Genomic DNA, 144,179 nt, shown 5'->3' on the forward strand with positions numbered 1-144,179 from the left:
CTTTTGTCAAATGTGGTCCTCCACACTGCTCACAACTAATTCGTATAGCATGAATATCTTTAGTCATCTTTTCCATTCGTCTCTCGAAAGCATCTATCTTTGCGGAAATGGAATCTAAGTCATGGCTAGAATCGGCTCTAGCTGCTTTAGATGATCTAATGATGTCTTTTTCTTGGTGCCACTCATGTGAGTGGGAAGCAGTATTATCAATAATTTTGTAAGCATCAGTTTCGGTTTTCTTCATAATAGAACCACCAGCTGCTATATCTATGTCTTTTCTTGTAGTGATGTCGCATCCTCGGTAGAATATTTGTACTATTTGACAGGTGTCTAAACCATGTTGCGGACATCCTCTTAATAACTTTCCATATCTTGTCCATGCCTCATATAGAGTTTCATTTGGTTTCTGTGTGAACGTAACAATTTCTGCTTGAAGTCTTACGGCTTTAGATGCAGGAAAGAATTGTTTAAGAAATTTATCAATTAAAACGTCCCATGTATCGATCGCCCCTTCAGGTAACGATTCCAACCAATCTTTGGCTTCTCCCTTTAAAGTCCAGGGAAATAACATGAGATATATTTGTTCATCCTCCACTTCTCGGATTTTAAATAGTGTGCAGATCCTATTAAAGGTACGTAGATGTTCATTTGGATCTTCCTTCGGCGCACCACTAAATTGGCATTGATTAGTTACCATGTGTAGAATTTGTCCTTTGATTTCATAATCTGGCGCATTAATGTCTGGATGGGTAATTGCGTGACCTTGGCCAGTGCGTTTAGCTCTCATTCGGTCTTCCATACTTAAAGGTTCCAGATTCTCCATAATTGAATTTGTTGAATCGGTATCACTAGATGATTCTGATTTAATAGTTCGTTCCTCAACAATCTCTGTTTGAATGATTGGTGGTTCCGGAGGAAAGTTTAATGGTTCAGGATCTATGAACCGTTCCTGAATATTTTCTGGATTCTCAATTGTGAGGTTTGTTTCAAAAACTGGATTATCGGAAATTTGAACTGAAGTACTTGGTCGGCTGGATGACGATTCTAAAGAAAAATCAACGGCGGTTATATTTGTTAAACGATGTCTTGATCGAGTTACAGGTGGTGAACGTACAAAAGGTGATGAACGTCTTGCTCGGTGCATTCACAGAATATCCTATTAGTTTTTAAAAGGAAAGAAAAATTATAATAAGTTATCCAATTAATAGACTTTTCTGATTTTGCCCACGTTTCGAATAGCCAAAAGATGCAGCAGAGGGGCAGGATTCGTTTGGTCTCAATATAATTGAGGACTGTTTGGCTCCAATAACCCGGTCCACGTACAAATCCAACTATTACTACGAACCAGAAAATTTTGATGTCTATCAATTTAACCACTTAAAATAAATTTTCGTAATTTTAAGAAATTTAGATAAGAAGTAGAAAAAAAATCTAAGTCCTAAAAACTAGAATAGCGAGAAATAAGAAAGACAAAGAGTTCGTCGAAAAAGGTCGAAAAAGAAAAATGGTTGAAAAATAAAAGGTGACGGAAAAATAAAAGAAACTTATAAAAACTTAAAAATACTTAACTAATTTAACCTTATTACTACAACTAACTTAAAATTATAATCGCAAATTGATATTACTAATTGGAATGATAATTGATACATAGTAAAAGGTCTAAAAATATTAAAGCTTACAAGAAAAACTAAATCCCAAATGGAAATAACTTAAAAAGAAACTAAAACTTAAAAAGGCGTCGCAAAATTCTAAAGCACATAAATCTTAGTCTAAAGAAAAAGCACTTAAGGAATTCTACGGCAAAGCCTAAAAATCTAGGAGTAAAAATAACTATAGTAAAAACTAAGTTTAAAATTAATTATGAGCTAAAAAATACAAAAGTTACGCTACAACGATTAAAAAGGTACAAAATATAAAAATATATAAAAAGTTGTAAAAAGTACAATTTTTATAAAAATATTATTTTTATATTATTTATTTAATTAAAACTACTAATTTTACAATTTTAATAAAACTAATTAAACAAAATACAACAAATTAAATAAAAAGTAAAATTAAATCTAATAATAATAATAATAGTAATTAGGTTTTAATAATAATAATAATAATAATAAATAATAACCCGTGATTAGGGTTTTTGTCCGAGTGTCAGAGGCCCTCCGCGAGTTGCGGTGAATAAAGAGGAAAACCCCGCGAGTCGCGGGGTTCAGAAAAACAGTTGACAGGTTTCACTTTTTACGCGTTTTTCTTTATTTTTTTTTTTTTTTATTTTTATTTTCTGTTTTTAGTTTAAATAAACGATTTTTAATAAAATTTATATTTTTATAAATTAAAATAAAGATAAAGAAACTTATAAAACTTAAATATTTAACAAAATCCTAAAAATACTTATATTTTTGTTTTTCTTTTTATATTTTTCAATAATTAAAACGTATTTTTACAAAAATGACTTTTAATAAAAGTAACTAAAAAATTTTTTTTTTTTTTTTTTATTAGCGTTGCGCTTCCGGCTTTTAAGATAGTTCCCCGGCAGCGGCGCCAAAAATACTTGATGTCGAACGAGGTGTATATAAAATAGTTTATAATTTTAGCAGAAAATACTATTAAATACGATACAATTTTACACAAGATATTTATTTATTTATAGAATGGATATACTTAAACCTTGCTACAACACTTATAGGCAGTGTACCTAATCGTACAGTAGTGTAGTTTTTAGTAAGTCCGGTTCGTTCCACAGGGAGATCTTTAAGCAAAGCTCAACGCTATATTAGTTTACTTTTATAAAAATACAAATATATATATAAGTAATATTATTATTATAAAGAGGGGTTTTTACCGTTTAATGACCGGTTTGTCGATTTTAAAACTTTAGTCGCAGTTAAAACCTAATGTAAAATATAAAATAAATACAAGACTTTAAATTAAAGCGTAAAGTAAATAACGATAATGAAATTGCGAATAATAAAAATGCGATAAAAATTAAATTGCGATAATTAAAAAGTACGATAATTAAAAGTGCGATAAAATGAAATAACAATAAATAAAAGTGCGATAATTAGAAGTGCAATTAAATATAAAATAAAGGAAATTAAATATGAAATAAAAGAATTATGCTTATTTAAACTTCCGTAATCATGATGTTTGACGTGTTGATTTTAGTTTTATGCCCATGGGTTAATTGTCCTTTGTCCTGGATTATTCAATATGTCCGTCTGGTTTTTGTCCATAACAGTCCATCAGTCATAAATATAAATTGCAAGTGTCCTTGTCAAATTATTATTATACCCGAAGATAAATATTCCAACTAATTGGGGATTCGAATTGTAACAAGGTTTTAATACTTTGTTTAATGAATACACCAGGTTATCGACTGCGTGTAAACCAAGGTTTTACTACTTTGTTAACAATTACACCAATTACCCTTGAATGTAATTTCACCCCTGTTTTAATTATTCTAGTGGCTATTAATCCATTCCCGTGTCCGGTTAAATGAACGATTATTCGTACATATAAATACCCCGCCCATCGTGTCCGATCGAGTTTATATGGTAATTTATAGGGACGCCCAATTGTAAATCTTTATATTAACATTAACAAACTTTCATTTAGTTAAACAAATATAAAGCCCATTAATAGCCCATAGTCTAGTTTCCACAAGTGTCGTTCTTTTATCCAAACCCCAATTATGGTACAAAGCCCAATTACCCAATTTTAGTAATTAGCCCAACATCATGATTACTTCGTTTTAAACAAGCATAATAATAACTTAGCTACGAGACATTAATATAAAAAGGTTGAACATAACTTACAATGATTAAAAATAGCGTAGCGTTACACGGACAGAATTTCGACTTACACCCTTACAACATTTGCTAACATACCCTTATTATTAGAATTATAATTAAAATTAAAATATAAATTATAAATATAAATATATATTACTCGTATATATTGAGAGAGAGATGAAAAAAAGATGTAAAATTCGATCAGAATTCGGTTGGCTTTATAGCCAGAAATGATTTTTGGGGCTCCGCGACTCGCGGCAAAAAGCCCTTCAAACTCCGCGAGTCGCGGAGAGGTATTTTCATTTCACACCCTTGGAGTTTCTGGCTGCCGACGGTTTTAATAATATATATATAATATATATATAATTAATATAATTAATTATATATTATATTATATTTATACACATAGTTAACTTGTAATTTTTAGTCCGTTGCGTCGAGCGTTAAGAGTTGACTCTAGTCCCGGTTCCGGATTTTCGAACGTCCTCGCGTATAATTTAATATCTTGTACTTTGCGTTTTGAATCTTGTACTCTTGTAATTTCGAGACGTTTCTTATCAATAATTGGAACCTTTTTGATTGTCTTTTGTTCTTTTGAGCTTTTTGGTCGTTTGCGTCTTCAATTCGTCGAATCTGTCTTTTGTCTTCACCTTTTATTATTTAAACGAATATCACTTGTAAATAGAACAATTGCAACTAAAAGCTTGTCTTTCTTGAGGAATAATGCTATGAAATATATGTTCGTTTTTAGCATTATCAAGAACCATCATTCCCAGAGACTTCTTTGGTTTGTGGGTCCCATAGAGATCTATTATGGGAACCATCATGATCTCTATGGGAACCATCATTCCCCCCTTCTCCCCCTAAAAAAAATTTGACGTTTCTCCATTGAAATGTTTTTAAAAGAAAGAAAGAGAGACATTCGAGACGCAAGGCATACACTGAAATGTGTGCATACACCGTATAAGGTTTTGGAGAAAACCTTCTTTGAAGTGCGGGTCCCATATAGATCTATTATGGGAACCATCATGATCTATATGGGAACCAACATTCCCCCCTTCTCCCCCTAAAAAATTTTTGACATTTCAGATTTTGAAAATCATCATTTCATTGCGGGTCTCATTGCTCCCCCTAGGCACATGCATTGCTCCCCCTAGGCACATGCAGTTTCCAGGTTCATCGAGGAGAAGAAACTCATATGAGTCTATTTCAACGGAGGGTGATTCGCCTACAACTACTAAAGTATATGTACTAAAGGTTATGGATTCATGCGAAATTGGTTTTTGATTAAGCGGGGATTAGGCGAGATTGGAGGAAAGAAAGGTTCAAACAACACATTAGGTCATCTGGGGTTGCGAGTGGGTCATGCCTGAGTGTTCAGTCAGGTGTCGGTGGGTTAAGTCCGGGTCTTGAACCGTTGTGTCCAAGAGCCATCTTGAAGTCAAATCAATTTTTGAAAGTCAATTTAGAATACCATTTATAAGCATTGTCGATCTGACTTATGAACATTGAGTTCCACTTGGGTCTGATACATGACGTATCTGTAGAAAGTTGATTTTGTGAAATCAAGGATGGTTGAAAATCTTTTGACATAGCCAGAGAAACGGATCTCGGCTTTAGTTTAAGTAGCTCAGATGAAGAGTAATTTGATTGTTTTGAAGAAGAAGTGGATCTTGGTGTTGAAAATGGTTTGCGTGTCCACTTCTTATTTAACACTAGTTTAGCAAGATTATTCTTTGAGTGTTTAAAAGCAAGGTGAATTTTGGTGCGCGGGTATTTCTCGGACTTATGGATGGTTTCATGGGTTTGTGTGGAAGCCAACCATATTGATCGCGAAGCCTCGTAATCTCCCCATTTTTCCCATAAGTTGTTTCCAGAAACGGGCGATTGAACTTGGTCTGGTAACTGGAGTAAGTCCTTTTGCTTGGGAACTTGGATTCTGCGGGTAGGGAAACGTTAAATTCCTTTGATTTGGGTTGGGTAACTTTTGGTTCGTTTGGTTTTGAGGATGTTTTTCTCGGAGTCACCGTTGACTTTGGAGAACCTCGTTCTTTTGGTTTGGGGTTAGATAACCTTTTGGGTGGAGTATCCAGGTGAACTTTTAGTTTCATGGAGGTTTTCATCAGTGTCTGTGTAGACTTAAGAGGACCGTTGTCTTTTGATTTTGGAACTCCAAGGTCTTTGGTGATTTACGTACAGCAGTCTTTGAGTACATTGAGGATTGGTACATTATGGGTTTGGGATTGGTCTTGGCAAAAGTCACATGCTTTTTCACAGCCTTGGGAGTAGCATTGGACAACTCAGACATAGTAACTCAGGAACCAACTGACACATTTGATTTTGGAGTGTCAGTGGAGGTCAGTATGGTCTCAGTACCAGGACAGATCTTGTAAGAACCAGGTTTCAAATATATGGTCTTTGTCATGAAGTCCATACTTTCCAGTGAATCACATTGGTCATGCAAGGTGTCATTCTCTTCCTTAAGTAGATTCACATGAGCTTTTAACTCCTGAATTTCTAAGACAAGGTCATCAATAGAAACTACAGCAGAGTCTTTAAAATCATAAGTGGGTTCTACTTTGGGAACTACAGGCATCTTCTCGATTGATGCTAGAGTTTTCTTGTAGGTCTCACATTTAACCTGCAGATCTAAGTTTTCTCGTTTTAGCTTGTCAACAAATTGAGTAAGGTCAGTCTCTACATCCTGAGCTCCTAAAGAGATAGGTTCTTCCTCAGGTGGTGGTTCTAACTTAACTTCTGGAATCTTGGGTTGAGATTGTAAGAAGTGATCTAGTGATATGGACCTAGATGATTCTAACCTACGTTCAACAATGTCAAACTTGGTCAAAAGATAATCACTAAAGTCTTTGAGTTCTTGTGCTAGACCTTCACAATTGATGGAGTCATTCACGGTTTTTGGGTTTGAGTTCCGTGATTCAGTGTTCTTTGAAATCAATTCACAAAAATTAACAACTTGATTTGCAATTTGATTTTCAAGTTTATGAACACTGGAGACCAGTTTGTTTTTTTGGGATTCAATGACAGAGATTTGGTGTTGTAAAGCCTTAATGATCATTTGAAATTTGAGATCGTTGTCAAAATATTTGATTTTGTTTTGATCAAGTTCGTCCTCCAGAATGATGATGTATCTTTCTAAAACCAAGGTTGGTAAATAGATTATACGCTTTAGGACTATTTTGAGCATTCAAACTTTCAAAATCATTGAATAAATCGAGAGGTGCGTTATAATATGAACCATCTTTTCTCATGTAATTTGCATTTATTTTGTCATAAATTAACGACACCTCACGTTTCATTTTTGTTGATCGATTGGCTATTCTTTCCTCAATCTCACTTTCATTAGCAAAAGTGAGTCTCTCTGGCAAACCTATCTTAATGTATCTACCATCATATAAAAAAGGTTCGGCTTTGGAGATCTTGGACTGTATTTGAGGATTTTCAAGCCCTAACCCCTGGTGTTTTTAGTAGGAGTTTTTGGGTCGATTCAAGAACGGAGCTTGTTTAGAAATGTGGCCATCTAAGACTACTTTAGCTTGGTCAACTTTGTAAAGTTTTTCTTCAAGTAAACTTAGTTGGGTTTTCAAGTCTAAGTTTTCTGTAACTAACTTAGAGCATTCAGAAGTCTTCTCAGTCAGGTCACTTAAAGGCTTTCTAGTGTTCTGTTCTACAGTCTCTAGGAAAAGTTTCTTAGAATCATTAAGCTTCTTAAGTTCTTTTTCAGCGTTGTTAACTTTTTCCGTGAGAACTACATTCCTCAGTTTAAAATCTATACTTTCTATCCATAGGGGTTTCACACTACTTTCTAGCTCTCTTAATTCAGTTACTTTGTCAGCTAGATCTTGTTTTAGTTTCAAATAAGTATGATTTGACACTTTCATTTCCAATTCAGATTTCAACCTAGAGTTCTCATTTTTCAGTTCGCTAATTTGACTAGCAAATGATGTAAGGTCTCTATTCATCTTGGCAAAGTTGTCTACATACATATCAGGTAGTATAGGAAACACACATTCATCATTAAAAGGCACAGATTCAGGTTTAATGGGCAGTTTCATTTGGACAGTTGGGAGTGGGGTATGACAAGCAGAGCTACATGCAATTGTATCATTTTGATCAAGAGGTGTTTCATGACAAGTTTGCAATACATCAGATATAAGCACAGAATTATTATGCACAGAGTTGTAATATTCATGAGTAATATCAGTGTATAATTGTACCTCTTCCTCAACATTAGAGGACACGTGATCATCACGATTTGCCATGTTAACAGGACGAGTGTTCAACAAAGGGGTTAAGACAGACAAGGTTTACGAGCAAACCACGAAACAATAAATAAACTTAAGAAATATCACTTTTCTCCCCCTCAAAATATGATTTACATGAATCAAATTTTGAAAATGAGGTTTCGTTGGTTTTCGTTAACTTTTCTGTTAAGTGTCCGTTAAGTGGCATATATGAATTTCCCTCAAAAATTTATCGACAAAAATTTATGTCGTAAACTTTTGAGAAATGAACGTATGAGTGTTCGGGAGGTAGAGAAAAAATTTTGAAATTTTCGAAAAATTTTCATGAAATTTCGTTCAAAATTGTGCGTTTTTGGGTGATTTTCGGGGCCGAAAAATATTCTGTCGTGAAAATTTAAATCTCGCGTTAAAATGAGCTTTTTAATCCAAGGAAAAATTTAAATTTTACTCACGCTTTTTAAAAGGGTTTCAGGCAGGAGGTTTTCGGACAAGATGTATTCGTGTAATGGTTTTCGAGCAGGAGTTTCTTGTGTAAAGTTTTTCGAGCAGATGCTCTTTCAAACAAGTTTTCGAGCAGGTGGTTTCAAACAGGTTTTCGAGTAGAGAGATTTTCGAGTTGATAGATTTTCGAGCAGTAAATTTCGAGCAGATGATTTTGATCAGGTTTTCGAGCACCCTTTTAACTAAGTTTTCGAGCACTATGTTTTCGAGCAGTTAAACACAGACAAGTTCAAAGTCAAGATGTTCGAGCAGTAAGTTTTCGGGCAGGGTTTTTGGTCCAATTTTTCGAGCACAGGACAGTCAGCTTTTCTGTACTTTAGTCCTTTTGTCCCTTGTACTTTTTATGACACAACAAGGTCAAAGATGCCTTTCGGTGGGTAATATCCACAAAATAATTAATTTTCGGTGGGTATTATGCAAGGGACAAAATTATGGTGCCAAAACTAAGTCAAACTTGGAGCCAAAATCATATGGTTTTCGGGAAAAAGTGGCACAAACTCATATTTTCGAACAGCAATTTGTCACATAGGTTGGTTTTTGAGCAGCTAACTAGACAAATTCCCGGTTTTCGAGCATTTAATTTCGAATGAAAACACACTAAACTAAGTTTATTCAGGTTGCTTTTAGCACGTTTTTATGTTCTAAAGCCTTTAATCAGTGAGTTTAACGGGTTAATGGGTTGAACGAATCAGTGGGTTTTATTAAGTTAACTTCAAGATTCAAACATAGAGTTCAAGTACATATAAATACACACAAATTTTAACTTCAAACAGTGGGTTATATGCATGTATATAGGTTCGATTTTAAGCACAAAATCAAGTAGTTTAAGTGGTTTATCAACAAGTATGTTAAGAAACAAGTATTAAACCAACAAAAATAACAAGATGAGTTGAGTTATTTAGGTACCTAAACCGAAATAGAGCACAAACACATAAAAATCGCGATGGAGACCATCGAGCAACGGATCTTCTATGCAAAGAGCTTAGACCCACTCTGATACCAATTGTTAGCCCCAATTCTTGCTAAGGTCGATCAGTTTTGTTAGTGTAAGTGGGTTTAGATGTTAAGACAAGTAATATGGTGATAAGGTTGAGAGAGTAATACTTGGAAGTATTGAAATGGGAAATAACTCAACTAAAGATAAAATGGGTGGGAGGTTGCTTTATATACTAGCAACCTCCTTTAGTTACAACAAGATTGAAGGTACGCGCTACGCGGCTAAATATTATTGATAAAAATAGACAAATATAAGGGTTGGCAAAAAATTAAACAGTTCAAAATTAACTTTCAGAGGTTATAGTCATTCGTTAGAAGCGGCAAAATGTTATACGGTTGAAAATTGACCATCATTGGTATTGATTATAAAGTTAAGTTACATCACAAAGTTATATCACAAAGTGTTAAGGTTACAAACCATTACAAGCTTGCGTTCACATAACGCCTAAGCTTCAAAAGACAACCACACTAAATCAATACATACACCAAAAGCACCTAATCTTACCTACTATTGAATAATGAAGTGAAAGTTTGCATTTGATACTTATTTTGAGCCTTTCATGAGCTTCCTTTACTGTTCTACCATCTTTTTTCTTCCTTCAATTATGTCCATCTTTTCTGAAGTACCTTAACACCTTCCGGTCAAACAAAAAAAGAAAACTATCTGAAAGAAGGAATACACATGATGAGTAAATTATTAGCCAAAACAATATTTTAACTACATCTATTAAAAACTAAAGTGGTACACAATGCCCCCAACAAAATAGAGGAAAGTAGATACAAAGTAAAGATTGGAAGTGGAACCATGTACATATGAACACAAGAAGGTATTATTATGAGTATTATGTGCAGCATTAGTTAGTAAAATAAACCACTTAATTGGAGGCCTATTTCCAAGATGATGTGGCAATCCGAAACTTGGTATAATTTCGAAGAATTTCACATATCTCTGCAGGTCTAAGCCACTGATGTTGTGCTTTTACAATGCAAGTATTTCTCAATATCTGCAATTAACCACTAACTTAGTCATATACAAAGACAAGGTTTGTTAGCACGTAAACCACGTAAGGATGGGAATATAAAGCTTTAAATATTTGAATTTCTAATTAAACTTCATGACCAAAGTCTAACGTGAAATTTGTTAGCAAAAACAAAAATGAAGCACTATATGTCTCTATTACCATAAAATGTTGTGACAAACTTATAATATTGCCATTATTTCTAATATTGGTGATTAAATTGACAATAAGTTTCTATCCTCCTCTTCTAAGCTAAGATCTTGTCCATGGATTGAAAGGTGGCCTTTGAGCTGGTTGTGGGGCCACGGGTTTTGACTGTCTAAGCTCGTTCTTCCTGTCTATGAACCTGATAGACATTTCACAATAAGAAACTGATCAAAATGATAACCATTATAATTATAAATAAACAAATCTATATTCTATATTCTATATTGTATATAAATTATTATAACCTAATATATTGACAGTGTTGTGAGCCCATTCAATATCCATTTTCTTCGGATGTCTGACTAATCAAAATGTTATGACAACTTCAAAATGTTTGAGCCAGTCAAGAGTCGGTGAAGATTTGCCATCAAGCTTTTGGGGCCTACATAGGAAGTTCATAACCACATTTGTGTAGTCCCAAAGGCTGCATAAATAAACATAACTTACTTTACAGTTACACATTTATCAATTATCATTTATATGCAGTAAAAGAATCAAATTAAACAACAACATTAGGGAGTAATCCAAGCATATTTACACTTACTACATACTGAATACAAATTATGAATTTAGACGTACCTGTTGTCACCAAGAACACAGCTAAGCCAGAATTTTTAAGCATCTGAAGCAATGGGACTAATGAGTTGTCTTCATTGATGTACCTGATTCACGAATTAATGTCTCAATACTTATAATAACATCAAAACCTAAAACTATTCTAGTAGAAAACACTCAAGATTTAAAAGCATTGTACATTTTTGGATTATCTGCAACCATCTGCTTCAAAGTACCATCACGATGGCATAGATCCACTGCAGCCCGAACATCTCTATACATGCAAAAGTAGCTAAAACAATACATTCATCACATTAGCATATGAAATATACAATGTAAGTAATTTTACTGCATATATACATTAAAATTTACTGCATATACAGTTTTATGCACATCCTTACTCTTTTTCTTCTAAGATTTTGCCTGGATTATTATCCTTGAAGTCAACCAGCTGAGCAAATAAATAAGCTTCAGCTATCGACAAAAGTGTATCAATGAGTGCATAATCAAGCTCATCAAATGCATCTCGGATTAGGGTGTTTCCATATGTAGCAACCTTTTCATCCTTTGACAACATCCTGAATCCATGATAAACCACTTTCACATACTTATGTCTGTCCATCTGTCAAATAAGATGAGTGATACATAATAACATAAAGAAAGCCTTGTAATTGAATTGAATATGAAGTTCACTCCCTATGTTATACAATTAAAAAGAATAATGTGATTTATCTTTACCCAATATGGTTATATTTTTTGGATGTATATAGTCACATATATGAATATATGCAGGCTATAACAGTTGCATATTATCTATGAGATACAAACCTTCAATATATTTCCTCTCCTCTTGTCAAGAACCAGTCCTCTGACCATATAAGTCCAATCAAAAGACAAATCAAGTAACTGCATTAAATAAAAAGATGAAAAAAACATTTTTTTTTACATAATGTTTGGCCAAAAAAGATTTTGAATGATTGATGTATACTAACCTCATTAGGGCACCCCAAGTTTGTCACTAACTTTTTGACAGTGCCATTATACACAAGCGACTCAAATGTTTCAGGTTTCTAATGTGCAAGAGTATAATCCATATCAAATCCAACAACAACTATATTTTTTGAAGAACACAACGCTACAAAAAATGTCTACTCGGGAACTACTCGGTCGGGACTTTTAAGGAAGTACTTGGCAACTCGGATGTTTACCAAATTTGACTATGACTGATTTTTGGCATACTTTTAACCGATTTTTTAAGTAATCCCTAGCTTTGGTCGAGTTTGACCAAGTTTGACCGAGAACTTGCCGAGTACTCCCCGAGTTGCAAAAACCGAGCACTCGCTACTGATACACTAAAACATAATATCTAATAAGGATTAAAATATACATGTTCTTCATCCTTTAACACAAACACAAACTCCTGTCAGACCAATGAGAAAAAAACAGAATATCAGTATGCGAATTCATAGAATACAATGAACGTAACGACGATATTATATGATTGATCAATTTTTAAAAAAAAAAACAGTACGGGTACCTTTAGCAACATATGCTCATTAGATAACTTCCAACCAATGGCAGCCCACTGTCATTTACAAACCATAGAATCACCAGAGTTATAAGGTCCCATATTGTTCGTCCTGAAATGATAGTCCTTAAAACACAAAAAGGCAGACGTCTGTGAGTTAATTATTATATAAATACGCAATACATATTACTTAACTTATTTGAAAGGTTTGGATCGTAAGACAGTCGTTTGGACATGCGGGTTGTGTCGGTTTGGGTTCGGGTCAAGACGAATCATTACTTTTAGACAGGTCAGGTAAAATTGACCCGTTACTTCCCCCTGAATTCGTAAAAAGATAGTCGAGTAACTAAAAATGTAAGAATAGTTGTTACTGAATCATAAAACAAAGATAATTAAATTTTATCGGCTATCTAATTAGAAGATTGAGCAAATACACAAGCTAAGATAGAAAGTTAAACTAAAATACCTTAATTAATGTTGGAAAGTTGTTGAAATTCAAAGAGGACGAAAATATTCAGCAACAGATAAGGAAGAAAATATTCATTTGATATTCTCGAATGGTAGCCGCAATAGAGAAAAAAATTAGATAACAAAAAACCCTAAATTGATACAACTGCATCAAATTGATACAACTGCATCAAACCTGCAACATACTTCTTTATAAAGGCAGAACATAACTTTTTCTTACATATTCTTCCGTTTAAATATTCTGAAGTTGAGAGTTCCAATGAGATCACTTAATCATGAAACCAAAACACAAACTCCTTTAAAACAACAAAATATATGTCCTAAACAAAACGAAAATAGCATGATAAGGAAATAAAATATATACCTAAACAAAACGAAAACAAAAGAACATAGCTAACTGACATCGACAAAAAAAGAAACTCAATTTGGAAAACTACCTGTACACAACAACCTTAAAAATCTGAGGAGAAATCCATCACTGTCAAGGGAGAATCTGTCATCATCGGCAACCTGCAAAGTTATATCGAAAGCAAATTAAACTGAAAAATATACGTAACCAAGAAACAAATAAAAATTTGGGTTGCAAAAAGAAGAAGAAATCAATCAAAGTTCCTGCAAAAGGAAATAAACTACAATAATTGCTAAAAATAAAGAAACTGACATCGACGAAATTTCCAATCACCATCTAAGATTCTAAATAGATTTAAATTTCAAATCTACTCAATCAGACATTAGAGTATAAAACGATTTAAAACCCTAAATGTAATCGTAACCGCCACAATTTCTAGACGAATAAAATTTGACAGATATAAAATTGTTGATTGAATAACCTTTAGAGATCTGATCATGATGAAGAGAATCAAGGAATTCGGATTTGCTAGCCATTGATGCGAAGACTATTGAGAGTTTTACCTTGGATCGAAGGATGCAGACGAAGAGATGATAAAGAGGTAAGGCAGGACATACGTAGGAGGTGTCCAGGTATGGTTGTTTAATCATCTACTCACGCCATTCAGTAAAGTAAGAATTGTTTACTTATTTTTTTTAAATACAAATATAAATAAGTAGATATAGGATAATAAAAAAAACGTGAAAAACACAAACAAACAAAAAAAATAGCGTGAACAGTGTTTTTGTGTGAGGAGAAGCGACACGTAGACCAATCAGATTGCGAGGTTTAGTTTCCCTAATAGTAGATGGGTAATAGTGGTAAATAACAATTACCATGGTTAAACTAACTAATACAATAATAAGTAAATAACCTATTACATTAATAAGTCTAAAACCACATGCCACAAATAATAGACAATATTCATTGTCAACATATATAGATATGCTTTAAATAATGATTATCATAATATCATATTTTTATTTTATTTTGCATAAATAAATTTTATTATCAACAACATATAATATTTCAAATTATATTTTCAATTATTATTTATATATATATACACATATCTATTTACAAATAGTTGTTCGTGAATCGTCGAGAATAGTCGAAGGGTAATTGAATAAATGAAACAGTTCAAAATTTTTGAGACTCAACATTATAGACTTTGCTTATCGTGTCGAAATCATATAAGAATAAAGTTTCAATTTGGTCAGAAATTTTCGGGTCGTCACAACTGCTGGCACATTCGTCAACCCAAACGGCATGACAAGAAATTCATAATGACCATACCGATGTTCTGAATGCTATTTTCGGTATATCTGATTCGCCAACACGAACCTGGTGATATCCGGATCGTAAATCTATCTTAGAAAAGAATGAAGCACCCTGTAACTGATCGAACAAGTCATCTATTCGAGGTAACGGATACTTATTCTTCACTGTTCTTTTGTTCAATTCACGATAATCAATACACATATGCATTGATCCATCTTTCATTTTAACAAACAATACCGGAGCACCCAACGGTGAAGAACTCTGTCGGATAAACCCACGATCTAATAACTCTTGAATCTGTGACATCATTTCACGAATTTCAGACGGTGCAAATTGGTATGGAGCTTTTGCAACTGGAATTGTTTCAGGAACCAACTCAATCTTATATTCGACTTCCCTTACCGGCGGCAGACTTGGTAACTCATCCGGGAACACTTCGGGAAATTCTGATACTATTGGAATATTGGCCACTGTTTTCTTTTCTTTCTTCGCATCAATCACATATGCAAGAAATGATTCACAACCCTTTGCCATCGACTTTTTCACTTTCATCATGGTTATCAACGAAAAATTATACCCGCCCCGCTCCCCTCGGGCCACAACACGGGTTCCATCGGTCGAACGAAAGGTAATCATTTTTCTATCACACTTAATATTAGCCCTAAGCGAGCTCAATCAATCCATTCCTAATACTACATCAAACCTAGGAATAGGTAATACTAAACAAGTCACCGGGAAAGACTTCCCTTCGATCTCTATACAAACCTCAGATACATATGTTGTGACGGGTGTGGTCTTACCATCGACTACTTCTACACTAACTGGCTTGGGTAACACAGTAGCTGGTAAATTCAACTTAGCAAAGAAATCTAGGGACATAAAACACTTACTGGCACCACAATCAAACAATACGCGAGCAGGTATTGAGTTGATTAGAAACATACCGGCGATCACTTCGTCGGTTGCCACAGCATTCTCAACCGATATCTGAAAAGCTCTAGCCTCTGCTGTCAGAGGGTTCTTCCTCTTCTACCTACTCGAGGCAGTTGACCCTCCAGCTGATGCCGAACGCGCCCCTGACCCTGCCCTGGAACTACCACTCTTCTACGGACAACTAACTGCACGATGCCCTGGTTTGTAACAACTCCAACACACACTATTCGGATACGGACATGCTGAAGACTCATGCCCAACAACACCACACTTTGAGCATCTTCTTTTAGCCTCAGAACACTGACCACTGTGAGAAGATCGACACATGTGACACCAATTCCCCTTACCTGATCCAAACCCAGAAAAACTCTGACCACTTTTACCCTTCGATTTAAACCCACTAGAATTCTTGGATTTAGATCCTGATTGACCAGATACTTGCCTACCTTGTTTTAGCACATTACCAAACATTCTGTTTCTGGCGGCCTGAACATCACTTTCTACCATCTTAGCTAACACAACAGCTTGAGACAACGATGTAGCTATTCTAACAAAAGTTTGGTACTCTGGTAGAATGATATTAACAAAATGCTGGATACGAGATGCTTCGTCTGGCACCCACTATTGTACAAACCTCAGTTTATCCATATACTTCTCTACTACTTCATCGATCGTCATTTGAGATGTCATCTTCATTTAAAGAAACTCAGTCTTGATTCGGTTCATATCAAACGGATTATAATACTTTTCACACACCTTCCCATGAAACTGCTCCCACGTGATCATACTCACTTGCTCTTTCGGTATACTAGAAATCAAAGAATCCCACCAAATCATAGCCCTACTTTTCAACAGTCGATTAGCGTATGTTACTTTCAGCTCAGGTTCACACTGGCACGCTTCAAATATCCTTTCAATTTCTCGTAACCAATTAAGAGTTATAGTCGGATCAGTACTTCCAAAAAACTCAGAGGGTTTGCAATCACGGAAGTTCTTATAAGTGCACCTTTTGGGTGGTTGCATGTTGGGTTGTTGAAACATTGCATTTGGTATGAGTTCATCATCATGGGATTTTGGTAAGTAAAAGTATTTTGCGGTGGCATATAGTATTGGTTAGGTATTTGATTCTGAAACTGGTTCTGGTGCACATTAGGTATTGTTTGAGATTGCACGGTTGGGAATCCAGGTGGTGTATCATCATTTCCAGAATGTCTCGCCAATTCAAGCTCATTAATTTTGTCTTCAGCCTCTTTTACCTTGCTTTCTAACTGAAGGATGTAACTATTCTGATCATCATTAGACTCAACACCCTCTTCTGGTGCTCTGAATGTTCCAGGTTTGGATGGGCCATTTGCGTTTCTATCAGCCATACCTATGCTACAAAACAGCTCACACAAAAGCTTAGTGGATATCAGTTAGTTCAATCACAACAAACACACGTATATCCTATTTTCACTTAGCCCCCACTCCCACAAACATGTTTGACTTGCCTCAGGGTTTGGGAACAAAATACGCGCACGTATTTGCTACCAAACCATGCTCTGATACCAACTTGTAACACCGGCCATTTTTTTTTATACACAGCGGAAGACTTTTATTTTAAAATCTCAACATTTAATACATCACAGCAGATATCCACATAATTAAGTTTAAGTTTACACAACGGTGTTACGTTATTACAAAACATGATATTACAAAAGTCCACATCAGAGTTCACACGTCAAACATGTCTTCAATACTAGCACCCGTCCAAACTACCAGTACCTAAACCTGCAAGGGTGGAAATGTGGGGGATTAGCATAACGCTAAGTGAATGGAATCTATCTACCAAATTTAGCTTAAGCCACACATAAGCTATATACTAACAACAACATATGCTAACTACCAACTAGCATATAATTAGAAAATACGAGGATCGGCGGCTTGTACGAGCACACGATGTAGTGACCCGAACTTTTCCATGTTTATATATATTAATTGAGATTGATATTTACATGATTAAATGTTTCTAACATGTTAAGCAATCAAACTTGTTAAGACTTGATTAATTGAAATATGTTTCATATAGACAATTGACCACCCAATTTGACCGGTGATTCACGAACGTTAAAACTTGTAAAAACTATATGATGACATATATATTGATATATATATATAGTTAACATGATACTATTATAAGTAAACATATCATTAAGTATATTAACAATGAACTACATATGTAAAAACTAGACTACTAACTTAATGATTTTTAAACGAGACATATATGTAACGATTATCGTTGTAAAGACATTTAATGTATATATATCATATTAAGAGATATTCATACATGATAATATCATGATAATATAATAATTTAAAATCTCATTTGATATTATAAACATTGGGTTAACAACATTTAACAAGATCGTTAACCTAAAGGTTTCAAAACAATACTTACATGTAACGACTAACGATGACTTAACGACTCAGTTAAAATGTATATACATGTAGTGTTTTAATATGTATTTATACACTTTTGAAAGACTTCAATACACTTATCAAAATACTTCTACTTAACAAAAATGCTTACAATTACATCCTCGTTCAGTTTCATCAACAATTCTACTCGTATGCACCCGTATTCGTACTCGTACAATACACAGCTTTTAGATGTATGTACTATTGGTATATACACTCCAATGATTAGCTCTTAGCAGCTCATGTGAGTCACCTAACACATGTGGGGACCATCATTTGGCAACTAGCATGAAATATCTCATAAAATTACAAAAATATGAGTAATCATTCATGACTTATTTACATGAAAAAAAAATTACATATCCTTTATATCTAATCCATACACCAACGAACAAAAACACCTACAAACACTTTCATTCTTCAATTTTCTTCATCTAATTGATCTCTCTCAAGTTCTATCTTCAAGTTCTAAGTGTTCTTCATAAATTCTACAAGTTCTAGTTACATAAAATCAAGAATACTTTCAAGTTTGCTAGCTCACTTCCAATCTTGTAAGGTGATCATCCAACCTCAAGAAATCTTTGTTTCTTACAGTAGGTTATCATTCTAATACAAGGTAATAATCATATTCAAACTTTAGTTCAATTTCTATAACTATAACAATCTTATTTCAAGTGATGATCTTACTTGAACTTGTTTTCGTGTCATGATTCTGCTTCAAGAACTTCGAGCCATCCAAGGATCCGTTGAAGCTAGATCCATTTTTTTCTTTTCCAGTAGTTTTATCCAAGGAACTTAAGGTAGTAATGATGTTCATAACATCATTCGATTCATACATATAAAGCTATCTTATTCGAAGGTTTAAACTTGTAATCACTAGAACATAGTTTAGTTAATTCTAAACTTGTTCGCAAACAAAAGTTAATCCTTCTAACTTGACTTTTAAAATCAACTAAACACATTTTCTATATCTATATGATATGCTAAATTAATGATTTAAAACCTGGAAACACGAAAAACACCGTAAAACCGGATTTACGCCGTCGTAGTAACACCGCGGGCTGTCTTGGGTTAGTTAATTAAAAACTATGATAAACTTTGATTTAAAAGTTGTTATTCTGAGAAAATGATTTTTATTATGAACATGAAACTATATCCAAAAATTATGGTTAAACTCAAAGTGGAAGTATGTTTTCTAAAATGGTCATCTAGACGTCGTTCTTTCGACTGAAATGACTACCTTTACAAAAACGACTTGTAACTTATTTTTCCGACTATAAATCTATAATTTTTCTATTTAGTTCAATATGAAACCATAGCAATTTGATTCACTCAAAACGGATTTAAAATGAAGAAGTTATGGGTAAAACAAGATTGTATAATTTTTCTCATTTTAGCTACGTGAAAATTGGTAACAAATCTATTCCAACCATAACTTAATCAACTTGTATTGTATATTATGTAATCTTGAGATACCATAGACACGTATACAATGTTTCAACCAATCATGTCAACACATCTATATATATTTCGGAACAACCATAGACACTCTATATGTGAATGTTGGAGTTAGCTATACAAGGTTGATGTTGATTCCAAAATATATATAGTTTGAGTTGTGATCAATACTGAGATACGTATACACTGGGTCGTGGATTGATTCAAGATAATACTTATCGATTTATTTCTGTACATCTAACTGTGGACAACTAGTTGTAGGTTACTAACGAGGACAACTGACTTAATAAACTTAAAACATCAAAATATATTAAAAGTGTTGTAAATATATTTTGAACATACTTTGATATATATGTATATGTATATATTGTTATAGGTTCGTGAATCAACCAGTGGCCAAATCTTACTTCCCGGCGAAGTAAAAATCTGTGAAAGTGAGTTATAGTCCCACTTTTAAAATCTAATATTTTTGGGATGAGAATACATGCAGGTTTTATAAATGATTTACAAAATAGACACAAGTACGTGAAACTACATTCTATGGTTGAATTATCGAAATCGAATATGCCCCTTTTTATTAAGTCTGGTAATCTAAGAATTAGGGAACAGACACCCTGATTGACGTGAATCCTAAAGATAGATCTATTGGGCCTAACAAACTCCATCCAAAGTACCGGATGCTTTAGTACTTCGAAATTTATATCATATCCGAAGGGTGTCCCGGAATGATGGGGATATTCTTATATATGCATCTTGTTAATGTCGGTTACCAGGTGTTCACCATATGAATGATTTTTATCTCTATGTATGGGATGTGTATTGAAATATGAAATCTTGTGGTCTATTATTATGATTTGATATATATAGGTTAAACCTATAACTCACCAACATTTTTGTTGACGTTTTAAGCATGTTTATTCTCAGGTGATTATTAAGAGCTTCGGCTGTCGCATACTTAAATAAGGACGAGATTTGGAGTTCATGCTTGTATGATATTGTGTAAAAACTGCATTCAAGAAACTTATTTTGTTGTAACATATTTGTATTGTAAACCATTATGTAATGGTCGTGTGTAAACAGGATATTTTAGATTATCATTATTTGATAATCTACGTAAAGCTTTTTAAACCTTTTATTGATGAAATAAAGGTTATGGTTTGTTTTAAAATGAATGCAGTCTTTGAAAAACATCTCATATAGAGGTCAAAACCTCGCAACGAAATCAATTAATATGGAACGTTTTTAATCAATAAGAACGGGACATTTCAGTTGGTATCATAGCGTTGGTCTTAGAGAACCAGAATTTTGCATTAGTGTGTCTTATCGAGTTTGTTAGGATGCATTAGTGAGTCTAGACTTCGACCGTGTTTACTTGAAAAATAATTGCTTAACAAATTTTGTTGGAAACTATATATTTTTAACATTTGAATATTATGTGATATATTAATCTCTTAACGCGTTTGATATTATGTGATAGATGTCTACCTCTAGAACAAGTCCCATTGACTCACCTAATAATAATGAAGAGTCAAATGTAAATTGGAATGATTCGTGGACTGATTCACAAGTTCCCGAAGAGGAACCGGAAGAAGAGTCGGAACCGGAAGAAGAATCGGAACCGGATGAAGAAATAGAACCGGTGGGGGAAATAATAAAACGGTTAAGTAAAAGAAAATCCTCAACCAACCGACCAAGGTTAATTATGGTCAATGGTGTTTCCGCCAAGGAAGCAAAATATTGGGAGGATTACCAATTCTCCGATGAATCGGATTCCGACGAGAATTCCAATGACGTTATAGAAATTACCCCAACTGAATTTAAAAAGGCAAAAGAAAATAATAAGGGAAAGTGCATAAAAATAGAGAAATCTAATTCCAACCCCGATGAACTTTATATGTATCGTCAACCTCCGAAGTCCTTAAGTTGTAACAATGACCCGGGAACCTCTAAACCACCAGGTTTTTCTAAACCAATGTGGAAAACGACGGCTCGTATTAGGGAAACATCATATATCCCTAGAAACTTGGCAAAACGATCCAAAACCGAAGAAGAAGAAACAAGCGAGTCGGAATAAGATAGTTATATTCGTGTGGTGTAATATATGTAATATAGTGTGCTTATGCTTTATGATATATGTAAAAATTGCTTATATTAATAAGTATTTTTTTTATGAATCTAACTCTTGTCTATTTTACATTATAAAAACACAAAATGGATAGACAACCCAATATTTTAAGAGACCTACCCGGAGACATGATTGATGAAATCTTGTCTAGAGTCGGTCAGAATTCTTCGGCACAACTATTTAAGGCGAGATCAGTTTGTAAGACATTCGAAGAATGTTCCAAGAATGCCTTGGTTTATAAAAGGCTTTCGTTCGAAAGATGGGGGATATCACATTGGGAAATCCATAAGTTACGATGTGTTTACTTTGACGCATATATTGCGGGGAACCCAAATGCTATTTTACGCAATGGGTTAAGAAATTATTTTGACTCAATATATCCGAATATTGGACTTCGTGATTTAGAAAAAGCGGCTAACATGCAACATAAAGAAGCATGTTATGCTTACGGATTAGTAATGTTCGCTTCTCACCAAAGTGAGAACAAGAACATCGGGCTAAAACTATTAAACAAAACGTTCCCACAAGTGACAAAGTCGGTAATTGGGGTAAGAAATGAGGTTTTTAGATTGTTACGGGACTGTTGGACATTACGTAACCCTCGTCCCTTTGACGATGTTACAACACGCTGTCTTATCAACGGCCATAACGGTTATGTTCCACAAGACCAAGGATGGGAAGTAATCCTAGTAAAACCAGAATGCATGACTTGTTTCTGGACGTATAGTCATTATTGCCTTTGCTGAACGACTTGTGTACTAGCTAGAATTATCTTCACAACCATCTTGTATCAAATTTATTGTGTGCTATATTTCATGCTATATGTAAAATAAGCGGTATTGTAAGTTTGTAAAATATTGTGTAAAAGTTTGAATGCGAAATATTATTATAATCAGTTTTTCATATAGAATTGTAGTAGTTGAATTGTATATTAGCTACTAAGTATGAACTTAACGGGTAGGTACTACCCGAATTTAAACTTATAAAACGCTAATATGAAGAAAAAGCTTTTATAAATGAGTTCATATTATGCTATGAAATACAATTAACTACTCTTAATATTCTATATGATTAACTTGTTCCATTTGACTATTTTGAAGGAAATGGCACCGACTACTCGAAACACCGTGAATATGAATGAAGAGGAATTCCGTACTTTTCTAGCTTCAAACATAGCCGCAGTACAGGCTGCGCTACATACCAACAATAACCTTGGATCTAGCAGTACAGGAAATTGTGTAGGATGCACCTACAAAGAATTCACTGCCTGCAAACCTTTGGAATTTGATGGAACCGAAGGACCGATCGGATTGAAATGGTGGACCGAGAAGGTCGAATCGGTGTTTGCCATAAGTAAGTGTAATGAAGAGGACAAAGTGAATTACGCTACGCATACCTTCACAGGTTCTGCGTTAACATGGTGGAATACCTATCTAGAGCAAGTGGGACAAGACGATGCGTACGCACTACCGTGGTCAGCATTCAAGCACTTGATGTGTAGTGACCCGAACTTTTCCATGTTTATATATATTAATTGAGATTGATATTTACATGATTAAATGTTTCCAGCATGTTAAGCAATCAAACTTGTTAAGACTTGATTAATTGAAATATGTTTCATACAGACAATTGACCATCCAAGTTGACCGGTGATTCACGAACGTTAAAACTTGTAAAAACTATATGATGACATATATATGGATATATATATATAGTTAACATGATACTATGATAAGTAAACATATCATTAAGTATATTAACAATGAACTACATATGTAAAAACAAGACTACTAACTTAATGATTTTTAAACGAGACATATATGTAACGATTATCGTTGTAAAGACATTTAATGTATATATATCATATTAAGAGATATTCATACATGATAATATCATGATAATATAATAATTTAAAATCTCATTTGATATTATAAACATTGGGTTAACAACATTTAACAAGATCGTTAATCTAAAGGTTTCAAAACAACACTTACATGTAACGACTAACGATGACTTAACGACTCAGTTAAAATGTATATACATGTAGTTTTTTAATATGTATTTTTACACTTTTGAAAGACTTCAATACACTTATCAAAATACTTCTACTTAACAAAAATTCTTACAATTACATCCTCGTTCAGTTTCATCAACAATTCTACTCGTATGCACCCGTATTCGTACTCGTACAATACACAGCTTTTAGATGTATGTACTATTGGTATATACACTCCAATGATTAGCTCTAAGCAGCCCATGTGAGTCACCTAACACATGTGGGGACCATCATTTGGCAACTAGCATGAAATATCTCATAAAATTACAAAAATATGAGTAATCATTCATGACTTATTTACATGAAAACAAAATTACATATCCTTTATATCTAATCCATACACCAACGAACAAAAACACCTACAAATACTTTCATTCTTCAATTTTCTTCATCTAATTGATCTCTCTCAAGTTCTATCTTCAAGTTCTAAGTGTTCTTCATAAATTCTACAAGTTCTAGTTACATAAAATCAAGAATACTTTCAAGTTTGCTAGCTCACTTCCAATCTTGTAAGGTGATCATCCAACCTCAATAAATCTTTGTTTCTTACAGTAGGTTATCATTCTAATACAAGGTAATAATCATATTCAAACTTTGGTTCAATTTCTATAACTATAACAATCTTATTTCAAGTGATGATCTTACTTGAACTTGTTTTCGTGTCATGATTCTGCTTCAAGAACTTCGAGCCATCCAAGGATCCGTTGAAGCTAGATCTATTTTTCACTTTTCTAGTAGTTTTATCCAAGGAACTTAAGGTAGTAATGATGTTCATAACATCATTCGATTCATACATATAAAGCTATCTTATTCGAAGGTTTAAACTTGTAATCACTAGAACATAGTTTAGTTAATTCTAAACTTGTTCGCAAACAAAAGTTAATCCTTCTAACTTGACTTTTAAAATCAACTAAACACATGTTCTATATCTATATGATATGCTAACTTAATGATTTAAAACCTGGAAACACGAAAAACACCGTAAAACCGGATTTACGCCGTCGTAGTAACACCGCTGGCAGTCTTGGGTTAGTTAATTAAAAACTATGATAAACTTTGATTTAAAAGTTGTTATTCTGAGAAAATGATTTTTATTATGAACATGAAACTATATCCAAAAATTATGGTTAAACTCAAAGTGGAATTATGTTTTCTAAAATGGTCATCTAGACGTCGTTCTTTCGACTGAAATGACTACCTTTACAAAAACGACTTGTAACTTATTTTTCTGACTATAAATCTATAATTTTTCTATTTAGATTCATAAAATAGAGTTCAATATGAAACCATAGCAATTTGATTCACTCAAAACGGATTTAAAATGAAGAAGTTATGGGTAAAACAAGATTGGATAATTTTCTCATTTTAGCTACGTGAAAATTGGTAACAAATCTATTCCAACCATAACTTAATCAACTTGTATTGTATATTATGTAATCTTGAGATACCATAGACACGTATACAATGTTTCGACCTATCATGTCGACACATCTATATATATTTCGGAACAACCATAGACACTCTATATGTGAATGTTGGAGTTAGTTATACAGGGTTGAGGTTGATTCCAAAATATATATAGTTTGAGTTGTGATCAATACTGAGATACGTATACACTGGGTCGTGGATTGATTCAAGATAATATTTATCGATTTATTTCTGTACATCTAACTGTGGACAACTAGTTGTAGGTTACTAACGAAGACTGCTGACTTAATAAACTTAAAACATCAAAATATATTAAAAGTGTTGTAAATATATTTTAAACATACTTTGATATATATGTATATATTGTTATAGGTTCGTGAATCAACCAGTGGCCAAGTCTTACTTCCCGACGACATAAAAATCTGTGAAAGTGAGTTATAGTCCCACTTTTAAAATCTAATATTTTTGGGATGAGAATACATGCAGGTTTTATAAATGATTTACAAAATAGACACAAGTACGTGAAACTACATTCTATGGTTGAATTATCGAAATCGAATATGCCCCTTTTTATTAAGTCTGGTAATCTAAGAATTAGGGAACAGACACCCTAATTGACGCGAATCCTAAAGATAGATCTATTGGGCCTAACAAACCCCATCCAAAGTACCGGATGCTTTAGTACTTCGAAATTTATATCATATCCGAAGGGTGTCCCGGAATGATGGGGATATTCTTATATATGCATCTTGTTAATGTCGGTTACCAGGTGTTCACCATATGAATGATTTTTATCTCTATGTATGGGATGTGTATTGAAATATGAAATCTTGTGGTCTATTATTATGATTTGATATATATAGGTTAAACCTATAACTCACCAACATTTTTGTTGACGTTTTAAGCATGTTTATTCTCAGGTGATTATTAAGAGCTTCGGCTGTCGCATACTTAAATAAGGACGAGATTTGGAGTCCATGCTTGTATGATATTGTGTAAAAACTGCATTCAAGAAACTTATTTTGTTGTAACATATTTGTATTGTAAACCATTATGTAATGGTCGTGTGTAAACAGGATATTTTAGATTATCATTATTTGATAATCTACGTAAAGCTTTTTAAACCTTTTATTGATGAAATAAAGGTTATGGTTTGTTTTAAAATGAATGCAGTCTTTGAAAAATGTCTCATATAGAGGTCAAAACCTCGCAACGAAATTAATTAATATGGAACGTTTTTAATCAATAAGAACGGGACATTTCAGTTGGTATCAGAGCGTTGGTCTTAGAGAACCAGAATTTTGCATTAGTGTGTCTTATCGAGTTTGTTAGGATGCATTAGTGAGTCTGGACTTCGACCGTGTTTACTTGAAAAATGATTGCTTAACAAATTTTGTTGGAAACTATATATTTTTAACATTTGAATATTATGTGATATATTAATCTCTTAACGCGTTTGATATTATGTGATAGATGTCTACCTCTAGAACAAGTCCCATTGACTCACCTTATAATAATGAAGAGTCAAATGTAAATTGGAATGATTCGTGGACTGATTCACAAGTTCCCGAAGAGGAACCGGAAGAAGAGTCAGAACCGAAAGAAGAATCGAAACCGGAAGAAGAATCGGAACCGGATGAAGAAATAGAACCGGTGGGGGAAATAATAAAACGGTTAAGTAAAAGAAAATCCTCAACCAACCGACCAAGGTTAATTATGGTCAATGGTGTTTCCGCCAAGGAAGCAAAATATTGGGAGGATTACCAATTCTCCGATGAATCAGATTCCGACGAGAATTCCAATGATGTTATAGAAATTACCCCAACTGAATTGAAAAAGGCAAAAGAAAATAATAAGGGAAAGGGCATAAAAATAGAGAAATCTAATTCCAACCCCGATGAACTTTATATGTATCGTCAACCCCCGAAGTCCTTAAGTTGTAACAATGACCCGGGAACCTCTAAACCACCAGGTTTTTCTAAACCAATGTGGAAAACGACGGCTCGTATTAGGGAAACATCATATATCCCTAGAAACTTGGCAAAACGATCCAAAACCGAAGAAGAAGAAACAAGCGAGTCGGAATAAGATAGTTGTATTCGTGTGGTGTAATATATGTAATATAGTGTGCTTATGCTTTATGATATATGTAAAAATTACTTGTATTAATAAGTATTTTTTTTTATGAATCTAACTCTTGTCTATTTTACAGTATAAAAAACACAAAATGGATAGACAACCCAATATTTTAAGAGACCTACCCGGAGACATGATTGATGAAATCTTGTCTAGAGTCGGTCAGAATTCTTCGGCACAACTGTTTAAGGCGAGATCAGTTTGTAAGACATTCGAAGAACGTTCCAAGAATGCCTTGGTTTATAAAAGGCTTTCGTTCGAAAGATGGGGGATATCACATTGGGAAATCCATAAGTTACGATGTGTTTACTTTGACGCATATATTGCGGGGAACCCAAATGCTATTTTACGAAATGGGTTAAGAAATTATTTTGACTCAATATATCCGAATATTGGACTAAGTGATTTAGAAAAAGCGGCTAACATGCAACATAAAGAAGCATGTTATGCTTACGGATTAGTAATGTTCGCTTCTCACCAAAGTGAGAACAGGAACATCGGGCTACAACTATTAAACAAAACGTTCCCACAAGTGACGGAGTCGGTAATTGGGGTAAGAAATGAGGTTTTTAGATTGTTACGGGACTGTTGGACATTACGTAACCCTCGTCCCTTTGACGACGTTACAACACGCTGTCTTATCAACGGCCATAACGGTTATGTTCCACAAGACCAAGGATGGGAAGTAATCCTAGTAAAACCAAAATGCATGACTTGTTTCTAGACGTATGAATTACGTGTCTTTATTGCCTTTGCTGCACGACTTGTGTAATAGCTAGAATTATCTTCACAACCATCTTGTATCAAATTTATTGTGTGCTATATTTCATGCTATATGTAAAATAAGCGGTATTGTAAGTTTGTAAAATATTGTGTAAAAGTTTGAACGTGAAATATTATTATAATCAGTTTTTCATATAGAATTGTAGTAGTTGAATTGTATATTAGCTACTAAGTATGAACTTAACGAGTAGGTACTACCCGAATTTAAACTTATAAAATGCTAATATGAAGAAAAAGCTTTTATAAATGAGTTCATATTATGCTACGAAATACTATTAACTACTCTTACTATTCTGTATGATTAACTTGTTCCATTTGACTATTTTGAAGGAAATGGCACCGACTACTCGACACACCGTGAATATGAATGAAGAGGAATTCCGTACTTTTCTAGCTTCAAACATAGCTGCAGTACAGGCTGCGCTACATACCAATAATAACCTTGGATCTAGCAGTACAGGAAATCGTGTAGGATGCACCTACAAAGAATTCACTGCCTGCAAACCTTTGGAATTTGATGGAACCGAAGGACCGATCGGATTGAAACGGTGGACCGAGAAGGTCGAATTGGTGTTTGCCATAAATAAGTGTACTGAAGAGGACAAAGTGAAGTACTCTATGCATACCTTCACAGGTTCTGCGTTAACATGGTGGAATACCTATCTAGAGCAAGTGGGACAAGTCGATGCGTACGCACTACCGTGGTCAGCATTCAAGCACTTGATGAACGAGAAGTACCGTCCCAGAACCGAGGTCAATAAGCTCAAGACAGAACTTAGAGGGTTACGAACCCAAGGATTTGATATTACCACGTACGAAAGACGATTCACAGAATTGTGCCTATTGTGTCCGGGAGCATTCGAAGATGAGGAAGAGAAGATCGACGCGTTTGTGAAAGGATTACCGGAAAGAATCCAAGAAGATATAAGTTCACACGAGCTCGTCTCCATACAACAGTCATGTAGAATGGCTCACAAACTAGTGAACCAGATTGAAGAAAGAATTAAAGAACAGACTGCTGAAGAGGCCAATGTGAAGCAAGTCAAAAGAAAGTGGGAGGAAAACGGTGATAAGAATCACCAATACGACAACAACAGCAATTACAACAATAATCGCAACAATTATCCCAACAATCGCAACATCAATCGCAACTACAACAAACGGCCCAACAACAACAACAATAACAACAACAGCAACTACAACAATCATCCCAATAACAATAATAACCGCAACAACAACAACAATCAGAAGCAGCTATGCCAAAGGTGTGAAAAGTATCACTCGGGGTTCTGCACCAAATTTTGCAACAAGTGTAAAAGAAATGGTCATAGCGCGGCGAAGTGTGAGGTCTACGGACCAGGGGTTAATAGAACGAAAGGAACAAATGGTGTCGGAACGAGTAATGGCGGAGCAAGTAGTGTCGGAGCAAGTTATGCCAATGTAGTTTGTTATAAATGTGGAAAACCGGGCCACATTATTAGAAATTGCCCGAACCAGGAGAACACGAATGGACAAGGCTGCGGAAGAGTTTTCAATATTAATGCGGCAGAGGCACAGGAAGACCCGGAGCTTGTTACGGGTACGTTTCTTATTGACAATAAATCTGCTTACGTTTTATTTGATTCGGGTGCGGATAGAAGCTATATGAGTAGAGATTTTTGTGCTAAATTAAGTTGTCCATTAACGCCTTTGGATAGTAAATTTTTACTCGAATTAGCAAATGGTAAATTAATTTCAGTAGATAATATATGTCGGAATCGAGAAATTAAACTGGTTAGCGAAACATTTAAGATTGATTTGATACCAGTAGAGTTAGGGAGTTTTGATGTGATAATCGGTATGGACTGGTTGAAAGAAGTGAAAGCAGAGATCGTTTGTTACAAAAATGTAATTCGCATTATACGAGAAAAAGGAAAACCCTTAATGGTGTACGGAGAAAAGGGCAACACGAAGCTACATCTTATTAGTAATTTGAAGGCACAAAAACTAATAAGAAAAGGTTGCTATGCTGTTCTAGCACACGTCGAGAAAGTACAAACTGAAGAAAAGAGCATCAATGATGTTCCCATTACAAAAGAATTTCCCGATGTATTTCCGAAAGAATTACCGTGATTACCCCCACATCGATCCGTTGAATTTCAAATAGATCTTGTACCAGGAGCTGCACCAATAGCGCGTGCTCCTTACAGATTCGCACCCAGCGAGATGAAAGAACTGCAAAGCTAATTACAAGAACTTTTAGAGCGTGGTTTCATTCAACTAAGCACATCACCGTGGGGAGCTCCTGTTTTCTTTGTCAAGAAGAAAGATGGTACATTCAGGTTGTGTATCGACTACCGAGAGTTGAACAAACTTACCATCAAGAACCGCTACCCACTACCGAGAATCGACGACTTATTTGATCAACTACAAGGCTCGTCTATTTATTCAAAGATTGACTTACGTTCCGGGTATCATCAAATGCGGGTGAAAGAAGATGATATTCCAAAGACTGCTTTCAGAACACGTTACGGTCATTACGAGTTTATGGTCATGCCGTTTAGTTTAACTAATGCACCAGCTGTGTTCATGGACCTTATGAACCGAGTGTGTGGACAATACCTTGACAAGTTTGTCATTGTTTTCATTGATGACATACTTATTTACTCAAAGAATGACCAAGAACACGGTGAACATTTGAGAAAGGTGTTAGAAGTATTGAGGAAGGAAGAATTGTACGCTAAGTTTTCAAAGTGTGCATTTTGGTTGGAAGAAGTTCAATTCCTCAGTCACATAGTGAACAAAGAAGGTATTAAGGTGGATCCGGCAAAGATAGAAACTGTTGAAAAGTGGGAAACCCCGAAAACTCCGAAACACATACGCCAGTTTTTAGGACTAGCTGGTTACTACAGAAGGTTCATCCAAGACTTTTCCAGAATAGCAAAACCCTTGACTGCATTAACGCATAAAGGGAAGAAATTTGAATGGAATGATGAACAAGAGAAAGCGTTTCAGTTATTAAAGAAAAAGCTAACTGCGGCACCTATATTGTTATTGCCTGAAGGGAATGATGATTTTGTGATTTATTGTGAAGCATCAAAGCAAGGTCTCGGTTGTGTATTAATGCAACGAACGAAGGTGATTGCTTATGCGTCTAGACAATTAAAGATTCACGAACAAAATTATATGACACATGATTTGGAATTAGGCGCGGTTGTTTTTGTATTAAAGACTTGGAGGCACTACTTATATGGGGTCAAAAGTATTATATATACCGACCACAAAAGTCTTCAACACATATTTAATCAGAAACAACTGAATATGAGGCAGCGTAGGTGGATTAAATTGTTGAATGATTACGACTTTGAGATTCGTTACCACCCGGGGAAGGCAAATGTGGTAGCCGACGCCTTGAGCAGAAAGGACAGAGAACCCATTCGAGTAAAATCTATGAATATAATGATTCACACTAACCTTACTACTCAAATAAAGGAGGCGCAACAAGGAGTTTTAAAAGAGGGAAATTTAAAGGATAAAATACCCAAAGGATCGGAGAAGCATCTTAATATTCGGGAAGATGGAACCCGGTATAGGGCTGAAAGAATTTGAGTACCAAAATTTGGAGATATGAGAGAAATGGTACTTAGAGAAGCTCATAAAACCAGATACTCAATACATCCTGGAACAGGGAAGATGTACAAGGATCTCAAGAAACATTTTTGGTGGTCGGGTATGAAAGCCGACGTTGCTAAATACGTAGGAGAATGTTTGACGTGTTCTAAGGTCAAAGCTGAGCATCAGAAACCATCAGGTCTACTTCAACAACCCGAAATCCTGGAATGGAAATGGGAAAACATTACCATGGATTTCATCACTAAATTACCAAGGACTTCAAGTGGTTTTGATACTATTTGGGTAATAGTTGATCGTCTCACCAAAACAGCACACTTCCTGCCAATAAGAGAAGATGACAAGATGGAGAAGTTAGCACGACTGTATTTGAAGGAAGTCATCTCCAGACATGGAATACCAATCTCTATTATCTCTGATAGGGATGGTAGATTTATTTCAAGATTCTGGCAGACATTACAGCAAGCATTAGGAACTCGTCTAGACATGAGTACTGCCTATCATCCACAAACTAATGGGCAGAGCGAAAGGACGATACAAACGCTTGAAGACATGCTACGAACATGTGTTATTGATTTCGGAAACAGTTGGGATCGACATCTACCGTTAGCAGAATTTTCCTACAACAACAGCTACCATTCAAGCATTGAGATGGCGCCGTTTGAAGCACTTTATGGTAGAAAGTGCAGGTCTCCAATTTGTTGGAGTGAAGTGGGGGATAGACAGATTACGGGTCCGGAGATAATACAAGAAACTACCGAGAAGATCATCCAAATTCAAAAACGGTTGAAAACCGCCCAAATTCGACAAAAGAGCTACGCTGACATTAAAAGAAAAGATATAGAATTTTAAATTGGAGAGATGGTCATGCTTAAAGTTGCACCTTGGAAAGGCGTTGTTCGATTTAGTAAACGAGGGAAATTAAATCCAAGGTATATTGGACCATTCAAGATTATTGATCGTGTCGGACCAGTAGCTTACCGACTTGAGTTACCTCAACAACTCGCGGCTGTACATAACACTTTCCACGTCTCGAATTTAAAGAAATGTTTTGCTAAAGAAGATCTCACTATTCCGTTAGATGAAATCCAAATCAACGAAAAACTTCAATTCATCGAAGAACCCGTCGAAATAATGGATCGTGAGGTTAAAAGACTTAAGCAAAACAAGATACCAATTGTTAAGGTTCGATGGAATGCTCGTAGAGGACTCGAGTTTACCTGGGAGCATGAAGATTAGATGAAGAAGAAATACCCGCATCTATTTCCAGAAGATTCGTCAACACCTTCAACAGCTTAAAATTTCGGGACGAAATTTATTTAACGGGTAGGTACTGTAGTGACCCGAACTTTTCCATGTTTATATATATTAATTGAGATTGATATTTATATGATTAAATGTTTCCAAAATGTTAAGCAATCAAACTTGTTAAGACTTGATTAATTGAAATATGTTTCCTATAGACAATTGACCACCCAAGTTGACCGGTGATTCACGAACGTTAAAACTTGTAAAAATTATATGATGACATATATATGGATATATATATAGTTAACATGATACTATGATAAGTAAACATATCATTAAGTATATTAACAATGAACTACATATGTAAAAACAAGACTACTAACTTAATGATTTTTAAACGAGACATATATGTAACGATTATCGTTGTAAAGACATTTAATGTATATATATCATATTAAGAGATATTTATACATGATAATATCATGATAATATAATAATTTAAAATCTCATTTGATGTTATAAACATTGGTTTAACAACATTTAACATGATCGTTAACCTAAAGGTTTCAAAACAACACTTACATGTAACGACTAACGATGACTTAACGACTCAGTTAAAATGTATATACATGTAGTGTTTTAATATGTATTTATACACTTTTGAAAGACTTCAATACACTTATCAAAATACTTCTACTTAACAAAAATGCTTACAATTACATCCTCGTTCAGTTTCATCAACAATTCTACTCGTATGCACCCGTATTCGTACTCGTACAATACACAGCTTTTAGATGTATGTACTATTGGTATATACACTCCAATGATCAGCTCTTAGCAGCCCATGTGAGTCACCTAACACATGTGGGAACCATCATTTGGCAACTAGCATGAAATATCTCATAAAATTACAAAAATATGAGTAATCATTCATGACTTATTTACATGAAAACAAAATTACATATCCTTTATATCTAATCCATACACCAACGACCAAAAACACCTACAAACACTTTCATTCTTCAATTTTCTTCATCTATTTGATCTCTCTCAAGTTCTATCTTCAAGTTCTAAGTGTTCTTCATATATTCTACAAGTTCTAGTTACATAAAATCAAGAATACTTTCAAGTTTGCTAGCTCACTTCCAATCTTGTAAGGTGATCATCCAACCTCAAGAAATCTTTGTTTCTTACAGTAGGTTATCATTCTAATATAAGGTAATAATCATATTCAAACTTTGGTTCAATTTCTATAACTATAACAATCTTATTTCAAGTGATGATCTTACTTGAACTTGTTTTCGTGTCATGATTCTGCTTCAAGAACTTCGAGCCATCCAAGGATCCGTTGAAGCTAGATCCATTTTTCTCTTTTCCAGTAGGTTTATCCAAGGAACTTAAGGTAGTAATGATGTTCATAACATCATTCGATTCATACATATAAAGCTATCTTATTCGAAGGTTTAAACTTGTAATCACTAGAACATAGTTTAGTTAATTCTAAACTTGTTCGCAAACAAAAGTTAATCCTTCTAACTTGACTTTTAAAATCAACTAAACACATGTTATATATCTATATGATATGCTAACTTAATGATTTAAAACCTGGAAACATGAAAAACACCGTAAAATTGGATTTACGCCGTCGTAGTAACACCGCGGGCTGTTTTGGGTTAGTTAATTAAAAACTATGATAAACTTTGATTTAAAAGTTGTTATTCTGAGAAAATTATTGTTATTATGAACATGAAACTATATCCAAAAATTATGGTTAAACTCAAAGTGGAAGTATGTTTTCTAAAATGGTCATCTAGACGTCGTTCTTTCGACTGAAATGACTACCTTCACAAAAATGACTTGTAACTTATTTTTCTGACTATAAACCTATACTTTTTCTGTTTAGATTCATAAAATAGAGTTCAATATGAAACCATAGCAATTTGATTCACTCAAAACGGATTTAAAATGAAGAAGTTATGGGTAAAACAAGATTGGATAATTTTTCTCATTTTAGCTACGTGAAAATTGGTAACAAATCTATTCCAACCATAACTTAATCAACTTGTATTGTATATTATGTAGTCTTGAGATACCATAGACACGTATACAATGTTTCGACCTATCATGTCGACACATCTATATATATTTCGGAACAACCATAGACACTCTATATGTGAATGTTGGAGTTAGCTATACAGGGTTGAGGTTGATTCCAAAATATATATAGTTTGAGTTATGATCAATACTGAGATACGTATACACTGGGTCGTGGATTGATTCAAGATAATATTTATCGATTTATTTCGGTACATCTAACTGTGGACAACTAGTTGTAGGTTACTAACGAGGACAGCTGACTTAATAAACTTAAAACATCAAAATATATTAAAAGTGTTGTAAATATATTTTTAACATACTTTGATATATATGTATATGTATATATTGCTATAGGTTCGTGAATCAACCAGTGGCCAAGTCTTACTTCCCGACGAAGTAAAAATCTGTGAAAGTGAGTTATAGTCCCACTTTTAAAATCTAATATTTTTGGGATGAGAATACATGCAGGTTTTATAAATGATTTACAAAATAGACACAAGTACGTGAAACTACATTCTATGGTTGAATTATCGAAATCGAATATGCCCCTTTTTATTAAGTCTGGTAATCTAAGAATTAGGGAACAGACACCCTAATTGACGCGAATCCTAAAGATAGATCTATTGGGCCTAACAAACCCCATCCAAAGTACCGGATGCTTTAGTACTTCAAAATTTATATCAAATCCGAAGGGTGTCCCGGAATGATGGGGATATTCTTATATATGCATCTTGTTAATGTCGGTTACCAGGTGTTTACCATATGAATGATTTTTATCTCTATGTATGGGATGTGTATTGAAATATGAAATCTTGTGGTCTATTATTATGATTTAATATATATAGGTTAAACCTATAACTCACCAACATTTTTGTTGATGTTTTAAGCCTGTTTATTCTCAGGTGATTATTAAGAGCTTCCGCTATCGCATACTTAAATAAGGACGAGATTTGGAGTCCATGTTTGTATGATATTGTGTAAAAACTGCATTCAAGAAACTTATTTTGTTGTAACATATTTGTATTGTAAACCATTATGTAATGGTCGTGTGTAAACAGGATATTTTAGATTATCATTATTTGATAATCTACGTAAAGCTTTTTAAACCTTTATTGATGAAATAAAGGTTATGGGTTGTTTTAAAATGAATGCAGTCTTTGAAAAACGTCTCATATAGAGGTTAAAACCTCGCAACGAAATCAATTAATATGGAACGTTTTTAATCAATAAGAACGGGACATTTCACACGACTCTCAGCTGATCGGGCCTGAGTCTACCGATAGTCCCTGCTACTCAATTCACAGTATAGTTATCCAGATGCAGGGGATGCATCATTCACACTATACTCCACAATCAGTTGCCTATGGACCCAACCTCCCCTAGGCAAGGTTGACCTCATTCGGAATCTAACCTCTCCTAGTCACGGTCTCGAGTCCCCAATCTCCCTAGGCCTGACTGGTGCCATTCACACAGTGTACACATAATTTACACACAACATCAGGCAAACGATATTATTCTAACATGGTAATCCCTACACTATGCATGGTAAAAGAGTCGATCACAGTAGCATGATATGCTACTTAAACTCTATCCTTAGATAGACCCACTCACCAATTACCAGCAACTGCTCAGTTATTATTTCTTAGCTTCCTCCGTGTTCTTATCTCCTGAGAACAATAAAAACCAAGTTAGAATAGTGTTCCCATCAAAATTAGACACACTGACAGCACATTTCAGCAAATTAGTAAAAAGCGTTCGCTAAAAATTCATGCTTAACACTTATGCATTTTCAGAATTTACATCCTGAAAACCATAAAAACACATGGGCAGCATAACGGCTATAAATCAACACTTAGTAAAATATTTACTGCCAACAGACCATCGGTCGATGGTCCCATCCATCAGCCGATCGTCAACACACAATCGGTCGATGGTCTCCCCCAATCGGTCAATCGTCAAAATTACATCCGCTGGTCAAAAGTCATACACTATCGGTCGATGGTCTTATCAACCGGCCGATCGTCCCTCACCATCGATCGATGGTCAACGACCATTGGTCGAAGGTAGATCATCAGCTGCAACAGCAGCAAAGTGATGGGTTTCACACCCAAAACACCAAATCTCGATATAGGACTCGTTTAAGACCCCAAAACATAACACATCTTTTATAGTAAACGTTTTGAGACATAAACCCACAAAATTTACGCTTAAACAACATCAATTTAAGCACTTGTGACCCAAAAATCACTGTTAACAAAACTCACCTTCAAACTCAATTTACACACTGATTTGGACATGAAATTTGACAAATCTTACCTTGATAGACTCACAACAACACTAGGAATCAGTTTCTTGACTCAATTCAAGAACCAAATCGAGATTGAGTGATTAGGGTTTTTAAAGAGGTGAATGTTATGTACGGAAGTGAAGAAGAAATTTCTAGAAACATAACAAAATGAGTAGGTCAAGGCTTAAATATTTGTGTTAAACACAATACCCCATCACCCACGGGTATTTACCAGTTATCTAATATCTTTCGCACAAGATTAAGTAACCCAAACGAGATCCAAATAAAATAAACAAACCTGTTCTGGGACCCTTGTCACAAACTGGTCACAACACAAATATAATAAAATACTAATAAAATAATTAAAATAAAAGCACTTAAGACTATGCACAAACCCTAAGGGCAAAATATGCAACTTACAACTAGCCCGGGTTTTAGTCTGTTACACTTATGATTTACCGTAAGACCATTGTAGAAGGTACAGATTTGGGCTGACCATTCTAACTGGTGATTAGGGCATTTCTTCAGCATAGTTTTGAATCGCTCCCATGCGATGTAAAGAGATTCATCATAACTTTTTTTAAAGTTAATGATGTCATTCTTAAGCTTGGTTTGTGTAGAAGGTGGGAAATATTTGGTTAGGAATTTAGTAGCCATCTCTGTGCATGACGTGATGGAATCTTTTTTCAATCCTTCAAACTATGTTTGTGCATGATGAGTGAGAGAATAGGGAAACAAGTATAGCCAGACTATATCTTGTCCTATCCCTGGTTGTTTGTAAGAGTTCGAAAGAGATATGAATTTATCAAGGTGAGAGTTAAGATCATCATTCGGTAATCCATGAAATTAACAGCCATTTTGGATGAGCTGTATAATATGATATTTTAACTCGAACGAGTGTCCTTGAATCTCTGGGAATCTGATTGGTCCTCCTCGACCTTCAATTGAGGGTTTGGTATTTTCTGCTAGAGTAACGTGTAACGCCATTCGATTTCTAATTCGTTCTTCTTTACGTGCTTCAGAGATTATTGCGTCTGGATCAGGTACGAAGAACAACGGCCCAGGTCTAGATCGGATTTGGGTCATACACTGAGTATGCCCTCTTGTTTTAAATTTTAAGTAGATAAGCTATGTTCCTAATTTAATCTAAAGTAATCTAAAGCAATCTTAATCTAAGGTAATCTAAGGAAATCTAAGGTAATCTAAGGTAATTATCCTAAGTTTAATTAGGTTTTTAGTTCTTGCTACTGATTCCCTGGTATTTCAATAACAGAGCTTAGCACGAACTACTCAACAAACCCAGTGGCCAGGCCGACTACGGAAACGCGTGATCCTTTTTGTTCCAATATAATTAGAGACTATTCGTAAAATCTAACAACCAAGTCCGTGTATAATTGTCTTTCTTAGACACCATAAAATGCTTGCGAATAGGTTTGATAAAAGCAGTATTGTCTGATACCAGTTCCCCGACAGTGGCGCCAAAAACTCACTCCCTCCTGATATGACCGAAATGGACGGTTTTATTTATGCGGTGTCGTTAGGCCGCAAGGCGTCAGAATCAGCTATCGAGAGGGGAGGTGAGTTTTAAATTTATATTTAGTGGGGCCTAAATCGTACTACTCCTTATTATGGTGAGTAAGGGAAGTATGACCTAGGGTCGTGATTTTTAAGATATCAGTAGAATCGAACCTATAATTAAAACTTATAATACTCCTAAAGTGAAGGAGTAGTGGTTTGTTACCTAATTTTGGGTTTTCTGATTTATGAGATAAAGTGAAGTAAATGCGATAAAATTTGTAATTCAAATAAGGTTAAAACAAGTGCAAACTATGGTTTCGTCAGTTACTTTACCGAGATTATGGAATGCTGGCTCATGAATAGGTAGTGACCTTATATTCATTACACAGGTCCCTTACCCCCGACACCCGTACAGTCTGACTACAGGCATACACGTTCAGATGACTCATCTAATTGACCGACTCGGTTGGGTGACATATTAACATTCCATAAAGGTCTAAACTTTCTTAAGCATAATAGAATACAGGGTATGCCGTATCCGAGAGACGTGATGTGTTTTGATGCTTTCGTTAATGATTGGGTTTAAAAAGGTAGTTAGGCCCTTAAAAAGAGTTCAACCATAAAGAACACCACGGCCAAGTCAGGTTTAACTTCCATGAACACATTCGGTTATCCTGAAGGTCCAATCCTTTATGTTTTTAAACAAACCGTTCCTTAATTAACTAAGAATCTCTCAAGCGGGGTGCAATGCTTGAGACCGTGTTATAGTGCAGTGTACTAATTAGCACTGACCGGGTTTCATGGCCTTACTTAGCAGAGGTACAGCTTACAATAACCATTGTGCTTCAGCGTGCACGTACGAAGTTTATATGCTTGGTGACTACACTAGCATGGTCTGGGACCGACAATGTACTATGGGTCTAGTTAAATGTTTCGCTATGAAAGAGTCCTCAGTTAGAATCCAAGGCTCGGTGGACTTACTACAACCGGTGTGTCTAAGTCAAACTTACGTGGTATCCGATAGACTTCTATTACTAAGGGGAGACACAGATAGTGTACTCTGAATCGGGGTTCGCGACTTCCCAATAACAGAGCCGATAACTACGTTCTATTAGTTGAAAAAACGATTGAGTTTAAAGCATAATCGAAAAGCATCTTGACAACATACACAAACCATAATATTATTTCGGTATTATAACTGACTACATCATAACATACACTAAAGATAACTACTTGCTAATCATGGCAACAATATCACAAAGCATAATAATGAAATACATTATATAAAGATAAAGGATATAAGTACCAGTAGATTAAACGAGTTCTGAATACAAAAGTTACAACTTCAAACTCCAGACCGCTCCTAATACAATTTTCGGCGTTCTTCTCCAGGTTCTAGGTTTCCCGCACGGAGTCGAAGACCTTGAAAGTATGACTGGTATTGTAGAAAGAAAGAGAGAAGTTAATTGAAGTGTGTCAAAAAATAGATGACAAAAGACCTTTAAATATACTAGGATTATTCCTGCATACGGCTCACAAGCCATATGGCAGGCCGTGTGGCAGGCCGTTTTGCCAGGCTGTTTGGGCTGGCAAGCCATTTGTTGTGCCCGTTTGCATTAGCTATAAGGCTGGCCGTTTTTCACACTGGCAGTTCGTATGGCAAGCCGTATGGAAAGTCGTATGGCCTACCCTGGTTTGCTGTTTTCGCTGGATCGTAACTTGATTTCCTTGATCGTAACTTGGTTTCTCCTCTTTCACCGTTTTCGCTCTAGAATCTTCGTTTTAGCTCCGATTCTCTTGATTCTTTTTGCACCGTCTTTGTAATCACTTAATCTTCAATTTCTGCCGACAAAGCGGGTATTTTAGCGATAAATTTTAGAACTTTATTGTTTTTAGGCCTCAATACCGAGGTGAAAACGTGACTTTTTAGCCGTTATCAGGCATCTTAAAGGATTTCTTTACACCCGAGCATTTGACGTTTTAGGCTCTACACTAGGTTTTACCATACGTTCATTTTTAGGTTCTACCTTTTCCTCAAAAGCCTTATGATCTAGTGGTTTTGACCTATAAGTCTTCAAGTTACGTTCGACAGAGCCTAACTTAGTTTATAACTTATAACTAAGGTCATTTAATTCATGTACCATATCTTCACCGACAGTGATGCAAGAAACAGGTTTAGGCACAGTCTAGTCAGAAGTATAAGGTAAAGCAAGTTGTTCAGTTTGATTACATATAACTTGTTGATCATGCACTTTAGTTATAGTTATAGTAATCTCTTTAGTAGGATTTCCAAATACTTCATTTTCCAACACAACAATGTATTTTTCAAGTAGAAGACATGGAATATAAACCAACCTACATTTAGGCACGTAATCCTTTCTTTCCAAATCCATCTCCTCTTGCACTAGTTCTTTTAAAAATTTAGGTGTAGATATATTATATTTTTCTTTTATCTTTTCATACATTAAAGCTATTTGGTGCAAACTTTTGTGAAGAACATTTGGCAACTATTTCATCTATTTCAACATCGGATGGATATCAGAAATGTCAACGAAAATTGACATTAAAATAGTCACCATCATAAAATGTAAGAGTAGATTTTACAGCAATCGGTAATGACTCTTGATGTGTATACCCAAGCCCCCACTTTTCACTATACATAACTTTTAGTTTATTCATGAAAAATGTTTGCTTATAAATATTTGATTCAATTAGAACTTTTACTTGTTCAGTTCGGTAAAATGGTCTTTTCCAACTCTTCTAAATCATAAATTTTCTTGTTGAGCTCTACTTTGAGTTGTTAAGACTCAGAGTATGATGAAGATGTAGTCTCTTTCTCTTTAGCCTTAAATTTTTCATTCAAAATTTTGTTTTCCTGTATTAAACCTTTAAATTCTTCTGACATAGAGACATGATTCTTCATCATTTGGTTTTACATCTCAATAAATTCAGGAGAAATGTTTTGAGATTTTGAGTGAAAAGGTACCTCTTCATCCTCAGATTAAGGTGAGTCTGAATTAGATTCATCTACATCCTTAGCCTAATAAGCTTTGTCACTCGGCAAACATTAGCATGTTCTTTTTTAGATGCATCATTATCAGTCCATGAAAACCAAGTATCCTCAAACTTTATAAGCTCCCCCCCCCCCTTAGAAACCTTTGCAAGCAACATCTTTTTCTTGTAATACTCATAATCATTCTTCTTCAAGAGTTTGCATTCTTAAGAAAAATGACCTGGTTTCCCTCAATTAAAGTATATATTCTACTTCTTTCCTTCAGGTGCTTCAAACTTCTTCTTCGTTGAATTAGTATTCTTTTAATAAGAGAAAGTTAAGGAATTATTGTTCTTGTTGGACTTGTACCTCAATCTGGTCTTGTTCAGCTATTTGGTGAACATTGCATCAGCTTTGATCAATGCTCAGTGTGTTTCATCCACATCATAAAGAGATTCTTCACTTGAATTCCCAGAATCAGATGGAATTGATGCTTTCTTGGAAAAAATTGTTTGAAAACTTAGCCCTTTTGATTAACAACTAAGGTTAGTGGATCAACATGTAAAGCTTTTTCTTATCGACCTGAATCTTAGATACCTCAGGTTGGTATATCATCACAGTACCAACTAGCTAATGAATATCATCTTGTTGATCTCCATTGTGGTTTGAATAGTGATACCAAAGGATCAAGACCAATCAGAATTTAGCTTTTTGATAAATTTCATATTGATTTCAATATTTCCTTTCTCCAAGCCACACTTCTTGAGTTCATTGATAACTCCAGTAAACCTCTTTTATGTGTCTTTCAGCAATTCATCTTTCTCCTGCTTGACATCTTCATACATTGCAAGGGCATTGTTCATCTTGGTAATCTCATACATGTTATACCCGTCCTGATGCCTACCCAAATTGCTTTAGCTGCTTTATTGTTATCAATATTTTTCTACAATTCATGATGTTTTTAGCTTCAACATCATTTGAACACGTTCACGATTAACTCCTATCATTTCATAGTATTTGAGCACAACACCAGTTTCAGTATGTATGATTTCAATAAATTGAGTGATACGTTCATGCCATTGGTAGTATTGCCCTTCAAACAAAACAGGTGGTTTGGTATCCGAACCAATAATTAGAGCATCATGAGTTGTCATTTTAAATTGTAAGAATCAGTTACTAAAAGAGAACGGTAACAAAATTTATCAAAATCTTCAAAAACGAACAGCGGATCCGGACGGTAGCAAAACTTGAGAATTACCAAAACTGGACACAGAATATTGGACAGTTGCGAAACTGACAATAAGAGATTCTAAGAATAAGTGTCAAAACCGGACACCTAAAATTAGTTAGTTTATCGGTCACTTCTCAAAATCTGACAAACATCTAAGAAACGGACAGTGTATCAAAATCTGACAAGTTATCAAAACTAGACAAATAACATACTGCAAATAAAGAAGTTAGTAACACAAACGTTCATTTTAAGAAAGTATCAAATGTCCATTTTTAACCCAGAACAGAATCGGACAGTGAAGTGTCCAATATCAATAGAAATCCAATTCAAACTTATACAAATCCATAGAATCTTCCTAAAGCTAATCCGAATCAGTTCTGCACTTCAAACTAAACTCAAGTAATTAACCTTCAATTTTAAGAACAAATGCATATAACTTGAAAAATGGACGGCAGTTACTTGTCCGTTAGTTGATCAAATCATCAAAACAACTTGTAATTCTGAAATTGAACAATCAAATTGATGTGTAATTGATTCACGAACCTCAATGACTAATCCTCAAACCAAAAACCTGCAAATTCAAGCCTAAATGAATCAAACAGGTCAAAGCTAAAAAAAGTACCAAAAATCTTCAAATTCATGTTGAGCTGTTGTTGAAATCTAAATCTCTGTAACTAATAATAATACGTTCTACTATCCTACATACACCTTCACTAAGAGTTTCAATCAATTCTAATCACTAGATATCAAAATTAAGTGATGTCCGTTAGTGTTCATCAAAAACATACGATAGATTGATCAAAATTCTTTTAAATTGATGTAATCTAGATTGAGTAATGATGTAAATCACTCCTGGATGCTCTGATACCAATTGTTAGGGCGTGATTGCATCATAATTGTGATAGATTAAAGTTTTTAATAAGTATGAACAAAGTCGAACAGTAGAAACAGGCAAAATGATAGAAATAGACAAAGTGTAAAAGTAAAATTTCTACAAGTTCCTTGATCTCAGTGTAAGTACATTGGCTATTGACTAGGTTCTTAGGAGTATTTATAACATGCTTCTATTCGACAGTTAGACATGCATTTATGCTCTTATTGTAGTGACCCGAACTTTTCCATGTTTATATATATATTAAATGAAATTGTTATTTACATGATTAAGTGTTTCCAACATGTTAAGCAATCAAACTTGTTAAGACTTGATTAATTGAAATAGGTTTCATATAGACAATTGACCACCCAAGTAGACCGGTGATTCATGAACGTTAAAACTTGTAAAAACTATATGATGACATATATAAGGATATATATATAGTTAACATGATATTATGATAAGTAAACATATCATTAAGTATATTAACAATGAACTACATATGTAAAAACAAGACTACTAACTTAATGATTTTGAAAAGAGACATATATGTAACGATTATCGTTGTAACGACATTTAATGTATATATATCATATTAAGAGATATTTATACATCATAATATCATGATAATATAATAATTTAAAATCTCATTTGATATTATAAACATTGGGTAAACAACACTTAACAAGATCATTAACCTAAAGGTTTCAAAACAACACCTACATGTAACGACTAACGATGACTTAACGACTCAGTTAAAATGTATATACACGTAGTGTTTTAATATGTATTCATACACTTTTGAAAGACTTTAAGACACTTATCAAAATACTTCTACTTAATAAAAATGCTTACAATTACATCCTCGTTCAGTTTCATCAACAATTCTACTCGTATGCACCCGTATTCGTACTTGTACAATACACAGCTTTTAGATGTATGTACTATTGGTATATACACTCTAATGATCAGCTCTTAGCAGCCCATGTGAGTCAGCTAACACATGTGGGAACCATTATTTGGCAACTAGCATGAAATATCTCATAAAATTACAAAAATATGAGTAATCATTCATGACTTATTTACATGAAAACAAAATTACATATCCTTTATATCTAATCCATACACCAACGACCAAAAACACTTATAAACACTTTCATTCTTCAATTTTCTTCATCTATTTGATCTCTCTCAAGTTCTATCTTCAAGTTCTAAGTGTTCTTCATAAATTCCAAAAGTTATAGTTTCATAAAATCAAGAATACTTCCAAGATTGCAAGTTTACTTCCAAGTTTTTCTAAATCCATTCCAAGTAATCATCCAAGATCAAGAAACCTTTGTTACTTACAGTAGGTTATCTTCTAATACAAGGTAATAATCATATTCAAACTTTAATTCAATTTCTATAACTATAACAATCTTATTTCGAGTGGAAATCTTACTTGAAATTGTTTTCGTGTCATGATTCTGCTTCAAGAACTTTCAAGCCATCCAAGGATCCTTTGAAGCTAGATCCATTTTGTCTCATTTCCAGTAGGTTTATCCAAGGAACTTGAGGTAGTAATGATGTTCATAACATCATTTGATTCATACATAAAAAGCTGTCTTATTCAACGTTATAAACTTGTAATCACTAGAACATAGTTTAGTTAATTCTAAACTTGTTCGCAAATAAAGTTAATCCTTCTAACTAGACTTTTAAAATCAACTAAAAACATGTTCTATATCTATATGATATGCTAACTTAATGATTTAAAACCCGAAAACACGATAAACACCATAAAACTGGATATACGCCGTCGTAGTAAAACCGGGGGCTGTTTTGGTTGGGATAATTAAAAGCTAAGAAGAACTTTGATTTAAAAGCTATACTTCTGGAAAAATGATTTTTCTTATGAACATGAAACTATATCCAAAAATCATGGTTAAACTCAAAGTGAAAGTATGTTTTTCAAAATGGTCATCAAGATGTCGTTCTTTCGACGTAAATGACTACCTCTTTCAAAAATTACTTGTAACTTGTATTTCTGACTATAAACTTATACTTTTTCTATTTAGATTCATAAATTTAAGTTCAATACGAAACCGTGGCCACTGGAATCACTCAAAACGGATTAGAAACGAAGAAATGGCGAGTAAAACAAGATTGATAAAAACTACTCATTTTACCTACGTGAAAGTTAGTAATAAATCTATTCCAACCATAACCTAATCAACTTATATTATATATTATGTAATCTTGAGATACCATAGACACGTATACAATGTTTTGACCTATCATGTTGACCCATCTATATATATATTACGGAACAACCATAGACACTCTATATGTGAATGTTGGAGTTAGCTATACAGGGTTGAGGTTGATTCCAAAATATATATATATAGTTTGAGTTGTGATCAATACTGAGATACGTATACACTGGGTCGTGGATTGATTCAAGATAATATTTATTGATTTATTTCTGTACATCTAACTGTGGACAACTAGTTGTAGGTTACTAACGAGGACTGCTGACTTAATGAACTTAAAACATCAAAATGTATTAAAAGTGTTGTAAATATATTTTGAACATACTTTGATATATATGTACATATTTGTTATAGGTTCGTGAATTGACCCGTGGCCAAGTCTTACTTCCCGACGAAGTAAAAATCTGTGAAAGTGAGTTATAGTCCCACTTTTAAAATCTAATATTTTTGGGATGAGAATACATGCAGGTTTTATAAATGATTTACAAAATAGACACAAGTACGTGAAACTACATTCTATGGTTGAATTATCGAAATCGAATATGCCCCTTTTTATTAAGTCTGGTAATCTAAGAATTAGGGAACAAACACCCTAATTGACGCGAATCCTAAAGATAGATCTATTGGGCCTAACAAACCCCATCCAAAGTACCGGATGCTTTAGTACTTCGAAATTTATATCATATCCGAAGGGTGTCCCGGAATGATGGGGATATTCTTATATATGCATCTTGTTAATGTCGGTTACCAGGTGTTCACCATATGAATGATTTTTATCTCTATGTATGGGATGTGTATTGAAATATGAAATCTTGTGGTCTATTGTTACGATTTGATATATATAGGTTAAACCTATAACTCACCAACATTTTTGTTGATGTTTAAAGCATGTTTATTCTCAGGTGAATACTAAGAGCTTTCGCTGTTGCATACTAAAATAAGGACAAGATTTGGAGTCCATGTTTGTATGATATTGTGTAAAAACTGCATTCAAGAAACTGATTTCGATGTAACATATTTGTATTGTAAACCATTATGTAATGGTCGTGTGTAAACAGGATATTTTAGATTATCATTATTTGATAATCTACGTAAAGCTTTTTAAACCTTTATTTATGAAATAAAGGTTATGGTTTGTTTTAAAATGAATGCAGTCTTTGAAAAACGTCTCATATAGAGGTCAAAACCTCGCAACGAAATCAATCAATATGGAACATTTTTAATCAATAAGAATGGGACATTTCAGTTAGTATCCGAGCGTTGGTCTTAGAGAACCAGAAAATTTGCATTAGTGTGTCTTATCGAGTTTGTTAGGATGCATTAGTGAGTCTGGACTTCGACCGTGTTTTCTTTAAAAATGATTTCTTAACATTTTTGTTGAAACTATATATTATTAACACGTATATATTATGTGATATATTAATCTCTTAACATGTTTGATATTGTGTGATAGATGTCTACCTCTAGCACAAATCCCATTGACACACCTAATAATAACGAAGATTCGAATATATATTGGACTGATTCACAAGTTCCCGAAGAGGAACCGGAAGAAGAATCAGAACCGGAAGAGGAGGAACCGGAGGAGGAAATAGAACCGGTGGGGGAAATAATAAAACGGTTAAGTAAAAGAAAATCCTCAACTAACCGACCAAGGTTAATTATGGTCAATGGTGTTTCCGCCAAGGAAGCAAAATATTGGGAGGATTACCAATTCTCCGATGAATCGGATTCCGATGAGAATTCCGATGATGTTATAGAAATTACCACAACTGAATTTAAAAAGGAAAAAGAAAATAATAAGGGAAAGGGCATAAAAATAGAGAAATCTAATTCCAACCCCGATGAACTTTATATGTATCGTCAACCCCCGAAGTCCTTAAGTTGTAACAATGACCCGGGAACCTCTAAACCACCAGGTTTTTCTAAACCGTTGTGGAAAACGACAGCTAGTATTAGGGGAACATCATATATCCCTAGAAACTTGGCAAAATGAACAAAACCGAAGAAGAAGAAACGAGCGAGTCGTAATAAGATAGTTGTATTCGTATGGTGTAATATATGTAATATAGTGTGCTTATGCATTATGATATATGTAAAAATTGCTTGTATTAATAAGTATTTTTTTATGAATCTAACTCTTGTCTATTTTACAGTATAAAAACACAAAATGAGTAGACAATCCAATATTTTAAGAGACCTACCCGGAGACATGATTGATGAAATCTTGTCTAGAGTCGGTCAGAATTCTTCGGCACAACTATTTACGACGAAATCAGTTTGTAAGACATTCGAAGAACGTTCCAAGAATGCCTTGGTTTATAAGAAACTTTCGTTTGAAAGATGGGGGATATCACATTGGGAAACCCATAAGTTACGATGTGTTTACTTTGACGCATATATTGCGGGGAACCCAAGTGCTATTTTACGCAACGGGTTAAGAAATTATTTTGACTCAATGTATCCGAACATAGGACTTCATGATTTAGAAAAAGTGGCTAACATGCAACATAAAGAAGCATGTTATGCTTACAGGTTAGTAATGTTCGCTTCTCACCAAAGTGAGAACAAGAACATCGGGCTACAACTATTAAACAAAATATTTTCACAAGTAACGGACTCAGTAGTTGGGGTGAGAAACAAGGTTTTTAGATTGTTACGGGACTGTTGGACATTACGTAACCCTCGTCCCTTTGACGACGTTACAACACGCTGTCTTATCAACGGCCATAACGGTTATGTTCCACAAGACCAAGGATGGGAAGTAGTCCTGGTAAAACCAGAATGCATGACTTGTTTCTGGACGTATGAATTACGTGTCTTTATTGCCTTTGCTGAATAACTTGTGTACTAGCTAGAATTATCTTCACAACTATCTTGTATTAAAGTTATTGTGTGCTATATTTCATGCTTTATGTAAAATAAGTGGTATTGTAAGTTTGTAAAATATTGTATAAAAGTTTAAACGCGAAATATTATTATAATCAGTTTTTCATATAGAATTGTAGTAGTTGAATTCTATATTAGCTACTAAGTATGAACTTAACGGGTAGGTACTACCCGAATTTAAACTTATAAAATGCTAATATGAAGAAAAAGCTTTTATAAATGAGTTCATATTATGCTACGAAATACTATTAACTACTCTTAATATTCTGTATGATTAACTTGTTCCATTTGACTATTTTGAAGGAAATGGCACCGACTACTCGACACACCGTGAATATGAATGAAGAGGAATTCCGTACTTTTCTAGCTTCAAACATAGCCGCAGTACAGGCTGCGCTACATACCAACAATAACCTTGGATCTAGCAGTACAGGAAATCGTGTAGGATGCACCTACAAAGAATTCACTGCCTGCAAACCTTTGGAATTTGATGGAACCGAAGGACCGATCGGATTGAAACGGTGGACCGAGAAGGTTGAATCGGTGTTTGCTATAAGTAAGTGTACTTAAGAGGACAAAGTGAAGTACGCTACGCATGCCTTCACAGGTTCTGCGTTAACATGGTGGAATACCTATCTAGAGCAAGTGGGACAAGATGATGCTTACGCACTACCGTGGTCAGCATTCAAGCACTTGATGAACGAGAAGTACCGTCCCAGAACCGAGGTCAATAAGCTCAAGACAGAACTTAGAGGGTTACGAACCCAAGGATTTGATATTACCACGTACGAAAGACGATTCACAGAATTGTGCCTATTGTGTCCGGGAGCATTCGAAGATGAGGAAGAGAAGATCGACGCGTTTGTGAAAGGATTACCGGAAAGAATCCAAGAAGATATAAGTTCACACGAGCCCGTCTCCATACAACAGTCATGTAGAATGGCTCACAAACTAGTGAACCAGATTGAAGAAAGAATTAAAGAACAGACTGCTGAAGAGGCCAATGTGAAGCAAGTCAAAAGAAAGTGGGAGGAAAACGGTGATAAGAATCACCAATACGACAACAACAGCAATTACAACAATAATCGCAACAATTATCCCAACAATTGCAACATCAATCGCAACTACAACAAACGGCCCAACAACAACAACAACAGCAACTACAACAATCATCCCAACAACAATAACAACCGCAACAACAACAACAATCAGAAGCAGCTATGCCAAAGGTGTGAAAAGTATCACTCGGGGTTCTGCACCAAATTTTGCAACAGGTGTAAAAGAAATGGTCATAGCACGGCGAAGTGTGAGGTCTACGGGCCAGGGGTTAACAGAACGAAAGGAACAAATGGTGTCGGAACGAGTAATGGCGGAGCAAGTAGTGTCGGAGCAAGTTATGCCAATGTAGTTTGTAATAAATGTGGAAAACCGGGTCACATTATTAGAAATTGCCCGAACCAGGAGAACACGAATGGACAAGGCCACGGAAGAGTTTTCAATATTAATGCGGCAGAGGCACAGGAAGACCCGGAGCTTGTTACGGGTACGTTTCTTATTGACAATAAATCTGCTTACGTTTTATTTGATTCGGGTGCGGATAGAAGCTATATGAGTAGAGATTTTTGTGCTAAATTAAGTTGTCCATTGACGCCTTTGGATAGTAAATTTTTTACTCGAATTAGCAAATGGTAAATTAATTTTAGCAGATAATATATGTCGGAATCGAGAAATTAAACTGGTTAGCGAAACATTTAAGATTGACTTGATACCAGTAGAGTTAGGGAGTTTTGATGTGATAATCGGTATGGACTGGTTGAAAGAAGTGAAAGCATAGATCGTTTGTTACAAAAATGCAATTCGCATTATACGAGAAAAAGGAAAACCCTTAATGGTGTACGGAGAAAAGGGAAACACGAAGCTACATCTTATTAGTAATTTGAAGGCACAAAAATTAATAAGAAAAGGTTGCTATGATGTTCTAGCACACGTCGAGAAAGTACAAACTGAAGAAAAGAGCATCAATGATGTTCCTGTCGCAAAAGAATTTCCCGATGTATTTCCGAATGAATTACCGGGATTACCCCCACATCGATCCGTTGAATTTGAAATAGATCTTGTACTAGGAGCTGCACCAATAGCTCGTGCTCCTTACAGACTCGCACCGAGCGAGATGAAAGAACTGCAAAGCTAATTACAAGAACTTTTAGAGCGTGGTTTTATTCGACCAAGTACATCACCGTGGGGAGCTCCTGTTTTGTTTGTCAAGAAGAAAGATGGTACATTCAGGTTGTGTATCGACTACCGAGAGTTGAATAAACTTACCATCAAGAACCGCTACCCACTACCGAGAATCGATGACTTATTTGATCAACTACAAGGCTCGTCTGTTTATTCAAAGATTGACTTACTTTTCGGGTATCATCAAATGCGGGTGAAAGAAGATGATATTCCAAAGACTGCTTTCAGAACACGTTATGGTCATTACGAGTTTATGGTCATGCCGTTTGGTTTAACTAATGCACCAGCTGTGTTCATGGACCTTATGAACCTAGTGTGTGGACCATACCTTGACAAGTTTGTCATTGTTTTCATTGATGACATACTTATTTACTCAAAGAATGACCAAGAACACGGTGAACATTTGAGAAAGGTGTTAGAAGTATTGAGGAAGGAAGAATTGTACGCCAAGTTTTCAAAGTGTTCATTTTGGTTGGAAGAAGTTCAATTCCTCGGTCACATAGTGAACAAAGAAGGTATTAAGGTGGATCCGGCAAAGATAGAAACTGTTGAAAAGTGGGAAACCCCGAAAACTCTGAAACACATACGCCAATTTTTAGGACTAGCTGGTTACTACAGAAGGTTCATCCAAGACTTTTCCAGAATAGCAAAACCCTTGACTGCATTAACGCATAAAGGGAAGAAATTTGAATGGAATGATGAACAAGAGAAAGCGTTTCAGTTATTAAAGAAAAAGCTAACTACGGCACCTATATTGTCATTGCCTGAAGGGAATGATGATTTTGTGATTTATTGTGACGCATCAAAGCAAGGTCTCGGTTGTGTATTAATGCAACGAATGAAGGTGATTGCTTATGCGTCTAGACAATTGAAGATTCACGAACAAAATTATACGACGCATGATTTGGAATTAGGCGCGGTTGTTTTTGCATTAAAGACTTGGAGGCACTACTTATATGGGGTCAAAAGTATTATATATACCGACCACAAAAGTCTTCAGCACATATTTAATCAGAAACAACTGAATATGAGGCAGCGTAGGTGGATTGAATTGTTGAATGATTATGACTTTGAGATTCGTTACCACCCGGGGAAGGCAAATGTGGTAGACGACGCCTTGAGCAGGAAGGACAGAGAACCCATTCGAGTAAAATCTATGAATATAATGATTCACAATAACCTTACTACTCAAATAAAGGTGGCGCAACAAGGAGTTTTAAAAGAGGGAAATTTAAAGGATGAAATACCCAAAGGATCGGAGAAGCATCTTAATATTCGGGAAGACGGAACCCGGTATAGGGCTGAAAGGATTTGGGTACCAAAATTTGGAGATATGAGAGAAATGGTACTTAGAGAAGCTCATAAAACCAGATACTCAATACATCCTGGAACGGGGAAGATGTACAAGGATCTAAAAAAAATTTTTTGGTGGCCACGTATGAAATCCGATGTTTCTAAATACGTAGGAGAATGTTTGACGTGTTCTAAGGTCAAAGCTGAGCATCAGAAACCATCAGGTCTACTTCAACAACCCGAAATCCCGAAATGGAAATGGGAAAAAATTACCATGGATTTCATCACTAAATTGCCAAGGACTGCAAGTGGTGTGCATACTATTTGGGTAATAGTTAAACGTCTCACCAAATTAGCACACTTTCTGCCAATAAGAGAAGATGACAAGATGGAGAAGTTAGCACGACTGTATTTGAAGGAAGTCGTCTCCAGACATGGAATACCAATCTCTATTATCTCTGATAGGGATGGAAGATTTATTTCAAGATTTTGGCAGACATTACAGCAAGCATTAGGAACTCGTCTAGACATTAGTACTGCCTATCATCCACAAACTGATGGGCAGAGCGAAAGGACGATACAAACGCTTGAAGACATGCTACGAGCATGTGTTATTGATTTTGGAAACAGTTGGGATCGACATCTACCGTTAGCAGAATTTTCCTACAACAACAGCTACCATTCAAGCATTGAGATGGCGCCATTTGAAGCACTTTATGGTAGAAAGTACAGGTCTCCGATTTATTGGAGTGAAGTGGGGGATAGACAGATTACGGGTTCGGAGATAATACAAGAAACTACCAAGAAGATCATCCAAATTCAACAACGGTTGAAAACCGCCCAAAGTCGACAAAAGAGCTACGCTGACATTAAAAAAAAGATATAGAATTTGAAATTGGAGAGATGGTCATGCTTAAAGTTGCACCTTGGAAAGGCGTTGTTCGATTTGGTAAACGAGGGAAATTAAATCCAAGGTATATTGTACCATTCAAGATTATTGATCGTGTCGGACCAGTAGCTTACCGACTTGAATTACCTCAACAACTCGTGACTGTACATAACACTTTCCACGTCTCGAATATGAAGAAATGTTTTGCTAAAGAAAATCTCACTATTCCATTAGATGAAATCCAAATCAACGAAAAACTTCAATTCATCGAAGAACCCGTCAAAATAATGGATCGTGAGGTTAAAAGACTTAAGCAAAACAAGATACCAATTGTTAAGGTTCGATGGAATGCTCGTAGAGGACCCGAGTTCACCTGGGAACGAGAAGATCAGATGAGGAAGAAATACCCGCATTTATTTCCAGAAGATACGTCAACACCTCCAACTGCTTAAAATTTCGGGACGAAATTTATTTAACGGGTAGGTACTGTAGTGACCCGAACTTTTCCATGTTTATATATATATTAAATGAAATTGTTATTTACATGATTAAGTGTTTCCAACATGTTAAGCAATCAAACTTTTTAAGACTTGATTAATTGAAATAGGTTTCATATAGACAATTGACCACCCAAGTTGACCGGTGATTCACGAACGTTAAAACTTGTAAAAACTATATGATGACATATATAAGGATATATATATAGTTAACATGATATTATGATAAGTAAACAAATCATTAAGTATATTAACAATGAACTACATATGTAAAAACAAGACTACTAACTTAATGATTTTGAAACGAGACATATATGTAACGATTATCGTTGTAACGACATTTAATGTATATATATCATATTAAGAGATATGTATACATCATAATATCATGATAATATAATAATTTAAAATCTCATTTGATATTATAAACATTGGGTTAACAACACTTAACAAGATCGTTAACCTAAAGGTTTCAAAACAACACTTACATGTAACGACTAACGATGACTTAACGACTCAGTTATAATGTATATACATGTAGTATTTTAATATGTATTCATACACTTTTGAAAGACCTTAAGACACTTATCAAAATACTTCTACTTACAATTACATCCTCGTTCAGTTTCATCAACAATTCTACTCGTATGCACCCGTATTCGTACTCGTACAATACACAGCTTTTTGATGTATGTACTATTGGTATATATACTCCAATGATCAGCTCTTAGCAGCCCATGTGAGTCACCTAACACATGTGAGAATCATCATTTGGCAACTAGCATGAAATATCTCATAAAATTACAAAAATATGAGTAATCATTCATGACTTATTTACATGAAAACAAAATTACATATCCTTTATATCTAATCCATACACCAATGACCAAAAACACCTACAAACACTTTCATTCTTCAATTTTCTTCATATAATTGATCTCTCTCAAGTTCTATCTTCAAGTTCTAAGTGTTCTTCATAAATTCCAAAAGTTATAGTTTCATAAAATCAAGAATACTTCCAAGATTGCAAGTTTACTTCCAAGTTTTTCTAAATCCATTCCAAGTAATCATCCAAGATCAAGAAACCTTTGTTACTTACAATAGGTTATCTTTCTAATACAAGGTAATAATCATATTCAAACTTTAATTCAATTTCTATAACTATAACAATCTTATTTCGAGTGGAAATCTTACTTGAAATTGTTTTCGTGTCATGATTCTGCTTCAAGAACTTTCAAGCCATCCAAGGATCCTTTGAAGCTAGATCCATTTTTTCTCATTTATAGTAGGTTTATCCAAGAAACTTGAGGTAGTAATGATGTTCATAACATCATTTGATTCATACATAAAAAGCTGTCTTATTCAACGTTATAAACTTGTAATCACTAGAACATAGTTTAGTTAATTCTAAACTTGTTCGCAAATAAAGTTAATCCTTCTAACTAGACTTTTAAAATCAACTAAACACATGTTCTATATCTATATGATATGCTAACTTAATGATTTAAAACCCGGAAACACGATAAACACCATAAAACTGGATATACGCCGTCGTAGTAAAACCTGGGGCTGTTTTGGTTGGGATAATTAAAAGCTAAGAAGAAATTTGACTTAAAAGCTATACTTCTGGAAAAATGATTTTTCTTATAAACATGAAACTATATCCAAAAATCATGGTTAAACTCAAAGTGAAAGTATGTTTTTCAAAATGGTCATCAAGATGTCGTTCTTTCGACGGAAATGACTACCTCTTTCAAAAATGACTTGTAACTTATATTTTCGACTATAAACTTATACTTTTTCTATTTAGATTCATAAATTTAAGTTCAATACGAAACCGTGGCCACTGGAATCACTCAAAACGGATTAGAAACGAAGAAATGACGAGTAAAACAAGATTGATAAAAACTACTCATTTTACCTACGTGAAAGTTAGTAATAAATCTATTCCAACCATAACCTAATCAACTTATATTGTATATTATGTAATCTTGAGATACCATAGACACGTATACAATGTTTCGACCTATCATGTCGACCCATCTATATATATATTGCGGAACAACCATAGACACTCTATATGTGAATGTTGGAGTTAGCTATACAGGTTTGAGGTTGATTCCAAAATATATATATAGTTTGAGTTGTGATCAATACTGAGATACGTATACACTGGGTCGTAGATTGATTCAAGATAATATTTATCGATTTATTTCTGTACATCTAACTGTGGACAACTAGTTGTAGGTTACTAACGAGGACAGCTGACTTAATAAACTTAAAACATCAAAATGTATTAAAAGTATTGTAAATATATTTTGAACATACTTTGATATATATTTATATATTGTTATAGGTTCGTGAATCAACCAGTGGCCAAGTCTTACTTCCCGACGAAGTAAAAATCTGTAAAAGTGAGTTATAGTTCCACTTTTAAAATCTATTATTTTTGGGATGAGAATACATGCAGGTTTTATAAATGATTTACAAAATAGACACAAGTACGTGAAACTACATTCTATGGTTGAATTATCGAAATCGAATATGCCCCTTTTTATTAAGTCTGGTAATCTAAGAATTAGGGAACAGACACCCTAATTGACGCGAATCATAAAGATAGATCTATTGGGCCTAACAAACCCCATCCAAAGTACCGGATGCTTTAGTACTTCGAAATTTATATCATATCCGAAGGGTGTCCCGGAATGATGGGGATATTCTTATATATGCATCTTGTTAATGTCGGTTACCAGGTATTCACCATATGAATGATTTTTATCTCTATGTATGGGATGTGTATTGAAATATGAAATCTTGTGGTCTATTGTTACGATTTGATATATATAGGTTAAACCTATAACTCACCAACATTTTTGTTGACGTTTAAAGCATGTTAAATCATATAATATATCTTATTTTAATGAACTCATACGTTTGTTTATATTTAGGAGTCACTTAAAGAAGTATGAGAAGAAAGCCACCCATCTAAAATGACCCATGCTTCTTCAGGTTTGTTTAAGGGAATTGAATGGCCCGAACCCTGCAGAACATGAACTACTCACTTTAGTCGTTCATCATCATGACATTCGTATAAGTTACCGCCAAAATACAGTCCGAATAGTTTACTAACAAATTAAATAACTGAAATTATGATAAAGAATATCTACTTATCATTATGTTAAAAAGATATTGGACTAACTAGACATAGATATAGCTTAACTGTTATATATGCTTCTTACCTTAACAGTTGCGTAAGTCAAAGAGTATTCATTCTTTACATACTTTTCACGATATCTACAAAAAATAATAATCATCACATTTTTTCATGACGAGAGCCATTAAATCTTGAAATTTAAAAAATTTAATTAGTAATAAATAATAATAAAAAAGAAACATAAAAACAAGAAATTTATGCTTATCCTGCAACTTGTCTATTAACAAACCATGGGTTCCATGGACTTTCAACTGGAAGATTAAGAGATTTAATCCATTGTTGTGTACCCACATATGGGAATGTCATATCAAGATCGGCACTGTCAGTTGAAGTTTATACCATATGAATACTTAGTATAAACCAATTAAGATACTAAGCTAGTAATGAAAATTTCAATTATTGATAATACCTAAGGATCAAAACTTGACAGTTTCTTGACAGAAGATCTTTATGGTATATGACACTGCTTAAGATATCATATGCGTAACTATCAGTGTCATTTTTTCTATAACGATAGTGGATAGTTTCATTCTTTTTCTCAAACTTTTCTATAGTGCCCTTCAAAAAAAAAAAAAAAAACAACACATTATCACTTGTTGTATTGAATTAAAGATTGTTATGAATGAATTCAATAGTAAATTAATGTTTAAATAACTATGAGTATTAACTATGGGATGAATGGGATTGGGGTGGAGCAAAAAGCACATGGATACGATTGACATGTTGGTTCGGCTCAAAGTAATGTAATCTTGATTACTTTTAAGTTGACTGGTTGACCCCTTTACTTGAAACTTGACATAGCCTGACCCAAATTATTAAACGAGTTTGAAATTTATGGATTTTGTTCTTAGTGGGTTGAGATGAATATATAAGTGTTATATGTTGGGATAATGCGAGATTCCCATATCATTTTTTATAAGGTTTTCTCTGTACGTGCTAGTTGAGGAGGGCCAGTATTTTTGTTTAGATATAAGCGACTATACCATGCTATCCGTGACGGTTTCATACATGTTCCCTGGCCACCCCGATATCGATATGTGTAATAACCCTACTTTTTTCGTTAATTTTTACGTTAATTCTTTAACATCATTAGTTAACTTTTTATGTTATATGTTTAAAAGATAACATTTTGTGTTATAATTTCTATAAATATTATTTGTAATATTTATTTGATGAAAATAGGATAATAGAAATTTTTATTCTTAGTTTTATAGTTAAACTCATCTACTGTTAGAGACCGTTATTGGTTTAGCGTTTTTGCACCATTAATGACAGGATTATAAATGTTTTGCGTTAAGTTGTAAGAATAAAATGTTCTGATCCCTCTCCTCCTTTTGGGCTGATCGGCTATGTACCCCAATGCGGTGTTTGTGTAGCTTTTGATTTATCAAATATCTAGGTTTTATCTCATTTGATTAAAATTTTGCCCAACTTTTTCCTCTGATATTTTCTTGGTAAACACCCACACCATAACCATCAATCATCTTCATCATCTAAACACCATCAAATCTTCAGTTGATCAATAAAATAAATAATACCCACGTTCGTATCAATCTACTCTACGTATCTATGGTTTCAATTTACCTTTTTAAGTACAATCTTAAACCCCTAGCTTTTTAAATCTCTAATTGTTTTCTTGTTTCATAGTGTAATATAGTCTATGGTTTGAGTCTTTAATTGTACATACGCGTATGTGTGTTTAAATTAACTTTGAGTATTTTTGTAAAATCACGTATTTAAATCTGCTATGTTGGGTTAGTAGATGATCTTGTTTTTATTATATTATTTAAAATGTGGATTGTTCATGAAGAGTACATCATTTTTTATATAGAAAACACGATTTTTTGTTGAGCAGTTTGTATAAATGGTTAAAAATGCTAATTTTATGCTGCTGAAAACAGATCTGACATAGTAACGTATTTTGTTGCTGCAGTTTTTCTATTATGACTTAGGACCTAGAATTTTACAATAGCCCGTCAACTAAAAAATGAAGCTTCTCCAATTGGCTTAGACTGATTTTGGAGTTGCGGTTGTTATTCTATAGATTTTAAAGTTACTACTGTAATGCTGAATTTTACCGAGTAAATTTGTGAAGGATTTAAGTTTGGAGCTAATGGTTTTGGTGTAAGATCTACAAATTTTTTGTATACATTTAGTACTTAAAAATAAAGCTTTTTCAAGTGACGTTGTATCATTTTGTGTCTTGTTATTTAATGGTATTATTGTGTAAAACCGCATTGTTAAAGCGAGAAGGATTGCGAAACCTTTTGTAGTTTGAATTTTAAGTTAGTCAAAAGTTGGAACTTTTTAAGCATATGAACTTGTGATCATCTAAGTCAGTTGACTATATATTTTAGTCAACACTTGTGAGTCAAATGTTTTATTAAACATGACGCATGATGTTTATCATTTGATTGTTATCTGAAACACATTAAACTTTGTAATTTTGTTAAAGACATTTGAGTCGGAGTCAAGCTATACGATTATGATTACATTTTAACCCAACTTAGTTTATTGGACATTGTTTGACCAACTTCTATCTCTAGATTGAGTACATTGGTTTGATGTGATTTCATTATCACTTTTGTTTGAGACTTTTGCTGTGCACTCAAGGTGAGTTTTAGTCCCTATATTAAAACTCTTATTTTATTTGGATGAGAATACACGCTATTTTATTTTTGTTTTTAAGCAATAAACACAAGTACTTACTTTTTCTACTTTGAGTTTGTAATGCAAATCCCTTAGCTTGGTAACTGTTAAGTACTGGTTTTTGAACTAGTGGGCGCAAATTCATATATATGGATCCATAGGGTTTGACCTCCCATTATGGGTTAGTCATGCTAACATTGTTAACGGACGTATAGTATTTCAAGTGGTACACGTTTTACGGTGTATTTTATTACATAGGGTATTTTATTATTTACGTTAAGCTTTGTTACCAGGTGCTCAAAACTGTAGAACATTTTGATGAACTTATTTTAGTGACGTTTTCTAACATACAAATCTTGTGGTATAATTTTTATTTATTATTCAGATTACTTAAACATGTAACTCACCAACATTCGTGTTTACTTTTTAGCATGTTCTCAGGTACTTAGTTTTTTGCTTTAGCTAAGGATGTCCAATGTGTTTGCATTGGAATCTTATGTGGCAATATTTTGAAATTATTCATTCAAATTATATAACTTTATGTTCGATGATTTGACTTTCGATCAACGTACTATTTTTAGTAACTTGTTATTTATGGAAACTTTTAGGAAAACTTTGAATAATGAATGAATGTTTATTTAAAATGTTTCATATACAGGGCATAACCTCATTGTGGGACCAATCTTAATGACGACACAATAGCAATTTTTGTGGGTCATTATAGTTGGTATCAGAGCGATTTTTCGTAGGGAATTAGGTGCATTAGTGTATCTAGGTCATACACACTCATATCCTGGATTGTTGAGTGGTATAGTCAATAACTGAGTTTTACATGTTCACATGTGCTTTTTGATTATATATTATTATCGTATATACATTTATATTATATCTACAATCTATGTATTTAACTTGATAAGATTTATGTGTTTACTTAGATGTCTGCTTCTAAACCATTATTATTCACGACTTCCATTTCGAGTATGTGACTTAGGATGATGTGCACCCCCTACTACACTGGTGTTTGAGAGCTCGAATGAGCCGAACAACGTTGAGCCTTCCATGGAATTTGAACCCATGGAAGAGCATGAAGAACCAAAGGAAGAGGAGAAGAAGAAGAAGAAGAAGAAGAAGAAGAAGAAGAAGAAGAAGAAGAAGAAGAAGAAGAAGAAGAAGAAGAGTGGGAAATTAAGAAACCTCACACTGTTGAGACGAGTCCTTAAAATTCGTCTTTTCCTATTGCTTCTCCTACCCTATCGTTACCTGTCACTACTAATGCTAGTCCATATTCTAATCCTCATACCTCACCATACTATGACAACCCATATAAGCATGTGTCTCACAGAGTGATTCATGGCCCTAGTATTTGTGATCTGTTCCTTAAAAGCTTTTGTTATGACAACATTACCCTTCGCAAGTATCACCATTTTCATCCTTATGCTACTTTCACTTCTAAACCTCCACCTCTTGCTAATGATTTAGACTGGAAGAAGATTGTCGAAGAGCTATTGACTATATATCATTGCTAAGCTGAAGAACCGAGTTAGAGTCCTACTTAAGGAGAATCCACATCCTGAATGGAACTACTACATTATTACTTATGGTTATGATAGACATACATACTATTTATTATTATTGAACTATTGGGCGTGTTTTAGCCCAAGACATATTTACTAGATAGCTCATCTATTTCCATATATGGGATTTTATGTTATGAATATATGTTTTGCTTATTTTAATGAATGTGTGGTTGCTATTATAATTCATTAATGTTATATTGCAATGGTTATATATATATATATATATATATATATATATATATATATATATATATATATATATATATATATATATATATATATATATATTAAGATTATATTTTTGCTGCCTTGTGATTATATTTTGTTTTGAAGAAACATGGCTTGTATGACTGATGCCCAAATCAATGATTTGGTTAAACAACTGATGACAGGCTGCAAAGACCGCAAAAAATGCAATCCACTTAATGGATGCTGACACAAAATTTCATTGGATGAAAACTTCAAACTTTCAGTGGAACTAAGGGACCGTTCGAATTGACCCAATGGTTTGAAAAGATGATATCAGTTTTCAAGATTAGTGGTTGTACGAATGGAGACAAGGTCAAATACGCGGTGTGCATGCTGTAGGATAGTGCACTTACTTGGTGGAACACTTATTACCAGATAGTGGGTACAGACACGGCCTATGTTACGCCTTGGGATGATCTAAAAAAAATGTTAATTGTTAAGTACTGCCCAAGAAACGAAATCAAGAAGATGGTACCTGAGTTAAGGAATCTAAAGGTTTTTGGTACCGATCTTGATGGTTATGACAAGAGGTTCATGAAGTTACCCCTATGGTTCCTAGTTTGTTATTATCTGAGCATCTGAAGCTTGAGATGTACATTGAAGGTCTGTCAGACATTATCCAGGGTGGTGTGACATCGTCAAATCTTAAAACTATTCAGGTAGCGACCAAAACGGCACACCAATTAATGGACCAAATCACACAACGTGCGAATAAGGAACCGTCAACTAAAGTAAAGATGACTATGGGAAGAGGAATTGGGACGAAGGTAAAGATAAGAGTGGAAATTAGGGTGATTAGAAATATATAAAAGATAAACTAAAGTATTTTATTATATTCTGATAATCCTTAGAAGATCTTAGAAGATCTTAGAAGACATAACTTATAGATACAACAAGGATAGATATAAAGACAGGAGACTACCCTAGAAACCTTCAGAATTAGACTAAGTAATAGATGCAACTACTAACTACCATTTAACACTCCCCCTCAAGTTAAAGCATAGATTTTGATCCAACTTAACACAAAATGGAAAGACATGAGAAAAAGAATTTGTCACACCAGGGACAACCAAACAATTGAACATGCTTCACCAGGAGCATCCAAAGTTGCCTCACTAGAGACGGACAAATAACTGAACTTTCTTCACAATGAGCAACCAAACTTTATCAAAACTCGCCCCACAAGGGGTATCCAAATAACCGAACTTGCCTCACAAGGGGTAACCAAACTTATCTCACTAGGGACGACCAAGCAACCAAACTCATCTCACTAGGGACAACTAACCAAATAACCAAACTTGCCTCACTAGGGGCTTCCTCAACACATAATGGCGGATATCTTCTAATAACTTTGACTCTAAATACCCAAAAATCTTATTTTTTTCGATACAAAGATACCTGACCCTTACCAATAATATGTTTTGTTGACATAGTCAGTCTTATGATCTAATAGTAGATGTACTATGTTTCAAAAATTCTTTTAATTGAGCATATTCAACATATTCATCTACAGAAAGAGTGATTGTAGAAGAGGAATTGACGTGTGCAGAAGAACTATTCAGATTTTGGGGTAGTTTCTTACAAATACATTTTGTATGCCTAAATTCATGACAATAGTAACACTCAATTCCCAAACCAGAAGCATAGGCTTCAGTTGCCCTATCAGTATGACCGCCTGTTGAAATTCCACGATAGCCACCACGAGATCTCCCTCCTCTAGATCCTCCACGAATAAGAAGAGCAGTGATGTGTTATGGGATTTGAGGTGTGTTAATACTCTCATGAAGAAGAACACGAGAAAATGTTTCTTAAAGTGAGGGAATGGTAGACTTATTTAAAAACTGAGATCTAATAGCATCATGCTCTGGTCGCAGGCCAGTTAAAAAACTCATAACAACTATTTGCTCGCAATGAGTTTTCATAGTTTTAACCTCAGCTCTCAGAGGAAGTAAAGAGTTGAACTCCGCAAAAATTTTCTTGAATTCCATAACATAAGCAATTAGAGACAGATCCTGCTGTTCGCCATGGAGAAAACTTTGCACACAGTAAAGATTCTAGAGATATTACTTTGTCCAAAATACAAAAAATACAAAAAATCCAAATAATCCATAAGTTATTTTACATACTAACAATGATTGACCAAAGAAATAATCGATGTTTCAATGGAATTCATAATCTGGAGGAAAAGTCTAGCATCATTTTGTAACCAAATATCACGTGTGTCATCATTAGGAGGATCCGAAGTGATATGAGAAGCTTTTCCCATGCTCCTAAGATACACGCATATAGTTTTACTTCACTAGTAGAAATTAGAGCCATTAAGTTTGTTATCCATCAATCGGGCAACGACTGGTATAATCTCAGACTTAAATTGTCACATACTTTCCTTTCATCACCCATTCATAGTAACCACAAATAACACCAAATGGAAAAATCTAAACTATAAATAGAATATAGTAGTAGAAATAAAATAGCAGCAAACTCAAAACCCAATATCACTAAAAGAATCAGAATTAACAACAGAGTAGTACAGAGAAAACCAAATTGGATTCGAAAAATAACGTCACAAATCGGACCAATACTTACCAGGGTAGTAGTCGAAATACACATACGAGTTACCAGAAAAAACAAACAACGGCCAAAAGAGGAAACGCCCTCTCACGTGCTGGTGCGTGGTCTTTCGTCAGCGGTGGCTGACGGTGCGTGGGTGACCTGTGGTAGCTGGAAATTCAATTAACTTTCTGGTTTTGCAATTCAGCGCTTTCCGAATCGATTGGCGGGGGTGGTGAGATCCAAAAATACTCTCCATGGTGATTTGAAGTTACAGTGACGGTGGAAGGATATTCTAGTCACTGAGTACAATACTTAAACCCGAACCCTAACAAGAAGTCTCTGATACCATGTGATCAGAAATAAACAAAAGCTAAACTGAAGTATTTTATTATATTAAGATAATCTTTAGAAGAGCTTACAAGACATAAATTATAGATACAATAAGGATAAATGCAAAGACATGAGTCTGCCCTTGAAACCTCCAGAATTAGACCAAGTAGTAAATGCAACTACTAACTACCCTTTAACAATCTGCAACACCCAAAGAGGCAAGTGTAACATCCCGCCTTTTCCGTTTAACTATTTAAGTTCCGTTATATGTTTATAACACATTCCGTTATTATGCGTTGAATTATCTCGTTTAGGTAATTCCCGCACCCGGTTTAAAGTTGAGGGACCAAACTTGCCAAAGGTTGAAACATTTGACTAGGTCAAAGAGTCAACCCCTTTTCATCCATTCATTTCACCTCCTCTTCCTCTTTTTACTACTTTCAAATCCTCTCAACATTCAAACACAAAGATTCATCATCCATTTATGATCTAGCGGGTATTTTGCAAAACAAATTACATATTTGAGCTCCTTGCAACTTCCTCTTCGTTTTGGTACCAACTTCACCTCATTTGGGTAACATTTCTAAAACACTAGATTTCTTTAAATTCATGTTCTTGACTTATAAAGTTGTTAATTAGCGTCTATCGCTCATTGTGATGTCGTGTATGTAATTTGTATGCTCGATTCGATGTTTTTGGTGTAACTAGTTCAATATGAAAATTACTTGCTAAATCCTTGATTTTGGATGATCAAATGTTGTTAGATTGTTAAAGTGCATGTTTTAAAAGTGTTACTAGTATCATTAGCTTCGTTTTGATGTATAGGTTGATTAAGGAAACTCCAAGAACATGATTAGTGATTTTGTGAACTTGGATTAGGGTTTGATAAGCTTTACATGAACTTTTGATGCGTCAAATGCTATGAGATATTGTTGTCAAGTGTTTTGTTGCAATGTGTGTTTGATCACCTTCGAAACGGCATATCATACATGTAAAACGGTTGCCCGAATCATGAAATGCATATTTGGAACTTGAACTTTGATTATGGACGTTTAAATGCGGTTTTGGGGTGTGTAAGTGTTGAATTGCTTGATGAAATGTGTCTAGGTGTTTTCCTCGTCAAATTACCTTTCCGGTGATATAAAATACATGTTCTAATTGTTTGCGGTTTGTAATTTGGGTTGGTTTGATTGTTGGTTCGTGCACTTAGAGTTGCAGCAAACAGGGCCTGGAAACCAACCAGGACGCCGTCCAGAAACTCAGGACGCCGTCCCACTTCTAATACCTGGACGCCGTCTAGGTACTCAGGACGCCGTCCCACTCTTCAATATAGGACGCCGTCCAGTCATCTGGGACGCCGTCCTAATGGCCTAAAACTGGCTGTTCACTTAGTCTTTTGACGAAAAATGTTTGGCATGTTCTAGACCTCAAATTCACGTGCAACTTGTTTTAACATGCTTATATATGAATAACTAGCATAGAAAATTTGTCCGAGACCCGACCCGACCATGTTGACTTTTCCGTTGACTTTGACCCGACCAAGTTTGACTTTTAGTCAAACTTAACCAAACGATTATACAATCGTTCTAACATGCTTAACTACTTGTGTCGTGCATGAAACTTGACAAATTGATCCACGTGCTATATTAATCGAGTCGTAACGAGCCATAGGACTAATTGAACATCTTTGACCCTTCGTGACTATCGTTATTGATACAACCTATTTGTTTAGGTCAAGACTAGCATTGTTCTTTGCACACGTTACTTGTCGAAGTACTTTTTGTTCGTGCATACAAGGTGAGATCATAGTCCCACTTTTACTCTTTTAAACTTACTTTTGGGATGAGAAAACATAAACGATTCTTTTGAACTAAGTGAACACAAGAACGGGAAAACAAACATTCTACATACGAGTTTAGAACGAAAATCCTCAATCCGATTATCATTAGTTACATCAGATGGTGTAAGCGAGAACTTATGTTATATGGCCATACGGGTTGACAACCCTCATCTTTGACGGTTCGCTACCGTCTACGGATGAAATATATTTTCGGGAAACAGTGTTGTTCTAGCACTAATTTATGGGGTATTCAACGGACGGAATGTTAAGCTTTGATAATTGGGTGCTCATGAATATTAACTTTTAGAATGTACTATGACTTTATCAATATTGCAACTCTTGTGGTTCAGCTTGCTTTTACTCATTTACTTATTTAAACCTATGATTTCACCAACGTTTTCGTTGACAGATTTTCTATGTTTTTCTCAGGTCCTTGAACTTAGGTGATACATGCTTCCGCACATACTTTTTGATACTTGCATTGGATGTCGAGTATACTTGCATACGTGGAGCGTCTTTTTAGCTATTTTAAACTATGTCGCACGTGTTTCATATGAACAATAACTTTTGTTATGTACTTGTCTTGGGAATTACTTTTGTAAACATTGAAACATCCTTTATGAAATGTATGCGACATATTTTCGGTCAAACTTTGTTATAAATACTTATAACCATGTAATGGGACCATACGTAGACGACGCCGTCACTTGACGATTTGTCGGGGTCGCTACAAGTGGTATCAGAGCATTGGTTGTAGGGATTTAGAGTTCATTTGTGTCCACCCCGAGTCATAGGGTACATAGGTGAATCTAGACTACAACCGGCATATAGACTGAAGTAGGAATTACTTGACTATTTGTGCATTTATACTCGAACTCTTCTATCATATCTAACTCGTATTCGATCTTGATCTTACGTTGATAAATTTTGTTGATGCGCCACCTTGACTTTATGAAGTAATGTTAAATGCACATGAGAATCAGGGTAATATAATTTCCGGGATTATATTACGGTGATTCACATGGACGTTCCGACACTATGACATAGAGAATTTAAGGCGAGTCAAGGAAAATTTTCTCTTTATCCTTATTCCATACTCCGGTTAGTATTGTTGAAAATACTAACCAACGATATTCTTGTGTCATGAAGGAACAATGGCTCACCAAGGTCAACACAATACTCCTCTCGAAACTCTAGAACAAGCTCTTCAACGCATGATAACCACCGCCGTGGGTACGGCCGTGGCCGATCACTTTTCTAACAACACCAATCGTGGAGCCGGTAATTCAAGCGAAGGTTGCTCCTACAAGAACTTCATGAAGTACAACCCTCCCACTTTCGATGGAACCGGAGGACCGGTTGTTCTCACCCGATGGTTTGAACAAATGGAGACCGTTTTTAACACAAGCGGTTGTCGAGACCAAGATAAGGTCAAGTTTTCCACCCTCACTTTCACCGGCATTGCTCTCTCGTGGTGGAACAAGTACGTACAATCGGTGGGTATCGATGGAGCCCACACACTCTCATGGACCGAATTAAGAGAAAGAATGATCACCGAATATTTTCTGCGCGACGAGACTCGAAGGCTCGAACAGGGTCTAAGGAATTTAAAAACGGTCGGGAATGACCTCGAAGCTTATAATCAACGGTTTACCGAACTAGCCTCAATGTGTCCCAATCTCATGACTCCCGAATCCCTAAGAGTCGAACTTTACATGGATGGCCTCCCTAAGAGCATTCAACACGGGGTAATGACATCCCAACCCACTAACCTACAAGAGGCTTTAGCAAAGGCCCACCAAACTTTGGAAACGGTGAATGAAATGGAAGCACCGGCACCAATGGTCGAGAACCACCCGAGTAACAACAAAAGAACATGGGGAGCCTCTCAATTTAGCAACCACAACAATAATAACAACCCCGCCAAGAAGCCTTTCACCTCCAACGACAAGAAAGGCTATGCCGGAAAACTACCTTTTTGTAACGAATGCCACAAGCATCACTTTGAAGGATGTGGCAGGTTTCGCCACCGGCGCCAAGGAAGTGGTCACGTCACCAAACGTTGTGGAAGTACCACCCCCGTCGCTCGAATGATGCCCAACGCACACAGGACGGGTGCTTGCTTCGAATGTGGGGTCATTTTAGGAATGTGTGCCCAAAGAAGAAATCAACCCCAACGCACGCCGTTGAACTTTCAACATCAATGCCTAGGATGCCCGAGACGACGATGGACTAGTCACGGGTACGTTTCTTCACAACAAACCGTATATTTCATACTTATTCGATTCGATTACCGCTAGACGTTTTACAACCGAGACCTTGACTTGTACTCTTTACATTCCACCTTTTTCCCCTAGATACTACTTAGGCAATGTAAGCGACCAACGGAAAGATATTGTGTGTCTATAAATTTTATCGGAGGATATGCGTTAAGAAATTGGACTCGGCACCTATAGAACTAAGGAGCTCAGAACCTATTCGTTAGGGAGAAATTGTTTCCCTACAACTAGGTATAGATTATTGTGAACCGAGTAATTTTCGGTTGGAAGCCGATACCCTCTTCCTCGTATCCATTACCTCATGATTATTTGCGTGGATCCCGTGTATTCCAAATCAACCTCCGTTCCAGTTATCATCAATTGGGGGTTAAGGGAGACGATGCCTCCTAAGCCATTTTTCCGAACTCGCAACGTAGTTGTAAATCTCTCTTAGTACCGTTTGATTTATTTAGGACTCCGTCCGTATTCATGAACCTCCTAAACCACGTATGCAACTTATCTAGACAAATCTGTTATCGTATTTATGGATGACATCTTAACTTATTTAAGTAAAGAAGGAAAACGAACAACATCACCATCTTACGTTCGAACTTTTGAGAAAAGAGCAACTCTATACCAAATTCTCCGAGTGAGAATTTCTGTTGGACGAAGTCCAATTTTCTAGACCATGATGTTAATGGTCAAGGCATTACAATCAATCTCGAAATCAAGCCACATGTAATCAGGAAACTCTACCAACTCGGACTTGTATTCGTAAAAATCTTAGATCTCGTCTGTTATTACCGAAGATTCATTTCTGACTTTTCTCGTGTTACACGACTTTTAAACTCGTTAACTCACTAAGGAAAACTTTAAACCTCTCCGTGTTCGCACCTTGAGCGTGATTCTTCACACCAACATTTCTAGTTAAAAATCGTATAGCAACAGATGGAACTCAAACATGGAAATATTTCTACTTGAACGACGAAAGACATACTCTCTCGACTCAAAAATCAACATAACTAAAATTCGTTATTTTGCACGAAGAATTCGAATACTAAATTGTGGATCCGATCAATTTTCTCGTCATCCCGTACCACACTACCTACCTCTGTTATTTCACCATCACCGTCTGATATTACTGGAATTTAAGATAACACACAATCCAACGATACTTCACTCTTCTTTGACTTAACGCCCTTGTGTTTCTGATAATCAGTCAACTATTGTTCAACCCCGAACTATACAACTACGTGTACTACCTCATTTCTCTTTCAGACTTCAACTTTTGACAACTAGAGGCACGTTATGGCAACCTCGAGATGTAAGCTCATCCTATTCTAGGTCCTCATTTCACTCCTATCATTATCGCTCGCATTTCCGTTTAAGGAAACTCCTTGTAACATTTCTCCATGGATAGAGAAACTCCTTATATTACATTAGTGTTCGCCACAAGGGTGAATAGTCCTAACGAACATTTTTCGAACCCTAACTGACTTGTTCGAACATATCTTAAGAGATTCTACACCAACACGGTGTATCTTCGTCATTTATCCTGTATCGAAATACTCGTTTCACTTCTAGTGTTACAAGAAACCTTGGGAACGCGTTTAGACATGAGTACCGCATATCATCCCCAAACCGATGGGCAAAGTGAACGTACCATACAAACATTGGAGGATATGTTACGGGCTTGCGTTGTTGATTTTGGAAAAGCTTGGGACAAGCACTTACCCCTCGCCGAGTTCTCATATAACAATAGTTATCGCGCGAGTATTAAGGCCGCACCTTTTGAAGCATTATATGGCCGAAAATGTCGCTCTCCTCTTTGTTGGGCCGAAGTGGGTGACGTGCAAATTTCCGGGCCCGACCTCATTCACGAAACCACCGAGAAGATTCTTCAAATCCGAGATAGGCTTCGGACGGCCCGGAGTCGTCAAAAATGCTATACCGGCAAAAGACGCAAAGACCTCGAATTTCAAGTCGGTGACCGCGTCATGTTAAAAGTCGCACCTTGGAAAGGTGTCATCCGTTTTGGGAAACGTGGGAAACTAAATCCGCGGTACGTTGGTCCTTTCGAAATCTTAGAACGTGTTGGAACTGTTGCGTATCGTTTGGATCTTCCACCTCAACTAAGCTCCGTCCATCCTACTTTTCATGTATCTAACTTGAAGAAATGTCTTGCCGAGCCCGATATCGTCGTTCCTCTCGAGGAACTTACTATTAATGACAAACTTCATTTTGTGGAGGAACCGGTTGAAATTGTGGACTACGTCGAGAAGGAATTGAAACAAAGCCGGATCCCGATTGTCAAGGTCCGTTGGAACGCCAAAAGGGGACCCGAGTTTACTTGGGAAAGAGAAGATCAAATGCGAAAGAAACACCCTCATCTATTCCCGGTTCCGGAAACGTCAGATTCCGAGGAAGAAACAACGACTACTACGCCTACCTAAATTTCGGGACGAAATTTCTTTTAAGGTGTAGGTAATGTAACATCCCGCCTTTTCCGTTTACTTTTCCGTTTAACTATTTAAGTTCCGTTATATGTTTATAACACATTCCGTTATTATGCGTTGAATTATCTCGTTTAGGTAATTCCCGCACCCGGTTTAAAGTTGAGGGACCAAACTTACCAAAGATTGAAACATTTGACTAGGTCAAAGAGTCAACCCCTTTTCATCCATTCATATCACCTCCTCTTCCTCTTTTTACTACTTTCAAATCCTCTCAACATTCAAACACAAAGATTCATCATCCATTTATGATCTAGCGGGTATTTTGCAAAACAAATTACATATTTGAGCTCCTTGCAACTTCCTCTTCGTTTTGGTACCAACTTCACCTCATTTGGGTAACATTTCTAAAACACTAGATTTCTTTAAATTCATGTTCTTGACTTATAAAGTTGTTAATTAGCGTCTATGGCTCATTGTGATGTCGTGTATGTAATTTGTATGCTCGATTCGATGTTTTTGGTGTAACTAGTTCAATATGAAAATTACTTGCTAAATCCTTGATTTTGGATGATCAAATGTTGTTAGATTGTTAAAGTGCATGTTTTAAAAGTGTTACTAGTATCATTAGCTTCGTTTTGATGTATAGGTTGATTAAGGAAACTCCAAGAACATGATTAGTGATTTTGTGAACTTGGATTAGGGTTTGATAAGCTTTACATGAACTTTTGATGCGTCAAATGCTATGAGATATTGTTGTTAAGTGTTTTGTTGCAATGTGTGTTTGATCACCTTCGAAACGGCATATCATACATGTAAAACGGTTGCCCGAATCATGAAATGCATATTTGGAACTTGAACTTTGATTATGGACGTTTAAATGCGGTTTTGGGGTGTGTAAGTGTTGAATTGCTTGATGAAATGTGTCTAGGTGTTTTCCTCGTCAAATTACCTTTCCGGTGATATAAAATACATGTTCTAATTGTTTGCGGTTTGTAATTTGGGTTGGTTTGATTGTTGGTTCGTGCACTTAGAGTTGCAGCAAACAGGGCCTGGACACCAACCAGGACGCCGTCCAGAAACTCAGGACGCCGTCCCACTTCTAATACCTGGACGCCGTCTAGGTACTCAGGACGCCGTCCCACTCTTCAATATAGGACACCGTCCAGTCATCTGGGACGCCGTCCTAATGGCCTAAAACTGGCTGTTCACTTAGTCTTTTGACGAAAAATGTTTGGCATGTTCTAGACCTCAAATTCACGTGCAACTTGTTTTAACATGCTTATATATGAATAACTAGCATAGAAAATTTGTCCGAGACCCGACCCGACCATGTTGACTTTTCTGTTGACTTTGACCCGACCAAGTTTGACTTTTAGTCAAACTTAACCAAACGATTATACAATCGTTCTAACATGCTTAACTACTTGTGTCGTGGATGAAACTTGACAAATTGATCCACGTGCTATATTAATCGAGTCGTAACGAGCCATAGGACTAATTGAACATCTTTGACCCTTCGTGACTATCGTTATTGATACAACCTATTTGTTTAGGTCAAGACTAGCATTGTTCTTTGCACACGTTACTTGTCGAAGTACTTTTTGTTCGTGCATACAAGGTGAGATCATAGTCCCACTTTTACTCTTTTAAACTTACTTTTGGGATGAGAAAACATAAACGATTCTTTTGAACTAAGTGAACACAAGAACGGGAAAACAAACATTCTACATACGAGTTTAGAACGAAAATCCTCAATCCGATTATCATTAGTTACATCAGATGGTGTAAGCGAGAACTTATGTTATATAGCCATACGGGTTGACAACCCTCATCTTTAACGGTTCGCTACCGTCTACGGATGAAATATATTTTCGGGAAACAGTGTTGTTCTAGCACTAATTTATGGGGTATTCAACGGACGGAATGTTAAGCTTTGATAATTGGGTGCTCGTGAATATTAACTTTTAGAATGTACTATGACTTTATCAATATTGCAACTCTTGTGGTTCAGCTTGCTTTTACTCATTTACTTATTTAAACCTATGATTTCACCAACGTTTTCGTTGACAGATTTTCTATGTTTTTCTCAGGTCCTTGAACTTAGGTGATACATGCTTCCGCACATACTTTTTGATACTTGCATTGGATGTCGAGTATACTTGCATACGTGGAGCGTCTTTTTGGCTATTTTAAACTATGTCGCACGTGTTTCATATGAACAATAACTTTTGTTATGTACTTGTCTTGGGAATTACTTTTGTAAACATTGAAACATCCTTTATGAAATGTATGCGACATATTTTCGGTCAAACTTTGTTATAAATACTTATAACCATGTAATGGGACCATACGTAGACGACGCCGTCACTTGATGATTTGTCGGGGTCGCTACAGCAAGAAATATTTAAGAACAACCGATATGGGACAATTCCTATTTCGAATTACAAGGGACCCCATCTATTTTGCAAGAGATGTTACAAACACCACTCAGGTTACTACAATGTAGTTTGTGATAAGTGTAAGAAAACGGGACATGTGGCTAAGGATTGTAGAGCCATTACTCCTGTGGTGAAGACAAAGATTACTACTACCAAGAGCTGTAATGGGTGCGGGAAACCCAGTCATTTTAGAGATCAATGCCCAAATAAGAAGAATGACAATAGACACGCATGTGAAAAGCATTTAATATTGATGCTAAGGATGCACAGAGGATCCCGAACTTGTCACAGGTACATTTACTGTTAATAACTATTTAGCCTCTGTTTTGTTTGATACTAGTGCTGATAAAAGCTTTATGTTTAGAGAGTTATTTTCTAAACTTGATTGTTCGGTGTTACCCTTAGATGATAAGTATACTATCGAATTAGCTAGTGTTAAGCTGATGAAAGTTGATAGAATTTGTCGTGGTTGTAAGATAAACCTAGTTGAGGAGAGTTTTTGAAATTGATTTGATACTCGTGGTGTTGGGAAGTTTTGACGTGATAATTGGTATGGACTACTTGTCCAAGGTGAAAGGAGAAGAAGTCTATGCTAAGAAGATTATCTGTATCCCTCGTGAAGATGGAGTGTCATTGATCATTTATGGCGAGAAGAGCAACCCGAAGCTAAATCTTATTAGCTGCTTGAAGGCCCAAAAGTGTTTGAGAAAGGGTTGTTATGCTATTATGGCACACGTGAATTAAATTAATGCCGAGGAGAATAGAATTGATGATATGCTTAACAAAGGTAAAAAGGGTAAACAGTTGAAGGTTTTCCCTGTTCAGGCTACCCGAGAGGGAGAGTAATCCGACCCCTTACTCTAATGTATGTAGCGCGACAGGATTACTCCCTGGCTGTTCCCAACCCATCCCTGGCCACCACTAAATATTCTTGAGACAGTATTGATGATGTGCTTGTTATAAGAAAATTTCCTAAGATTAGTGTAACAATTGCTAAGGAAGGAAGAGTTGTATGCTAAGTTTTTTAAGTGTGACTTTTGGTTGAAGGAGGTGTAATTCTAGGTCACATTGTTAGTAGTCAAGGAATTCAAGTTGACCCTGCGAAGATCGAAGCCATTGAGAAATAGGAGAGCCGAAAATTACTGACATATATAAGTCAATTTTTAGGTCTAGCTGGTTACTATTTGATATTTATCTAAGACCTCTTCAGGATACCTAAGCCGCTGGATGTGCTGACCCATAAAGAGGAGAAGTATGATTGGTCAATTGAGCATGAATCCGCACTCCAATTGATAAAGAAGAAGTTAACTTCGATGCGTATTTTGTCACTACCGGAAAGAAGAGGTGATTTTTTGTCTATTGTGACGCATTGCTCCAAGGATTTAGATGTGTTCTAATGAATAGACCAAGGTAATTGCTTATGCTTCTCTACAACTGAAGGTTCATGAACATAACTATGCGACCCATGATTTGGAGTTGGGTGTTGTATTTTTTGCACTTAAGATGTAGAGACATTACCTTTTTGTAGAACCAAGTACACTATGTTCACCGATCACAAGAGCCTCCAACACATTTTCAAAGCAATTGAATATGAGGCAAGGTTGTTCGGTTGAGTTATTAAACGATAATGACTAAATAATTCACTATCACCCTAGAAAGGCTAATGTAGTATCTGATGATTTAAGTCGGATATAGAGAGTTAAATTTGAAGGGAGATATTACTATGATCTCAAAGAACATTATTCGTGGTCAAATTTGAAGGGAGATATTACTACTTATCTGGAGATATGTTTGACTTGTTCAAAAATCAAGGCAGACCATCAGAGACTTTGTGGATTGCTACAACAATCAAAAATTACTGAATGGAAGTGGGAACGTATTACTATGGACTTTATTACGAAGTTACCGAAAACCTTTGGTGGTTGTGACACAATTTGGGTTATCGCCTTACGAAGTCTTCTCATTTCTTACCTAGTAAGGAAACCGACAAGATGGAAAGGTTAGCCCGTTTGTATTTGAGGGCAATTGTTTTGGACATGGAAAGATTATATCTATTATTCAAATAGAAATAGCTGATTTACATCGAGGTTTTAGCAATCGTTACAAGAAGCTTTGGGAACTCAATTGAATATGAGTAGTGCTTATCACCCGTAGACTGATGGTCAAAGTGAAAGGACCATTCAGACTTTAGAAGATATGCTCTGCGCATGTGTTATTGATTTCGGAAATGGTTGGGATAGATATCTATAGTTGGCCGAATTTTCTTATAACAAAAGTTATTGTGCAAGCATTAATACTGCAACGTTTGAGGCACTTTATGATAGAAAGTGTAGATCTCTTATTTGTTAGAGCGAGGTGTGAGATAGACAACTTACTGGTCTGGAGTTTATTCTTAAAATGACTGAGAAGATTGTTCAGATTAAGAAACGACTCAAGAAGGCTAGAAGTCGACAAAAGAGTTATGCTAACATTATAAGGAAACCCCTAGGCCCTATTTCGCTTACGGAATTCAATGTAATCCGACATAGTTGGAATTGAATTTAAGATGTGTCGTGTCTATATTCAATTACAATTCCGTCAGAATCCCATTATATTCCATGATCCAAACGGGGCCTTAGAGTTTCAAGTTGGTGACCGAGTTATGTTGATGGTATCGCCTTGGAAAGGTGTTGTATGTTTTGGTAAACTAATAAAATTAAGTCCTAGATATGTTGGACCATTTAACATCACCGAATAGATTGGACCGGTAGCTTATCAGCTGAAATTACCACAAGAGCTTAGTAGTATTCAAGGCACATTTCACGTGTCAAGTCTGGAAAAATGTTTGGTTGAAAAAGATGTCACCATTCCACTTGAATTGATTCGAATTGAAGACAAACTTTACTTTATTGAAGAGACTGTTGAAGTCTTAGACCGAGATCAGGAGACTTAAGCAAAGTAATATACCGATTGTTAGAGTTCGTTGAAATGCGAGACGTGGACCCGAGGTCACTTGGGAGTGAGAGGACCAATTGAAACGGAAGTATCCACATTATTTTACAGATGCATCAAAAATGATTACCACTAGCTAAATTTCGGGATGAAATTTATTTAATGGGTATGTAATGTAATAAACCTACTTTTTCCGTTAATTTTTATGTTAATTCTTTAAGGTCGTTAGTTGACTTTTTATGTTATACGTTTCGAAGATAACATTTTATGTTATAATTTTCTATAAATTTTATTTGAAATATTTATTTGATGAGAAAAATTTTATTTTTAATATTTATTTGATGAGAATATGATAATAAGAATTTTTTCCTTAATTTTATCTATAAACCCATCTACCATTAGAGACCGTTATTGGTTTAGCGTTTTCACACTGTTTAGCGATAGACTTTTAGATGTTTCGTATTAAATTGTAAAAATATAAAGTTTCGTTCCCTCCCCTCCTTTTGGTCCGACCGGCTATGTACCCTAAGGGAGTATTTGTGAAACGTTTGATTTATCAAATATCTAGATTTTATCTAATTTGATAAAATTCTTGCCCAACTTTTTTTTCTGGCTTTTTCTTGATCAACACCCACACCATCATAATTGATCATCTTCATCATCTAAACACCATCAAATCTTCAGCTGATCATTAAATCAAATATATACCCGCATCCGTATCGATCTCCTCTACGCATCTATGGTTTCAATTTTAAAATTTTGGGTATAATATCAAAACCATAGCTTTTTAAAATATCTGCATTTTGTTCTTGTTTGATAGTGTAGTTCTTGTTTGATAGTGTAATATAGTCTACGGCTCGAGTATTCAATTGTACATATGTGTATGTTTGTGTAAATTAACGTTCGGGCGTTTTTGTAAAATCCCAAATTTGAATTTTCTATTTTGGTTAGTAGATGATCTTGTTTGAATGATATTATTTAAGATTTGTATTGTTCATGAAGAGTACATAATTTTTTATATAGAATGCGCGTTACTTCGTTCAGCGGTTTGTAAGATATGGTTAAAACTGTTGGTGCTGCTGAAAACTTAGATGACATAGTTATATGTATTATGCTGCTACGGTTTTTCAATTTTGAGTTAGGACCTAAGAATTTTACAGCAGCTCTTTAACTTAAAAACGAAGCTACTCCAATTATCCTAGACTCATTTGGAGTTGAAATTTTTTTTTCCTATAAATTCTCTAAAGAACAGTTGTAATGCTGAATTTTACCCGGCAAATTCGTAAACGAATTGTGTTTGGTAATTAACAGTTTGGGTTTGAAATCTAAAAATTTTTGTACACATTTAGTACTTAAATTTTTTTTTCTTCAAGTGGCAAAGTATCATTTGGTGTCTTGTTTATTTAATTGTATTTTCGTGTAAAACCGCATTGTTAACCCGATAAGGATTGTGAAACTTTTTGTAGTTTTCCTTTTAAGTTAGTCAAAGGTTGAAACTTTTTAAGCATATAAATTTGAGTGATCATCCAAGCCAGTTTGCTTTTTAATTTTGTTCAACACTTATGAGTCAAAGGTTTTATTAAACGTTACACGTGATTTTTATTAATTGATTGTTATCTAAAACACATTAAACTTTGGAATTTTGTTAAAGACATTTGATTCGGAGTTGAGCTATAGGATTATGATTACATTTTGACCTACCTTAGTTTATTAGACATTGTTTGATCAACTTGCATCTCTAGGTTGAATAAGTCAGTTTGCTGTGATTTAATTATCACTTTTGTATGAGAATTTTTTGCTTTGCACTCAAAGTGAGTTATAGTCCATATTTTTAAACTCTTAATCTTTTGGGATGTGAATGCATGCAACTTTATTTTTATTTTCACACAATAGACACAAGTACTTACTTTTTCTACTTTGAGTTTGAAACATAAATCCCTTAGCTTGGTAACTGTTATAACTACTAGTTTTTCAGCTCGTGTGCGCAATTTGGTATCAATGGATACATAGGGTTTGACCTCCTCGTCCGGGTTAGTCATGCTAACATTTTAACGGACATATAATATTTCAAGTGTTACGGTGTATTTTATTACATAGCGTATTTTATTATTTACGTTAGGCTTGGTTACCGGGTGCTCAAAAGAGTAGAACATTTTGATGAACTTATTTTAGAGATTTTTCTAACATGCAAATCTTGTGGTATACTTTTTTTTATTGCTCAAATTACTTAAACATGTAACTCACCAACATTCATGTTTCTTTAACATGTTTTATTTTCAGGTACTTAAGTTGTTTGCTTCCGTTATGGATGGCCAAGGTGTGTGGAATCTTATGTGGCATTATTTCAAACTTATTGCATTCAAACTTTATTACTTTTGTTAGATGATTTGACTTTCGATCAATGTACTGTTTATAGTAACCTGCTATTTATAAAAACTTTCTGTTTTTGGAAATCTTTTGAATAATAAATGCAATGTTTATTTAATACGTTTCATATAGAGGGCATAACCTCGTTGAGAAACCTATGTTAATGACGACGTCAATAATAATTTTTGCGGGACATTACAATATGTCACAATGAAGTTTAAAACATGTGACCTCTTGTATGTATATCATACTCTGACCACTAGGTTATCTCCAGCTTATAAGTAATGATATCCATCCATGTACCCCTAATATGGTGGGGATTAAGGTTGATTACCCATTCATGTGTAATTAAGAATCACATTATATAGGGACTTAATTACACCACTCATTCCTGAAGTTTACTAAATATTTCACCATGGATCCTAGTTATTGTTTTGCATGGTAACCCTTAATGTATGCATTTGATTTCATTTTGATCCCAGCCCTAACTCGCGTTAACTTATCTCCGATAGTTTGTATAACGCGCGTTACAGAAAAACGTTAGGGTTTGTGGTGAAATTTGTAGTAAATTTTAGAAATGGTCGTAATTAAGTCTTATATATGCTACCAAACACTTTCATTCATTACTTTTTCCATTCCTACCCGTTTATAATTTATACTCTCAACCAAGTACCCCCTCACTTTTTATATATATATATATAAATCATAATGAGGTGCAAACAACATACCTCACGAATGTTGAGAACTTTTTGAACAGCTTTATCATTTCCATAATAATATAAGTATATCTCATTAGCTTTCTAAAATACACCATTAAATAATGTATGTTAGTCATATAACTTAATTAATCTATATATATATATATATATATATATATATATATATATATATATATATATATATATATATATATATATGTAGAAGAATGTCAAAGCAAAATATTGAACTGTCTACAAATTTAAGAAAGAAAACTTATAGGGCAAATTGGATTCTGATCTAGTTCATCACAGTATGGGTCCAATACATTATCTTCATTAATTCTGCTTGTGCACTTAAATTTGAAACATTGATTACATGCGATAAATAAAGTTATTCTTGAATAAATTAGATCAAAACGATCGATTTAAACTTACTTCCTCCACTCTTTGAAGAGTATTTGTACATTCGACGTTTTCAGGATCAACATATACATAGTTTCCATGACAAGCTTCTTTGGTAGACTGATATATAAGATTAATAAGATGTTGAAACATGATGTGAAGTCAACGTGCCATAATTTTGATATGAATATTTTTGTTACCTCGTAGATATTATCTGATATAAGTGATCGTCGGTATACAAACTCGAGTTTAGAGTTAAAATCACCGAATTTATCGGTCAAAGGGCTAATAATTGAGCAGCCCTACATGTAAGCAAAATTTTAAAAACTAATTAGATATTTATAGTGCTCCAAATGAACATATATTTAGTAGCAATATCCTCCCAATATGTAAATTATTTAGTTGTAATTGTTCTATTTTAAGTTGTAATCGTTTATATTAAATAAGTGCGAAGACAAAAGGCGAAAACGACGATTTGAAGACGCAAATGACCAAAAAGCTCAAATGTACAAGATACAATCCAAGTGGTTCAATTTATTGATGAGAAACGTCTAAAAATGACAAGAGTACAAGTTGCGGAACGCAAAGTACACGATATAAAATAATACACAAGGACGTTCGAAAATCCGGAACCGGGACATGAGTCAACTCTCAACGCTCGACGCAACGGACTAAAAATTACAAGTCAACTATACACATAAATATAATATAATATTTAAATAATTCTTAAAATTATTTATATATTATATTTATTTATATATTATGTCGGCAAAGCTAAGATCCAAATTGATGTGAGCTGGAAAATCAAACTCCACGACTCGCGGAGTTTGAAGGCCGAAAACTCCACGACTCGCGGAGTTTGAAAAATCAGAAATCCCTATAAAAGGCCACGAATTCTGCGAGTTTAAAGAACATAATAATAATAATACTCCGTAGTATAATATAAATAAATATATAATATATATATATATATATATATATATATATATATATATATATATATATATATATATATATATATATATATATATATATATATATATATATATATAGTATAGATTAGTGTTATATTAGATTAGTTTGGGTTATGTAAAAGTTATTTTTACGGGTTTTAAGGTCGGAGCTCTGTTCGTGTACCACTACGCGATAAATAATCAATGTAAGCTATGTTCTCCTTTTTAAATTAATGTCTCGTGCTTAAGTTATTATTATGCTTATTTGAGCCGAAGTATTCATGATGTTGGGCTAAAAATTAAAGACGGGGTAATTGGATTTTGTACCATAATTGGGGTTTGGATAAAAGAACGACACTTGTGGAAATTAGACTATGGGCTATTAATGGGTTTTATATTAACTAAACAATACCTTGTTAATTTAATATACAAACTTATAATTTGACATATTTATATATAACCACATACGCTTGACTGGGTACGGTGGGCGGGATATCTATAAATACCAATAATTATTCATTTTACCGGACACGGAACTGGATTAATAGTTAATAGACTTGTTGAAACAGGGGTGAATTACATTCAAGGGTAATTGGTGTAATTGTTAACAAAGTAGTAAAACCTTGGTTTACACGCAGTCGATAACCTGGTGTATTCATTAAACAAAGTATTAAAACCTTGTTACAATTCGAATCCCCAATTAGTTGGAATATTTGACTTCGGGAATAAGAATAATTTGACGAAGGCTTTCGCTCTTTATATTTATGACTGATGGACTATTATGGACAAATTCGTATGGACATATTAAATAATCCAGGACAAAGAACAATTAACCCATGGGAATAAACTAAAATCAACACGTCAAACATCATGATTACGGAAGTTTAAATAAGCATAATTCCTTTATTTTCATATTTAATTGCACTTCTAATTATCGCACTTTTATTTATTGTTATTGTATTTAACTGCACTTTTATTTATTGTCTTTTTATTTAATTGCACTTTTAATTTTCGTACTCTTTAATTATCGTAATTTTATTTTAACGCACTTTTATTTATCGTAATTTCATTATCGTTATTTACTTTACGCTTTAAATTAAGTCTTTTATTTATTTAATATTTTACATTAGGTTTTAACTGCGACTAAAGTTTTAAAATCGACAAACCGGTCATTAAACGGTAAAACCCCCTTTTATATTATTATTATATATAAAAATATATATTTTGTACAAATATAGTTGTTTAAAAATATAGTGTAAAATAAGTCGATCCCTGTGGAACGAACCGGACTTACTAAAAACTATACTACTCTACGATTAGGTACACTGCCTATAGTGTTGTAGCAAGGTTTAGGTATATCCCATTTGTAAATAAATAATTAAATATCTTGTGTAAAATTGTATCGTATTTAATAGTATTTTCTAGTAAAATATACCCCTTAGCTTTAACATCAGATATCAAGTAGATAAACTTTGGATTGAATAAACTTTGTTGATCAAGGTAAAAAATGCAGGTTTCACAATTAAATTGAGAAATTTCAATTACGGATTTTAATGTCATGAAAGTGAACTTTACCTTATGAAATGTACTTGTTTGTGAAATCATTTTATTCTTATAAATTTCAAAAAAAAGTACAAGTAGGGTAGCCTTATGCAACTATGGTTATGAAATTAATTTGATAGATACAGTGTGAAAGACTTTCTGTAAATGTTTAGCTCAATTTCAGTGTACAATTCGTTGTTCAAAAAAAAATAAAAAATTCATTGTATAATTCATTTTCGTGAGTAAATTTGTAACTATTGGAAAAGTTTACTTTAATATTTAGTTGTGGTTGATCTCCACGTTCATTACCTGCAAAGATACATAGAAAACATAAGATTATACGAATAAAGCCTTCTTAAATGGATAAGGTTGGCCTAATGGGTTATGTGACTGTGTCTAGCCATTTCTTTGCTACGATGAAAAATATGAACCAAACTGCTAAGTTATTAATTAATATATATATATATATATATATATATATATATATATATATATATATATATATACATACATAATACATATATGTATATATCTATATTTAATACATATATGTATGTATATATCTACATATGTATGTATATACATACATATATATGTATGTATGTATATATATACATGTATGTATATATATATATAACTATAGCAATACATATCTATATATATACATACATATACATATATGTATGTATATATATACATAATACATATATGTATGTATATATATACACATATATGTATGTATATATATATACATATGTATGTATGTATGTATATATACATGTAACGACCCGGATTTTTCCGATCATTTTATACTTATGAGATTAATATTTACATAAAATAAACCTTACCAACATGATAAGCAATCCAAACTGTTGAGACTTATGTTTTTGAAAAGAGTTTCACACAACGTTTGACCGTCCAATTTGACCGATGATATCACGAACTATATAACACACGATAATTATACGATTATGTATATGTACATATCTATACATATTTAACATGATTTAAGGATGGTTTAACATTTCATTGTGAACTAACAACAATGAGTTATAAGTATACTTTGAGACCACTAACTTAAGTTTTCAAAACGATAACTATATGTAACGTTCTTTGACATATATACTTACGATTATGTGGAGTGCACACTTGTTTGAACTTATCTTGATTATGACGGGGGTCGGGGGCAGCGCCCCCGATAAGCGGGGTCCAAGGGGTGGCAACCCCTGGCGGGGTCCAAGGGGCAGAGCCCCTGGCTGAGGTCGAGCTGCCAGGTCAGCTTGGAAATTTTTTTTTGGGCTAACATTGCTTTATTAAAAATGTCTTAAAATTTTATTTTGGCCCGGTTTGACCCAAAAATAAAAGCCCAGTTTTGAGCCTATTTTACAGTTATAAACCCGTCCATATTTGAATTCTCGTTCCGATTCCTCAAAATTTCTACAAGTATATCTAGGGTATATGTAACCGTATCATACCCAGCTTCTATACGTATTTACTATTGGTATATACCAACAATAAACTTCAATGATCAGCCACTAGACATGATGTTACATGTGGGAACCAGCCATTTAACCTCATGTGTGACTTTTGTGCAAGAAAACAAACTAAATCTCCTATATATCCATCCCATAATCATGCTATTTTGCACACACACACATACAATTTCATTTCCAATTTTCTTTCAAGTTAATTCACTCCCTAATCTCTCTCCATTTACCTACTCAAGAACGTATCAATATAGTCATCCGATTTCAAGGAGATTACTTCCAATCTTTCAATCCCACTCCACCACTCTTTTGATTCCAAGATTTTTCTTACCTTTTCCAGTAGCTTTGTCCAAGTAACTTGAGGTAGTAACCTTATTCATAACCTTATTCGATTCATATTTATATAGCTATCTTATTTTGTGTTGTAAAATTTTAACAACAAGAACATAGTTTGAGTGATTTCAAACTTGTTCGCAAACTAAATAGATCCTTCTAATTTGATTTTTAAAAACACTTCAAGACTTGTAATATATTATATTATGACAAAATCGGATTAATCATATCTTGGCTAATTAACATAATATTTAATATATATTTACTTATGATTTGATTTTATATATTTCAGGACCACCCGTAAACAACACGAGAAGATTAATCATAAGACCTCATGATTGTACGCAACACGTCATTTGACAACACGGTACTTTATGTACGCAACACGTCATTTGATAACATGGTACCATGGGTCAAGATTAATTCTGATCAATACGAATACGATGGGGTCTTTATTTATTTTATTTAAGCAACTAATTGTGGACCACTAACATCGGACTGCTAACTACGAACTAAGAAAATATTAAAAGTATTAAAAGTATATATATATATATATATATATATATATATATATATATATATATATATATATATATATATATATATATATATATATATATATATATATATATATATATATATATATATATATATATATATATAACGATTACTTGAAAAGAAAATATGTTGATATATTATATATATGGTTAGGTTTGTGATATCAATCGGAGACCAAGTCGTGATAAATACCTTCAAGGCAAAAGTGAGTATATAGTCCCACTTTTAAACTCTAAATATTTCGGGATGAGAATACATGCATTTTATGATTTACGTTATGGACACAAGTGATTAAAAATATATATTCTACGTTGAGTTGTACCACTGGCATACTTCCCTGTAACTTGGTAACTATTATTTACATGAGGTATTGTAAACGCGAATCCTGTTGATAGATCTATCGGGCCTGACAACCCCAACCGGACTGGACGACCAGTATTCAACGGTTGCACAGTACTTCGTTTCGGTGACTACACTTGGTACGGTGTAGTAAGATTTCATAATAAAGGGAATATGCGACGTTGATTAAATGTTAAGTATGGTTATCAAGTGCTCAACAACTTAGAATATTTTTATTAAAACGTTTATATATGAAATCTTGTGGTCTATGTTTATAACGCTGCCGGCATTAAACCTATATCTCACCAACTTTATGTTGACGTTTTAAGCATGTTTATTCTCAGGTGATAACTAAAAGCTTCCGCTGCAACATGTTGAATTTAAGCAAGATCTTGAGTATGCATATTTGTGTCAAAAATAAAACTGCATATCGGAAGATTTGTAATGTAAAATATGTTGGAGGTCGTATTGTTATTATCACATGTAAAGTTTGTAAGTCTAAGATTATCGCTAAACGATAATCATTATTAAGTTGTTTAAACCTTGTATTTGTAATAAAAGCTATGGTTTGTATTGTAAAAACGAATGCAGTTTTTGAAAAATGTCGCATATAGAGGTCAATACCTCGCGATGAAATCATATGTTATTGTACTCGTCCTTATGGTTAAGGTCGGGTTATGACAATACATATGTATATATATGTATGTATGTATATATATACATATATATGTTTGTATATATATACATATATATATGTATATATATAGAGATGTATATATATACATACATATTTATATGTATGTATGTACATACATGTATATACATACATACATATATCTATATATATATACATACATAAATACATATATCAATATATACATACATGTATATATATACATACATATATACATATATACATACATGTATATATATACATACATACATGTATATGTATTCATACATATATATGTATATGTATTCATACATATATATGTATATGTATACATACATATATATGTATAGATATATATATATATATATATATATATATATATATATATATATATATATGTGTATGTATATATACATATATACATATATACATACATGTATATATATACATACATACATACATACATGTATACATACATGTATATATATACATACATATATATGTATATATATTCATACATATATATGTATATGTATACATACATATATATGTATGTATGTATACATATACATATATATGTATGTATATATACATATACATATATATGTACATAGATATATACATATCTATATATGTACATAGATATATACATATCTATATATATACACATATCTATATATGTACATAGATATATACATATCTATATATGTACATACATATATACATATGTATATATATATATATATATATATATATATATATATATATATATATATATATATATATATATATATATATGGGATGGGGCCTATGAAAACTAATTATTGATGAGAACCGTCAGAATTCCAAATTCAAACAACTTGGAGACAAGTTCGAAGAAATATAGACTGTGGTCGAACAACCAATTGTTCATGTACATCATTCAAAAAGCTAAAATTTGTAACTTGCATCTAGGTTTTTGGTTCGAACTCGGATTTTTTGTTCGAATAGGGAATATTATAACAAAAAATTTTAGAATACATATCGTAGAACGGAAATTGTAGAATAAAATGTGTAAAACAAAAATTGTAGAATAAACATTAAAATTGTAGAGTAAAATTTGCATAACAAAATATGGTGGAACTTGGCATTTTTTGTTCTAACTTAACATTTTTTTTGTTGGAACTTAAGATTTTTTGTTCGAACTCAGTAGTAATTGCTCAAACTCGGTTCAAATTAGTAGAAATCTAACTAAAGGTGCAAAAATTGAAGGTGTTGTTAAAGACTTTCTAGAGGGTCGGGTTTTATAAAATTTGCCGTTTAAAAAAAAATTCTCTATATGATGATGGTGACGATGATGATGGTGACCAATTTGTGGGATCTAAATTTTTTGAAGATTAAGTAGTGACTTTTGGACCTGTGGTTCATGTCAGTTCATGTTGACAATTGTTTCAGGTATAATAATTTAGCGAAGAATGAGATTGTTGCACCTCAAGAAGAAATTAATGAAAGGATATCTTTCAAATCCAATAATCCACCATACAGATCAAGCAAAAAATCCTTAGCCAACTTACGAGAGAGTTGGTTAAATTATTACAGAGACAATCAGTTAAAGCTTTAATAGTGTGAGGCATGAGGTAATGGATAGAGGATTGAGATATAGAATGATTTTTTTAGAAAATAGGGTTTTAGGTGATTTGGGGATGATAAAGCTAAAGAATTATCCTAATTCTTTTTTTTTTTTACTGCCCACTTCTTTTTATTAAGTTGGTTCACTTAGAGATGGCAATGGGCGTCCAATCCAATAGACATCCACCCTATCCGATCCGCTTAAAGCGGATATGAATAATCTTAAATGGATATGGATACGGATATGGATGAACCTAAATGGATATGAATATGAATACGGATGAAAATTTTTACCCATGGATATATTCATTTACACCCAAAATGCATATACAAATACATAAATATAGATATACGCATGTACAATAACTATTACAAATACATTTACCATTACACATATATGTTGTTTGCAACTATATAATGAATTTACTAAGAATACTCACAATAAAACATATATATCTATCTTAACAAACATTCTGATTACTAATTAAATTTGCCTTCATCTATTAATCTATGTTTAATAGTAATTTTAACAAAATGTGTTCACTTTTCAGTAAAAGATTAAACATTTGTGATGGAATGATTTTTTTATATCATGTTATATTAATTTTTTGTTATATTACGTTTTCGTTTTCGTTGTATATAGGAAAATATTATAACATTTCTTAAATGTCCAATGAATATTCATTAACCCGCTTAATCTAATGGATATGGATACGGATGGATGAACTGAATTTAAATGGATGTGGAAATGGATATGGATGGACAAAAATTAAATGGATATGGATATGGTCTCACCCGATCCATATATGATCCATTGACATCCTTAGGTTCACTCTCACAGTTCTTTTTAATCAATAATTCTTATTAGATCATTTCAATATATATATATATATATATATATATATATATATATATATATATATATATATATATATATATATATATATATATTGGTCGGATCAAGAGGGAAGTAACCAATCGGGGGGTAGCGGGGGGAGGCAAATTATTTTTTTTTTCTTTTTTTTTAAAACTCTGTTCACGAACATTATAGATTGAATGAAAATATGAACATTTAATAAAGACACTTTGTGATAAATGTATTTATTTTGGCGGAAAAACGCTCAAAAAATTAATATATAACAATTATCGTGTTTTTCGAGCCTATGTTGAGGTTTTAGATATTAGGGATTAGATATTATGGTTTAAAGGGTTTAGATATTAGGGTTTAAAAAATTAGGATTTAGAGTTTAGATTTAGGATTTAGATTGAGTTTTTAACACGAACGGTTTAGAGTTTAGGGTTTAGGGTTTGGTGTTTTGGGTTTATGGAATAAACCCAAAACACCAAACCCTAAACTCTAAATCGGGCTAAATATTACTTCACAAAACATGAAGAAAAAAAACGTTCACATTCTTCACGAACAATATTATTTTGAATGTTATTTTTGTCGATCATTTTCCCGCCAAAATAATAACATTCATCACGAAGTGTCTTTTTTAAATGTTCATATTTTCGTGTGATCTTAATGCCTGAAATTTTTTTTCCAAAAAAACTAAAAACAAAAAAATTTGCTTCCTCCCGATTGGTTACTTCCCCAATGATCATGCCCCTATATATATAATTTTTTGCATGTCTTTATTTGCATATTAAAAGGCCCTAATATGATAGTAATTTTTTCAAATTTCTTTTTTTCTTTTAAATTTTGCTTATCCTAGTGATGAATGTTGTTACGATACTTTCCTATCTTATATATATATATATATATATATATATATATATATATATATATATATATATATATATATATATATGGCGAGAATTTTTTAAATTCATAGTGTTTATGCATTTAAATGCAACACGTTACATGCAAATTTAATTAATGCTTATATCACTAACAAATATATGTTCGTTATCACAAATTACACGTTAAATTGTTAATTATATAAAATGTTCACATATTACACAAACAAATATGCACATGTGCAAGAAAATATTTGATTATATAGATAAAACATAAGTTTTTTTAAATTATTTTATGTTTATTCTTATTCTCCATTAACATTTGGGTGATTCAATCTACTCGCATTTAAAATCATTGTAAACTAAAAAGTTTTCGCAGTTCTCGTCTTTTTTTTTTTTTGTTCTCGCTTGAACTTTTGACTATATATATATATATATAAACGAAAAAGTTTTTCTTGATTGTGGTTGACAGGATGTTTGTATCTATATATTATATCTATATTATATATATTATTAAATTAATAATTTAATTAATTACAAATTTATTATAAAACGTCGATCTATAGCCGTGTATATGTATGTATGTTAAAAACATTCCTTTTTAATTTAATATTTAAATTTAATATGATACACGTATATTTATCTTATTCTATTTTAAATGTTAGTCGTATCATATATGTGTGTATGTTTCCATATAAAGATTAATTATAATTTAATTACAAATAAACATTTTTTTTTTTTTACTCACCAAACAAAATCCACCAAATTTTCTTAACGGATTTATCTTTCTATTAACCGCGAGTTAGGTTTCACTGTCATCATCGTTCAACTGAAAATAATTTTACGAACTAAACACAATAAATTCTATTCGACACGGAGCTTCAATGTACTACTAACGGAGCATTTCTTTTTAGCAATAAATATGGAAGTTATTTGAATCTACAATTTACGTCCTTAATATATCTATGAACACGCAAATATAACTATTATAATATTAGTTATACATATTATTTTGCTGAAATGAATAAAACTTTTCTAAAATTAAACTCGCGGATTACACTTTTATTCAAAAAATAATTGTATATAATAATTATCAAATAATATAACTTAGACGTTACTAATGTTACGTTCCATGATAAATTATAAAATGTATATATAATTAAAAAGATATTGATGGTGAGAAAAAAAATTTAAACATTAAGTTACTAACACTACCAAAATCACTTTTACAATCTGTCAACACCATGAGCTCTTAAACTCAAAATAACTTTTAAAATCTTTCAACACCACGGACTCTTAAACTCAAAACAACTTTCAAAATTTGTTAACAGCACGGATTCTTAAACTCAAAATAATTTTTAAAATTTATTAACACCACGGGCTCTTAACTAATTCTTTTACTTTTTCTATTTTTAGTATCGTTATTTACATACTAATATGAACTGCAAATTACATTTTTTTTTTCACGGTTTTTTACACACCCGTGCAACGCACGAGCTCAAAAACCTAGTATGTATATATATATACATATATATATATATATATATATATATATATATATATATATATATATATATATATATATATATACAAGCACAACTCGTTAGAGTTTGTAGAGTTACTTTCTAATTTATAAATACATATAGTCAGACTATAATAAGTACGGAGTATTATTATTCCATTTAATAATTCTCACCAAGGTAGGCTTCTAAAGTGACAATTGGTACGAGCATGCCCATATATGAAATCCCGGTGAGGTACAATGGATTACTCATAAACGTTGGATGCTCCACAAGCCACTGTTATAAATTTATATAAAACAGAAATAAAATTATTACGGAGTATTTATTAAACTTATACTACAATACTTTGCATAAACTTTACGTCTTTACAGTATATACTTGCAATCTTCTAGGAAATACAGAACTTGTTTTTACCTTTTGTAAAAATTGATAACACTGTTTTGCTAAATTCGAATCGCTACTCTTTGTCCCTTCGTATGTGGTTGCATACGAATAGCCGACACCAGCCAGGTGATCGAAGAATAGTACATTAGCATTCTACAAAAGTTTAATACCATGTCACTGTTATACATTAAGTTTATAGGCTTATATCATAAAAGAAATGATTAAATGCAGATCAAGAATGTATATAAACCTTTGACCACGAATTCTTATTCAAGACGAGATTAATGTGTTCATGTGTCGAATTATCAAAATGGATGCTTACTGGCCCTGCAATATCATATCATATAACAAGAAAACAAATAGGTTAGTCCATCTTCAAATGTAATAGCTTATGAATGAAATCTGATTTACCTTATACTGTGATACAAGATGCAAAAAATGTGTTGAAGGTAAATAAATATATGTGGATGAAACAAATTTACCAATTTGATAGAGGAAAGGGAGAAATGCTGAAGTGCCTGGCCCACCAGTGAGGTAAACAAGAAGTGGATCTTCATATGGGTTTCTTGATGATTCAACAAAGTAGTAGAACAATTGACTTTCATTGTTTGCTTCCACACCAATGTATCTAACAACACAAAAAACATTAACAAAATTTTAATGTTCTCAATTTCTCAATATGAACATATTGATTGTTTAGTAAGAACAAATATATTTAAAACGTACACACCCAGTTTCTAGAGTGAAAGGAAGATCACCAGGAAAACCTGGTAGGTTCTTGACAATTGACCTGGAGTTTGAGCATGTTATTAGATATATGAAGATGATAGAAAGAGAAAAGCTTATGTAGCTTGACTCCATTATTTATCACAACACTGATCAGTTCTATGGATGCAATAGAGTAGATCTCAGTTATATATAACGAACAATGATCATTCAGACCAAATATAAAAAACATATAAATAATTACAATAAACTAAGTATAATATAATACAGCTTGCACTACTGATCATCTTTGGTTATATTATTTTATGTTTACGTGAATATATATATCGTGTCGAAATCTGTTTTTCTTTTAATTAGAATTAGAAATTAGAAATAGAAATTAGAAATTAGAAATTAGAAATTAGAAATTAGAATTATAATAATGATAATGATGCCTCTTTTGAATCGTGTGGAAATCTTTTTTAATATTTCAACTTGTTGTTGGAGTTTTTCCACAAAGAAGTAAGACCAACGAAGAGCATGAATTGCTCCATGCAATCATCATTTTTGAATGATGTAAGCAAATAAATAATAAATAATAATAAGCTCATAAGTTCCACATTATTCTAAAACTAATTGGTGATAGAGAGAGGTTCTCATAAGCTTATATATGCACATTTGTTTCTTTCATTTACCGGTGTGGTACATAATGAATCGATTAGCTCCAACAATCACCCCTTAATCGATTCATTCCTCGCTACTTCCACCGACACGTTCAATACCATCTCGACTCTTCCCGAAAACCCGACCTCCTCCTCGGTCACGTCCATAGTCATCTCGGTTTGAACCTCCGCTACCATTCTGCACCGTCCACACATCTTGGCTATAACCAGGCTTTGATACCATTTGTATGATCGTTTTAGGTCCACCACCATCTATAACATATAAGCTCATAAGTTCCACATTACTCTAAAACCAATTGGTGATAGAGAGAGGTTCTTATAAGCTTATATATGCACATTTGTTTCTTTCACTTTTCAATGTAAGACATAATGAATCAATTAGCTCCAACACTACATAAATCATGTCTAATTTCTTATTATTACCGGATTTAAATATACTTTTAAAGACACACCTACCCACATCACGTGGGTTTATATATTTTATGTAAAATTTAATTTAATTTAATTTAATTCCATCATATCATCCATAATCTATAATTTCTTAATAAATTACTATATAAATTTTGGTCAATATATGACATTTCTCGTTTTTATAAATTAGCAGATTAAAAATTGAAATTAAATAAATTAATGTCATATATGACACACCTAACCCATCACGTTGCTTTTTTATCTTTTATTTTATGTAAAGTTTAATTTAAAGTTAATTCCTAGTATTTAAATCACATCATTATCATTGATAATTTCATACTCCGCGTAGTAATTTACAGTATTAATTATAATTATAATACTTGACCTTTGGTCGATTTACATGACATTAGGCACATTCCCACATACTTTATAATCTTTAAGCGCACCTAACTCATTTTTAAGTATGTACTCCGCTAATTCTATTTTAGATGTGGATTTATTCATGCTTGTTATTTTTGAAAAGCTGGGCAAAGTTTAATTAATGGGCAATATGCCAATATAGATATACCACAAGTTCACTAGGATAGAGAACTAATAACATAGCTATGGAATCGTGAACCTGCATGCAGTAAATATATGGTCTGAGTTCTCCTACTGATTGACAAAACGAACATTACTTTGCGCGAAACCTAATGGAGAATATTACTTTGCGCGAGCAGCTTGTGGTCAAGCAATGGAGAACATTTTGCAACATAGAATTTGCCATTGGAACTAAGCACCCTCGACCAACTATCTGAAGCAGCACAAAACTCACTAATAAAATTGATGGGCTAGTTATACACACTAGTTACTTTTACAAATACATATGTTTCCATATCGCTAATAAAATTGTTGGGTTACAAAGATGAAATTATGATTGATAATAATGATTGCACTTTTTATAAAATATATGATAAGCTTATTCAAAGTACACATTTAAATTGATACGGAACAATTCTACGCTTTCTAAATTTTGTTTTCCGATTTCACAACTTGAGTTGAAAAATTTATTTATTAATTTATGGAGTATTATACAGGAGATTTATTATCTAGCCAGGACGTATTTAATTCATTAAGTAATTACTAGGAAAACAAATATCACTAAGATTATATGACGACCTGACTAAATATATATAGTCCAATGATGGATCAATCGCCTGTATCCATCCGAATCTGTTGGAAAATTACGGTATCTTTAATTCCCACCACTCAGCCCAACAATAACAGTAAAGAAATAAGAACAATTAACAACACAAAAAATTAACATGGAAATTCTAAAACAGTAGAAAAATCACGGGCCTTCAAATAGAGAAATACACTATATCACAAATTGTTACAATGATATAGACAACTCTCTTAAGTCAACTACACTCTCCAAAGTATTAAACTAATACAACTCTCAAACAAAGGTAAGAAAGAAAGAAATAATCAAATACTTAGAGTGTATTAATTGGTGCAAGTTGAAATGAATTCCATGAACTCCTTTTATAACTAAGGATTTCACATCCAACCTCTTCCACTCACCTACGTGGGACAACTTTGTTTTATACATAAGGAGTTTACTCCTCATTTCTTCCATCCACCATGTGGGACAAATAACCATATTATTTTCCTATTAAAAAAATAACCAACAAATCTCCACCTTTTTGATAAAAAAAAGATAACCATACTTCCACATTGCAAAGAAAACCGACGTATATGCTTCCTCGACGACAACTTCAAGATCTTCATCTTCATGCCGTTGACATTATCTCCCAAGAAACAAAACTTGCATCCTCATCGAACTTCGTCAAGACACGAAAATCATTGTCTTCACAGACAATCATAATTCTAAAGAGAAATATCTGAAATGTCCCGTTCTTATTGATTAAAAACGTTCCATATTAATTGATTTCGTTGCGAGGTTTTGACCTCTATATGAGACGTTTTTCAAAGACTGCATTCATTTTAAAACAAACCATAACCTTTATTTCATCAATAAAGGTTTAAAAAGCTTTACGTAGATTATCAAATAATGATAATCTAAAATATCCTGTTTACACACGACCATTACATAATGGTTTACAATACAAATATGTTACAACAAAATAAGTTTCTTGAATGCAGTTTTTACACAATATCATACAAACATGGACTCCAAATCTCGTCCTTATTTAAGTATGCGACAGCGGAAGCTCTTAATAATCACCTGAGAATAAACATGCTTAAAACGTCAACAAAAATGTTGGTGAGTTATAGGTTTAACCTATATATATCAAATCATAATAATAGACCACAAGATTTCATATTTCAATACACATCCCATACATAGAGATAAAAGTCATTCATATGGTGAACACCTGGTAACCGACATTAACAAGATGCATATATAAGAATATCCCCATCATTCCAGGACACCCTTCGGATATGATATAAATTTCGAAGTACTAAAGCATTCGGTACTTTGGATGGGGCTTGTTGGGCCCGATAAATCTATCTTTAGGATTCGCGTCAATTAGGGTGTCTGTTCCCTAATTTTTAGATTACCAGACTTAATAAAAAGGGGCATATTCGATTTCGATAATTCAACCATAGAATGTAGTTTCACGTACTTGTGTCTATTTTGTAAATCATTTATAAAACCTGCATGTATTCTCATCCCAAAAATATTAGATTTTAAAAGTGGGACTATAACTCACTTTCACAGATTTTTACTTCGTCGGGAAGTAAGACTTGGCCACTGGTTGATTCACGAACCTATAACAATATATACATATATATCAAAGTATGTTCAAAATATATTTACAACACTTTTAATATATTTTGATGTTTTAAGTTTATTAAGTCAGCTGTCCTCGTTAGTAACCTACAACTAGTTGTCCACAGTTAGATGTACAGAAATAAATCGATAAATATTATCTTGAATCAATCCACGACCCAGTGTATACGTATCTCAGTATTGATCACAACTCAAACTATATATATTTTGGAATCAACCTCAACCCTGTATAGCTAACTCCAACATTCACATATAGAGTGTCTATGGTTGTTCCGAAATATATATAGATGTGTCGACATGATAGGTCGAAACATTGTATACGTGTCTATGGTATCTCAAGATTACATAATATACAATACAAGTTGATTAAGTTATGGTTGGAATAGATTTGTTACCAATTTTCACGTAGTTAAAATGAGAAAAATTATCCAATCTTGTTTTACCCATAACTTCTTCATTTTAAATCCGTTTTGAGTGAATCAAATTGATATGGTTTCATATTGAACTCTATTTTATGAATCTAAACAGAAATAGTATAGGTTTATAGTCGGAAAAATAAGTTACAAGTCATTTTTGTAAAGGTAGTCATTTCAGTCGAAAGAACGACGTCTAGATGACCATTTTAGAAAACATACTTCCACTTTGAGTTTAACCATAATTTTTGGATATAGTTTGTTGTTCATAATAAAAATCATCTTCTCAGAATAACAACTTTTAAATCAAAGTTTATCATAGTTTTTAATTAACTAACCCAAAACAGCCCGCGGTGTTACTACGACGGCGTAAATCCGGTTTTACGGTGTTTTTCGTGTTTCCAGGTTTTAAATCATTAAGTTAGAATATCATATAGATATAGAACATGTGTTTAGTTGATTTTAAAAGTCAAGTTAGAAGGATTAACTTTTGTTTACGAACAAGTTTAGAATTAACTAAACTATGTTCTAGTGATTACAAGTTTAAACCTTCGAATAAGATAGCTTTATATGTATGAATCGAATGATGTTATGAACATCATTACTACCTTAAGTTCCTTGGATAAACCTACTGGAAAATAGAAAAATGGATCTAGCTTCAACGGATCCTTGGATGGCTCGAAGTTCTTGAAGCAGAATCATGACACGAAAACAAGTTCAAGTAAGATCATCACTTGAAATAAGATTGTTATAATTATAGAAATTGAACCAAAGTTTGAATATGATTATTACCTTGTATTAGAATAATAACCTACTGTAAGAAACAAAGATTTCTTGAGGTTGGATGATCACCTTACAAGATTGGAAGTGAGCTAGCAAACTTGAAAGTATTCTTGATTTTATGTAACTAGAACTTGTAAAATATATGAAGAACACTTAGAACTTGAAGATAGAACTTGAGAGAGATCAATTAGATGAAGAAAATTGAAGAATGAAAGTGTTTGTAGGTGTTTTTGGTCGTTGGTGTATGGATTAGATATAAAGGATATGTAATTTTGTTTTCATGTAAATAAGTCATGAATGATTACTCATATTTTTGTAATTTTATGAGATATTTCATGCTAGTTGCCAAATGATGGTTCCCACATGTGTTAGGTGACTCACATGGGCTGCTAAGAGCTGATCATTGGAGTGTATATACCAATAGTACATACATCTAAAAGCTGTGTATTGTACGAGTACGAATACGGGTGCATACGAGTAGAATTGTTGATGAAACTGAACGAGGATGTAATTGTAAGCATTTTTGTTAAGTAGAAGTATTTTGATAAGTGTATTAAAGTCTTTCAAAAGTGTATAAATACATATTAAAACACTACATGTATATACGTTTTAACTGAGTCGTTAAGTCATCGTTAGTCGTTACATGTAAGTGTTGTTTTGAAACCTTTAGGTTAACGATCTTGTTAAATGTTGTTAACCCAATATTTATAATATCAAATGAGATTTTAAATTATCATATTATCATGATATTATCATGTATGAATATCTCTTAATATGATATATATACATTAAATGTCTTTACAACGATAATCGTTACATATATGTCTCGTTTAAAAATCATTAAGTTAGTAGTCTTGTTTTTACATATGTAGTTCATTGTTAATATACTTAATGATATGTTTACTTATCATAGTATCATGTTAACTATATATATATCCATATATATGTCATCATATAGTTTTTACAAGTTTTAACGTTCGTGAATCACCGGTCAACTTGGGTGGTCAATTGTCTATATGAAACATATTTCAATTAATCAAGTCTTAACAAGTTTGATTGCTTAACATGTTGGAAACATTTAATCATGTAAATATAAATCTCAATTAATATATATAAACATGGAAAAGTTCAGGTCACTACAGTACCTACCCGTTAAATAAATTTCGTCTCGAAATTTTAAGCTATTGAAGGTGTTGACGAATCTTCTGGAAATAGATGCGGGTATTTCTTCTTCATCTGATCTTCACGCTCCCAGGTGAACTCGGGTCCTCTACGAGCATTCCATCGAACCTTAACAATTGGTATCTTGTTTTGCTTAAGTTTTTTAACCTCACGATCCATTATTTCGACGGGTTCTTCGATGAATTGGAGTTTTTCGTTGATTTGGATTTCATCTAACGGAATAGTGAGATCTTCTTTAGCAAAACATTTCTTCAAATTCGAGACGTGGAAAGTGTTATGTACAGCCGCGAGTTGTTGAGGTAACTCAAGTCGGTAAGCTACTGGTCCGACACGATCAATAATCTTGAATGGTCCAATATACCTTGGATTTAATTTCCCTCGTTTACCAAATCGAACAACGCCTTTCCAAGGTGCAACTTTAAGCATGACCATCTCTCCAATTTCAAATTATATACCTTTTCTTTTAATGTCAGCGTAGCTCTTTTGTCGACTTTGGGCGGTTTTCAACCGTTGTTGAATTTGGATGATCTTCTCGGTAGTTTCTTGTATAATCTCTGGACCCGTAATCTGTCTATCCCCCACTTCACTCCAACAAATCGGAGACCTGCACTTTCTACCATAAAGTGCTTCAAACGGCGCCATCTCAATGCTTGAATGGTAGCTGTTGTTGTAGGAAAATTCTGCTAACGGTAGATGTCGATCCCAACTGTTTCCGAAATCAATAACACATGCTCGTAGCATGTCTTCAAGCGTTTGTATCGTCCTTTCACCAAAGCCAATGTGATACATCTCTATTCATTTATCGCCAGGGTTCTGACACCGCCTACCTGCTCTTATACGTTGATGACATCGTGTTAACAGCTTCTACTACCACTTTACTTCAGCAGATCATTTCCTCCTTACATAAGGAATTTGCCATGACTGACTTGGGTCCCTTAAACTACTTTCTTGGGATACACGCCACCCGCACTACATCTGGCATGTTTCTTTCTCATAAGCAATATGCTTCTGAGATTATTGCTTGAGCCGATATGTCATCTTGCCACCCTTGTCGGACCCCAGTTGAACCGGGTGCCAAACTTACTTGTCACGGCCCCTCCGTCAAGGACCCGACTCACTATCGGAGCCTTGCCGGCGCACTTCAGTATCTCACTTTTACTCGGCCAGACATCTCCTATGTTGTTCAGCAAATCTGCCTTTTTATGCACGATCCTCGGGAACAACACATGCATGCTCTCAGACGGATCATTCGCTATATACAAGGTACCATTAATCTTGGTTTACAATTATATGCATCTTCTCCTAGCAGTTTGGTTGCATACTCTGATGCTGATTGGGCCAGCTGCCCAACCACGAGGCGCTCTACCTCAGGTTACTGTGTCTTCCTCGGCAACAACTTTCTTTCCTGGTCATCCAAACGGCAACTCACGCCCTCTCGCTCCAGTGCTGAAGCGGAGTACCGTGGGGTTGCCAATGCCGTTGCAGAAACTTGTTGGATTCGTAACCTCTTGCGCGAACTTCATTGCCCTCTCACCTCGGCTACATTGGTGTATTATGATAATGTCAGCTCGGTCTACCTATCTACTAACCCGGTTCAGCATCAGCGGGCCAAGCACATTGAGATTGACATTCATTTCGTCCGCGATCTTGTTGCTCAGGGTCAGGTCCGGGTCTTACACGTGTCATCCAGATATCAGTTTGTAGATATCTTCACCAAAGGCCTTCCATATGCGCTTTTTGCAGATTTCAGATCCAGTTTAAGCGTCCGCAGCACTCCCGCTACAACTGCGGGGGTGTTAGACTATTCATATTACCCACTTCATTGTATTTATTATAGGACTCTTCATTTGTATATGATGTATCTATATATTGGCCTCATGTATATGTTATCAGTCAAGAAATACAAATACACTTTTTCCACATTTGCATTCCAACAGATTTTACTCTAATTACAATCATTTTCAAATTATTCATCCTTTTAAGTAGCAAAATGAAATCACGATATTCATTTTATTGAAATATTGTGACTTTTTTACCTTTAGAAAATTTTACATGTACAAATGGTTTTTATAGGACAATCAAAACCTTCAAAAAAAAAAAAAAAAAAAAAAAAAAAAAAAAAACTATAATTTATGATACGTTTGATGAATGACATGAGGTTCAATTAATCAACTACAAATGAGTAATCTTTACTAAACTAGTCTCTCATAAAAGAATACATGAAAAATTTGAAAACAATACCATATGTGTCATAAAAATCCTTCGTTTTCTCCTAAAATATGCCAGTCTTTTCTTCTTCAGTTACTAAAGATTTGATAATCAAGTTCGTTCATATTTAGGAGTCACTTAAAGATGTACGAGATGAAAGCCACCCATCCAAAATGACCCAAGTTTCTTTAGGTTTGTATAATGGGATTGAATGACCCGCACCCTGCATAACATGAATTACTTGTTTAGTCGTTCATTTATAACTGATATTTCGATAAGGGATATCTACTTAACATGATGTTAAAAAGAGTTTGGATTGAATTGACATAGATATTGATAGATTAACTATCATATGCTTCTCACCTTAACAGTTGCGTAAGTTAACGAGTATTCATTCTTTGCATATTTCATCCGATATCTACAAAATAATTAATAACCATCATTATTTGGGACGAGCGTTCTCATTAAATCTTGCGATTTAATCATATAAAAAATAAGAAAAGAAACATGATATTTAAGCTTACCCTGCAACTTGGTTATTAACAAACCATGGGTTCCATGGGCTTTCAACTGGCAGACCTAGAGACGATATCCATTGTTCCGTGCCCACATACGGGAAATTCATATCATGATCACCGCTATCAATTGAAATCATAGATGTAAGAACGACGTTAGTTTAGAACTTGAAGAAAGCGGTTAGTATATGAAAGTATCTATAAGAGTATTTTGATGGTACCTAAGAATCAAAACTTTGCATTTTCTTGATAGAAGATATTTATGGTAAATGATACTGCTAGAGATGTCATATGAGTAGCATTCATTGTCCTTTTTCTTTAAATCGTAATGGATAGTTTCATTAGTTTTTTCAAACAATGCGACTGTTCCCTGCACAACAGAAACATATGAATAGTCCATTATGTAGATTAAGCGTTACCCCAACGTGAGACACTCAATAAAACACCAAAGAGACTATGGATTTGATACCATATGAAACGTCCTCAAACACAATAGAATGAACTAACCAGATGTCTCTAGGTTTTGTTAAAATACAATGCAAATTTAGAATAATATAGAATTAGTAAATGTATATGGGTAAAATATCTAGATATTAATATGTATAAGAAAATATCTAGATATTAGAATATGAGAGAAAAATCTAGAAATTGAAATGTAAAAGAAAAATCTAGATATTTGTAGGTTGTAGAAATATCTAGATATTTATATATCCATGAAAATATCTAGGTTCTAGAATGTTCCATGGAGTAGTATAAATATGGGAGGAGATTTCATTTGTGTTGTGTGAAGTTGTGAGAGTGAAATAAGAAGTGAGCTGTGAAGAAGAGAAGAAGAGTGTGAGTTAGCGAAAGTAGAGAAGATAAAGCTTGTAAGTAATATTGTAATTGTAATTTAATATAAGTGTTTTTGTTAAGTTTCCCGATCAAGCCTTAGTTTGTGTTTAAGTTCTTAGTGCACTTTTGTTGTTCTTATTATATGGCCGGCTCTGCCGCCTAAGTAATACATGGTCGGTTATACCGCCTGAACGATATATGGTCGACACTGTCGCCTAAGTATTATTGGGCACTAAGGATTTATAAAATTAAAGGCTAACCAACGTCAAAGTGTTGGTGTAGTGAGTCTAGTATAGTCTAGATCCTCTATAGTGGTGTGTTGGGCTCGTCGAAGCTTCCAACAATTGGTATCAGAGCGGGTCGTTCGGGATCATTTCTAGTGGAGGAAATCGGTAAACGTTGGACGTTTACATCGACTTGTTTTCACCAAGGCTCTAAGGGAGATTCTGTCGGAGCACAGTTAGGAACTGTGAAAGCTCATCGGTCAGGGACCAAGCTTATTGGACGTTGGACGTCATGATGGCAGATCTTGCAAGTACGAGCAGTGGTATCAAGAGTCTCAATAACCACAACTATGGTTATTGGCGGACTTGTATAGAATCCTACCTACAAGGACAGGATTTATGGGAAATAGTTGCTGGCAGTGACACAACGCCTCCACCGAAAGAAAATGCTGAAGCCTTGAGAAAATGGAACATCAAGGCCGGGAAGGCTTTATTTATATTGAAGACTACAATCGAGGAGGATCTATTGGAGCACATCCGTGACGAGAAAACACCAAAGGCAGCTTGGGAAACTTTTGAAAAATTATTTTCAAAGAAGAATGAAGCACGCCTCCAGCTCTTGGAAAATGAGCTCGCGGGTATCTCACAAGGAAGTCTGTCTATTTCTCAGTATTTCACCAAGGTGAAATCAATTTGCCGTGAGATATCTCAACTTGCTCCTGAAGAGAAAGTGAGTGATGCAAGGATGAAGAGAATTATCATCCACGGCTTAAGATCCGAGTATAATGGATTTATAGCCGCTGTGAGAGGATGGCCTACTCAACCATCATTAATAGAGCTGGAGAATCTATTGGCAAATCAAGAGGCATTAGCCAAGCAGATGAATGAAGTAACCGTAAAAGACGGAGAAGATGCACTCTTCACCAATAAAAAGAAAGCAACATCTCGAAGACAAGAGGCGATGAAAGAAAGTAAGACATATGGGTGGAAGGGTCACCCAAAATCAAAAGGCAACGCTTCAGGGGGAGCTCAACAAGGAAGAAGAGATCATCGCCAACAATACGGGGAAAATGATAAGAGAAAGAATGGTGAATGCTTCAATTGTGGCAAGAAGGGTCATTTTGCTCGAGAATGTAGATTCCCCAAAAGGCGAACTTTCGAAGGAAATGTGGCCGCCGCAAGAGATGAGAAGAAAGAGGTCACATTTGAAGCATCCATTAATGAGGAAACATGGGATACAGAAGATGGACTCTCTGTTGAAGCTGACATAGATGATCAAGCTCTTACAACAACTTTAAAGTCAAAAATAAACTACAAAGATGATTGGATCATCGATTCTGGGTGCTCAAATCATATGACCAACGATGGGACAAAGCTGCAAGAAATGGAGGATTACAAAGGAAAGAGAGCCGTGTTGACAGCCGACAATTCAAGGTTGTCTATTTCTCACATTGGAAAGACAATAATTCCAAATGAAGGCGACTCTCATAAGTTCCAACTCGAGAAGGTGTATCTTGTCCCTGGCCTAAAGAAGAATTTACTGTCAGTACCACAATTGACAGCAGAAGGGAACTATGTACTCTTTGGACCAGAAGATGTGTCCGTATTCAAGAGAGCAAAGGTGGTTGGCAATCCAGTTATGCATGGAAGAAGAATAGAATCGGTCTATGTATTATCTGCTGAAACAGCTTATGTGGATAAGACTCAAAAAAATGAGACGGCTGATCTTTGGCATGAACGTCTTGGGCATGTGGGCTACAACAAGTTAAAGGAGATGATGGTAAAACGCATAGTAAATGGGCTTCCTCAAATTGATATCCGAACAGATACAATATGTGCTGGATGTCAATTTGGCAAAGCTCACCAATTGCCATTCAAGGAGTCAGCGCATCAGTCCAAGACACCACTAGAGCTTATACACTCAGATGTTTTCGGCCCAGTGAAACAAACATCACTTGGAGGTATGAAATATATGGTGACATTCATTGATGACTTCTCAAGATATGTGTGGGTTTACTTCATGAAGGAGAAGTCGGAGACTTTTCTGAAGTTTAAAGAGTTCAAGAACAAGGTAGAAAGTGAGCTCAATACTAAGATTCGATGCTTACGCACAGATAATGGAGGAGAATATTTATCAACCGAGTTCAATATCTATCTTAAGAAGCACAAGATCAGAAGGCAATTAACTTGCCCTAATACTCCACAACAGAATGGAGTGGCAGAACGTAAGAATCGTCATCTTGCTGAAACCTGTCGAAGTATGCTTCATGGTAAGAATGTACCAGGAAAATTTTGGGCCGAATGTATGAGGACGGCTTCATACGTGATTAACAGACTCCCACAAACAAAGTTGGGATATATTTCACCATATGAAAGATTATGGAAGATCAAGCCTACCGTCAACCATCTCAAGGTTTTTGGATGTGTATGCTACGTCTTCGTACCAGATCATCTACGAAGCAAATTTGATAAGAAGGCAATTCGGTGCATTTTTGTCGGTTATGATGAATCAAGAAAAGGATGGAGATGTTGTGATCCAAATACTGGGAAGTGTCATACTTCAAGAAATGTGGTATTTGATGAAGCTTCTTCATGGTGGTCACCTCAAAAGATAGAGCTTCCAGAATCTCATGGATTAGAAGAAGTTCCAGAAGAGAAAGAAGAACATAAAGAGCACATATCGGATCCAATTAAAGAAGGAGATGGATCGTACTCTAAGGAAACGAGTCCATGGAAAACTGGGGTACATCAATCTACATTCGAAGAGGTTCGTCCAAGCCAAATGGATGCCGAGGAGCATGTGCAAGAATTACGGAGATCAACAAGGCCGAGGCAACCTAATCCGAGGTATGCCAATGCTGCTCATGTGGATGAATTAATACATATTGAGCCTTCCACTTATGAAGAAGCAGCACAAAGTCAAGAATGGCAGAAAGCGATGGAAGAAGAAATTAATGCACTAAAAGAAAACCAGACATGGAGTTTAGTTCCAAAGCCAAAAGATGTAAAACCAATATCTTGTAAATGGGTTTACAAGGTGAAGACTCGATCAGATGGCTCCATTGAAAGGTATAAAGCTCGACTTGTTGCTAGAGGTTTTTCTCAACAATATGGGCTGGATTATGAAGAAACGTTTAGTCCAGTGGCGAAGATCACAACAATTCGAGCTCTACTAGCTTTAGCTGCTAGCAAATCTTGGAAGTTATGGCAGATGGATGTCAAGAACGCTTTCTTACATGGAGAACTTGACAAAGACATTTATATGGAGCAACCAAGAGGCTTTGAGAACAAGTCCCATCCTGACCATGTCTGCAAATTAAAGAAAGCACTATACGGCTTGAAGCAGGCTCCAAGAGCTTGGTACGGGAAGATTGGCGAGTTCTTGATACAAAGTGGTTTCACAGTTGCTCCTTCAGATTCTAGTTTATTTGTGAAACAAGATCAAGGAAAGGTAGCCATAGTGCTAGTATATGTGGATGACTTAATTATCACTGGAGATCACTATGAGGAGATCCAAAGGACAAGAGAGAATCTGTCTATCAGATTTCATATGAAGGAGCTTGAAGAACTCACATTTTTTTTTGGACTCGAAATAGAGCAGAAAAGAGAAGGATTATTTCTGGGACAACAGAAATATGTGCGAGATCTTTTACAAAAGTACGGAATGCTTAATTGCAAACCTATCTCAACTCCGATGGATCCGAATACAAAACTACGAGCAGATGAAGGAAAAAGTCTTCAAGATGTTACCATGTATCGAAAGATGGTCGGAAGTCTTATTTATCTCACACTAAGCCGGCCAGACATATCTTATGCAGTTGGAGTGGTTAGTCGATACATGAGCAATCCGAAGAAGCCTCACCTTGATGTTGTACGACGCATCTTAAGGTATGTTAAAGGCACTATTAACTTTGGCATTTTGTACAAGAAAACAAAAGAATGTCACGTGACTGGATATTGTGACGCCGATTACGCTGGAGACTATGATACACGACGGTCAACAACTGGATACATGTTTAGTCTTGGATCGGGAGTAATATCATGGTGCAGCAAGAGACAACCAATCGTATCCTTATCAAACACCGAAGCAGAATATCGATCGGCATCGTCAGCAACACAAGAAATTACATGGTTGAAACAACTAATGGAAGATCTTCATCAATCAACAGACTATCAAGTAGAGCTTTTCTGCGATAACCTATCAGCTATACGTCTAGCAGAGAATCCAGTCTTTCACGCAAGAACAAAACATATAGAAGTACACTATCACTATGTTCGCGAGAAGGTCCTTGAAGGGGAGATCAAGATGGTGCCAACAAAGACAGAGGAACAGGTAGCAGATATATTCACCAAGAGCCTAAGTAAACCGAAGTTTACAAAATTCAGAGAAGCACTTGGAATGGTCTGCAAGACATCGTTGGAAGAAAATTTGCATTGAGGGGGAGTGTTAAAATACAATGCAAATTTAGAATAATATGGAATTAGTAAATGTATATGAGTAAAATATCTAGATATTAATATGTATAAGAAAATATCTAGATATTAGAATATGAGAGAAAAATCTAGAAATTGAAATGTAAAAGAAAAATCTAGATATTTGTAGGTTGTAGAAATATCTAGATATTTATATATCCATGGAAATATCTAGGTTCTAGAATGTTCCATGGAGTAGTATAAATATGGGAGGAGATTTCATTTGTGTTGTGTGAAGTTGTGAGAGTGAAATAAGAAGTGAGCTGTGAAGAAGAGAAGAAGAGTGTGAGTTAGCGAAAGTAGAGAAGATAAAGCTTGTAAGTAATATTGTAATTGTAATTTAATATAAGTGTTTTTGTTAAGTTTCCCGATCAAGCCTTAGTTTGTGTTTAAGTTCTTAGTGCACTTTTGTTATATGGTCGGCTCTGCCGCCTAAGTAATACATGGTCGGTTATACCGCCTGAACGATATATGGTCGACACTGTCGCCTAAGTATTATTGGGCACTAAGGATTTATAAAATTAAAGGCTAACCAACGTCAAAGTGTTGGTGTAGTGAGTCTAGTATAGTCTAGATCCTCTATAGTGGTGTGTTGGGCTCGTCGAAGCTTCCAACAGGTTTCAACTAAAAACTATAGTAGGCGATATTAGTTAGCCACAACTTTATACTTAAAAAGGGACTCGCTACTATTTTCAAACCAATATGCATGGGACGGGTTGTTGGACATGAATTTAAACATGATTTATTAGTCACTTGTTTGACATGGTCGATTGGTTAATCAAGAAACAAGATACAGTATCATTATAAGGTCTAGAAGCAGAGTATGTAGCACCAGTTATGATGCCGCACAGGCAAAATCGATAAGCTGTTCTTTTAGTAACAAAAGGGAGATTAATATATATTTGAATATCCCCTATATGAGAACCAATATCAAAGTAGAGAACATGTAAAAAAACATTCAACAGTTAAGGTAAAAAAAGATGTGTTTGTTGTGAATAAAACCATTATTCTGTGCTTTAAAATGTAGTTTTTCGAAAAATAGAAAGCTAGACCTTCATAGTACTAGAAAAGTGTCATTTCCATAATATTCATTCAACGTTGTATTTACGATTCGACAACGTAAAGTAACAGTGAGAAACATACCTCACGCACGAAAAGTGCATTTTGCACTGCTTTGTCGTTACCATAATAGTATAAATATTTCTCAGCAGCTTCCTGATCGAAGCATTAAGTAAACGTTAGTAGTACTTCCAGATTTTTCAAAATCATACACGAATGAATGTCGAAACTTGTAATTAGAGAATTGTTATAGTAATAAATATTGAGCCTGTATGAACTTTAGAAAAAAACTTACACGACAAGTTGGATCCGGATTTACATCATCACAATACGGGTCCAATATATTTGCCATGTTAATTCTGCTCGTGCACTGAAATTAACAACTATGATTATAGTCGTGATAAATAAAGATTTTGAATATCTGATCAAAAGGATCGATGTAAACTTACCTCATCGACTCTTTGAAGACTATTTGTACAATCGCTGTTTGCAGGATCATTATATACATAGTTTCCACGACACGCTTCTTTTGTAGACTGAGATGAATCAACCATATGTTAAACAAATTTTATGCACATTGTGACGTAATTGTGTCATGATGTTGATAATTTGTTATATACACATACACATTAACATTGTATAACCTCATAAATTTCATCTGATATAAGTGCAAGTCGATGAGCAAACTCGAATCTGGAATTAAAATCGCTAAATTTATCGGTTAAAGGGCTAACAATTGAGCATCCCTGCATGATAGAAACATACATATTAGTCAAGTAAAGCATATTGTTATGAAAATTCACTAATTCAAATCATAAAAAGAATAAAGTTTTTGTTAAGTTTACTAGTGGTTGGAGTCCTCATATATTTTCTCGTCAAGAGAGGTGTCAGGTTCAAACCTCGCTAGGGGTGGCAAATAAATAATCGGAAACAGTTACCAAATAAATATGTTTAGATCGCCTACATATAAGTAAAAATATATTTTTTTCTCTCCGGATAGCCTAAATAAGGAAACATTACTTGTTTACCACTGTGTTTGATGAAAATTACCCCACTTCTCTAGTAATTTTTCTTTTAAGATACAAATAAATTGAAATTCATGCTCATAGAATAAACTGTTATTAGCTGCTTTTGAGAGTCAGTGTACATCATTTATCATTGTATGTTTTTCTAGGGATGAGCAGATTTCCCGATTTCCCGAAACCGAACCGGTACCGTACCGGTACTAGTACCGAAAATCGGTACCAATCGGGAATCAGTATCGGTTCCGGTCTTTGATTTTAAGCTAATTCGGTATCGGTATTTTTCTGTACGATACCATTCGGTATTGGTCTAATTCGGTATCGGTATTTTTCAGTACGGTACCGAAAAAAATCGAAAAAAACGTATTTAAACCGTACTAAATACATGTAAAAATCGAAAAAAAATGTAAATTCGGGACAAACGGTATAATACCGAAAATTACCGGTACCGAACCGGTACCGGTATTGGAAAAACGGTACGGTACCGGTATTCGAAATTGGGTAAATTCGGTACCGGTACTTTTCGGTTCCGGTACGGTTCGGTATGATATATGATTTTTAAGAGTAAGAGTACAGCTTGCTCCATTCTTATGTCAATAAAATGGTTCAACTTTTGCTTTGGACCACTTGTTCTATTTTAGTAGGTCAACACATAGAAGCTAATTTTCATAGATACCATTCCTTTTGTTATTTGTTTGTACGATGTAATATTACTTCTCATGCTCTCTTTTAGCTGTCACCATTTAATATCACCAAAGACCCTACTACTTAAGCATATATATTTTATATACAGTTGAACCTAAACCGATCTCTTTAACTGCATTATATTCGCTTGGAATTGTTCGAATTTATTTATTTTGTTGCTTTGATTCATCTGCAAATTTAGTAATTATTATCTGGATAGTAGTGACACCACCATAAACCCATATACTATTATTACCGGATAGTAGTACTTAACTACTTATCGTGGTGGTGTCACTACTGTCAGCAAATTTAGTAATGATTGGCAACTAATTTAGTATTTATATTGTGTTAGTTTACCTCATAATTGAATGGTTCAATTCTTAATGTTAAATTATTCAGTATTCAATGCATTTATTTTTTATTTCTAAATGATATATGATACTGAATGGTTTATAGTTAAAATATACTCTTAACCATTAAGCACCTAAAGATTCTGTAATATCTTTCATAAAAATCATATTCAACGTAACAAAAATTATATTAAATTTTATATTCAGGTGAAATGTTAATTAGGTAATTTTACCAATTCATTCATTCAAAATGATTATTAAACAATTTATTTTTTTCAAAAGTAAGTCTATTCAAAGAATTTGAATTATTTATTGTTAAATTATTCAATTATATATATATATATATATATATATATATATATATATAAATTGTGGTAAATGGTGTCAACCTATGATTGGTTGACACCATTTGTTAATAGTAACTTTTTTTTTTCTCACATCATGATTTGCCCAACACTCCCCAAACTACTAACTCAATACCATCCGGATCCCCTGACCCGCTCCACCAACCCGACCCGAATACCCGCTACTGTAGCTGTGTAGCTACAATACTTTTTTTTCCCCGAAACTAACCCGCAACGAAAGCGCGGGCAAAAAAAACTAGTTAATTTTATCTAACATAATCTTAGATTAATATATTTGGCGATCTCTAGAGGGTGGACACAGTGGACCCAGGGAGAAGCAGCGGAGTGGAGCAATGAATGTGAGAAGAATTTTTTTAGAGTTTTTGGCCGACAACATTAAGACTTATACAACGCAGCGTCAGATGGGCCAGCGTCAGACGAGGTGGCGTAATCTGACGCCCCTGACGCCATTAACGGGGCGTCAGTTTTTGACGCTGGGGGCGTCAGTCGGCTTTTTGACTGAAAAAAAGGGCTTCAAATGGTGTGGTGGCAGCAAATGATTGAGTGGGGTAATATATCCGTTATCCAACGGATATATACCCGTTTTTTGGTTTTTTTTTTTTTTTTTTTTTTAAAATTCAATTTTAACTCCATTTTACTCCTATTTAAACCCCAACAAAGAAAATTTAAACGCCGTTTTCGCATGCGAATACAATTATTTCTCTGGATAGTGCAATGTATTACTACTTTCCAAAGTGATAATATGCCAGAATATTTTACTTACTTTTCTCAACGAGTTGATGCTATCGGTAGGCCTACATTTACTACTATACAAAAATGTACGTCGGCTATACGTCAATTGGCGTATGACCAGTGGCGACTCCAGGATGAAAATCCAATGAGGTCCTCGAAAAAAATTTCAATGCTAATTATATTTGAAGGGTATTTTAGTGGTTGTTTACCTCCAAAAAAATATATATTTTAAAAATATATGGGATCCTATAATTGAATTTAGTGGTATCCTATACAATTTAAAAAGTACATTGTATAAAAGATTTCTAAAGTAGTGGGGTCATAGGACCCCACAACACTATACATAGAATCGCCCTTGCGTATGGCACCGCTCCCGATATGTGGGATGAATATTTTCGCAAATGAGTGAGCAAACATCAATACTATGTTTAGATTACTTTTTATGTGTATTATTACACTGTACAAAAAGGAATACAGGCGATCTCCGAATGCACACGATGTTGCTAGATTATATAGTGCTCACGAGGAGAGACATGTGTTTAGGGGTATGCTCGGGAGTATAGATTGTATGCACTGGGAGTGGAAGAATTGTCCAGTTGCTTTAAAAGGACAATACACTAGGGGTGATCACAAGAAACCGACTCTTATGCTTGAAGCTGTTGCTTCTTATGACTTGTGGATTTGGCATGCTTTTTTTGGGATGGCGGGTTCAAACAATGATATCAACGTTTTGAACCAATCACCTATATTTGATAAACTTAAGAACAGAACATTTCCATCCGCACCATTTGAGGTAAATGGGCATGAATATAGCAAAGGATATTACATTGCGGATGGTATATATCCCGATTGGGCAACTTTAGTTAAAGGATATTCATGTCATACTGAAGAACCAACGATTAAGTTTACAAGATTTCAAGCTAGTTCCCGAAAGGATGTAGAGAGGGTGTTTGGGGTTCTTCAAGGTCGTTTTCATATTATACGCATAGCTTCACGACGTATGAGCGTTAACAGGATGCGAAGAGTGATGGAATGTTATCTCATATTACATAACATGATACTTGAAGATAACGGCTTTGCACTTTTTAAATGGGAAGAAAGATTCACTACCGAAGAAATGAAAAATGGTATGGAACGTATACGAAACAGAGGACGGGATCGAGATATCATCGCAAGAGAAATAAGGGATCGAGATCTGCACAACCAACTCACCGAGGATTTAGTCGAGCATATTTGGAACCTTCCGCCGACTTTTCGCAATGCGAATTAGTTTTTTTTATCTATGTAATCGTCAATCTATGTACTTTTAAATTCTTATCAAAAATTAATTATGTATTTTTTTATTAACGTTATTTATTTTATTTTGTTGTATTTATTTACTATTTTAATGTAATTTATTTTATTTTGTTGTATTTATTTACCATTTTAAATCAATTGAAAACAAAAATTGGTGGACCCTACTGAATTTGACACTGACATTTAACATTTGGGGTTATTGGGGGGTCAAAATTTAACACTGTCATGTCACAGGCAGATGCACTTTTTGAGCCAAAAAGTACAAATCTGCTTGTGATGTCATATTCAGGGTTAGAAACAATCTAAGAGAGATGCTATTGGCCCCATATTTTAAAAGGACGGACTGGATTAAATTGGATGAAGAAATCTTTTAAATCTAATATAAAATAAACTACGGAGTAGTAAATAATCACATAAAACCAAGAAAAATAAACCTGTAAATATGTAATAAAGTTTATAGAATTAGATATTTACTTTGATATTCAGTTGTGGTAGATCTCCACGTTCATTACCTGTAAAAAAAATATAGTAACAGTTTAATAATGGTATAAAGTCAAACCTTAAAATGAAAAAACTTGTTGGTGAATTAGAAAATATTTTACTAAAGTTACCAAGGTAAGTCTCTAATGTTACAATTGGTACAAGCATGCCCATATATGAAATCCCGGTGATGTACAATGGATTACTTAGAAAAGTTGGATGCTCCACAAGCCACTGTTTTTTACATAAAAATCACACATTATTAATTCTAACATTTATTTTTATAAATTTCATAAAAAGATAATAACTAAGACAAGATCAATAAATTGGAGTTTTTTACACCTTTTTCAAAAATTGATAACTATGTTTTGCTAAAATGGAATCGCTACTCTTCGTCCCTTCATATGTTGTAGCATATGAAAACCCTACTCCAGCAGGTAGATCGACGTATATTACATTGGCAGTCTACAAAAAATTAAAACATATATTGTCATTGTTGCACATGACAAATATCGAAATAAAGCTAGGTAAAGAATATTTAATGAGTGGTCAAAATATAATGTACGTAGTAAGAATATAAACCTTTGACCATGAGTCGGGATTTGTCACTAATGTAATGTTATCCCAAACTGAATTGTCAAAATCGATACTAAATGGTCCTGCAAATAACGATTCTTTTGTTAAGTTGGTCAATCTTTAGATCTAACAACTTAAAGAGTAAAGAATGATGTACAATAAATGTTATCTTGAGCCAATATCTAATAGCTCAGTCGGCAATAGATGATACATATTCGTGCAGAGTCAGAACTACTCAGTGAATCAGATATGCATCCACATTATGAATAGATAGCCAATTTGTTATAATAATGTGTGTTGGGTTGAGGATATAATGACCCGATTATTCCTAGAATTGTGTGAACGCTTTCCTAATCAAGTATTTTGACCTAATTAACCAAGGGTTACACGAAATCAAGATTAAGATCGATAAGTCAAAGTGTTTAAAGTGTAAATGTCAAATTTCTGGAACCCTTCTTCAATGAATGAATATACTTATAATGGGCCAAAATGTGCAATGAAGTGTTGCAACATTTCAATGTTGGTTATGATCAAAAGACACAACCCTTGGCAATGGACACTATTAAAAGGGAGCAATTATACCATAATAAAGCACTTAATCATGTCGCAAAACATCCAGGTAAACAAGGCAACCTGCCTGGACATCCAACTATATTTGTTTAATCACAAACTTGTTCCCAACTCAAGTCATCCCTTTAATTCTTTGACTGTCTTGTACTCCACACTCTCCATATCCGTTTATAAAGCATCGAAAATATCTTCCACTTTTAACTTAACAAATCCAATACACTAAAATGATTCGTTGGATCACACTAAAATCACCAACACAATTGTTAATTATTTTAGGTTAACCTTTGGCCAAAAGAAAATTAATTATTGTGTTGAAGGTAAAGAATTGCTAAAGGATGTGTTTTGAGAGTGATTTTCTAGTGTGATTATACATTTTAATACATTCACATTGGCTAAATTCTTCAAAACTTATAATTAATTTTTTGTTTGCGAAAATAACAAAAACTATATAAACATGTCTTTTCATCGAACAATCAAAAAAGACTAGCATAGATACGGAATGGGAAGGCTCGAGAGCAGCAAACAAACTCTAACAAAAGAACGAGTAAACAATAACTAAAGTCGAACCTTTCCGCAACCAGAGCACAAAACAAACAACCAAAACAAGCGCTCAAGAAAAGAAACTGATAATTATATTATATATATTTTATATTATATATATTATCAATTGTTCATGAGAAATTTTTAATGATTACTTACCGATTAATTACGTACAAGATGTGGTAAATAAATAGTTAATGAATATTATTGGTAATACTGTATAATTACAAAGTCAGCTTCAAATAGGGAAACTCCTAGATCCATGAAAAGGGGAAATAGAGCGTCATTTTTCAAAGTTGAGAGGGTCAGAAACTTAGAAAACTCTTTGTCATCATGTTGATGGGAAATAAGGTTTCAAGTAACAATAAATGAAGTACTACCCCACATCTTAGTTAGTAGAATTTCTTCACATTTATAGCAATAGCAATTCAACCTTAAAATGGTTACAAAAAACAAGCAACAAGTATATATAAACAAACTTACCAATCTGATATAGAAAAGGATATAGTCCAGAAGTGCCTGGCCCACCAGTGAGGTAAAGAAGAAGTGGATCTTCAGATGGATTTCTTAAAGATTCAACAAAGTAGTAGAACAACTGAATTTCATTGTTTGCTCCCACACCAATATATCTTATAACATCAAAACAAACACAAAATTAAGATCAAAACAATTTTTCAGTACAATCATGTTTTTTTTTTTTTTCCATTTAAATGGTCAAAAAACAATCACAGGATAACCCAGTTAAACTGCACACGCATGATCTGATCGAGTAAAGATACCCGCCCATTGTATGGAGATCCTCTCTAATCTCTTTATCCATTTAATCGAAACAAACAAAAATTAACATATATGAAACAAGTTTCATGTTTTTTTTTCAATGAAAAGGTCAAAAACGGTCACCGGAAAACTCGATATCATTTAGACCGTATACATGATCCGAGTAAAATACTCTATGACAGCTTGCACAAAGAAAATCTTATCTGTTAAGGGTTTAATTGTTAAAAAAAGTTTAGGAGGAGCATACCCAGTTTCTAAAGTGAAAGGAAGATCACCATGAAAGCCAGGAAGGTTCTTGACAATTGACCTGGAGTTTGAGCATGTTATTAGATATATGAAGATGATAGAAAGAGAAAAGCTTATGTAGCTTGACTCCATTATTTATCACAACACTGATCAGTTCTATGGATGCAATAGAGTAGATCTCAGTTATATATAACGAACAATGATCATTCAGACCAAATATAAAAAACATATAAATAATTACAATAAACTAAGTATAATATAATACAGCTTGCACTACTGATCATCTTTGGTTATATTATTTTATGTTTACGTGAATATATATATCGTGTCGAAATCTGTTTTTCTTTTAATTAGAATTAGAAATTAGAAATAGAAATTAGAAATTAGAAATTAGAAATTAGAAATTAGAATTATAATAATGATAATGATGCCTCTTTTGAATCGTGTGGAAATCTTTTTTAATATTTCAACTTGTTGTTGGAGTTTTTCCACAAAGAAGTAAGACCAACGAAGAGCATGAATTGCTCCATGCAATCATCATTTTTGAATGATGTAAGCAAATAAATAATAAATAATAATAAGCTCATAAGTTCCACATTATTCTAAAACTAATTGGTGATAGAGAGAGGTTCTCATAAGCTTATATATGCACATTTGTTTCTTTCATTTACCGGTGTGGTACATAATGAATCGATTAGCTCCAACAATCACCCCTTAATCGATTCATTCCTCGCTACTTCCACCGACACGTTCAATACCATCTCGACTCTTCCCGAAAACCCGACCTCCTCCTCGGTCACGTCCATAGTCATCTCGGTTTGAACCTCCGCTACCATTCTGCACCGTCCACACATCTTGGCTATAACCAGGCTTTGATACCATTTGTATGATCGTTTTAGGTCCACCACCATCTATAACATATAAGCTCATAAGTTCCACATTACTCTAAAACCAATTGGTGATAGAGAGAGGTTCTTATAAGCTTATATATGCACATTTGTTTCTTTCACTTTTCAATGTAAGACATAATGAATCAATTAGCTCCAACACTACATAAATCATGTCTAATTTCTTATTATTACCGGATTTAAATATACTTTTAAAGACACACCTACCCACATCACGTGGGTTTATATATTTTATGTAAAATTTAATTTAATTTAATTTAATTCCATCATATCATCATAATCTATAATTTCTTAATAAATTACTATATAAATTTTGGTCAATATATGACATTTCTCGTTTTTATAAATTAGCAGATTAAAAATTGAAATTAAATAAATTAATGTCATATATGACACACCTAACCCATCACGTTGCTTTTTTATCTTTTATTTTATGTAAAGTTTAATTTAAAGTTAATTCCTAGTATTTAAATCACATCATTATCATTGATAATTTCATACTCCGCGTAGTAATTTACAGTATTAATTATAATTATAATACTTGACCTTTGGTCGATTTACATGACATTAGGCACATTCCCACATACTTTATAATCTTTAAGCGCACCTAACTCATTTTTAAGTATGTACTCCGCTAATTCTATTTTAGATGTGGATTTATTCATGCTTGTTATTTTTGAAAAGCTGGGCAAAGTTTAATTAATGGGCAATATGCCAATATAGATATACCACAAGTTCACTAGGATAGAGAACTAATAACATAGCTATGGAATCGTGAACCTGCATGCAGTAAATATATGGTCTGAGTTCTCCTACTGATTGACAAAACGAACATTACTTTGCGCGAAACCTAATGGAGAATATTACTTTGCGCGAGCAGCTTGTGGTCAAGCAATGGAGAACATTTTGCAACATAGAATTTGCCATTGGAACTAAGCACCCTCGACCAACTATCTGAAGCAGCACAAAACTCACTAATAAAATTGATGGGCTAGTTATACACACTAGTTACTTTTACAAATACATATGTTTCCATATCGCTAATAAAATTGTTGGGTTACAAAGATGAAATTATGATTGATAATAATGATTGCACTTTTTATAAAATATATGATAAGCTTATTCAAAGTACACATTTAAATTGATACGGAACAATTCTACGCTTTCTAAATTTTGTTTTCCGATTTCACAACTTGAGTTGAAAAATTTATTTATTAATTTATGGAGTATTATACAGGAGATTTATTATCTAGCCAGGACGTATTTAATTCATTAAGTAATTACTAGGAAAACAAATATCACTAAGATTATATGACGACCTGACTAAATATATATAGTCCAATGATGGATCAATCGCCTGTATCCATCCGAATCTGTTGGAAAATTACGGTATCTTTAATTCCCACCACTCAGCCCAACAATAACAGTAAAGAAATAAGAACAATTAACAACACAAAAAATTAACATGGAAATTCTAAAACAGTAGAAAAATCACGGGCCTTCAAATAGAGAAATACACTATATCACAAATTGTTACAATGATATAGACAACTCTCTTAAGTCAACTACACTCTCCAAAGTATTAAACTAATACAACTCTCAAACAAAGGTAAGAAAGAAAGAAATAATCAAATACTTAGAGTGTATTAATTGGTGCAAGTTGAAATGAATCCCATGAGCTCCTTTTATAACTAAGGATTTCACATCCAACCTCTTCCACTCACCTACGTGGGACAACTTTGTTTTATACATAAGGAGTTTACTCCTCATTTCTTCCATCCACCATGTGGGACAAATAACCATATTATTTTCCTATTAAAAAAATAACCAACAAATCTCCACCTTTTTGATAAAAAAAGATAACCATACTTCCACATTGCAAAGAAAACCGACGTATATGCTTCCTCGACGACAACTTCAAGATCTTCATCTTCATGCCGTTGACATTATCTCCCAAGAAACAAAACTTGCATCCTCATCGAACATCGTCAAGACACGAAAATCATTGTCTTCACAGACAATCATAATTCTAAAGAGAAATATCTGAAATGTCCCGTTCTTATTGATTAAAAACGTTCCATATTAATTGATTTCGTTGCGAGGTTTTGACCTCTATATGAGACGTTTTTCAAAGACTGCATTCATTTTAAAACAAACCATAACCTTTATTTCATCAATAAAGGTTTAAAAAGCTTTACGTAGATTATCAAATAATGATAATCTAAAATATCCTGTTTACACACGACCATTACATAATGGTTTACAATACAAATATGTTACAACAAAATAAGTTTCTTGAATGCAGTTTTTACACAATATCATACAAACATGGACTCCAAATCTCGTCCTTATTTAAGTATGCGACAGTGGAAGCTCTTAATAATCACCTGAGAATAAACATGCTTAAAACGTCAACAAAAATGTTGGTGAGTTATAGGTTTAACCTATATATATCAAATCATAATAATAGACCACAAGATTTCATATTTCAATACACATCCCATACATAGAGATAAAAGTCATTCATATGGTGAACACCTGGTAACCGACATTAACAAGATGCATATATAAGAATATCCCCATCATTCCAGGACACCCTTCGGATATGATATAAATTTCGAAGTACTAAAGCATTCGGTACTTTGGATGGGGCTTGTTGGGCCCGATAGATCTATCTTTAGGATTCGCGTCAATTAGGGTGTCTGTTCCCTAATTTTTAGATTACCAGACTTAATAAAAAGGGGCATATTCGATTTCGATAATTCAACCATAGAATGTAGTTTCACGTACTTGTGTCTATTTTGTAAATCATTTATAAAACCTGCATGTATTCTCATCCCAAAAATATTAGATTTTAAAAGTGGGACTATAACTCACTTTCATAGATTTTTATTTCGTCGGGAAGTAAGACTTGGCCACTGGTTGATTCACGAACCTATAACAATATATACATATATATCAAAGTATGTTCAAAATATATTTACAACACTTTTAATATATTTTGGTGTTTTAAGTTTATTAAGTCAGCTGTCCTCGTTAGTAACCTACAACTAGTTGTCCACAGTTAGATGTACAGAAATAAATCGATAAATATTATCTTGAATCAATCCACGACCCAGTGTATACGTATCTCAGTATTGATCACAACTCAAACTATATATATTTTGGAATCAACCTCAACCCTGTATAGCTAACTCCAACATTCACATATAGAGTGTCTATGGTTGTTCCGAAATATATATAGATGTGTCGACATGATAGGTCGAAACATTGTATACGTGTCTATGGTATCTCAAGATTACATAATATACATAATATTGGTGCAGCTCCTGGTACAAGATCTATTTGAAATTCAACAGATCGATGTGGGGGTTGTAGTGACCCGAACTTTTCCATGTTTATATATATTAATTGAGATTGATATTTACATGATTAAATGTTTCCAACATGTTAAGCAATCAAACTTGTTAAGACTTGATTAATTGAAATATGTTTCATATAGACAATTGACCACCCAAGTTGATCGGTGATTCACGAACGTTAAAACTTGTAAAAACTATATGATGACATATATATGGATATATATATATATAGTTAACATGATACTATGATAAGAAAACATATCATAAAGTATATTAACAATGAACTACATATGTAAAAACAAGACTACTAACTTAATGATTTTTAAACGAGACATATATGTAACGATTATCGTTGTAAAGACATTTAATGTATATATATCATATTAAGAGATATTCATACATGATAATATCATGATAATATAATAATATAAAATCTCATTTGATATTATAAACATTGGGTTAACAACATTTAACAAGATCGTTAACCTAAAGGTTTCAAAACAACACTTACATGTAACGACTAACGATGACTTAACGACTCAGTTAAAATGTATATACATGTAGTGTTTTAATATGTATTTATACACTTTTGAAAGACTTCAATACACTTATCAAAATACTTCTACTTAACAAAAATGCTTACAATTACATCCTCGTTCAGTTTCATCAACAATTCTACTCGTATGCACCCGTATTCGTACTCGTACAATACACAGCTTTTAGATGTATGTACTATTGGTATATACACTCCAATGATCAGCTCTTAGCAGCCCATGTGAGTCACCTAACACATGTGGGAACCATCATTTGGCAACTAGAATGAAATATCTCATAAAATTACAAAAATATGAGTAATCATTCATGACTTATTTACATGAAAACAAAATTACATATCCTTTATATCTAATCCATACACCAACGACCAAAAACACCTACAAACACTTTCATTCTTCAATTTTCTTCATCTAATTGATCTCTCTCAAGTTCTATCTTCAAGTTCTAAGTGTTCTTCATATATTCTACAAGTTCTAGTTACATAAAATCAAGAATACTTTCAAGTTTGCTAGCTCACTTCCAATCTTGTAAGGTGATCATCCAACCTCAAGAAATCTTTGTTTCTTATAGTAGGTTATCATTCTAATACAAGGTAATAATCATATTCAAACTTTGGTTCAATTTCTATAACTATAACAATCTTATTTCAAGTGATGATCTTACTTGAACTTGTTTTCGTGTCATGATTCTGCTTCAAGAACTTCGAGCCATCCAAGGATCCGTTGAAGCTAGATCTATTTTTCTCTTTTCCAGTAGGTTTATTCAAGGAACTTAAGGTAGTAATGATGTTCATAACATCATTCGATTCATACATATAAAGCTATCTTATTCGAAGGTTTAAACTTGTAATCACTAGAACATAGTTTAGTTAATTCTAAACTTGTTCGCAAACAAAAGTTAATCCTTATAACTTGACTTTTAAAATCAACTAAACACATGTTATATATCTATATGATATGCTAACTTAATGATTTAAAACCTGGAAACACGAGAAACACCGTAAAACCGGATTTACGCCGTCGTAGTAACACCGCGGGCTGTTTTGGGTTAGTTAATTAAAAACTATGATAAACTTTGATATTAAAGTTGTTATTCTGAGAAAATGATTTTTATTATGAACATGAAACTATATCCAAAAATTATGATTAAACTCAAAGTGGAAGTATGTTTTCTAAAATGGTCATCTAGACGTCGTTCTTTCGACTGAAATGACTACCTTTACAAAAATGACTTGTAACTTATTTTTCCGACTATAAACCTATACTTTTCTGTTTAGATTCATAAAATAGAGTTCAATATGAAACCATAGCAATTTGATTCACTCAAAACGGATTTAAAATGAAGAAGTTATGGGTAAAACAAGATTGGATAATTTTTCTCATTTTAGCTACGTGAAAATTGGTAACAAATCTATTCCAACCATAACTTAATCAACTTGTATTGTATATTATGTAATCTTGAGATACCATAGACACGTATACAATGTTTCGACCTATCATGTCGACACATCTATATATATTTCGGAACAACCATAGACACTCTATATGTGAATGTTGGAGTTAGCTATACAGGGTTGAGGTTGATTCCAAAATATATATAGTTTGAGTTGTGATCAATACTGAGATACGTATACACTGGGTCGTGGATTGATTCAAGATAATATTTATCGATTTATTTCTGTACATCTAACTGTGGACAACTAGTTGTAGGTTACTAACGAGGACAGCTGACTTAATAAACTTAAAACATCAAAATATATTAAAAGTGTTGTAAATATATTTTGAACATACTTTGATATATATGTATATATTGTTATAGGTTCGTGAATCAACCAGTAGCCAAGTCTTACTTCCCGACGAAGTAAAAATATGTGAAAGTGAGTTATAGTCCCACTTTTAAAATCTAATATTTTTGGGATGAGAATACATGCAGGTTTTATAAATGATTTACAAAATAGACACAAGTATGTGAAACTACATTCTATGGTTGAATTATCGAAATCGAATATGCCCCTTTTTATTAAGTCTGGTAATCTAAGAATTAGGGAACAGACACCCTAATTGAGGCGAATCCTAAAGATAGATCTATTGGGCCTAACAAACCCCATCCAAAGTACCGGATGCTTTAGTACTTCGAAATTTATATCATATCCGAAGGGTGTCCCGGAATGATGGGGATATTCTTATATATGCATCTTGTCATTGTCGTTTACCAGGTGTTCACCATATGAATGATTTTTATCTCTATGTATGGGATGTGTATTGAAATATGAAATCTTGTGGTCTATTATTATGATTTGATATATATAGGTTAAACCTATAACTCACCAACATTTTTGTTGACGTTTTAAGCATGTTTATTCTCAGGTGATTATTAAGAGCTTCCGCTGTCGCATACTTAAATAAGGACGAGATTTGGAGTCCATGCTTGTATGATATTGTGTAAAAACTGCATTCAAGAAACTTATTTTGTTGTAACATATTTGTATTGTAAACCATTATGTAATGGTCGTGTGTAAACAGGATATTTTAGATTATCATTATTTGATAATCTACGTAAAGCTTTTTAAACCTTTATTGATGAAATAAAGGTTATGGTTTGTTTTAAAATGAATGCAGTCTTTGAAAAACGTCTCATATAGAGGTCAAAACCTCGCAACGAAATCAATTAATATGGAACGTTTTTAATCAATAAGAACGGGACATTTCAGTTGGTATCAGAGCGTTGGTCTTAGAGAACCAGAAAATTTGCATTAGTGTGTCTTATCGAGTTTGTTAGGATGCATTAGTGAGTCTGGACTTCGACCGTGTTTTCTTTAAAAATGATTGCTTAACATTTTTGTTGGAAACTATATATTTTTAACATATGAATATTATGTGATATATTAATCTCTTAACGTGTTTGATATTATGTGATAGATGTCTACCTCTAGAACAAGTCCCATTGACTCACCTAATAATAATGAAGAGTCAAATATAAATTGGAATGATTTGTGGACTGATTCACAAGTTCCCGAAGAGGAACCGGAAGAAGAGTCGGAACCGGAAGAAGAATCGGAACCGGAAGAAGAATCGGAACCGAATGAAGAAATAGAACCGGTGGGGGAAATAATAAAACGGTTAAGTAAAAGAAAATCCTCAACCAACCGACCAAGGTTAATTATGGTCAATGGTGTTTCCGCCAAGGAAGCAAAATATTGGGAGGATTACCAATTCTCCAATGAATCGGATTCCGACGAGAATTCCGATGATGTTATAGAAATTACCCCAACTGAATTTAAAAAGGCAAAAGAAAATAATAAGGGAAAGGGCATAAAAATAGAGAAATCTAATTCCAACCCCGATGAACTTTATATGTATCGTCAACGCCCGAAGTCCTTAAGTTGTAACAATGACCCGGGAACCTCTAAACCACCAGGTTTTTCTAAACCAATGTGGACAACGACGGCTCATATTAGGGGAACATCATATATCCCTAGAAACTTGGCAAAACGAACCAAAACCGAAGAAGAAGAAACGAGCGAGTCGGAATAAGATAGTTGTATTCGTGTGGTGTAATATATGTAATATAGTGTTCTTATGCTTTATGATATATGTAAAAATTGCTTGTATTAATAAGTATTTTTTTATGAATCTAACTCTTGTCTATTTTACAGTTTAAAAACACAAAATGGATAGACAACCCAATATTTTAAGAGACCTACCCGGAGACATGATTGATGAAATCTTGTCTAGAGTCGGCCAGAATTCCTCGGCACAACTATTTAAGGCGAGATCAGTTTGTAAGACATTCGAAGAACGTTCCAAGAATGTCTTGGTTTATAAGAGACTTTCGTTTGAAAGATGGGGGATATCACATTGGGAAACCCATAAGTTACGATGTGTTTACTTTGACGCATATATTGCGGGGAACCCAAATGCTATTTTACGCAACGGGTTAAGAAATTATTTTGACTCAATATATCCGAATATTGGACTTCGTGATTTAGAAAAAGCGGCTAACATGCAACATAAAGAAGCATGTTATGCTTACGGATTAGTAATGTTCGCTTCTCACCAAAGTGATAACAAGAACATCGGGCTACAACTATTAAACAAAACGTTTCCACAAGTGACGCAGTCGGTAATTGGGGTAAGAAATGAGGTTTTTAGATTATTACGGTAATTGTGTGCTATATTTCATGCTTTATGTAAAATAAGCGGTATTGTAAGTTTGTAAAATATTGTATAAAAGTTTGAACGCGAAATATTATTATAATCAGTTTTTCATATAGAATTGTAGTAGTTGAATTGTATATTAGCTACTAAGTATGAACTTAACGGGTAGGTACTACCCGAATTTAAACTTATAAAACGCTAATATGAAGAAAAAGCTTTTATAAATGAGTTCATATTATGCTACGAAATACTATTAACTACTCTTAATATTCTGTATGATTAACTTGTTCCATTTAACTATTTTGAAGGAAATGGCACCGACTACTCGACACACCGTGAATATGAATGAAGAGGAATTTCGTACTTTTCTAGCTTCAAACATAGCCGCAGTACAGGCTGCGCTACATACCAACAATAACCTTGGATCTACCAGTACAGGAAATCGTGTAGGATGCACCTACAAAGAATTCACTGCCTGCAAACCTTTGGAATTTGATGGAACCGAAGGACCGATCGGATTGAAACGGTGGACCGAGAAGGTCGAATCGGTGTTTGCCATAAGTAAGTGTACTGAAGAGGACAAAGTAAAGTACGCTACGCATACCTTCACAGGTTCTGCGTTAACATGGTGGAATACCTATCTAGAGCAAGTGGGACAAGACGATGCATACGCACTACCGTGGTCAGCATTCAAGCACTTGATGAACGAGAAGTACCGTCCCAGAACCGAGGTCAATAAGCTCAAGACAGAACTTAGAGGGTTACGAACCCAAGGATTTGATATTACCACGTACGAAAGACGATTCACAGAATTGTGCCTATTGTGTCCGGGAGCATTCGAAGATGAGGAAGAGAAGATTGACGCGTTTGTAAAAGGATTACCGGAAAGAATCCAAGAAGATATAAGTTCACACGAGCCCGCCTCCATACAACAGGCATGTAGAATGGCTCACAAACTCGTGAACCAAATTGAAGAAAGAATTAAAGAACAGACTGCTGAAGAGGCCAATGTGAAGCAAGTCAAAAGAAAGTGGGAGGAAAACGGTGATAAGAATCACCAATACAACAACAACAGCAATTACAACAATAATCGCAACAATTATCCCAACAATCGCAACATCAATCGCAACTACAACAAACGGCCCAACAACAACAACAACAACAACAACAACAACAACAGCAACAACAACAATCAGAAGCAGCTATGCCAAAGGTGTGAAAAGAATCACTCGGGGTTCTGCACCAAATTTTGCAACAAGTGTAAAAGAAATGGTCATAGCGCGGCGAAGTGTGAGGTCTACGGACCAGGGGTTAATAGAACGAAAGGAACAAATGGTGTCGGAACGAGTAATGGCGGAGCAAGTAGTGTCGGAGCAAGTTATGCCAATGTAGTTTGTTATAAATGTGGAAAACCGGGCCACATTATTAGAAATTGCCCGAACCAGGAGAACACGAATGGACAAGGCCGTGGAAGAGTTTTCAATATTAATGCGGCAGAGGCACAGGAAGACCCGGAGCTTGTTACGGGTACGTTTCTTATTGACAATAAATCTGCTTACGTTTTATTTGATTCGGGTACGGATAGAAGCTATATGAGTAGAGATTTTTGTGCTAAATTAAGTTGTCCATTGACGCCTTTGGATAGTAAATTTTTACTCGAATTAGCAAATGGTAAATTAATTTCAGCAGATAATATATGTCGGAATCGAGAAATTAAACTGGTTAGCGAAACATTTAAGATTGACTTGATACCAGTAGAGTTAGGGAGTTTTGATGTGATAATCGGTATGGACTGGTTGAAAGAAGTGAAAGCAGAGATCGTTTGTTACAAAAATGCAATTCGCATTATACGAGAAAAAGGAAAACCCTTAATGGTGTACGGAGAAAAGGGCAACATGAAGCTACATCTTATTAGTAATTTGAAGGCACAAAAACTAATAAGAAAAGGTTGCTATGTTGTTCTAGCACACGTCGAGAAAGTACAAACTGAAGAAAAGAGCATCAATGATGTTCCCATTGCAAAAGAATTTCCCGATGTATTTTCGAAAGAATTACCGGGATTACCCCCACATCGATCCGTTGAATTTCAAATAGATCTTGTACCAGGAGCTGCACCAATAGCTCGTGCTCCTTACAGACTCGCACCCAGCGAGATGAAAGAACTGCAAAGCCAATTACAAGAACTTTTAGAGCGTGGTTTCATTCGACCAAGCACATCACCGTGGGGAGCTCCTGTTTTGTTTGTCAAGAAGAAAGATGGTACATTCAGGTTGTGTATCGACTACCGAGAGTTGAACAAACTTACCATCAAGAACCACTACCCACTACCGAGAATCGATGACTTATTTGATCAACTACAAGGCTCGTCTGTTTATTCAAAGATTGACTTACGTTCCGGGTATCATCAAATGCGGGTGAAAGAAGATGATATTCCATAGACTGCTTTCAGAACACGTTACGGTCATTACGAGTTTATGGTCATGCCGTTTGGTTTAACTAATGCACCAGCTGTGTTCATGGACCTTATGAACCGAGTGTGTGGATCATACCTTGACAAGTTTGTCATTGTTTTCATTGATGACATACTTATTTACTCAAAGAATGACCAAGAACACGGTGAACATTTGAGAAAGGTGTTAGAAGTATTGAGGAAGGAAGAATTGTACGCTAAGTTTTCAAAGTGTGCATTTTGGTTGGAAGAAGTTCAATTCCTCGGTCACATAGTGAACAAAGAAGGTATTAAGGTGGATCCGGCAAAGATAGAAACTGTTGAAAAGTGGGAAACCCCGAAAACTCCGAAACACATACGCCAGTTTTTAGAACTAGCTGGTTACTACAGAAGGTTCATCCAAGACTTTTCCAGAATAGCAAAACCCTTGACTGCATTAACGCATAAAGGGAAGAAATTTGAATGGAATGATGAACAAGAGAAAGCGTTTCAGTTATTGAAGAAAAAGCTAACTACGGCACCTATATTGTCATTGCCTGAAGGGAATGATGATTTTGTGATTTATTGTGATGCATCAAAGCAAGGTCTCGGTTGTGTATTAATGCAACGAACGAAGGTGATTGCTTATGCGTCTAGACAATTGAAAATTCACGAACAAAATTATACGACGCATGATTTGGAATTAGGCGCGGTTGTTTTTGCATTAAAGACTTGGAGGCACTACTTATATGGGGTCAAAAGTATTATATATACCGACCACAAAAGTCTTCAACACATATTTAATCAGAAACAACTGAATATGAGGCAGCGTAGGTGGATTGAATTATTGAATGATTACGACTTTGAGATTCGTTACCACCCGGGGAAGGCAAATGTGGTAGCCGATGCCTTGAGCAGGAAGGACAGAGAACCCATTCGAGTAAAATCTATGAATATAATGATTCATAATAACATTACTACTCAAATAAAGGAGGCGCAACAAGGAGTTTTGTAACGTCCTCCCAATAGGGTCTGGAAGAAACGTTACTAATATCAAATAAACCAACATATTATAATACGAGAACAATACTAAATGAGAAAATTTAACTTTATTGAGTACGCAGCGGAAAATGAAATGTCGTTACAATAATGGAAATAACGATAAAGTAATTGTTCATATACAGAAGTAATAAATGCGATATCTCTTGATCCTAAGTCCAAGTAGCATCACATAAGTAGTAGATAAGAAAGCTTGAATCAAACAGCACCTGAGACAAAACATGCTAAAGTGTCAACCAAAAAGGTTGAGTGAAGTTCATAGGTTTAACAAAAGTAGTTATCGTTGTTTTTAGACCACAAGATTTAGTTGTAAAGTTGATCTCCCGCAGGATCAAAAAGTAGATCTCGCAGATCCAAAAGTTATGCCAGTGCGTGATATTTAGACTAAACGTTCAAGTTTGCCCCATGACAAGTTGTGTCTGTCCTTGTCGGTTTAAATTTCATTATCAAGTAATACAAAGACTGAGTCAAATGTATCGGGGACGTTACTCCCGATAGGCCTACCCCCAATAAATAAGCATGCCGCAGCACTTAAAAATATCACTGTAGGGACTTAGTCGGACGTAGCCGGGTATAGCATAGTTTTAGCAGTTGGTACTTGTGTCTAAATTGTAAATAGTAAAAGCAGCATGTGTCTCACCCCAAATAAGTTAAATAAGTTTGCTAGCAATAAAGAGTGGGGCTATGAATTCACCTTAGTAAGTAGAGAGAGTTATTCCTCGGAATAGAGAGTTGAACGAGTGAGCAGGAAAGTCAACCTATTGACATTTAAGAGTAGTTAAGTGTTTTGCCCATGTTTAAGTTTAAGTATGTGTTTAAGTATAGTTTGTTTTACTAAGTTTCTATTCCTAGTAAGTTACTATTTTTATAAAGTTTCTATTTTTAGAAAGTTTCTTATTTTACTAAGTTTCTATGACTAGAGAGTTTCTACTTTTATGAGTGTTTCCATTTTAGGATACTTGCCGTATTAGATAAGCTTCCAATCACCCCTTTCCCTTCGAATGGCTAATTTAGATCTAGGGGCTTGAGCCATAGGACCCTTTAAATCGGAAATCCAAACCCTCTGCCTAGAATCTCGTAGAAACCATTCGTCAAGAAAGTTCGAAGATCTATACATCTCTAATACATATCCCAAAATGTTTTTGTGCTACAATATAATTAGTAGGTTATAGGTGCTAGTAATAGTAATAGTGTATACATGTTAAGTACTAGTATAAGTAGTATTAGGGTTTCATTAATTAGGGTTAGTTAATTAAAGTAGTAATTAATAACTAGGGTTTAGTAATTAATGTCCTAGGGTTTCATAAATGTTTAGAGTTTAATTAATTAGGGTTTAAGAATTATAGTTTAGGTGTAATTAGGGTTTAAGGTTTTAATATGTATATGTATATATAATTCGTATATATATGTATATATATATATATATATATATATAAATATTTTTTTTTTACATGTATATATGTATATATAAATCTAGGTGTGTTTATGTATATACTTATGAATAACAAGTTTATAATATGAATATGAATTATCAAAGATCAAAGTTTATGTAAATAGTTTAGGGTTTATGTTATACCTTTGAAGATTCAAGATAATTAACAAAGAAAAGATGAACACGATGAAGATGGAAGATCAAAGCCTTGAAAATCTTGAAGAACTCCTTGAAGATTCTTGAAGAACACGAAGAACAAGCTTGAAGATCCGAATACCACAAGAGAGGGAGAGGGAGAGATTGTTTTTGAGAGAGGATTTTGGTGTGATTTGTGAATGAGAAACTAGGTGTTTATATAGTGCAAGTATTAGAGTGTTAGTCAACATAAGGATGTTTTAATTAATGATTTTATTTTGTTTTATAATTTTTAGTCAACAATAGGTGGTACTAGTTTATAATTAGTCAACATAAGGATGTACTAGTTTACACTTTATTTTTAGTCAACATAAGGATGTAAGATTTTTTTAGTCTCATTATTATTACTATTATTATTATTATTATTATTTTTACATTTACTACATGATAAGTATTATTTTCTTTTTACTAATTCATGACTTGTATATATTTAGTTCCCAATTGTTTTATTATTTATATAAATGTCACTTTTTATTTATTACTTATAGGTTATTAGTTATAATATTACATAAATGCATAAATTTTAATTAGCAATGAGTGTCGACTAACAGTTTATTATTTTCATCTTTTATTAACTTGTCAATTATTGCACAAAATTAATTAATATGTTTTCTAACTCTTAATACTTAACAATTGTTGATTAAAGTTTAATCATTAAGTTTTAATTATATTGTTTGGGCATTTAATATTGGAAAAATATAGAATGGAAAAATGAGGGTCGTTATAGTACCTCCCCGTTATTAGAAACTTCGTCCCGAAGTTTTAGGTAAAGCTCTCGTTTGCATCAGTAGTTGAGAAGAGATAGAGGTATTTCCGTATCGTTTGGTCTTCGCATTCCCATGTATGTTAGGGGATGCTACGCGAATCCCAACGGATTTTAATAGAGTTTGATTTTCACGTTCCCTAGTACAATCAGGGCCCTTTCGTGAATTCCAATGAGTGTTAACAATAAGTATATTGTTTTGTTTACACGTTTGATCTCATGATCCTTAACCTTATTAGGTCGTTTACAAAGTGCATTAGGTGCGGAGATTTTCCAAGGAATAACAAGAGTGTTGTTTGACTAGTTTTCCTTTAAAAGGAAAGATGATGCTATATCAGCATGAAATGTATCGTTGAGCTCATTATGATTTTGAGTGTTTATGCCGCAATAGTAGGGCAGATAAAATAGAGTAGAGTACGTAAAGATTTCAGTTACGTAGTTTGATGTATGGCTGGTGCTTGTTAGGGATAGTACCATCTTCAAGTTACCAAAAGTAACCATGATACCTTTAGTTTTCAAGAGATGTCTAATAGATAAATGAGACATTAGTTGAGGATCCATTGACCTCAGGATACTATAATTTCAGAATGTAGCTTCAAGATTTATGATTTCAGCTTCATGTCGAATCATAGATCTAGACTTGACTAGAATAACATCTAGTTGCAATCCAAGAAGGAAGAAATGTGTAGAGTATCTTCATAAATGTTTAAGGTAACTCCTCCAGAGTAAGAAAAGTGTTTTCGCACAAATGGCTAGTCTGTCTATTATTTACTTACGAGTTTAAATGCGGATTCGAATAAATGTTAATCATTGTTTATAGGATGAAGGAACCTCTGCTTCTTTGTTTGAAAGATCGTAGAATTGATGTTTACGAGTGCATTGTAGTTTATCCATGAAATACTGGAAGTAGAAACTTCTTAATGATTAGTATAGCAAGGAAGAGATGACGTATGTAAAGAGGTAAGTCTCGTTCTTGCATGGAGAATGAGAATAAAGGTGATCCAAACACATTGGAGAGAAATACGAAAGTTTTAATAATGAGCCAAAGTAATTTTTGAAAAGTTGTGACATTCGATATAACAATATAAACGAAGCGGAGCTATTAGTAAGACTTGAGTTATGTACATCACGTACTATTTATGTGAAATAATTTGACTAATACGAAAAAGAGTTGATTAAAAGAATATTTAATTTGATAAAACAAAGGTAAATTGATAAAAATGCGAAAGTGTTTTTATAGTTAGTGAAAGTAATTTTTAGAGAAGGTGACGAAATGATGTCCATAGTAAAACTAGGGTTTCGTAAAATTTGTAAAGTAATTTCGATTTAATCAAAGTAAAAATTTGTAGAAACGAAAGTATTTATTTAATATGTACTAGTCAAAGTACGTAAAGTTAAATTTATGTATAAGATTTTATAAATCTCATCAGTGAAAAAAATCATTTTTTTATAAATTCCAAGATAGTTTGAAAATAAAGACTCGTGTATGAAATCTTTGGAAAACAGGGTACTTGTATTTAAGAGTTTATCTGTTTGAGAAAAATTGATTGAAGATTTTAAAATTCCGGAGATAATTGTGTAATAATTGTTTCGAGGTAGTGAAAACTAATGAATTGGCTTTTATCAGGGCGTGAGTCTTTGGACTCGGAATGTTAGCGTTGAAGTAAGAAGGATGATAATGTGATTATCATCAATTGAGTAAATCCCTCGGATTTAGAGTTATGTATGAAGGAACATCAAATAAGATTTGCAAACTTTGAATCGTTCGAGTGATAGTGAGAGTTCGAGATCTCGGCATAAATAATCTGGCAGTCGCAGAGACAAGTATGAACAAATGCTATAGCAGTGACTATCAACTATGTAATGATCGTCTGAATTTAGCCTTAGTTGGTCTGAGAGGAGGATACGTTAAAGTATGATAGAATCATTTTAGTTGTTACAACAGTATGTGATGAGGTTAGCTCCAGCCACAACTTGAGATAGTGTATTTCACCTTTGATTTTCGAGTTAACAATGATCGATTATTGTTTGAGTATGACACCATTACTTGCATGGTGCCAAGTAGTCTATTATAAGTAGATGCACGAGTGCAAAAGTTTCTTGACTATAATAGTCAAAACGATACACGTATGGAGGTTCCCTTCTTCAAAAGGTTATGCATATGAGATATTCGTCATCTCGACATAGATAATGTAATATTGGACATGTTGTTTGTAATATCGACGTTTGAGGGTTCAAGTGGGTTTTTGAATGTCATATATAAATTTACACCAAAAGTGTATTAATAGAGAGGATTTGGATATAACAAGTGATAATTAAGTATCAATGATCAGGAGGTATTCATTTAGGATAATGAACGTAAAATCTCAAGGTTTGATTGTTCACATCCTTTGTGGTATATGAAAGATCGTTAAATAAGTATGAGATAGATTTTCGTATATTTACAAATATTGAGATGATCATTTTTCACCCTTAATGCCCTTGCATTTGGGTTTTTGAACAGATAGTTTGAGAATTTTTTTCCTTGGGTTTTTGAACAGATAGTTTGAGAATTTTTTCCTTGATTCACTTTTTATTCCATATGTCATGATATTGGAATATTCCTATGAATTACCAGAATATAATCACGTTGGCCACCGTCATTATATTTCACTAATTCATATTTCCATTTCAATATCACTTCATAAGGTCAGGATATGTGATCAATGATGATTTATAGTGTGTTAAGGATAGCAGTAATCTTAGCTCGATCGACAACATGTCGGTTTTAAGCCAAAACTTGTACTTGGAAAAGTTTGCGTAGAGTTGTTCTTTTTCTTAAGAGTTCAAGAATGAATTTTCAAATGTTGCTCATGTTCCTTCTCACTCTTGGAGTAGATCGAAATGTCATCCATGAAAACAGTTACAAACTTGTCTAGTTTTAAGTTGCAGTCTTTATAGACTTGGTCAACCTTCATATCTTTGAAAGTTATGGAAGTCGTGAAAGTTAGGAAATGGACATAGTCAGACATCGTGGTAAGAGTTGGTGTAGTTGGGTGAACCATGATTCTTCACTACATAAGGGTGTATAGAAGTTTGATAAATCTGATAGGTCATAAGTTTGAAAAAAATTTAAGCGAGATAAAGATGAATATGATATTAACAAAACACTTTATTTTATTAAGAACGAGGCATTAAATAAGCCTTTATTACACGAGTTGAAAATAGGAATAGTTAAGGCATAACCTTTACATGGATAAGAATTTGGAAAGATAACTAGGAAATATTAAGATTGAAGTAGTCTTCATATTCCTTCTTCTCGTCCTCAACCTTCTTCATAAACTTCTCAACTTTCTCATTCTTCGCCTTTTGTTTCTCATGCAGGAACTCGAGATTATCATAAAGATTAGAAACTTCATTGTTGATTACATGGTACTTGTGGTCCCTTATAGAAAGTTGATTATTCACGCGGTTTTCCTCCATCTTCAATCTAAGGTCAACATCTTCTCTTAGGTAGGAGAGAGATTGCTTTCCCCATCGGGTATTTCTATCACCTTCATACTTCATCAACTTTATATCTTTCTTTAGTTCAGCATTTTCCTCCATGAGCTTCTTGATCGCTAGGTCTTTTTCCTTCATTTGAACATCGATCCTTGCAATACGGCGAATTAGGTCATCGGTAGTTTTTCGCAGATTCATGAGCTCGTACTTGGCATCAACTTCATCGTAGGAAGGAGATCGGGATCTTTTCTTTGACGGGCCATCTTCTTTGAAATTAGCAGGGCGTTTCCCTTTACTTTCCGATCTTGGAGTCGGGTGGTAACTGGGAGAATTAGGTAAAGTATCCGGACTATAGTTTGGTGAGAGAGGACCACCAAAGCCATAAGGTGGACTTTGGACTGGTCTTTCAGTGGAAGACCTTTCAGTATCTTTTTCGGTTGGCTTGAAAAGATTCATTTTGGTCGCTTGGTAAGAATTAGACATCCTAACATTAGGAAGGAGATTTTTGATCAGTTTTAAATATAAGATTGTAAAGCATATGTTTTAAGATTACAAGGCAATCCTAAGTGCTTTAAAGTCTAAGGCAGGAAAGGTTATAGTTTCTTAGATTGCTAAGGCACCCTAGCTAACAAGTAAGGCACACATAAAAATGCAATCCTGGTTCTCTATAACAGCCTGGTTATGCTCTGATACCAATCTGTAACGTCCTCCCAATAGGGTCTGGAAGAAACGTTACTAATATCAAATAAACCAACATATTATAATACGAGAACAATACTAAATGAGAAAATTTAACTTTATTGAGTACGCAGCGGAAAATGAAATGTCGTTACAATAATGGAAATAACGATAAAGTAATTGTTCATATACAGAAGTAATAAATGCGATATCTCTTGATCCTAAGTCCAAGTAGCATCACATAAGTAGTAGATAAGAAAGCTTGAATCAAACAGCACCTGAGACAAAACATGCTAAAGTGTCAACCAAAAAGGTTGAGTGAAGTTCATAGGTTTAACAAAAGTAGTTATCGTTGTTTTTAGACCACAAGATTTAGTTGTAAAGTTGATCTCCCGCAGGATCAAAAAGTAGATCTCGCAGATCCAAAAGTTATGCCAGTGCGTGATATTTAGACTAAACGTTCAAGTTTGCCCCATGACAAGTTGTGTCTGTCCTTGTCGGTTTAAATTTCATTATCAAGTAATACAAAGACTGAGTCAAATGTATCGGGGACGTTACTCCCGATAGGCCTACCCCCAATAAATAAGCATGCCGCAGCACTTAAAAATATCACTGTAGGGACTTAGTCGGACGTAGCCGGGTATAGCATAGTTTTAGCAGTTGGTACTTGTGTCTAAATTGTAAATAGTAAAAGCAGCATGTGTCTCACCCCAAATAAGTTAAATAAGTTTGCTAGCAATAAAGAGTGGGGCTATGAATTCACCTTAGTAAGTAGAGAGAGTTATTCCTCGGAATAGAGAGTTGAACGAGTGAGCAGGAAAGTCAACCTATTGACATTTAAGAGTAGTTAAGTGTTTTGCCCATGTTTAAGTTTAAGTATGTGTTTAAGTATAGTTTGTTTTACTAAGTTTCTATTCCTAGTAAGTTACTATTTTTATAAAGTTTCTATTTTTAGAAAGTTTCTTATTTTACTAAGTTTCTATGACTAGAGAGTTTCTACTTTTATGAGTGTTTCCATTTTAGGATACTTGCCGTATTAGATAAGCTTCCAATCACCCCTTTCCCTTCGAATGGCTAATTTAGATCTAGGGGCTTGAGCCATAGGACCCTTTAAATCGGAAATCCAAACCCTCTGCCTAGAATCTCGTAGAAACCATTCGTCAAGAAAGTTCGAAGATCTATACATCTCTAATACATATCCCAAAATGTTTTTGTGCTACAATATAATTAGTAGGTTATAGGTGCTAGTAATAGTAATAGTGTATACATGTTAAGTACTAGTATAAGTAGTATTAGGGTTTCATTAATTAGGGTTAGTTAATTAAAGTAGTAATTAATAACTAGGGTTTAGTAATTAATGTCCTAGGGTTTCATAAATGTTTAGAGTTTAATTAATTAGGGTTTAAGAATTATAGTTTAGGTGTAATTAGGGTTTAAGGTTTTAATATGTATATGTATATATAATTCGTATATATATGTATATATATATATATATATATATATATATAAATATTTTTTTTTTACATGTATATATGTATATATAAATCTAGGTGTGTTTATGTATATACTTATGAATAACAAGTTTATAATATGAATATGAATTATCAAAGATCAAAGTTTATGTAAATAGTTTAGGGTTTATGTTATACCTTTGAAGATTCAAGATAATTAACAAAGAAAAGATGAACACGATGAAGATGGAAGATCAAAGCCTTGAAAATCTTGAAGAACTCCTTGAAGATTCTTGAAGAACACGAAGAACAAGCTTGAAGATCCGAATACCACAAGAGAGGGAGAGGGAGAGATTGTTTTTGAGAGAGGATTTTGGTGTGATTTGTGAATGAGAAACTAGGTGTTTATATAGTGCAAGTATTAGAGTGTTAGTCAACATAAGGATGTTCTAATTAATGATTTTATTTTGTTTTATAATTTTTAGTCAACAATAGGTGGTACTAGTTTATAATTAGTCAACATAAGGATGTACTAGTTTACACTTTATTTTTAGTCAACATAAGGATGTAAGATTTTTTTAGTCTCATTATTATTACTATTATTATTATTATTATTATTTTTACATTTACTACATGATAAGTATTATTTTCTTTTTACTAATTCATGACTTGTATATATATTTAGTTCCCAATTGTTTTATTATTTATATAAATGTCACTTTTTATTTATTACTTATAGGTTATTAGTTATAATATTACATAAATGCATAAATTTTAATTAGCAATGAGTGTCGACTAACAGTTTATTATTTTCATCTTTTATTAACTTGTCAATTATTGCACAAAATTAATTAATATGTTTTCTAACTCTTAATACTTAACAATTGTTGATTAAAGTTTAATCATTAAGTTTTAATTATATTGTTTGGGCATTTAATATTGGAAAAATATAGAATGGAAAAATGAGGGTCGTTATAAGTTTTAAAAGAGGGAAATTTAAAGGATGAAATACCCAAAGGATCGGAGAAGCATCTTAATATTCGGGAAGACAGAACCCGGTATAGGGCTGAAAGGATTTGGGTACCAAAATTTGGAGATATGAGAGAAATGGTACTTAGAGAAGCTCATAAAACCAGATACTCAATACATCCTGGAACGGGGAAGATGTACAAGGATCTCAAGAAACATTTTTGGTGGCCGGGTATGAAAGCCGATGTTGCTAAATACGTAGGAGAATGTTTGACGTGTTCTAAGGTCAAAGCTGAGCATCAGAAACCATCAGGTCTACTTCAACAACCCGAAATCCCGGAATGGAAATGGGAAAACATTACCATGGATTTCATCACTAAATTGCCAAGGACTGCAAGTGGTTTTGATACTATTTGGGTAATAGTTGATCGTCTCACCAAATCAGCACACTTCCTGCCAATAAGAGAAGATGACAAGATGGAGAAGTTAGCACGACTGTATTTGAAGGAAGTCGTCTCCAGACATGGAATACCAATCTCTATTATCTCTGATAGGAATGGCAGATTTATTTCAAGATTCTGGCAGACATTACAGCAAGCATTAGGAACTCGTCTAGACATGAGTACTGCCTATCATCCACAAACTGATGGGCAGAGCGAAAGGACGATACAAACGCTTGAAGACATGCTACGAGCATGTGTTATTGATTTCGGAAACAGTTGGGATCGACATCTACCATTAGCAGAATTTTCCTACAACAACAGCTACCATTCAAGCATTGAGATGGCGCCGTTTGAAGCACTTTATGGTAGAAAGTGCAGGTCTCCGATTTGTTGGAGTGAAGTGGGGGATAGACAGATTACGGGTCCGGAGATTATACAAGAAACTACCGAGAAGATCATCCAAATTCAACAAAGGTTGAAAACCGCCCAAAGTCGACAAAAGAGCTACGCTGACATTAAAAGAAAAGATATAGAATTTGAAATTGGAGAGATGGTCATGCTTAAAGTTGCACCTTGGAAAGGCGTTGTTCGATTTGGTAAACGAGGGAAATTAAATCCAAGGTATATTGGACCATTCAAGATTATTGATCGTGTCGGACCAGTAGCTTACCGACTTGAGTTACCTCAACAACTCGCGGCTGTACATAACACTTTCCACGTCTCGAATTTGAAGAAATGTTTTGCTAAAGAAGATCTCACTATTCCGTTAGATGAAATCCAAATCAACGAAAAACTCCAATTCATCGAAGAACCCGTCGAAATAATGGATCGTGAGGTTAAAAGACTTAAGCAAAACAAGATACCAATTGTTAAGGTTCGATGGAATGCTCGTAGAGGACCCGAGTTCACCTGGGATCGTGAAGATCAGATGAAGAAGAAATACCCGCATCTATTTCCAGAAGATTCGTCAACACCTTCAACAGCTTAAAATTTCGGGACGAAATTTATTTAACGGGTAGGTACTGTAGTGACCCGAACTTTTCCATGTTTATATATATTAATTGAGATTGATATTTACATGATTAAATGTTTCCAACATGTTAAGCAATCAAACTTGTTAAGACTTGATTAATTGAAATATGTTTCATATAGACAATTGACCACCCAAGTTGATCGGTGATTCACGAACGTTAAAACTTGTAAAAACTATATGATGACATATATATGGATATATATATATATAGTTAACATGATACTATGATAAGAAAACATATCATAAAGTATATTAACAATGAACTACATATGTAAAAACAAGACTACTAACTTAATGATTTTTAAACGAGACATATATGTAACGATTATCGTTGTAAAGACATTTAATGTATATATATCATATTAAGAGATATTCATACATGATAATATCATGATAATATAATAATTTAAAATCTCATTTGATATTATAAACATTGGTTTAACAACATTTAACAAGATCGTTAACCTAAAGGTTTCAAAACAACACTTACATGTAACGACTAACGATGACTTAACGATTCAGTTAAAATGTATATACATGTAGTGTTTTAATATGTATTTATACACTTTTGAAAGACTTCAATACACTTATCAAAATACTTCTACTTAACAAAAATGCTTACAATTACATCCTCGTTCAGTTTCATCAACAATTCTACTCGTATGCACCCGTATTCGTACTCGTACAATACACAGCTTTTAGATGTATGTACTATTGGTATATACACTAAAATGATCAGCTCTTAGCAGCCCATGTGAGTCACCTAACACATGTGGGAACCATCATTTGGCAACTAGCATGAAATATCTCATAAAATTACAAAAATATGAGTAATCATTCATGACTTATTTACATGAAAACAAAATTACATATCCTTTATATCTAATCCATACACCAACGACCAAAAACACCTACAAACACTTTCATTCTTCAATTTTCTTCATCTAATTGATCTCTCTCAAGTTCTATCTTCAAGTTCTAAGTGTTCTTCATATATTCTACAAGTTCTAGTTACATAAAATCAAGAATACTTTCAAGTTTGCTAGCTCACTTCCAATCTTGTAAGGTGATCATCCAACCTCAAGAAATCTTTGTTTCTTACAGTAGGTTATCATTCTAATACAAGGTAATAATCATATTCAAACTTTGGTTCAATTTCTATAACTATAACAATCTTATTTCAAGTGATGATCTTACTTGAACTTGTTTTCGTGTCATGATTCTGCTTCAAGAACTTCGAGCCATCCAAGGATCCGTTGAAGCTAGATCCATTTTTCTCTTTTCCAGTAGGTTTATCCAAGGAACTTAAGGTAGTAATGATGTTCATAACATCATTCGATTCATACATATAAAGCTATCTTATTCGAAGGTTTAAACTTGTAATCACTAGAACATAGTTTAGTTAATTCTAAACTTGTTCGCAAACAAAAGTTAATCCTTCTAACTTGACTTTTAAAATCAACTAAACACATATTCTATATCTATATGATATGCTAACTTAATGATATAAAACCTGGAAACACGAGAAACACCGTAAAACCGGATTTACGCCGTCGTAGTAACATCGCGGGCTGTTTTGGGTTAGTTAATTAAAAACTATGATAAACTTTGATATTAAAGTTGTTATTTTGAGAAAATGATTTTTATTATGAACATGAAACTATATCCAAAAATTATGATTAAACTCAAAGTGGAAGTATGTTTTCTAAAATGGTCATCTAGACGTCGTTCTTTCGACTGAAATGACTACCTTTACAAAAACGACTTGTAACTTATTTTTCCGACTATAAACCTATACTTTTCTGTTTCGATTCATAAAATAGAGTTCAATATGAAACCATAGCAATTTGATTCACTCAAAACGGATTTAAAATGAAGAAGTTATGGGTAAAACAAGATTGGATAATTTTTCTCATTTTAGCTACGTGAAAATTGGTAACAAATCTATTCCAACCATAACTTAATCAACTTGTATTGTATATTATGTAATCTTGAGATACCATAGACACGTATACAATGTTTCGACCTATCATGTCGACACATCTATATATATTTCGGAACAACCATAGACACTCTATATGTGAATGTTGGAGTTAGCTATACAGGGTTGAGGTTGATTCCAAAATATATATAGTTTGAGTTGTGATCAATACTGAGATACGTATACACTGGGTCGTGGATTGATTCAAGATAATATTTATCGATTTATTTCTGTACATCTAACTGTGGGCAACTAGTTGTAGGTTACTAACGAGGACAGCTGACTTAATAAACTTAAAATATCAAAATATATTAAAAGTGTTGTAAATATATTTTGAACATACTTTGATATATATGTATATATTGTTATAGGTTTGTGAATCAACCAGTAGCCAAGTCTTACTTCCCGACGAAGTAAAAATCTGTGAAAGTGAGTTATAGTCCCACTTTTAAAATCTAATATTTTTGGGATGAGAATACATGCAGGTTTTATAAATGATTTACAAAATAGACACAAGTATGTGAAACTACATTCTATGGTTGAATTATCGAAATCGAATATGCCCCTTTTTATTAAGTCTGGTAATCTAAGAATTAGGGAACAGACACCCTAATTGACGCGAATCCTAAAGATAGATCTATTGGGCCTAACAAACCCCATCCAAAGTACCGGATGCTTTAGTACTTCGAAATTTATATCATATCCGAAGGGTGTCCCGGAATGATGGGGATATTCTTATATATGCATCTTGTCATTGTCGGTTACCAGGTGTTCACCATATGAATGATTTTTATCTCTATGTATGGGATGTGTATTGAAATATGAAATCTTGTGGTCTATTATTATGATTTGATATATATAGGTTAAACCTATAACTCACCAACATTTTTGTTGACGTTTTAAGCATGTTTATTCTCAGGTGATTATTAAGAGCTTCCGCTGTCGCATACTTAAATAAGGACGAGATTTGGAGTCCATGCTTGTATGATATTGTGTAAAAACTGCATTCAAGAAACTTATTTTGTTGTAACATATTTGTATTGTAAACCATTATGTAATGGTCGTGTGTAAACAGGATATTTTAGATTATCATTATTTGATAATCTACGTAAAGCTTTTTAAACCTTTATTGATGAAATAAAGGTTATGGTTTGTTTTAAAATGAATGCAGTCTTTGAAAAACGTCTCATATAGAGGTCAAAACCTCGCAACGAAATCAATTAATATGGAACGTTTTTAATCAATAAGAACGGGACATTTCAGTTGGTATCAGAGCGTTGGTCTTAGAGAACCAGAAAATTTGCATTAGTGTGTCTTATCGAGTTTGTTAGGATGCATTAGTGAGTCTGGACTTCGACCGTGTTTTCTTTAAAAATGATTGCTTAATATTTTTGTTGGAAACTATATATTTTTAACATATGAATATTATGTGATATATTAATCTCTTAACGTGTTTGATATTATGTGATAGATGTCTACCTCTAGAACAAGTCCCATTGACTCACCTAATAATAATGAAGAGTCAAATATAAATTGGAATGATTTGTGGACTGATTCACAAGTTCCCGAAGAGGAACCGGAAGAAGAGTCGGAACCGGAAGAAGAATCGGAACCGGAAGAAGAATCGGAACCGAATGAAGAAATAGAACCGGTGGGGGAAATAATAAAACGGTTAAGTAAAAGAAAATCCTCAACCAACCGACCAAGGTTAATTATGGTCAATGGTGTTTCCGCCAAGGAAGCAAAATATTGGGAGGATTACCAATTCTCCAATGAATCGGATTCCGACGAGAATTCCGATGATGTTATAGAAATTACCCCAACTGAATTTAAAAAGGCAAAAGAAAATAATAAGGGAAAGGGCATAAAAATAGAGAAATCTAATTCCAACCCCGATGAACTTTATATGTATCGTCAACGCCCGAAGTCCTTAAGTTGTAACAATGACCCGGGAACCTCTAAACCACCAGGTTTTTCTAAACCAATGTGGACAACGACGGCTCATATTAGGGGAACATCATATATCCCTAGAAACTTGGCAAAACGAACCAAAACCGAAGAAGAAGAAACGAGCGAGTCGGAATAAGATAGTTGTATTCGTGTGGTGTAATATATGTAATATAGTGTTCTTATGCTTTATGATATATGTAAAAATTGCTTGTATTAATAAGTATTTTTTTATGAATCTAACTCTTGTCTATTTTACAGTTTAAAAACACAAAATGGATAGACAACCCAATATTTTAAGAGACCTACCCGGAGACATGATTGATGAAATCTTGTCTAGAGTCGGCCAGAATTCCTCGGCACAACTATTTAAGGCGAGATCAGTTTGTAAGACATTCGAAGAACGTTCCAAGAATGTCTTGGTTTATAAGAGACTTTCGTTTGAAAGATGGGGGATATCACATTGGGAAACCCATAAGTTACGATGTGTTTACTTTGACGCATATATTGCGGGGAACCCAAATGCTATTTTACGCAACGGGTTAAGAAATTATTTTGACTCAATATATCCGAATATTGGACTTCATGATTTAGAAAAAGCGGCTAACATGCAACATAAAGAAGCATGTTATGCTTACGGATTAGTAATGTTCGCTTCTCACCAAAGTGATAACAAGAACATCGGGCTACAACTATTAAACAAAACGTTTCCACAAGTGACGGAGTCGGTAATTGGGGTAAGAAATGAGGTTTTTAGATTATTACGGTAATTGTGTGCTATATTTCATGCTTTATGTAAAATAAGCGGTATTGTAAGTTTGTAAAATATTGTATAAAAGTTTGAACGCGAAATATTATTATAATCAGTTTTTCATATAGAATTGTAGTAGTTGAATTGTATATTATCTACTAAGTATGAACTTAACGGGTAGGTACTACCCGAATTTAAACTTATAAAACGCTAATATGAAGAAAAAGCTTTTATAAATGAGTTCATATTATGCTACGAAATACTATTAACTACTCTTAATATTCTGTATGATTAACTTGTTCCATTTAACTATTTTGAAGGAAATGGCACCGACTACTCGACACACCGTGAATATGAATGAAGAGGAATTTCGTACTTTTCTAGCTTCAAACATAGCCGCAGTACAGGCTGCGCTACATACCAACAATAACCTTGGATCTACCAGTACAGGAAATCGTGTAGGATGCACCTACAAAGAATTCACTGCCTGCAAACCTTTGGAATTTGATGGAACCGAAGGACCGATCGGATTGAAACGGTGGACCGAGAAGGTCGAATCGGTGTTTGCCATAAGTAAGTGTACTGAAGAGGACAAAGTAAAGTACGCTACGCATACCTTCACAGGTTCTACGTTAACATGGTGGAATACCTATCTAGAGCAAGTGGGACAAGACGATGCATACGCACTACCGTGGTCAGCATTCAAGCACTTGATGAACGAGAAGTACCGTCCCAGAACCGAGGTCAATAAGCTCAAGACAGAACTTAGAGGGTTACGAACCCAAGGATTTGATTTTACCACGTACGAAAGACGATTCACAGAATTGTGCCTATTGTGTCCGGGAGCATTCGAAGATGAGGAAGAGAAGATTGACGCGTTTGTGAAAGGATTACCGGAAAGAATCCAAGAAGATATAAGTTCACACGAGCCCGCCTCCATACAACAGCCATGTAGAATGGCTCACAAACTCGTGAACCAAATTGAAGAAAGAATTAAAGAACAGACTGCTGAAGAGGCCAATGTGAAGCAAGTCAAAAGAAAGTGGGAGGAAAACGGTGATAAGAATCACCAATACAACAACAACAGCAATTACAACAATAATCGCAACAATTATCCCAACAATCGCAACATCAATCGCAACTACAACAAACGGCCCAACAACAACAACAACAACAACAACAACAGCAACAACAACAATCAGAAAACTCTTCCGCGGCCTTGTCCATTCGTGTTCTCCTGGTTCAGGCAATTTCTAATAATGTGGCCCGGTTTTCCA

At 34.0% G+C, this 144,179-nt stretch overlaps 2 protein-coding genes, 1 long non-coding RNA gene, 1 other non-coding gene and 1 pseudogene across 4 annotated transcripts; 2 read left to right on the forward strand and 3 right to left on the reverse strand.

Annotated features, from left to right (window-relative positions):
- Positions 1-11,079: 11,079 nt before the first annotated feature.
- LOC139841802 (uncharacterized) lies at positions 11,080-14,209 on the reverse strand (annotated as a pseudogene).
- A 23,903-nt stretch (positions 14,210-38,112) lies between these two features.
- LOC139845900 (small nucleolar RNA R71) lies at positions 38,113-38,218 on the forward strand. Its single transcript, XR_011758653.1, has one exon. It is a non-coding gene; the product is annotated as a small nucleolar RNA R71 (small nucleolar RNA).
- Positions 38,219-57,183: 18,965 nt separating this feature from the next.
- LOC139843822 (serine carboxypeptidase-like 18) lies at positions 57,184-92,246 on the reverse strand. Its single transcript, XM_071833981.1, has 14 exons — positions 92,116-92,246; positions 91,868-92,013; positions 91,636-91,712; positions 91,416-91,538; positions 91,175-91,277; positions 83,012-83,049; positions 80,446-80,547; positions 80,279-80,365; positions 80,118-80,196; positions 79,874-79,941; positions 57,907-58,055; positions 57,704-57,816; positions 57,523-57,578; positions 57,184-57,323 (listed from the first exon to the last, which is right to left on the reverse strand). The coding sequence occupies exons 1-14, from the start codon at positions 92,244-92,246 to the stop codon at positions 57,228-57,230; spliced, it is 1,368 nt and encodes a 455-aa protein (XP_071690082.1). The 3' UTR covers positions 57,184-57,227.
- Positions 77,272-79,231, forward strand: LOC139843823 (uncharacterized). Its single transcript, XR_011757710.1, has 2 exons — positions 77,272-77,541; positions 79,059-79,231. It is a non-coding gene; the product is annotated as an uncharacterized lncRNA (long non-coding RNA).
- Positions 92,247-100,566: 8,320 nt separating the features above from the next.
- Positions 100,567-115,442, reverse strand: LOC139843824 (serine carboxypeptidase-like 13). Its single transcript, XM_071833982.1, has 14 exons — positions 115,312-115,442; positions 114,771-114,916; positions 113,184-113,260; positions 112,944-113,066; positions 112,733-112,835; positions 112,596-112,633; positions 108,317-108,418; positions 108,122-108,208; positions 107,968-108,042; positions 107,757-107,828; positions 101,304-101,452; positions 101,092-101,205; positions 100,931-100,985; positions 100,567-100,790 (listed from the first exon to the last, which is right to left on the reverse strand). Exons 1-14 carry the CDS (start codon positions 115,440-115,442, stop codon positions 100,695-100,697), a joined length of 1,368 nt encoding a protein of 455 aa, XP_071690083.1. The 3' UTR covers positions 100,567-100,694.
- Positions 115,443-144,179: the final 28,737 nt, after the last annotated feature.

The sequence above is a fragment of the Rutidosis leptorrhynchoides genome, chromosome 4 (assembly GCF_046630445.1).
Source record: "Rutidosis leptorrhynchoides isolate AG116_Rl617_1_P2 chromosome 4, CSIRO_AGI_Rlap_v1, whole genome shotgun sequence".
NCBI classification, from domain to species: Eukaryota; Viridiplantae; Streptophyta; class Magnoliopsida; order Asterales; family Asteraceae; genus Rutidosis; species Rutidosis leptorrhynchoides.

Excerpts from the sequence above, each read along its gene's own strand:
- LOC139843822 (XM_071833981.1), bottom strand. The coding sequence starts at position 92,246 with ATGGAGTCAAGCTACATAAGCTTTTCTCTTTCTATCATCTTCATATAT. Across the intron at positions 91,713-91,867 it reads CCCTTTCCTCTATCAAATTG|GGCCAGTAAGCATCCATTTT; the intron begins GTAAATTTGTTT and ends ATGATATTGCAG. Across the intron at positions 58,056-79,873 it reads AAGTTCTCAACATTCGTGAG|GGCACTATAGAAAAGTTTGA; the intron begins GTATGTTGTTTG and ends TTTTTTTTGAAG.
- LOC139843824 (XM_071833982.1), bottom strand. The coding sequence starts at position 115,442 with ATGGAGTCAAGCTACATAAGCTTTTCTCTTTCTATCATCTTCATATAT. Across the intron at positions 113,067-113,183 it reads ATCCCGACTCATGGTCAAAG|ACTGCCAATGTAATATACGT; the intron begins GTTTATATTCTT and ends AATTTTTTGTAG. Across the intron at positions 108,419-112,595 it reads TACCACAACTGAATATCAAA|GGATGCTCAATTGTTAGCCC; the intron begins GTAAATATCTAA and ends TCTATCATGCAG.